At 42.1% G+C, this 144179-nt stretch overlaps 1 protein-coding gene across 2 annotated transcripts; it reads right to left on the minus strand.

Annotated features, from left to right (window-relative positions):
• Window positions 1-8249: 8249 nt before the first annotated feature.
• Window positions 8250-117060, minus strand: SNAP91 (synaptosome associated protein 91). 2 transcript variants are annotated; one of them, XM_084827018.1, is made up of 28 exons: window positions 115358-115487; window positions 90675-90817; window positions 87020-87095; window positions 83393-83495; window positions 80645-80738; window positions 79076-79187; window positions 70101-70207; window positions 65872-65913; window positions 59837-59907; window positions 56984-57011; window positions 48341-48450; window positions 45857-45960; window positions 40936-40950; window positions 40597-40764; window positions 34255-34362; window positions 33413-33688; window positions 33117-33197; window positions 32888-32959; window positions 27724-27807; window positions 23431-23514; window positions 20032-20175; window positions 18092-18238; window positions 17206-17236; window positions 16624-16735; window positions 13870-13950; window positions 13002-13106; window positions 11421-11523; window positions 8250-9713 (listed from the first exon to the last, which is right to left on the minus strand). In XM_084827018.1, the coding sequence occupies exons 1-27, from the start codon at window positions 115485-115487 to the stop codon at window positions 11431-11433; spliced, it is 2721 nt and encodes a 906-aa protein (XP_084683144.1). In that variant the 3' UTR covers window positions 8250-9713; window positions 11421-11430. The 2 variants fall into 2 exon arrangements, with proteins under 2 accessions (XP_084683144.1, XP_084683143.1); XM_084827017.1 differs by lacking the exons at window positions 27724-27807; window positions 33413-33688; window positions 34255-34362; window positions 40936-40950 and adding exons at window positions 61019-61105; window positions 117024-117060 and having other exon boundaries at window positions 115358-115517.
• Between the last annotated feature and the right edge of the window lie 27119 nt (window positions 117061-144179).

Consider the following 144179-nt stretch of genomic DNA (forward strand, 5'->3'; position numbering starts at 1 on the left):
GAAAATAAAAAGGTCTTCACCTGGCGCCGAAAGGAGTACAATGTAGGCGCCAGGCGAACCTCACTAGGGAGCTCATTCCAGAGCCGGGGTGCCACAACAGAAAAAGCCCTCCTCCTAGTAGCCACCCACCTCACTTCCTTTGGCAGGGGCTCACGGAGAAGGGCTGCTGCTGATGATCTTAAGGTCCAGGCAGGCACATATGGGAGGAGGCGATCCTTCAGGTAACCTGGCCCCAAGCCGTTAAGGGCTTTGAATGTTAACACGAGCACTTTGAATCGGGCCCGGAAATGGACCGGCAGCCAGTGCAGCTGGAAAAGTACTGGTGTAATATGAGCTCGCAGGCCAGTCCCTGTTAACAATCTTGCTGCCCTATTTTGGACCAGCTGAAGTTTCCGGACCGTTTTCAAAGGCAGCCCCATTTTATCTGTATGCTACCCTGAGATATTAATTATATAGGAAGGGATAGAAATATTTTAAATAAAATAAATAATAAATAACCCACTGTAGGCCCATTAAAACAACAGCTTAGCAAAATAAGAATAAATTGTGCACTTCATGACAAACACACAAAACATGATATATACATAGGATACCCTACAAACCTCAGATTAAAATAGGGTGGTATTCCTAATATTCTCAACACTCAAAATGGTGACCAATTTGGGTGGGAGGAGTTATAAATAATTCAGTCTTAGGTTACATGGGTCCAGTTTGCTTTTTCTGTATAGCAAGGTATCTGTTGCTGGAGATAAACACTTATCTACAACCCTTACTTCCTTTGTTTGTGGATTGGGGCTGATTTACAAACAGATAACAATTGCGAACCGTAATGGACAAAACTTCCAGAAGCTGCAGTGAAATGATACACCGTGGTTGCAAGGAGGACTGTGTCAGCTGCTTGTGCAAATACAGAGTTTTACAATACACACAGCATTGTGCTTTTGTGAGGAACACTGTATAGTCCATTAGTGTGAGAAGAGAGAAAGTATTTCAAAACTTAGTATGCATATAAATATCAACAATAACTCTACATATACATACTAATTTTAGCAATTCCTATGTACTACACTATTAATGCAAAGGTCCTCAATCTTTGTGGACCTGTGGGCACATTTCAGAATTTGAAAACTGCTTCCATGGAAGATGTGGCTAGTCACAAAATAGCTACCACGGGGGCCTGGCTAGTTGCAACAGACAAGTAACTTGCTCAAAGAACTGAGAAGAAACAGAGCTTGTGTATGAACCCCAAAGCCAATCCACATATTTGATTGTACAGAAGCACAACAAAATACCCAAACAGGTGAGGCTGAGAGAAAATCTATCTCTTGTCAGAGATCCATCCACTCTTCACTTCCCCCTCTCTCACAACCCCCCCCCCAATTCCTGCTCTTATCCATCCCATCCATCTTTCCTTTCTATGGTTGCAATCCTATGCATGTTTAAATGGAACTCCATGGGACCTACTTCTGAGTAGGCTTTCACAGGATCATATCTACACACACAAACCCTCCCCAGCCTCCAAAGGAAAGGAAAATGCCCCCAGCCTCAAAGGAAAGAAAAAGTTTTCTCTATCTCAACCTCAGGCTTAGCCCCTCTATTGCCCACTTGGTGCTCCCACCAGGGAAGGGTGTGTGTGTGTGTGTGTGTGTGTGTGAGAGAGAGAGAGAGAGAGAGAAGAGCAAGAGAAGGGGGTGGGAAGGGAGAGGGATAACAGCAAAAATAGGGCCTGAAAGGGGAGAACAGTAGTGAAGTTAATGGTGGAGGAGAGAAAGAGCAAGGCTAAGGTGTGGGAGGGGGGAAAACAGCAAGACTAGAGGGTGAGGGAAAGAACATACAGGGGTGAGAGGGAGAAAAAGAGCAAGGCTACGAGCTACGAAGGGAGAGAAACAAGGCTAGGGACAGGAAAGAAACAGCAAAGTAAAGGAGTAGGGCAAGAAGTGAAAGAGCAAGGCTGGGAGAGAGGGGGTCATAGTGAGGCAAAGGGGTAAAGAGGAGAGAAAGAGCATGGCTAGAAGCTAGGAGGAAGGGATAAACAGCAGTGTAAAGGGTTGGGGATGGAGAGAAAAAGCCTAGAGGCTGGGAGTGGAGAGAGGCAAAGGGAGAAGGTCTGTGCTGGTGGAAGAAAATTGGGAAGGGGCAGGACACAACTCTTTCCTACTCTTCCTCTCTGCAGAACAGCTGATCAACAGCAGGTTATTCAATTACTGTTTCATCATACAGACTTCCAAGTTCCTATACCATTTTATGAATCTACCTCGTCCCATTTATTGCAGTAGGACTTATGGCTGGTTCTTAGGTCACCTTAGAAGCATGGTTGACATGTCTGCATAGTTACTTTCCACATCATTCATGAACTGTCAAAAGACATGGTTGCTTCTCATACTGCTCGTCTATATAGAGACAATTTTCTGTTTTTCACCCATAGTTGCTTGTTTATATAAACCATAATGCAGCCCCATCCATTGGTCCAGAATGGTTTCCCCTTACTATAAAAGAATGAATTATGGGTTGTTTTCAAGAAACCTCTCCTTGTTTGTTCAGGGAGCAAAAGGTGTGACTTTTCAATACATGCTATTAGCTGTGCAAACAGGTTTATAACAATAGTCAGCAACAATGTGCAATCACTGTAACTCAAATCTTTTTAAAAAAAACACAAGGGAAAGGGGGAAAGCACCCATTTATTCCATGCTTGTGCACATTCAAACATAGAACTTGCACAACCTGATCTAGATAAAACTATGGAAAGACAACCATAGATCTTAATTACATAAATTCACCCAGCCAATATAAGAACCTGAGCTACTCATCTATCTTCTAAGCCTCTTTGAACACTTAGTGTACATGAGTCACAGAGAACTGAATTTAATGTGCCACATTTCAGCATCCATGCCCCTTTCCAAAAAAAGACTGAGAATTCTAAGCTTGTAAGTAGCATGTTGGTAAATCCCATGTGTTCTTTAACAGCTTTTAAAAATACCTCAATACAAACCTAATCCATCTTTTAGCTGCTGGCAAGATAAAAAAGCATTAAAAAATTGAAAACCACACTAAAATTACAGGATAGGATAAAAGTAAACCATGGTATTAACTTATGGAGCATAATGCCCACAAAATCCAAAAGATTCTGAGATATACACAAACTGCTAAGCTTCATGAACTCTTGCTACAGCACTTAAATCACTTTGAAACTGCTTGGTGAAAAAATCCAATATGCTGTAAGGCCTGTATCTTCGAGGAGGAAAACTATGGTTGCTCCTATTTATTAAGTAGGCCCAACACATTGGATTTTGCACGTTAAGTTCAAAGTCTTGCCTTTTGCTTTGGACCAAAACCTTGATTCCAGGTAACTGCTTTATCCCATTGTAGGCACTCAAAGTAGGAATGAGAGTTAGTGCTCTTGCTTGGTATCATAAGCTCCTTAGGACAGTGGCCAACCAGCTGTCAACCAGGAAAACACAAGCAGAACAGATAAAAGGATGTACTTCTTCACACAGCACATAGGTAAATGATGGAATTCACTACCACAAGATGTAGTGATGGCCACCAATTTGGATGGCTTTAAAAGGGGGTTAGACAAATTTCTGGAGGAGAAGGCTATAAATGGCTGCTAGTCCTAGCTATATGGTACCTCCAGCCTCAGAGGCAGTATGCCTATGTACACCCGTTGCTGGGAAACATAGGCGGGAGGGTGCTACTGCACTCGTGTCCTGCTTGTGGGTTTCCCGTGGGCAGCTGATTGGCCACTGTGTGAACAGAATGCTGGACTAGATGGACCCTTGGTCTGATCCAGCATGGTTCTTATGTTCTTAGGACTTATCTATTGTCTCCATATTTATTTTACATATTATGCAACTCCTCTTTCTAAAACGTACTATGTGGCACAAGCCTATATTGTGTCTAGAGCTACTTGCATATATTTCTCTGAATTGTGACCCATGAGACTCCCTGAAATTCTTATGATTTGAGCTGGCATTACCATCACGTAGCAGTGGGACATTCTGAACTCTCCTCTTATCTTAAAACAGGAACAGATAATGGCAAGAAAGCAGATTCCACCTATTATCCCCTGCACTGGCATCATTGAGAAGGCCTGATCCTAGCAGATGAGAACTAAACTAAGGTCATAACCCTATTCACATTACTTAGGAGGAAAGTCTAATTGAACTCTCAGTTAGGCTCACTTCTGAGTAAATATGCTTAAGGACAAGTTGTTATATATGCAACTAACATTCCACAGCAAGTTCCAGACTGCCACCTGCTGGTTCCAGGGCTCCTCATGAAACTAGTATGCAGCCTGTGAGGAACACTTCACACATGCAAACACTGGTAAAACTAAAGTGTGACACACAGAACTGTAACATGCTATGGAGTTGCATCTTCAGTGCGTTAAGATTTTTTTTATTATATATCCAGCAGAGGGCAGCCTGAGATGCAAAAGCCTGTTTCCAGGTCAGTGCTTCTCAAACACTTTGAACCTATAAATGTACTCGACTATTTGTTCACGAACTCCATCTCTTGAGCCCTACCTTTTTACCCTCTACAACAGAAAATAAAAGAATATCACATCAGGAGTAAACCCTGGGCGAGTTTATATTTTATATTTCATTTTTAATGTTAATATAAGCAGTATGTATTTGAAAAGAATTTAAGCATGACATATGAGGGAGGAAACGAGCCTGTCTCTTAACAGGGCTGCACAACAGTAACTCTTCGTGCTTTGCTTGGTAAAAGACAAAATATATATACATCCTGAAAATGAAAACAAACAAACAAACCCTTATTGTGCAATCTGCCAGGGACAAGTCAGAACCCAGAATTTAAGAAGCACTGCTCCAGCTAGATCTCTCAGAAGCTTAAGGTGAAAACAGTGCCATACTAAGAAGTTCCTCTCTCTCAAGCCCTTGCAGTTATTCCAGATAATACAACCTGGACGTGTCCAGACTTGACCAAGGAGATTAAACAAAAGCCTTCAAGAACTCTACAATACTTGCTCCTTTCTTTGATTTTTACATAGCTGAGCCATTTAGAAATATTAGGATTAAGATGTCAATCATATGTACGTATACATGGAAACTAAGCCTCGCTAAAATTAAGAGGGCTTTCTTCTGAACAGAGAATTAAAATGTTCTGGTGTGGAGAGCCAGTGTGGTGTAATGGCAAGAGTGTTGGACTGGGAGCTGGGAGATCTGGGTTCTAGTCCCCACTCAGCCATGGAAGATCACTGGGTGACTTTGGGCCAGTCACACACTCTCAGCCCAACCTACCTCACAGGGTTGTTGTAGTGAGGATAAAAGGGAGAGGAGGAGGATAATGTAAGCCACCTTGGGTTCCTTGCAAGAGGAAAAAAGGCGGGATATAAATGCAATCAATCAATCAATCAATCAATCAAATTTTCAAGGCTCAAAAGTGTCAGGTCCCCAAATCACCCCTGGTTGCTTCACAATCCTATCAGCTCCATGCGATTGCCGAACTATCCCCTAAGAACTATGCCTAGTGCTCATCCTGGACCCTGGGTGACTTCTGTGATTCTCCTTGCTACCTGGACTGGTCTATAACTGTACTATGACTTGGCTTCAAGCAGCAGAAACATCTGTAACATTATAGTGATGAGGAGCTGCTCTGGTCACACTGTCAGAAAACCCACTGGGACAATAGTAAGGCCACGGTTCTCTCAGGACAGGGTGACATGTAGTTCATACACAGCACAATGCTGAATCCTCCATCTCAACTGCCGCAATCTAAGGAATGTGATAGTGAGGTTATGGCCTAGCAGGACTTTTGCTTTGACAACCCCTCTCAAGGATGGGCAGTGCTAGTGGGTATATGTCAGCTGGGACATTCTGCAAGTGGAGCATGTGCACTACCACTGACCTATGAGCCTCTTATTTCTTCCTTTAAAAGGCAGGGTGGGGGAAGGGGGAAATCACAGGACATTTAAAAAAAATGCTGTGACCATAGCAACTGGTATTAATATTCAAAGCCCTTAACAGCTTGGGGACAGGTTATCTGAAGGACTGCCTTCTCCCATATGTGCCTGCCTGGACCCTAAGATCATCCTCAGCAATCCTTCTCCATGAGCCCCTGCCAAAGGAAGTGAGGCAGGTGGCTACCAGGAGGAGGGCCTTTCCTGCTGTGGCACCCTAGCTGTGGAATGAGCTCCCTAGAGAGGTTCACCTGGTACCTACGTTGTACTCCTTCCAGCGCCAGTATTCTCCAATACTAGGATTTTAGCTTCCTAGTCTTTTAGCTTTGGTGATTTAAATCTGTATTTTAAATCTCTGCATTGCTGCTACATTTTATTCTGGTTCTATTGTTATACTGTGGTTTTAATGCTTTCATATTTTATATTGCTCTATCCTGCGCCTTTTGGTTTTAATTTTTGTGAACCGCCCAGAGAGCTTTGGCTATTGGGCAGTATAGAAATGAAATGAATGAATGAATGAACTTATTTCATGTAGAGGATAGAATCATAGAATAGTAGGGTTGGAAGGGGCCTACAAGGCCATCGAGTCCAACCCCCTGCTCAGTGCAGGAATCCAAGTCAGAGCATCCCTGACAAATGGCTGTCCAGCCTCGTCTTCAATGCCTCCAGTGTGGGAGAGTCCACTACCTTCCTAGGTAATTGGTTCCATTGTCGTATTGCTCAAACAGTCAGGAAGTTTTTCCCGATGTTCAGCCGGAATCTGGCGTCCTGTAACTTGAGCCCATTATACCACGTCCTGCAGCCTGGGATGATCGAGAAGAGATCCTGGCCTTCCTCTCTGTGTCAGCCTTCAAGTACTTGAAGAGCGCTATCATATCTCCCCTCAGTCTTCTCTTCTCAAGGTTAAACATGCCCAGTTCTTTCAGCCTCTCTTCATAGGGCTTTGTTTCCAGTCCCCTGATCATCTTGGTTGTCCTTCTCTGAACCCTCTCCAGTTTGTCTGCATCCTTCTTAAAGTGTGGTGCCCAGAACCACATTTTAAGAAGGATGCAACCATGATAGGTCATGGCTCAGTGACAGTGCCCATGCTTGTTATGTAAAAAGTCTCAGTCCCAGTATTGGGGAAGACGTATTCCTCAGATGCTGGAAAGCTGCTGTCTGTCAGAACAAACCTAGTACTTGGTCTATTGTAACTTCAGATACTAATATTAACATGACAGTCACCATTGCCCAATAAACTCTGAAAACTAAACCTGATGAACTGAACAAACATAAGAACCCTAGTACATCAGACCAAAGGCCTATAGTCTGGCATCTTGTTTCCTACAGTGGCCAACCAGATGCCCTATGGGAAGCCCACAAGCAGGGCACAAGGGGACAGCCCTCTCACTTGGTTGTTCCCCAACAACTGGTGTACTGCCTTGATACTGGAGGCAGCATATAGTTATGAGGACTAGTAGCCACTGACAGCCTTCTCCTCCATGAATTTGTCTAACCCCCTTTTCGAACTGTCTATGTTGGTGGCCTTTACCACAAATTCCATAGTTTAACTACTCACTGTGCAAAAGTACTCATGTTTGCTTGTCCTGAATCTCCTACTATTCAGCATCATGGGACGATCCTGGGTTCTAATTTGAGAGAGGGAGAAAAATTCTATCTACATTCTCTACACCATCCATAGTTTTACACATTTCTATCATGTTCCCCCTTTACCTGCTTTTTCCTTAACTTAATAACCTTTGGTACTGTGACCTCTCCTTGCATGGGAGTTGCTTCAGCTCCCTGTTAATTTTGGTTGCTCTTTCCTGCACCTTTTTCAGCATTACAATATCCCTTTTGGGACAAAATCACTTTGACTGTTAAAAAAAAACACAATTTCAAGTGTACATAGTGATACAAGCCAACACCACAGATTTCTCCTTGACATCTACAATAAACACCTTTCCAGTATATTTCTCACACTGATGGCCCTGCGTACACTCTCAAGTGGCAATCTTTTGCACACTTTTCTGGAATTAATCCAAACTGGACACAGTGGAACATTGAGTAAACATGCATAGGATTGCACTGCAGACTGTTAGAACATTCTCTGAATTGTTGTGGGAAATGCTACAACAGCTACATGACATTTAAAATTCCAGAAAATTCAAATGAGGATTTGATGTACATTGGATATGACTTCTCAGTTTTAGAAACAAAACAGCAAGATCTCCCCAGCTTTGAACAGGTATATCAAATCTGTAGACTGCAGCTATTGTGCCCCTACTATAGACACAAAGTAGCTAATTCTGGGTAACTGCTTATGAAATTAAAGGAGACAACTTTTGTGTTTGAATTTACTTTGATCAAGGTGTTTTATTGCATCTCAGAGGGTATACATGCACTGGGTTTTTCTCAAACCAAAATACAAAGAAAACCCACTTTGAAATTCTCTCTCTAACTCTCTGTCATTACAGTGTATGTCATCCCCACAATAAATTCAGATACAACCACTTTTTTAAAATGGTACCATATATTGATTAAATAGTTAATTTGAAAGACTTAGGTGAACATCTTTCCAACCTAATATGCTTTTACGAAGAGCTGCCAAGCCACTTGTAACACTGATCAACAGTGACCTTATTAAGGAATCAAAATCTTAAGCCAAGCCATCAGCACAAACAGTATGAGAGAACAAACTAAAACGTTAAAAGAACAATTTTTTGTTGTTGTTGTTTACAGTAAAGGGTGCAGTTCTCCAGTTTAGTGTGACTTCTAATCACTGACAGATATACAGTGCTGTATGGGGATGGAAAAAAAAAACTAGTCTAAGGCATATACATAGAAGCACCAAACTAACAGATTTAGGTAAAAGCTGAATAAAAAAATAAAAATACATTTTTCATGATTTGCCAGTTACACTGATTAGCTGGACAATCAGCAAAGCTGATTAGCCTGACAATCCTTGCAATGTCTACCTTGCTACAATTGTTTTTTCTCAACTACATGGAAAGAAACTTACCCTTTACTTATCTTCAGTGCATTTAAAACAAGAGCTGATAAATAAACTGGTTTTTAAAACAAAAACAAAAGATCCGTAAATGTTTTTAAAAGAAACATGTTAAGGTATTTTCAGTTATTTTTTAAATGATTCACAAAGCAACTTGATGGAAGATGTGTTAAATGGGAGTTTTCCTTTATATTACTTTAAAGTATAATTTACCTTAACATGTACAGCGCCACAAAAATAAAACATATCCCACAACAAATTGAGATTCTTGCATTGGGGGGGAAAATGTATTCCACACAAAAGAGAGTTTGTAAGATTGAGAGTGCTTTTCTTACTACCCAATATCATCACACAATTGTTTTGTATAACAGATATACAAGGACTTCAAAGGGAAAAATTTAGAGGGTTTGCCAGAGTTATTTACATTAAGACCTCCAGAAACACAGACACGTCGCTCCAAATGGCTCACCACACAACAGCTGCATAATCCGTCCCTATTGGATAGGTTCAGAAAAGCACTAAGAAGGCATCAGAAACATACATCCATTGTTTAAGTTGTAAAACACATAAATAATAATCCAAGTACACAAACTGAGAAAGAGAGAGAGAGAGAAGGGGTAACAACTAAGGTAGTACACATTCCTAATGTTCACTTTCACAGCTGTGCTACACGTTTTGGAAGTAGGAGAGAAGTCTGAGTAAGCACTGGGTTTGGTAGTGGTGGCTCACTTGGAAACTCTGAGCAACAAAATTCTTGTTTGCAGATTCCAAACTTGCATCTTCAGTTATCCTGTCAGAAAACTACAGTTATGAAGGGGGGAAAAGAGTTAAAGAGATCAAGTAACAAGCATCTGAATTTAGTTTCATGATACAACTTGCCAGAAGGCTTAGAACAGCCTTCCCAAACCTGGTGTCCTCTCCATTTTTTGGACTATAACTCATATAATCCCTTACCATTGGCCATGGTTGCTGGGGCTGATGGGACTTGCACTCCAACACACCTGAAGGGCACCAGGTTGGGAAAGGCTGGCTTAGAAGATGGAGAAGAATATGTACTAGGCAGAAATGCATCTTTACTTCCTTCAGTTGTGTAAAGGTGTTTTTTTTTCTTCAGATGGCCGATTATATACATATTTGAAATCAAATGTTCATCCACACATTCTATCTATCTATCCATCCATCCATCCACCCCCCCCCCCAGTTGTCCCCTGAGGTCTTATGAGAATGCGTTATTGGTCTTTCCGCAGGCAATGGAATGTTGCCAAGTGGTATCCACTCGTTGGAATGCTCTCCCATATGAAGTTGGAGAGGCAGAAATGCCTCTTGAAAACACACTTGTTCACGCAGGCTTTCCCTGACCTGTGGGGGATTCTGCTATTAACCTGTTTTATTGCCTATGGTGCTGTAATATCTTAATTATGCATTGTTTTTATCTTGTTATCTTGTATTTTATTATGAACTGCTTAGGGATTTTAATACATTGGGTGGTATAAAAGTATTATAATAAATAATAAATAAATATATCTATAGAGGGTCTCACACACATTCATGAAAACTCTTCCCCCCACTAGGCACACCTGGTTAAGATGTTTTCTAAACTGAAGATCATGTTCTTGTTGTGGAGAGGCAGTCAGGGATACCTTGCATGATCATAATTTAACATGCAACACAGATGCTCCCATGCAGATGTCTGTATATGCAGAGAACAACTCCCTGTACTTTTTCAGGGGCTGGGGCAGGGGGGAGAGGAGTTGCACCTGGAGCCAAAATTGATTACTTTTTCAGTGCCAGCTGAAGACCTGTTTATTTGCCTTTTGATCTTTAGCCATTTTTGGTTTATGCTGAGACTCTTGTTGTATTGCGATTTTTACGTTATTCTCTATAATCCACTTTTGGTTTGAAAGCATCTGTGTTAACATCTAAGAAAAGGTGCATACTAGAGCTCAGCTGGGATGTGTCACAAACATTTTCACTTTTTGCAAAATGTACTCCCTCCCGTTGGCTTCTTTTTTTTTTTTTGCCCCCTTGGCAAAAGGGTGCACACCAGTTTGCAAGGGGGCAGGTTTGGGGAGAAAGTAACACCATTATTGAGGTAACCAGGCTGTAGGTAATGCAGTATGGAGGAACAAGATCCACAGAAGAATACTTCCAACAGAATGTGCATTTAGATTCGCATCCCACTGTGAGAGAGCAGAATGCATTTCCTCACCCCTCCTCTCCTGTCCCCACCACAAGCAGCCGTTCAGGGGGACAATGTTTGCCACAGGTGTAGAAAAAGGCATGAAAGGAGAAAGGAAGGTAGGATTTCTTTAATAAACATTGTCGCATACACTCCAAAATGACCTTTTCAGCAAAAATGAAAATAAAAATCAGGCCTCAAGGACATTCAACACAGTAATAAACCTTCCAAACTGAGTTGGATTTTTAGAATCACCTGTGAAATACCAGAGGGGAGTGCAAGTAAGACTGACTATATTCCAGTGAAGGATGTAAGAAGCAATTCCATACCTTAAATAGTTCATAAGAAATCTTTGATGTTAAGATCTGCTAATGGGTCCTTTGTTGGAGGTTTCTTGGGGCTCTGAGTAGCCGATGTAGGAGTTGGAGAGAGCTTTAAAAAGCAAGAAACAAAAAAGAGAAGACATGAGCATGAGAATAACGGAAAGAAAAATATTAGGATCCTGTTACAAGCAAAATTAAGATGTGATGGAGATTCTGTGCATGAGTAGTATTCCCACTTTCCAGCTTGTCCCACAGATGTAATCAGCTATTTTAAACACATTTTGGGTGGTTCCAGATGGACAGCTCCAAGCACTACCAAAAAAACCCATCGTGCAGCTATTCTGTCGTTTCCTCCTTAATGGATTTTCTAGGGTAAGAAAAGGGACAAAAGAAGCAGTAGGAAAATATGGGAGGGTTGCAAGTGTAAGACAATGTCATCTGTACCCCCCACATAAAATTCTGCAAATGAAAAAGGGCTTTGAGTTAAACATATCCAGAAGTGGCACATACTATATTAGCTAGCATTTGGCAGTTACGTCATGTGTTTCACGCTGCTAGTAGTGGCAGGGAAGTTAAAAAAAACAAGTGAAGAGATAGTGGCTTGTATCACAAAGAAAGTTTTACTAGAATAAACTTCCCCCAGCCTTTAGGGTTGGGGTTGAGATACTGTTTTAGTATCCCCCTGTTAAGGAAGCTTGATCCATGAGGACAGGAGGGCCTTTCCGTTATGGCACCTGCCTTATGAAACTCCCTGCCCAGGGATATGGCTTTTGTTTGGATAGGAAGTTGATCTCTCTCCAGTTTGATGATGAGCACTAGGCTATTATTTGAGTTTGTTGGTGATTTAATGCAGTAGTAACTGGCCACATTAGAGATAGCTAAAAATAAAACAAAATGGACAAAATAAGACATTTTGGTTTTAGCTAAAGAAAAGTAGTATGGTTTTAGCTAAAGAAAAGTAGTATGCATGTGAATTATATTAATAGAAAACCCCCTGAAAGCTAGTGTGGTATAGTGGTTAGAGTGTGGGATTGGGACTCGGGAAATCTGCGTTTATTTAATTAATTTATTACACTTCTACACTGCCAATAGCTGAAGCTCTCTGGATGGTTCACAAAAATTAATATCACAAAATACAGCATAAAATACAATATCAAATATAATAGCTTACAATCAGAGTAAAACCTAGCAGCAATGAAGAGATTTAAAATGCAGTAGCAGATTTAAAACTGTGGGTTCTATTCCCTACGCAGCCATGAAGCTCACTGGGTGACTTTGGGCCAGTCAGTGACTCTCAACCTAGCCTACCTCACAGGGTTGTTGTGAAAATAAAATGGAGAGGAGGTCTATGTCAGCTGCCTTGGGTTCCTTCCAAGAGGAACAAAGGTGGGATAGAAATTTAATTAACTACCTAAAAACAGAAATGCTTCTAACATGTACTTGCATATATGGTTTAACATTTTCAATGTTCAAAGCAGTTAAACAAAGCAATAGCTGAGAATACAGAGAGCCATGTGACTAATAGGAGGCAAACAGCCAAACAAGCTTATATTTTCCTAACAGCAGAGACAAATTGTTAACCCTTACTTGTGCACCAGGTCCTGCAGCTGCTCCAAATGGTGGCCTCATCATAGGCTGTCCGTACATAACTGGCTGCTGTGGCATCATTGGAACACCTGCTCCAGGAGGTTGCTGAAAAGTATTTGAGAAGGATGAATGGTGTATGCACTAAAAACAAAGGAAGCCTCGGGCTTACCTGCCTGGGGCTCCAACAAGGTATTTACAAAACAGGTACTGCTACGCTCCATTCTTCTGGGAATGCACAGTCTAATTTGTGTCAGAGTTCAGACTAGAAGTGTTAATTCCATACCCCTCTACAGCCTCTTCAGGTAGTTTGTATTACCATAGGTTATGTGCTGGCAAACCCCAGCAGAAGCCATGTGTATTCTACAGTCACAAGAACAGAAATGGGTGTTGGGTGCATCATTCAGCATCCAGAGAATCAATTTCTGAAAGAGCATGTCTGTTGCCCTCAGGGTTCAAAAGATAAGCTTTAATCTGTGGGACAGAAAAGCTCAGAACCAGCCTGTGCTGGGGCATGGGCTGAAGAAATCTGGGACACGGGGGTGGAGTTTCCAGTTGCCAGGAGCAAAGCTTCAGTGGTTTGCTTAGCTTTTTCCCCTTCTGGAAGCATCCAAACTATCCAACTTAAGCAAGCTTGCATATAAATAACATGGGGTTATTCATATAACTTATGACTTTTGCTTTTCCCACTGCAGAATTGCTGAGTATTTTTTTAAGGGCAAGGTGCAATGTCTTGGTCATAAGTCAAAAAGGAAGCAAAGGTCAATGGGAGAAGCGGCAGGTGGTGGTAATCCTTCCTGGCATTGCGCTTGGCCAGTTATTTTATTTATAAAAATAATAAATCGTTATTAGTTTATAGCATTTCACTCACCATTCCAAATCCTGATCCAGGCTGTGTAGGGGGAGCACCTGATGTAGGAGGGACGGCACCTGCTGGAGGCACAGATCCTGTCTACGAACCAAAATAAAAGACACGCCGCCAACTGATTAGAGTTTCTACTACACTAACACTGTTAAAAACCCCAGTATTCAATTCCAAAATGAAGTTACTGTTCAACACTCAATACAGAAGTCCATTTTGCCATTTTCTTATTCTGCTAAAGTTAAGTTGATATAGAACCGGTTAGTTATGTTAAATGCTATCATGCTGGAAATAACCGATTTCAGGCACAATCTATGCATGTTTTAGACAGAAAAAACTTCCTACAAACTCCCAGCCATGTAGACAGGCTCTGTATTCCTTGCAGGTTTTCTTATTGTGTGAAGAGAACCTATGCATGTACAAGCAACGCAATGATGTAGCTCAGATATATTGCTACTTCTAGATGAGCCAATGCTCATTTGATGTCAGACTACATGTCAGTGTGGCTTTCCAGCTGCATCTGTCACGTCTCTCTGTATGTCTACTATAAAAAGGTAAAGGTGTCCCCAACCAGTTGTGTCCGACTCTAGGGTGTGGTGCTCATCTCCATTTCTAAGCCGAAGAACCAGCGCTGTCCAAAGACGCTTCTGTGGTCATGTGGCCGGCATGACTGAACACCAAGGTGCATGGAATGCTGTCACCTTTCCCGCCGAAGGGGTACCTATTTATCTACTTGCAATTTCTTGCTTTCGAACTGCTAGATTGGCAGAAGCTGGGACTGAAGACGGGAGCTCACTCCGTCACGCAGCACTCGGGTCTCCGACTGCTGTCCTGCTGACCTTCCGGTCTGCAATTCAGTGTCTTAACCACTAAGCCACGGCTACCCCATGTCTACTATAGACAAACAAAAAGAAATGAATCCCACTTACAAAAATATTTTAATTATACACTTTGGGTTGACTCTACACTAATTTCTTTAAATTACATAAAAAAAACTTTTTTGTCTTATATAATCAACTCATAATTCTCATAAACTTGTTTATCCCAAAAAAATAATTAAAATAGGGCATGTTAGTAATGACTTCAGTCCAACTGATTTCAATGGGCACTATGTTCAGCTAACTTAGTCTGGCTCCAACCCTTTGTCTAACTTTTCCAGTTGAATGCTGTAACAGCACAATCATATGCATTCAGAAGTAAAGCCTATTGAGTGCAATGTGAGTTGCTTCCAGATAAGTTGATATAGGATTTGTTTTTGGAGGAGTTGAAATATAAGGAAGACACATTAACAATGACTAGATTGGTGAAGCATTCCAGTCACTCTCTTCTACTGTACTAAAAGCAAGGATATCCTTCAAGAGCATCTTTCAAGTTAAATAGAGTCTAAACGGGTTTGTAAAGTGAAAACTCTCTGGAAAAGACCCTGATGCTGGGAAAGACTGAAGGCAAAAGGAGAAGGGGACGGCAGAGGATGAGATGGCTAGATAGCATCACCGATGCAATGAATATGAACTTGAGCACACTCCAGGACAGAGCGCAGGACAGGAAGGCCTGGTGTGCTATGGTCCATGGGGTCACGAAGAGTCGGACACGACTGAACAACTGAACAACAACGAAGTTACTTCATCCAATACATGTAAGAACCAATAGCATTGAAATTGAAAGTTTACCCAGTTTTAAGCCAGCTGTAAAGACAGAGAATGGTTTCATTTTTATTAGTTTAGTAGCCAAGTGTCTCAGTTAGTAAGACTTTATGAAGAAAGGCTACTTACATAAAGAACAATTGTCCAACCTTTCTGGTAAGGAAAAAAACCTCATTACAAATTGAGTTTGTTTAGCATATACAAACATATTGCTTTTTCAGAATATTGGGTAGTATCCAGCTTATGCCCTCCCTGATTCTGTTGTGCTCCACTGATTCCTTTCTGCAAATGGTGGGTCCCGACGATTCCATTGTGGCAGCAGAATCCACTGCTTACACAGAGATTAAGTGCTTCCTACAGGAAGGCCCAGAATGAACAGAAACACTCATTTCTGGATTGGGACAGGTTGATGGAGCTCTCTTATGCGAGCTTCACTGACCTGCCCTGTTCCAGAAATAAGCATTTCCACCCATTTAAAGTTGCCCCTAGAAGTGCTAAATCTCCGTTCTGCAAGAGGTGGTCGCCACTTGCAGAAAGGAATCAGTGGGGTGCCAAAAAATCAGCAGGCATGTAAGTGCCTGTTGGATACTGCCCCTTGCTTTTTCTTAGGCTGAAAGATAATCATGTAGTACAAGAAAACACTTGTAATATTTAACTATATAAATCTTTCTTAGAAATAGTACACTTACTCACAAGCAAAACTTGTACATGGTTTTACAATTTTCAGTTGCTGACAATTTGCTGTACTATTATTAGCTGTAGCAACAGCCTAATCCTGAAAAAAGTGCTTAGAAGGAGTTATACTAACATTGCACTAAGCATAAACTCAAAACATGTTGCCACTTGAGCATTGAGGAAGCGTTATGCTGCTACAACAAGTGATAACAATGTAATTTAAACAATAGCAGGATGGGATATACATTTCCTAAAAAACTTCCTAATGTTATCGAAAACAGGTTTTGTGCCAGACAAGCTGGAAGAATAATTTTGATTTTCTGGGATGGCAAAGATTTTGCTCATGGCAGAACTTATTGCTGCAATCATAGTTTCCCAATATATCACCAATCATACTTCATATGCAATTTTCCACAAATATGAAGCATCCAGTAACACTACGTACCAATGGTCCACTTGGAGGAACGCCAGTTGACCACGTTGCAGGTGCTACTTTTGGTTGCCAATTGGCTCCTCCTGTTAACTTCTTCTCTCCTGCATTCCACTGAAGGTCTCCCCTAAGACAGGCAATGATATAGAATGCTACTATTACTCTCCTAAGGGGAAGAACTGGAAACAGAGCAAGATTTGGGGTTGGAACCTTCGTAGTACATTTAAATTTGTCTACTACTGGCTATTACACATTACAAACTGAAATGGCAGAATGTTCCTTAATTTCCACTATGCCGGGAAATATACAGCATGTCAAATACTCGGGAGAAATATTACTGTTCCATTCTGTCATATGACTGTGACCTCTCAGAAAATAAAAAACATAGTTTTCAGAAATTTGCTGACATGACCATTTTACTTTTTCACTTTTCCAAATAATGGATTTGAAGGAATACGTAAGAACTGACAGACTATTTTTCAGAAGCAGAGCTTTAAAAACACTGTCTACATTATTATGTTAAAAGCATTACAAATAGAAAGCAAGCCACTGAAAAGTACACTAACATCTGGAACTTTGATTTTACTAGCTACTTACTTCTTTGATGTGGTACCAGAAATGCCAAGATCTGCAAAGATAAAGAAGTGATTTGAAAACTTGTTTAATATGATAGGAGACTTCATTAGTTGCCCATTTCACATATAATCACTCCCTATCAACATGCCTGAAGAATGAAACCTCTTACTACTGAATGGGTTTGTGAGCCCACTGAATCACTAGGCATCTTAGGGTTGACTGACTTAAGCAGCATTTATTTAGCTATGAAAAGATAGAAGTAATGAAAACAATGCACAATCAACCATATATCAGAAAGATTTCAAACACTTTTCGCTTATAGTTCCAACAGAAAGACGTCATTTCATTATCCTATCTGATCTCCAGGGGTGGGGTGGAGGAGAGCATCTTCTTACAAACATATGGCCCTGATTACTTTCAACTGACAGTTAAAACAACAACACACAGTGCATACTCAGAAAACAGAGCTTATTGTAAGACAGCATCAGCTCGTCATTCATGAAACCACAAACTTAATTTTCTGGACTATTTTAAATGCCACTCTTAGAAATATAAAACAGTTTATTTGGACCACTATTTACTATCTAATTTTTAAAAACATCTAAGTTATACATTAAGCTTCCATTATACAACAAGCCAACTCAGCAATATAAAAAATTATGTACCTCGGAGTCAAACTTCAGGATGAGAACAGGAATTTCCTGTCACACAGTAAATGAAAACCTAATCACTTTGTCTTCCTATATGGGAAGGAACACATCCTTTTGCAATAGCTAACAAACAGACAATGCATATCTGAAAAGATGCATACTGAGCAAAGTCCTTATAGCTCAGGTCTGGCTGACCAGTACAATATGTCACATATCACAAAAAATCACTTTCAAGCCCAGCAGTTTTTCCAACTTACTTCCTACTAGGTTTGCAAGAGAGGAATCAAGATCACTCCCAATGCCTTTGGTTGCAGCTGAAGAAGTAGTGGCTGTGCCTGAAGCAGATAGAGGCTGACCAGATGGCATCATAGTTGGCATAAGGAGGTCACCTAAGCCATCAAACACTGGAAATTTAAGAACAGTAGTTTAGGGCACCAGTCTGTCATATAAGTAATCTTGAGGCAACAGACATCTAAATAGTCCAGCCATGAACTTTGTAACACATACAAATAACTACGTATCTTATAGTACTATAATGTAGAATTAATGTCAGTGTAATGCCAATGGAAGACATGCATGCTTTTTGACTAACACACTGAGATATACTCTAATCCTGAACACAATGTATTCTAGCACAACAAGACAAATGCCTAAATGATTGCTAACTTTTTTTTTAATCTTGAAAACTCTTAAGATCTTGCACACCCTGCATTTTCAACATTAGTAACTATTTAGCTTCCCAAACTATTATCATGAAATCATACCAAAATAAAAATAAAGTGGTTTTTAAAACAAAAACGAAACACACTTATACAAGATGAGGGTAAATTCACATATTATGCTACAAGAATCTTCTCATGGGTCTTTGTTACTTTCTGATATGCTAAAGTGAAAGGTTAGGGATACCATATGGCAATAAGTCTATTTGCTATAAACCTGGGAAGTTTCAATGTATCTCCCTCAACTTTCTCTATACCAAGCACTTATGCCCTCTTTACACCCAACATATATCATCACATTTGATGGACAATTCTTCTTGGATTGTTCTAGATAGTTTCTACAATAGGATGCATCAATAATGTCAAGGCAGAATGTGTGGTCATGAGCACAAAGAATATTTTCTCCAGCTGGTGAATATAACATCTGCTCAAGATGAGCAAGTGTAAGAAAGCCAAATAAGATACCTTGTAATATGATTTCCTGGGACAGAAGTATAAATAAACCCATAACTGTTAAAACTACTGATGTTTTAAAAATACATCTCTTTATCTTTGTAAAGTCCATTGGAAAAGTAACTGTAAGTTGAGTTCTCCCACCTCACAGAACTACCTCCTTTCTAGTATCTATATCTAAGATAATGGATTTTGTTTAAGAATTGTTGCTTAAAAATTTACAAGACAGAATCCAATATCGACATGAGTTAGCCTAGTTTTACCAGCTCAGGTATCATCTTTGGAAAAGATACCAGAACCCAGCTGATATCACCCCTCCATACCTAATTAAGTAACAATTTGTAACCTAGACCAATGTTACATGGTAAATACACCTATTCACATCAGATGTGCATGCTAATGTTAGTAAGCAGAGTTGCACTATGCTCTGGCAAGCAGTCAAATAAAACAAAGCAATACTAAACTATTTGGTTTTTACTTATTCTGTTGCAGAACTCACCCAAATTGCAAATTTGTAGCAAGGCCCCAGCATGGAAGTATAGAATGAAAGAGATACAAACAGAAATGACAGAGCAGTGATGAAAAGTTAAGCTTTGCGCCAAGGGAGGAATACCCTGGAGCTCCATTATATTTAACTTTTTGTGCCATACATGCTTGGGAAAGGGTCAGCAACATAGCAAGACCACACATCCATATGCTGAGAATACAGTACAAAGTGTCTGTGATCTTAGAGGAGCTCCTTTTAAACGAACATGCATAAAAAGCACATGCAAAAAGAGAATGTGTGCACTTTGATTCGATCTGTGTTGAAATCCTACAGAGGATAACTGAACAGAAAGAACTGTTTTTCAAATTATACATTAGAACTAGGGCACTAAACATTTACACATTTCAAAGGAATACAAGACAGGAAGATGTTTGTACCATCAAGGAACTCCTGAACGCCATTTGCACATCAGCATTGCATTTCAGAAATGAGGGGGGAGCATTTTGTTCTGGAAATGAACAGGAAAACCTTAACTCACCTGAGGGATCAAAGGAACTGCCTCCAGGGGAAGGGGAAGGGGAAGCTCCAAAGGCTGCTTCAAAGTTGGGTTGTAGTATAGTAGCCTGAGCTGGTGTAACAGGGGAAGGTGATGGAGACGGAGCAATAAAAGAACCTCCAAAGCCTTTAACAAGTGAAAGAGGGAGAAATGAGCAAGTCATTTGATAAACACTAACAATTATCTCACACACACAAACACAGAACTAGAAAGTGTACCTTGGGGAAAACGCACGCTCTTCCCTACCCCAGGCTCAGCCCAATCCGTGAATACCAGCAACCTGACTGGATAAGGGAAAAGATACTGACCTGCCTTTCCACCACCATCCAATTCTCCAACATTATAAGTTTTGGCTCCCCAGCACCTGCCCAGCTTTTGGGAGGAGATAAAGAGCTGGGAATGTCCCAGCAATTCTTTTCACTGTTTGAATTGTGGAGGATTGCTGCAATGAGATCCAAGAACCTCCAACCCTTCAAGAACTCCAGACTTAGTTGTATAGTTGCACAGTTTCAACTGTAGAACAATCTGTTGCCCCAAAGCTGAACCACTAAATGTTGCCAATGCAGTTATGAATACACAATACTGCAGGATGATTCAGGCCCAATAGCAACAGTTTTGAATCTTAACGAAGGTTGCCAATAGAGGTTGTAATCAAACGTACACTTACCTATGATCATGTCCTACAGTTTCTACAGTAAAAGCTAAAATCTATTTCTTAAGTGTTATAGATCTTTTTTAGAGAACCAGTCATCTCTTTTCCATGTGAAACAGGGCCACAGTAGATACTACACACAGTTTTTCTCACAGCTTTTCTTTTATTGCATTTGTCTCCTGCACTTCTTTCATGGAACTCTAGGCAGCATACAGGGTTCTGAGGTAGTCTCCAATCCAGTGCAGGCATTGACCAGATCCAAACCCAATTAGCTTCAGCAAGGTTGATGATTCAAATGCCATCAGACCACCCTTTTTTAAATTAAAAAGCAGGTTCAGGAGGGAGTGGTGGATAAGGAATGAATGCTTAACTCTTTCAAGTAAAACATAGCTTGGGGAAAGGAGGCAAGGTTTTGACTGGACAAACAGCCCTTAGGGAAGGGGTTAAGCACTCACATCCCAACTGCTACTCCTTCAAGTTGTATGGAAACCTCATGAGGATGCTTTTCAATTTACAAAAGAGCATCTGGGAAAAGTTATATGCATCTGTATACAATGTCTAGTGTGGCCCATAGTTAAGAAAAACATGTGTTTTCTTGAACTGTACATCTAAAATAAATGCTTAAAGTTTATGTTTGTCAGAATGAGTGTTTTCTAATTAACTTATTGCTACTTCTGCTTTTCTGGGATCTCACTGAAAACCTAAAACAGCAGAAACAAAAGAAATTCCAGGTAGCCAGAAATGAACACAGGAACCTCTTCCAAAGCAGAAGGGAATTCCTTGTCCTTCTGAAGACACTTGCATTAATAGCTCCCTAGTTCAAAACCTTGGGAAGAGGAGTGGGGAGAGATAAGACGTGTATAGATACCTGAAGGGGAGACAGAACCCTATCCTCCTTGCTGACACCCAGGAAAACTAGAAGAGGGTAAAGATGACTCCTTCTACAAGTTGCTGGCAATGTTAAGGAAATGAAAATTCTCAGTTTAATTGCCCATGTACCCTTGACTGGACAGGCTTTATTGGGCTGCTGTCCTATGCCTTCTTCCCAGTCTATTCTTTCAGATCTGGCAAAGATGTAACAACTAACCATTGCTTAGGAATCTGGCCATTGCAAATTGGAGTTCAAGTGTACTCAAACCAGGGTTGGTAGTGGTTAACTGTAATGCTGCACCAATGTATGGGGTGCAGAAGGAACTGCAGCCCAAACCCTAAACTCTGGTTATGGTTGCACTAACGAGGAATAAAGTGAAAGGTATATGTTCCTTCTATCAGAATATAATAATGTTATGCTCCCTATCCAATAAATACTGTGGTACACACACCAATCCTCCTCTTTGGTCCAGATCATGTATATTGATGGGCAAGTGCATACACATCAAAGCCCTCATTCTTTTGTTTCAAATTCCCTTTCCTGTCTTTCAAGAACCCTGGTTCCAATAAATTAACACTTAAATAGTAAATATCTTCACCTGTATGGTGGTCAGAACTAAATTAGCAAATATCTAAGTTAAAAGGTATACTTGAAAAACACACACACTCATTCCAATCACAGCCCCACCTTTTTACCTGTTATATTAACATACTGTAATTTGAGAAAGACAATCTATAGCAGTAGGTGAGAGAAAGGGACTGAGAAATTAACATGCTTTTTTGGTTACTATGCAAAACAAAATATTCAGGTAAGAGTACAATTTAAGAGTCAGTCTTATTACTACCAAATGTCTGAAATCCATAAAAGCCTTCAAAAACTAAAAGTCAAAAGAATATTTTTAACGTGAGAGTTGGTTTATGCTTATACTTCTGCTATTACATGAAAGCTTGGCAATGAAGCTTTCATGCTTTAAAGGATTCACCTCTACATTGCTGAAGTCCAAATTCACTTTGGACTATAAAAAAAGGAAATGAAATTGCAATTACTCTGTAAACATATTGCTTATTAGTAATAGCATTGTTATTAATTATTAGTAATGGAGAGCTTTGCTACTGAGAAGTAAATAAAATGGATATATAGTGGGTAACTATTTCCTACACCAAACTGGAGGGCCAAGTAGAAACAGAATCCATGGAAAAGGATGCCTCTGCATCAAACATGCAGGATAAAATATACTTGTCATCACAGAAGCACTCTTAGCATAGTGTACCTTACATCCTGCAGTTCTCTCTTATAGGTGTATTGGTACAGATGATGCTGTGTGGAAAACTCATTTTAGGTGACTTCAGTTTTATTCCCATTTTTTCTATAAGCTACGCCTCAAATCATCCAACCTATTCTGAAGATGAATTCTATTGCTATTGAATTCTTCCTTATTTTATTTAATTCATTTTTACCCTGTTCCTTCTCCAAGGAGCCCAGGACACCATACAAGCCTTGTCAGTGCAGGATATTAATAATCCATCTACATATTGGAACGTTTCTTACATGGTATACTCCATGTGGACAAAGGCTAAAGAAATTTGTCAGACTCATCATCATTCTGCAAATTCCAAGCTGTTCATTGCAGAAATACCTTCTGCAAACTGAATAGCTAAAGAGAATATAGAAATGCTATACGGGCTTAGAAATATGTTTCTAATGCAGCAAAGGAAGTGAGGCTTCCTGCTTCTGTGAACGGTTGCCCAATATCTGTATCAGAGTACAAAAATATTGGTTTACAGCAGAAAAGTAGCCAACAGAAAAAAAACAAAAAACCCCACCCCATTAAGAATGGCACGTAATTATTTTTCATTACCAGCCAATAGGTCAGCAGCAGTGGAAGAGCTAGAAGCAGCTTGGGTTGAAGACTGGGGTTCAGGCGCGCTACTTCCAAAGGCATCTACAAGTGTTTCCATGAGGCAGCAATAAAAGGCAAGAGGATTTAAACAATGAATATATGAATTTATCAGTTGGGGGAGAGAAATACAACCATGAACTACCAACATGACAAACATCGTTCTTCATGGTTGTAGAGGAATGACCATCAGTAAAACAGAAAGGACAGCCTCAAGCATAGGAGTATTTTTGATCACAGGCAGCCTTTCCAAAAGAAAGCAAAGGAAGGGTCCGTAGAGACCACCTTACACAGAGTAGTAACTTGCCATGGTGTGCATGTAATCACTTGGCAAGTCTGGCCACAATACTACATTTGGTCAGAAGTCCAAGGAAGTGAAAAGCTTCTACTCAAGACTTGTCAGGACAATAGAGATGACCAGTGTAAAGTGCTTACATGCACATCGTGGCACATTATCACTTAGTAAATGGTCGTCTTTATTACTCTGTGCCTGATTTTAAAAATTCAAAGCACTGCTCATGCATAGCGGTGTTTCTATACATGTATAGTAACATGTATATTATACATAAATAGTAACACTGTATTCTATACATATCTACTCAGAAGAAAACCCCAGGGAGTTAAATAGAACTTATTCCCAGTGTGTGACTGCAGTCCTATACAACCACTTAGCACTATCTGCTACAAAAGCCTTCATCTTCAGAGTGAAAGCCTTTTATTTCTTTACTTAAGCAATGGGGAATCCCTTACTGAATTACCAGTTTGCAGCTGTTGATCTGAAGCAAATCACTTGGTAACAATCCACCTCAGAAGTGGGCAACCATTCTGAAGTCAAGGGCTTCTTGTTGGAAGTTGGTCAGGGGTCTCATACTGGTGGTGGATAGAGGAGGTCCCAAAGTGGGCAGGAAAATCCAAGTGGGTGGGAAAACCTGTTCTCTTTCTCCCCTTCATTATCCATTTATTCTCCCTCTCTCATTCTTCCATCCATCCATCCTCCCTCCCCCACACCATTCATTCATCCATCCAGACACTTTGGAGGGGAATGGTTTTCTGGATCCATTTCAGTTGGGGTTCAGGCCTGTTTTGGTACAGAGACTGCCTTGGTTGCTCTGTATAATGACCTGTGTTGGGAAAGCGACAGGGTGTCTGCCCCGTTAATACTCCTTGATCTCTCAGCAGTGTTCAATATCATCAGTCATGGTATCCTTCTGGAGTGACTGTCCAAGTTGGGAGCACTGCTTTGCAGTGGTTCCACTCCAACCTGGACGGTCATTTCCATAGGGTGGTGGGTACTGTTCAGCTCTATGGTTCCACAGGGCTTGATTCTATCTCTCATGTTGTTTAACATCTACATGAAACAGCTGTGGGGGTCATCCAGAGTTTGAGGGTGCTGATGACAAGCAACTCTGCTTCTCCATTTCATCTCAGGCAGGTGTGGCAGTGGATGTGCTGGACCAGTATCTACCCTCAGTAATGGACTAGATGAGAGCCAAAAAACCTGAGGCTCAGTCCAGGCAAGACTGAGATTCTGCTGGTGGGTGGCCCCTCTGTCTGGATGGGGGAAGTGCAACCGACTCTGGATGTGGTCACACTCCCCCTGAAGGAGCAAGTACACAGCCATTAAACCATTATTGTCATTGGAGGCTGAGGCAGCGTCTCTGGCGCAGAGTGCCTCCTACCAGCTTTGGCTGATAGTCCAGCTACAACCCTGTCTGGACAGGGCTAGCCTACCATTAGTGGTTTATGCTCTGGTAACTCCTAGGTTAGATTACTGCAGTTTGGGCTGCCTTTGAAGACAGCTCAGAGACTGCAGTTTCTTCAGAATTCAGCAGCCAGGTTGTTGACTGGGACATTTAAGTCCAGTCCTGGTACACCAATCTGTTTTGGGCCAAATTCAAAGTGCTGGTTTTAATCTATAAAGCCCTTCAAGGCTCAAGACCCCAACACCTCAAGGACCGCCTCTCCGTGTATGAGCCTACCTAGTCCCTGAGGTCAGCTTCAGAGGTCCTTCTCTGTGTGCTCCCCCCACAAGAGAAGCTTGGGGGGCATCAGCTTGGGAACGGGCCTTTTCTGTGATTGCCCCATGCTTATTAAATACTCTACCCCAAGGAAGCCTATCTGGCACCAACACTGCCATCTTTTCAGCACCAGGCAAAGACGTACTTTTTTTCCCCAGGCATCTGGACATTAATTATGGCCTAATTGTTGCGGGCTGCTTTTGTGGTGTTCATTTGAGGTTGTGAGCAGGGGAAAATTTTGTGCATTTGTATTCTTTTTAGATTATATCTTTATGGTATTTTTTAAATTTGTGTTATTGTGCTATTGTGTCACTTTGAGACTTCCTTTTACAGTGGGAAGTGATACATAAATTTAATAAATTAATAAATATTCACTGGACTACTGTAGAAAATTGTACATGTACATGAACGCTTCAGCTAGTGCAGATCGCAGCTGCCAGAATGTTAATGGGTGCAGCCAGATGGGATCATAGTTCAGTGATCCTAAGGGAGCAGCACTGGTTGCCTATTTGCTTCCAAGCCCAATTCAAGGGGCTGGTGTTTATCTATAAAGCCCTAAATGGCTTGGGACCCAAAAATGTGAAGGAACAAGCCTGCCCATACCTTAAGTTCTGCAGGGAAGGCTTGTCTCCAGGTGCATTCTATTGTTGCGTGACAATGAGACTTCTCTGTTATGGCACCCAGTTTGTGGCACATCCTCGCCATGGAGGTGTAACTGGTCCTGGCCTTGTAAACATTTCTATGATTTTAAAAGCGTTCTGTTTGCCTGGGGATTTTAAGCTGTACAGTATGTATTACGGTTTTTTACTGCCTTTTATTGCTTTTTTTTTTTTAGTATATTCTGTGGTTGTATAGCCATTTTTAGTTATATTTATTGTTCACTGCCCTGACATCTTTTGCTGAAGAACAATGTATAAATATCCAAATAAATGGATGAATTCATCGTCCATATTCATTCTCTCTCATACACAAACACGAACACAGTTATTCCTACAAATGTGTACAAGCATGCACGCGTGCGCGCACACATACACACACACACACACACACACAAATACTCTGCTGCCCCTGCTCCCTGGCAGTCTGCTGTTTTGCACCCCAGCTCCCCTAAATTCAGAAGAGCCTGTAAGACAAAGAGGCCATTATTCTGATGCCGTTCTAGGTGCTTTGCATGTATGCGCCTGCCAGCATCCTAACCAAAGCGCATGGCTCCAACAGCAGTGTAGGAATGCTCTAGGTGCCACAGTCTGTGACTAGGTTGTATATGTGCCCGGCAGTCCACCCACCCCTTTCTCTTGCTAGCTCTTCTATTTCTCCTCATGGCGACAGCATGATGGTACAGCGAGATCAGGAGCTGCACAGAGGGAAGGCCAAGGGGCCACATGTGGCCGGTGGGGTGCCCACCGCTGGTCTAGATGGAGGCTCTGCTGTCTATAAAACAACCCGTGGAAGCTTGAAGACCTTAAGCCCGTGTATGCTAATATTTCAGAGGGGAAGATTTCACAGAAATTTCATCTTTGATATTTTGAAGGGACAAAGTTTAATGAGTGTTAGTGAGTGAGCTGCCAAATTAAGTGACTCATATCTACAACCATCTTGTAAGTGTGATAGGTTTCCACAATTTATACTGAAATTCTGCCCCTCACCCATAAAAAAGGAGGGATTTTCTTATAGTGTAAACAGCTGGCATTGCAAAAAAATTATGTATTGTGCATGACAGTATTCCCTCACTATTGCTAATATGACTTTATTGTTTTATGTTATTTTCATGTGTTTAAGAAATACTTTCCAAGACGTTTACGATTTTATACCTAACTCCATACAAGTGGAACCAACTTTCACACCACTCCTATGGGAAACAAAAAGTCTCCCAACTCCATTCCTTACACTATCTACTTATAGACATTAGGTAGCTGGCAAGATACATAAATACGCCACACACAAGCATCACTGCAAAGCACTCAAACTATACACTGTAGTGCAAGACTGTAATAAAGCAGTTACTTGAGCAAGAAAGCTATTCCATGCATGGAATGTTAATGAAAATGAGGACAGATAACAAAATGAAAAAAAATCCAAAATATTATTTTATAATGAACAGTTAAAATGCATATTCAGCTACAACATTCCATGAACAAAAACCTGTTAAGAAATTGTAAATTACTAGCAAAGAAAAATGACATGGAATTGAAATGAAACGTGAAGTTCGCTAATGGTGAGAAGGAGCAATACCCACCACCAAACAGGTCAATCACACCTGAGGAGTCCACTTTAGCTGGGGAAGCAGTGGGCAGGGACGATGGTGCTGCAAATGCATCCACTGCAGTAAGCATGATATATTTTAGTATCAGCAAATAAGGAGCAATGAGACCCAACTACCTTGAATCCATGACAATATGGTAAATATACATTGACTTTTGAGATACTAGTACACATATATTCCTTCTACAGTTATCACACAGTATCCAAATTCAGTTCTTTATACTACACTTTAAAAGGAGCATATTTCAAGCAGAATGTAGCTTTAAAGAAGACAGTTCTCTAGTCATTTCTATTTATCTTGTATACATTCGAACTTTGCACAGCATTATGTGAACGGATCTGCTTGAGCCTCAGGCTTGCATGCTCCACCTCCCACACCTCTGCCAGAAGAGGAGCTTGAAAGCTTCTGCTTCTAAACTAACCAGAGTTCCCAATTCCAGCTAAACTCAGGAAACTCTGGTTATTTCAAACAAGCCAGGATCATGCTGTGGTTTATCATCCTGGTTCGTTTGAACTTACCAGACTTTAAACTAACTAGAGTTCTGGGAGTTTGGATGGAATGGGGAACTGTTAATTTTAAAGTGGAAGCTTCTGGTCCCCTCCTCTGGTTCATGCTAGAAGGGCGGGGGGGGGGGGGTGTTAAATATAAGCCTGAGGTTTGAGCAGACGTGTTCATGTAACACTAAACTATGTCTTAGTGTGACAGCTGAACTGGCCCAATACGTCTGTCTGTATTTAGGGTGGTACAAGATTCTTCATGTGATACTCAAGTGAAGAGGCGCCACACAATTAAGAACATGGGGCCATGCTGCTGGTCCCACCCCGAACATGATTCCATGCCCAACTTCCATGCATTGAGCAAAGGTTTGAAGGTGAAGTTGTTTGTATCCATGGAGGAGTCTCCACATGACCAGGAACTCTGATCACGCAGCACTCCCAGTTGAGTGGGAAAGCCTCTACAAGTACAAACTGAGGATAGGGGGAAGAGCTACAGTCAGGGCCAGAAATATTGGAACAAGGGCAACTGTTTTGGCCGTTGGCCTCTGTACACCACCACATCGAAGTTGAAAGGAAACACACCCAGATGGGAGCGAAATCAGGACTTTCAGCTGTAATTCAAGGGGTGTGACAGAAGTGGGGCACTAACCATTCAGGAAGTACAGCCAGTGGCATACGCACACACCCATCGTTGGTGGCTCATACGTAATGGAACAAACCAACATCATTTCAAACTTAAGGATCACCTTTGATACCTGGATGAAAATCCTTGGCAGTCAATGACTGCCTGAACTCTGGAACCCATGGACATGACCAAATGCTGCGTTTCCTCCGTCGAGATGCTTTGCCAGGCCTTTACTGCAGCTAGGGATGGCGGAGAATTTCTCCCCGAAACTATGGGGGGCCGAGCGCCAACGTGTTCGCCCCCCCGAACAAGTTTCGGGGAGAAATTCTCCGCACCACCCCACACCCCCCCCCGGGACGGGACTTACCTTTGCCGAATGTCCCTCCCGGCAGCGGGTCCAGCCAGCGGTTCGGCGGGTGTTCGTGCGGGGCGGGAGCAGCAGCCGGTCTTTCGACCGGCTGCCGCCGCCATTCCAATAAAAGAAAAAAAACAAAAAACGCCCCCATGATAGGCTACATGACGATTAACGTAGCCTATCACGGCTAGATCTGCAAAGTCAGCCGTGATAGGCTACGTAAATCGACACGTAGCCTATCACGGGTGACTTTAAAAAAAAAAAGCGCGTACGGGTAATGGCGGCCCCCATAGGGAGCCGCCATTCCCGTTCCTTATTTGGTCGCTGTAGTCTACGTAAAGATTTACGTAGACTACGGTGACCAAATAAGGAACGTGAATGGCGGCTCCCTATGGGGGCCGCCATTAGTATACGCGCTTTTTTTTTTTAAGTCACCCGTGATAAGCTACGTGACAATTAACGTAGCCTATCACGGCTGACTTTGCAGATCTAGCCGTGATAGGCTACGTTAATCGTCACGTAGCCTATCACGGGGGCGTTTTTTTTTTTTTTTAACTTTGGAGTTCGTGGCCGGGCGAGGCGGGAAGCCTCCTCCCTGGCCTGAATTTCGGCCGGGCGAGGCGGGAAGCTTCCCCCCTGGCCTGAATTTCGGCCAGGCGAGGCGGGTAGCCTCCCCCCCCCCGGCCTGAACTTCGCGGGGGGAGCAGCGAAGTGCCTCCCCCCCACCGCGAACAAGCTTCGACGACAGGTAAGTGACTTTCGTCCACCCCTAGCTGCAGCTGCCTTCAGCTGCTGCTTGTGTGTGGGGCTTTCTGCCTTCAGTCTTGTCTTCAGTAAGTGAAAAGCATGCTCTATTGGGTTAAGATCAGGTGACTCACTTGGCCATTGAAGAACATCCCACTTCTTTGCCTGGAGAAACTCTTGGGTAGCTTTTGCTGTATGTTTTGGGTCATTATCCATCTGCAATATGAAGTGGCGTCCTATCAGTTTGGCAGCATTCGGCTGAATCTGAGCAGAAAGTATAGCCCTATACACTTCAGAATTCATCCTGCTGTTTTTATCAGCAGTCAGGTCATCAATACACACCAGTGACCCGGCTCCATTGGTAGCCATACATGCCCATGCCATAACACTGCCTCCACCATGTTTGACAGATGATGTGGTATGCTTTGGATCATGAGCTGCTCCTTTCCTTCTCCATACTTTTCTCTTCCCATCATTCTGGTACAAGTTAATCTTGGTTTCATCAGTACAAAGAATCTTCTTCCAGAACTGGGCAGGCTTTTTTAGGTGTTTGCTGGCAAAGGCTAATCTGGCCTTTCGGTTCTTGAGCGTTACCAGTGGTTTGCACCTTGTTGTGAAGCCTCTGTATTTACATTCATAAAGCCATCTCTTAACTGTAAATGTTGAAAATGACATGCCTCCCTCCTCAAGAGCGTTCTTGACCTGGCTAGATGTCGTGAAAGGGTTCCTCTTCACCATGAGCAGAATTCTGCAGAATTCATCCACTTTAGTTGTCTTCCGTGGTCTTCCAGGCCTTTTGCTGTGGCTGAGCTTGCCAGTTAATTCCTTCTTTTTCAGGATGTTCCAAACTGTTGTGTTGGCCACTCCCACTGTTTTTGCTATCTCTCTGATGGGTTTACTTTGTTTCCTCAGCCTAATGATGGCCTCCTTTACTCGCATGGACACCTCTTTGGACCTCATGTTGGGAGTTCCAGTGAACAGCTACCAAATGCAAATGTAACACTCAGAACCACCTCCAGGCCTTTTCTCTGCTTGATTGGTCATGGGGCACCCAGGAAACAGGCCACACCTGGCCATGCAGCTGCTTGTCAGCCATTCGTTCCATTACTTATAAGCCACCAACAATGGGGGGGGGGGTGTATGCCACTGGCTGTCCTTCCTGAATGGGTAGTGCCCCACTTTTGTCAAACCCCTTGAATTACAGCTGAAAGTCTTCCCTTCGCTCCCATCTGGGTGCGTTTCCTTTCAACTTCAATGTGGTGGTGTACAGAGGCCAACTGCCAAAACAGTTATCCTTGTTCCAATATTTCTGGCCCTGACTATAAGTGGAAGGACACAAAGTTAGGGGTGGGGCCAGCATTGCAGACCCACTCCCTTTTAGTCACATGAAGCTCCTTCACAGAAAGAATATGTGAAGGGACCTTTAGGTTCAGTTAACACTGCTTGATTCCATGATCAATTCTGCTGCCTAAGCTGCAGTTTTTTCTCAAGTTCTAAGCAAGCTCAATCTTCACTTCTGGCATAACAGGTATCTCTGGTGGGGTGGAAGGAGAAAATAGCTTACAGATCTACAGTGAAGTGTCAGAGATAAGGGCAATATCCAACAGGGCCACTGCGCTTACATAACCCGATGCAGTGCTAATGTAAGAGATATCTAGAGCAACACCAATAGTGTCAGGCAGCTCAGGAAACCCGTTATGTCAGCTTATGCAGTTGGCATTGTGCTAACACTACAGCAATTGCGTGAGGGCGGCAGCCCCATTCAATATTGCCCAGTATTTGTAAACTGTCCAGGACCTACAGTAGAAGAGCAGTTTCTCTAGCTGACTAATGAACAAGACATTAAATAAGATTTGGACATCTTTCTCTCTGCCAAGTGTTGTCCAGAGCATGGACAGAGAAGAGCAAAAGGTAGTGGTGGAAAGATTCATGCTCCCAGCCAGAGCCCTACTGAACTCTGGTTGTTAGAATGCGGAAACTCATCCCGGCTTGATCTCTCCTGGTTTTAACATACCGTTCTTTAAAAAAAAAAAAAAAAAAGCACTATAGTTGTACTGAGGAAGCAGATTAAAAACAGCTTGTGCTGAGGTAATAAATAAATATGACACTGCACACCATCAAACAGCCCTAATTTTCCAGCACAAGCCAAACAAAAACAAAAACAAAACTTGTATGTGGAACCTGCAAACTGAACAATGGTGGTACTAACTAACATCAAGATAAATGCTACATTTGTGACCAATTCAAACAAGATTTCTAGACTTGGCATAAATCTACATGCTGCTGGGAGAAGGAAGGGTGTGTGAACTTGCCCAAGACACATCTTGCGATAGTGGCTCGTGTTATCTGCTCTCTGACCCCAAAAGTACTTTTATTCTCAGGACTCAGGAGCAATTTGCATATGCAAGTCCTTCCAAAAACTTCTCCATATTTATTAAGTCATATCACTATTACTTTAATTGCTTTCACAGAACAGTGTGGTCTTAAGCATGCTCACTCCAAAAGTCCTACTGAGTTCTAAGTCTCTAGCGAGTCTGCTTAGGATCGCTGCTTTGGGTTTTCCTTACAAACATCTTTGCCTTTGCTCTCTTATAGGCTGAGTAGCTCTCATCACACCTATTATACACATAATAACCTTGCCCAACACCACAGAGTGACCATGGCATGAGGTAGGACTGACCCACAATGGGACCAGCTGGAAATAACCTTCTGAGTCCTCCAGTGAACTTTACTGTGAGAATTGGCTCAAACTTAGAAGAAAGTTATACATGAGAGATATTTAAGAGATGAACTCAATATTGACACTGATAAAAAAGGTGTTGTCAAAATCTTCAGCAGGATAGTATTTAAACATATTTTGGAAGGGTTATGATAAATCACATGGGAAAACAATGATGACTAATAACAAGCACTCACCAGATAAGAGATCACCAGTGAGAGAACTCTCAGGTACAGGAGAAGCTCCAGTTGGTGGAGAAGAAAAAGCATCTTCCAGAAATCAAAGAAAAATGAAGCAGAAAATAAGTGAAGATTGGAGACAGAGAAAGATGTTTACACTTCACAAAAAACACAAATCAACCAGAAAAGCAGTTAGAAGAGGAAGGAGTTTGGGTTATTAAGGGAAAGGAAAGTACTCTTTTTTTACCTGTACCAAACAGGTCTATGCTAGGAGTAGCATCTGGCTTAGGAGCTGCAGGGACATCAGCAGGTGCAGACTCAAACAAATCTAAGATCAAGAACATATATGTCTTTAACTCATTTCTAGCAGACAAGGCTTGGCAGTTTTTGCAGCTCCAACCAGGAGATTTTGTTTCCTTCCAAGTGTAATTGTCACATACAGTATACATGCAAAAGATTATTTGCATATGCTGTACATCTGAGTTCAATTCACCCGGGAACATTTTTTCAATTAAAAAAAGAAAAGAGGTAAAAACCATTTACCACCAAAGATATCTAGAGCAGGAGGAGGAGCAGAGGTGGTGATAGTAGTGGCAGTAGCAGACGTGGTAGCAGTAGTGGTAGTGGCAGTAGTAGTAGCAGTTGTAGCAGGGGCTGGAGGGGCCACGACAGCAGCTGGAGTAGGAGTAGTTGCGGGAACTGGAGTGGCTGCACTAGTTGTAGGGGTAACTACAGGAACGCTGGTCTCGGTGGGCTTCATAGCAAAGAGGTCCAGCTCTGGTGCAGCCTCTGCACTGCCTTCTGATGGGGCAAAGGGGTCTTGTAAAAAGGAAAGGGCAGAATATATACATAGGATCAGTAGGGAAGGAGATTGGGAGAAACCACACACAGTGTGGATTAAAACCGTACACACAGATATAGTAAAATTATGCATACACACAAAACAGAAACACATAGACTGATAGCTAATCTCATTCTCTGGCACTTCTACTAATGGATTAAAAATATACAGCTCTTTTCTCTCCCCTAAAGCAAGGTGTATTGTTAGATTGAGGAAAAGGCTTCTGAAGTTTTAGCAGTCCCATTATAAGAGCAAGGAAAGCAATTGTAGTAAAATCCCACCAACTAACATGCAACTTTCAGCATTGTTAGCAACTTTCAGTAAAAAAAAAAAAAAAAGGCTTCAGTGGGAAAAGTTAATAACATTTTCCTAACGCATGCTCTGGTGTCTAAATATTTTGGGGTTTTCTTGACAGATTAGAATTACTGCCCAAATACCTGGGAGGAAATATTAAGAAGAAAAGACAAATATACTGCCATGTAGTTTATTTTAATTAGTACAACACACACAACAATGACAGACTAGCTAACGAGATGGAACCCACCATTTCCTGAACATGCATCAAGAGCCGCGGCTACCGGGGTTGGGGTAGCTGGTACTGCTGCCCCTTCGGGTGCTGCAGGGGCTTCACCAGGAGAAGCTGCAAAGGCATCTTGAGTGCAGTTTTAGGAACAGAAAAATTAAGAAGAACAAAAAAATAAGAAAATATAGTAAAAGAACTAGGTTAAATGGCATACAAGATTCCCTTATACAAATTGAAGGGTGGTGTGTTCTGGGTTTTGTTTGCATGTTTTTTTGTTGTTGTTTGCAGACATCAACCATTTTTAAACTAATATAATCGTGTTTATTTAACCAACTTAGTTATGCGAGGTGAAGATTACAGTGATGACAGCCTGCAGTACAGGCAAAATATGCAGCATAGAAAATGGTGTTAATATGCTCATTGTATAAGGGTTCTGAACAGCATGCTTATATAACATCCAAAGAAAAGGAAAAAAACCAAACTAATGAGCTTCTTATAAACCGCTTGCAATTAGGACATAAATATTTTCCTGTTGTGTCAAACCCTCTCACACATATCTAAAAAGTAACTCTATGATTTGGGCATTTCCTAAGATTCATGAACTAAATCTAGCCAACAGACTTCAACTATTCATACTATAATCACAACTGTTCCTGAGTTCAGAGCAATCAGAACGGAGACACTTATGCCCACTTGTGCTGAACATTCTGGCAACATTACATTATTTATGCTAATATCCCCACAGTTGACAGCCTGGTCCATAAGGAGATAAATTACTATACTAAATTACAAATTATCTCCCTAGGGAGATACATTGTCTCCCTAAGGAGACAATACACCAGGCATACAGCATCTGCTTTTGTAATTTTAAGAACATTCTGAGTTACTAGGTTTGAGTTATGTAACCCTAACCAGTCTGACACCCTTTTCTCTCATATTACTACCTAACAGACAAACACAGTATGGGCTCGTTTGGTGTCTGCTAAGGGTGTCTTTGTACAATGATGAAAATTACTCTCAAGAACTTTTCACAATCATACCCTGGGCATCAATCAGAAATAGTGCAAGAACTTCTAGGCCAGGCTGGCTTGCATTAGCAGGATTAAGCTGATTTGGCAGGGGTGGGCAACTTGTGGCCCTCCAGATGTTTTGGCCTACAACTCCCATCAGCCCTAACCATTGGCTGTGCAGGCTAGGACTGATGGAAGTTGTGGGTCAAAACATCTGGAGGGCTGCCCACAAGTTGCCCACCTCTGTGATACAGGGTCCTTGATGTCTATGGCATTTTATGGTTTGTACTTGGTGAGATTAAGGAAAACCCCATTACTTAATTATTAGTATTTCCTCAGCTTCCCAGGATACAATGGGATAAATCTTTCATAGGAAAGCCAAGTGTGCTGTTAGCAGGACAAATATTGAATCTGCAATAGACACTCTCTCTGTGTGTGTACATCACACTGATGCATTGTTTAGAGCAAGGGTAGACAACATGGTGCCCGCCAAGATGCCCTATCCCCTCCACTATTTTTTTTCCCCATTAACACATTTTCTTACTGGCAGCTGGGACTGCTGTGGAATAGCTTTCTGTTGGTGCTAAAAACTGTGGGTTCAAAGGAATTGTACAGTGTGTTGGAGCTTGGACCCCACTTCTGCCTTGTACTCAGCCTTTGGGGTAGGTCGTCATTTGCCACACCTCCCACTGCACCCATTTTGTGGTCCTGCCCAGGCCAGTTTTTCAAATTGTCAAATGTGCCCACGGACCAAAAAGCTCCTGGTCTGGAGGATCCTTGTCAGTGATGCTACATCCTTTCTAGTTACTCATTTCATGTGTGGCAGTGGTAGTGTGTAGAGACAAGTTGCACTGTCTATACAGCCTTTGTAAGCAACACCATTGCTGCTGCCATACAGAATGAATGATGGGGGGCAGGAGGGGTGTCTCATTTTCAACTCTTTTCAATTTAATTGTATAAATTGATGGCTGAGGTTCCATGATCCTACTGATTTGGCAAGTCTATAGATTAGCATACCGAGGCAGAACTTTGCACGGATGCCCAGGTAATCCAGTTTTACATATCCATGCCAATTTGGACTGACCTTGGATTTCAAATCACTAAAGGCAATCCTATGCATTTTGAGACAGAAAAAAAGTCCTACAACTCCCAGCATTCCCCAGAATGCTGGGAGTTGTAGGATTTTTTTTATTGCCTAAAGCAGCTTCAATGTTTGTCCCACTAGCAGCACATTTGGCTTTCATAAGGAAGATTTATCTTGTTGCAGCCTGGAAAGCTGGAGAAATCATAATAATTAAGTAATGTTTTTTTAAACCTCAAAGTACAAATCATAAAATGCCATAGACATCAAGGACCCCATATCACAGGGCTGGGAAAGTTGTGACCCTCTAGATGCATAGGACTGTGCCCTAATTTAAGTCCCTCCCGTCACTGACTTGGAAGAAAGATTCCATCATCATTTCTATACTGCTCCACAGCTGAAGCTCTCTGGGCAGTTTACAAAGGTTAAAAACATAAAAAATACAGTATGTGAAATTTAAAAACATAAAAAATTAAAACTTTAATATAAGGTTAGTTGTTCAATAAATGTAACTAAAGACTGATAGCAGCAGCAGTAATTAGTGATTTTACTAATACTTAATAAAGCTTTTGAAAAATAAAGTATTTTGTGTGTGTGGTGGGGTTAGGAATAGGCAATTTATTTTATTTTTCAGTCCTTTTTGACTGAATATTTAAAGTTAGTGCTCCCAAGTGGTAGGTCTAATGGCTGAGGATATATATTGATAAATACCAGCATTTGAAAACAAGTTTGAGAATTTATAAAAAGAAACTGGCACAAAAAAGATGGTCAAATTGTGAATTGTGAATTCCTCAATTAAAATCTGAAACACGGCTTCAATAACTCCTCTGCTACCCCCCACCCCCCCAGTAAATGATTCAAGTCAACTCTAAATTCCAAAGACCAATCTGTCAAACAACAGGGGGACTGGGGGGAGATATATATGATCCCTTAGATTCTAACACTAATGTTTTTGCAACAAGCTACAATATTTTTGGCACTGTTCTTTACACAATTGTTTCACTCTGCAATTCACACCCCTAAAATACTGCTCAAGAGCCAATAGCCACTTCCTACACCACTCGGGACGGTAAAAGGAGGACAAGTGACCCCTGTCTGCTCATTACAGGAAGCCAGCCACAGCAACAGGTCACACTCACTTACTGAGCAAGTTCAGATGTAATACTAAACCATAGTTTAATGCTATGTGAACAAGCCTGTGCAATACTGAGCGCAATCCCATCCTCACTCCTCTTCTGGGAAGTGTCAGGAGGAGATTGGACATAGCTACTTCTGGGTTTAAACCAAGGGTGGGGAACCTTCATTGGCCTGAGGGTCAAACTGACGCCAGGGTGGGAGTCGCACACCAGCAGTGGGCAGGATACTAGGCCAAAGTGGAGAGGGCCACTGCCCCAAAGTGAGAAGCCAGTGACATGTGTCCCCCAACATACACCCCACCCACATCACTCTCACACATACACACATCTTTCCCAGACCCCCTCTCTCTTAGCTGATTCCATGCAGATCAGCTGAGGAGAGGGGCATTTCTCATCTCCCTTTGTCAGCACTGAGCATGGAAAAGCTCTCATCTCTGATCAGCAGCTGATCAGAGGTAAAAGCTTTTCTCTGCTCAGAGCTGAGAAATGCTAGATTTTCTAGAGACAGAAAATATGCCAGTCTCTAAATAGCCCTACAACAATGAAGGAGAAAGCAGCAGCAGCAGGGCCTGGGGAAGACGCTGGGTGATGGTGGATGGGGAGCCACTATGGTCTCCATAGTGACCATAGGCCAGAGATTCTCCACGCTTGGATTAAATGAACTGTGATTTATCACTATATCTGCCAAACAGAAACTGTGTTTAAAGTAAGGTTTATTGATACTATCCAAGGTCAATCCATGGTTTCAGATCCTGACTTGGTTGAATAAACCATAGTTTAAACTAAGTTCCCGGTTCAGAAATAAATGACAAACTTGGGTCAGTTTAAATGAGAATGCAGGTACTTCCAATCTCCTTCATCAGAGAAGGAGAGAGGAGAGCACTCAAGCTAGCTGCTCTTGCATGATGTTATGGTGAATATTTTTGGACTGCCCTTCTGCTTGAGGGATGTTCAAGGCAATGTACAATAAAAATAAGAGTAAGTGTTATCTCCAAACCACAGCACTCTGTGCTGGTCTTCAACAGTCTGTTGACTGGTGGTGGTGGAGAAATATACACTGAAGCTCCCTTGTAGTCTGTGGTGAAGGGCTCCGAACCACTGGAATAACATTTGCGATTCTTGCACTTCATGCCACTGGGACATGCCCACATTAAAGAAGGAAGGGGGGGAAAGGAGAAAAAAAATTAGATCCAGATTGGGTTGCCAGATTGCTATCTAGAAAATCCTGTCTCTGCATTGTCCTACAGCAATGAAGGAGGAAGCTGCTGTAGCTGTTCTCACCTTCCCCCTCATGGTACCGTCACCCACTGCCCACTGCATATAGATGCACTGCAGTACTAGAGTTCTGTTTGCTCCAGCAATTGAGAGAGGAGGGTGGCAAAAAGACTTGAGGAGAAGAGGACAAACTGAAGAGGTCATGACTGCAGAGACTTTAAAGAGGCAAAGAAGTTTTGAGTTGCAACTTGGCAACCCTTGTTCTGCATACCATGCAACCCCACGTGAAAGAAAAATGTTGTAAGTAATTATCTCCAAACACAGAAAGCTTTACATGCTGTCAACTTAAGATACAGGCAATTTCATGTTAAAAATCTACATCTCGACACACAAAAATATTGATGCCAGCTATTCTAAAAAGCTCATGTTGACATGCATCTGAACCGCAACAGAACAAGTTAAAGCTGGTTTTAGATCTACTGAAGAGCAAAACAACAAGAGAAGAGCATCAGGAAATGGAGTCCGCCAAGTTCTCATTGTGCTAACGTTGCGTATTCTCATAAATGAAGTGTTTTGAGTAGCTGCTTGTTTTTTTAGTTAACACAATACAGCAAACTGTATGGCAGTTGTCCAGTAATTGTTTGAGAACATTTCAATTTCAAAAATTCTACTTTGATAAGGTAAACGGGGAACTTTATTTTAAAGCCACATGAAAATACTGGAGTAGACTCTGAAAAGGGTATACAATTTCACAGCTATTCTATAGGTCACATTTTGCTTACCTGAGAAATCTCTTGATCAGTTGCATGTTCCATGTGCAATATGCTTTGGGGGGAGGGGTAATAGTTTCTCCTGAAAACTTTATTTTTAGTAAAATAATACTATACCATGGAAAAGAGCCAGTGTGGTGTAGTGGTGAGAGTGTTGGACTAGGAGCTGGGAGATCCGGGTTCTAGTCCCCACTCGGCCATGGAAGCTCACTGGGTGACTTTGGGCCAGCCACAGACTCTCAGCCCAACCCACCTCACAGGGTTGTTGTTGTGAGGATAAAAGGGAGAGGAGGAGGATAATGTAAGCCACCTTGGGTTCTTTGCAAGAGGAAAAAAGGCGGGGTATAAATGCAATAAATAAATAAATAAATAAAATAAAAATAGCTTAACAAAATGGGGCAAAGAGGATGGCTGAGCCTCTCTCTTGTCTCGCTTCATTGGCCTTTGGGATATTGCAACGGAGGGCCACGCCAGCTATACCTCCACTGTCTGCACTGCAAGCACGTTCACTGGAAAACCTTACAAGAAGTGGCATCAGGATCAGGGAGTGCTCACTGGGAGTCCCAGTACAGGGAAATCCTGCGCAATACTCACCATCGTAATACTGCAACCAGCTGCAGTGTGTCATACTCCAACAAGGCACATTCTAGTTCCCCTTATCTACTCAAGCCTCAGACCTGCTTCAATATGGCACAGCTGCTACATTTTGGCTGCCAGTGGGAGCTTCCCTCATGTGTCAAACAGCAGCTTCAGAGGTGGACTGAATTGGTCAGGAACACTACAGCAGAAGGGGTTAAATCCCCCTTCCCCATGGTCCCTTAACCAGATCTGCTCCCTCGTGGCTATATGCAGATTTTTGTACAATTTAATACAACACAGTTATCATCATGTGTAGTTCGGCCCACACAGTGTTTCCCTGGGAACCACTCCAGGAGCAGCCCCACCCCTGCATAACTTAACATACGAATTGGTCTCTACTCAAACTTCCAGGTATAATAAAAATTACGTTTGATCAACTGTGTAAGCGAAGCAATGAAAGTTAATGGATTTTAACAGTATTTTCTCCCCACTCCCTTTAACTATGTTAAGTTAAGGAACGAGGAGAGAGAGAGAGAGAGAGAACGAACACGAACCTAAGGGGCTAAACTAACCTCCAAAGAGATCCACTTCAGCAGCAGCAGCAGCAGTAACAGTTGCAGTTGGAGCAGAAGCAGTTGCTATTTCAGTGGTTGAAGCCGTAGGAGCTGGGGTGGGTTCTGGTGCAAATGGATCGGAAAGCTGTGGCTCAGAGGTAACACCGGAAAGTGCAGCCAAACTGTCTGCATGTGTCCACATATGAAGACCAAATGGAAACAGTGAGCAGAAGAGAGGGGGAGGGGAACCAAACTAACACTACATTACAAAAAAAGGTAAAGAGAGGCAGGCCTAGGCTAGTTGCATATTAAAAATTTTCAGTTGGAAGAACTGGTTAGAAATCAAGCATTACTCACCCTCTCCCAAGAGGTCTGCAACATTGTCCATTAGAAGATAGCAATGTAAAGAAATAAGAGAGTTAACAGAACTGGCACAGTCAACATGCATGCTATCCTGAAGCCATTCTCTGCTAATGTGGGGCTCTTTCAAATCAACAGGGTGTGCCTCTAATTCCAGATATGCCACAGGTACCATGCATGTTGTTTTATATGATGCAGTCTGCTTTCCTTTTCCAAAGACGTCTTAAGCGATGGAGACTTCTCTGAACCCACTTCTACTACAGCTTCATTCAAATGCAATGAATGAAAGAGTAACAGAAGTATAACCTTAAGTTATCCAAGTCTCCCCATTATCCACATTCACTGTCACTGCCTTCATGCATCTTCTTGTATCGAGTTACATAATAAAATGATTTTAAGTCTTCCTATAGGTGATCTTCTTCACCACTTAACTATTGTTCAGTCAGTTGTGAGTTTCCTCCAGTTAGGCATATATTTAAGGAAAAGACAACTCCAGCATTCAAACAGGAGCAATTGTGCTATTGCTGGGAAAATGAAACTTTCCTTCCAGCTACAGTGATTATAGCAGTTTGGAGAACTTTGTGAGCTATCATCATGCAAATCTTTTGGCACTTATTGGTTAGCAACTTTCCTCCTACATCTTTTAAAAGGATTTTAATGCACTTCACCATCAGAAGCAAATGTACCCTGGTCTTGGCTTTGGCACTCCAGAGCAGAAATGCTCTTTTATGCTTTATGAAGAGATGGAAACTACAATCCTAGCAAAACCCCATAACCTGCCCCTACAACAATTCTTTAATTTTTTAAAAAAAAATTGGTCTTGTTGGAAGACTACTTGTGTCCAGTGATGGAATCATGCCTCCATGTTTACCAAAATAAAACTACCTCCCATGCAGGAGGTATGTCCTTCCCGTTCATTCACCGTATGGGGAGGGGATATTGTTGGAGGAGGCTGGTGCAGATTTTAAACAGTTTTCTTCTTCTCATGTTTGGAAAGGCTCTTTAGACAACAATCAAGCAATTCAGATGCATGAGGATGTACTAAACAATTTTTGCCCTGTCTCACAGGGCCAAACTTATGATGGAGAAAGGCAAGAAATATGCAGGAACTATCTTTCATCAAACCTAGAAAGGGAGAAGACGTACGCTTTTGTTCCCCATGGCAGCACTTTTGCTACCATGACTGCAAATGGGTGAGATTCTCCCTTACATTTACCCTCCAGGGGGACCATATCAATAGAAGAAAACATACGGCTGATAACACCTGCCTTTTTCTCCCTCACACTGAGTACTGTAGAAGTTTACATCAGGTAGATGTACTGGAGTGCAGGAGAGACTATTCATTTGTTATCTAAAAGCAAGCATAATCATTGATTCATTCCTATTTCCTACTCTTCTTCTAGCTCGTTCTCAAAGATAAGAAAGGTTAACAAGATATCACAGCAGCGGGTGCTTCGTTGCCACAACTATGAGAAAAAAGTGAGAGGCTGTAGCATAGCTTAGAACTTAGCAAGTAGAACACAGCCCACCACCTATGCATTATTGTCTTCCAAGTGCTTTATACAAGTTCCTTTACCCTAGCTGCCATTAGACTTTTCTAGGCTGCTTCTTCCTGCTCACTCTCCAGACTCTGCTCTCACTTCAGACTCTGGCTGTTCCTCTCTTGCTCTAGCTGCAGCCTGGCCTTTCCGATTCTTGCTGTCTTGCTGTCTTTATATATCCTCCTCCCTCAAAACTTAAAATACTGCTTCAACCTGAAGAAATGAAATTTGAGTAGAGAAATGAAACTGACACCCAACTGGGGAAATAAAACTACTCCTCTCAGGGTTACCCCCTCCCAACAGAATACTCCAGGCCTCTAAGCCTGACCCTTTTTTCCTTTGCCTCTGTAGGCCTCAAACCTTCACAGGGGCACCTACCCCAGCCCCTGGTTCTCTCACGGCCCACCAACTACGTTGTGCAAACGGGCACCACTGCTTGTGTAATGGCGTTTTAGCGCTTCCATGGAAACGCTCATTTCTGGAAGGAGGCAGGTCGACAGATCTCACATAAGGGAGCTCTGCCAACCTGCCTCCTTCCGGAAATGAGCTTTTCATCTTGTTTCAGGGCTTTCTTTAGAAACTGATAAATCTCCCTTGAATAAGCAGTGGATCCCACTTGTGCAACAGAATTTACTTGTGGAAGGGAATTGGTGGGGCAGAAAAGAATCAGCAGGGGTGTACATGCCTGTTGGATTCTGCCCATCATTTCACTTTGGGTGCCCAAACACCTTGAATTGTAAGTTTCTCAGGGCAGGGACCTGTCCTCTTGTACTCAGTAAGCACTGTAGCAGCCATATCGGGGGTCAGACTAAGTAGCCTCATGCAGTCTCATGCTTCATGTTCTTGCTGAGCTCTTTCTCCCTTGAATATATTGTTGTAAGCTGACGAGACACAGGAATTCCTTATCTTGTCAAAGGTCATACAATTGTATATCTTGTTCTCTGCTGTTCTCTTCTGTTCTCTGCTTATCACAGCTACCCTATAACCCAGTTCTTGTATTATAAACAATGGTGCTAGGAGAAGAAATGTTGAGGACTGCAACCCCACATGGGAGGGAGAGGAGGAGCCGTTTCCTATGTGTCACAGTATCTATAAAAACAATGTGCTGATGTAAATCGGGGCTTCTGGCTCTTTGGAAATGATTCCAGCCTTAAGCCCGCGCGTTAAATAAAGAATCTCTTTTTCCTTCACTCCGTGGTCTCTCTGACTCTGGGTTCTGCAACAGCACAATGCATGCTGACAATCGTAGTCATAATGGTAATGATGATGATGATGATAATGCCTTTAGCTTACAAGTAAGCTAAATTTCAATTTCTAAAGAAAACAATAGGAGCCACTTTCATATTTCAACATCCAAATGCTTGCTAGAAGTAAAACACAATGAAGAGTATTGTAGCACCTTAAAGACTAACACATTATTATGGCATAAGCTTTCATGGACTGGAGTCCATTTCATCAGATGCGCAGAGCCATGAGATGGATGGATTTTCCTCCTCCATGTGGCTGGTGCCTCTCATGGCTACCACTCTGGGAGTTGTTAACATGTTACTCTGAAGTGGGCTGTAGTCCATGAAAACTTACCCCATAATATATTATTAGTCTTTAAAAAGTTACTTCACTACTCTTAGTGGGTTTCACTGCAGACTAACACAGCTACCCCTCTAGAAGTTGTTAGAAGCAGTGTGAACAGAACTCAAACTGTGATTATGTAATTAAGCAAGACACCCCTCTAGCAATAACACCTCTAGTTGTATTATGAGCCTCTATCCACAAATACTATTTTTAAATGGTACCCAAAGTCTGCATTTGTTCTTGTTTTATGTTCCCACATATTCCAAGGTTTAATATTTTCAGTGCGTGCTAGAAAGTTTTCTGACTTCTGGCAGTTCTCCACTGTGGTTCCAGAGCACTGCATATTTAATGACAATTTAAGGGGTTCGAGTTTTAAATGTCACATTCCTTCTACAGAAGGAGAGAATTAAAGCCCAACATAGTTAGAGATATAGTGCTTTTGTTATGGGTAAGTCAAAAGTAAAACGAGAACACATTTCAGGACCAGCATTTTATTACTCTAATGGATATGCTGATTAGCAGAAATAGAGAACTACTTTGGATTTAACCACAGACTCATTTACTGCACACTTGCCGGAATGAAAGCTTTCAAAACATGTTTGTACATGGAACAGCATTCACAATTAAATAATGAAAATGGTAAACACAGATGATGAATTCAGCACTACTATTCTGCACTTAAAGTTTCCTGTAAATATACTAAATTTCAAAGTTTCATACGGATATTACTTTGTGAGATCCTTAATAGACTGTAGACCTAAGCGTACAAGTACTGCTGTAGAAAGCACTTATCTCAAATCGTGACCCTGTGTAAATTTTGAGATAACCTATTTGTTCTGTAAGTTATTCAAGTTGCAGAAAACACATCTAGCATTATAATCCTCTATAATTCACTTTGCCTTTTCTTGCCCATTTCCTTGTTCAGAATGCAAGACTGGAGACAAACGCCAGGAATATAACTCTGGCCTTGTGCTGCTTTTCCTCAGAGAGCACCAGAAGGATACTTCTCAGGAGCTGGTGAGGCGGTGGTAAACGGCTCTTCCCACTGAGCAACAACTGAATCAGAGGGGGCCCCTACAACCTTACCAGTGGGCACTGATGTGCTGAAGACAGGGCAGGTGAGATCTGCACTGTACACAGAGCAACTCTCACTGGTACCATGCCCAATGATAGCACATGTCACCCACTGGCATGGGTGAGCCCTGCCTCCATTCATCACTCACTAGTGGCAGTGGCCCTTTACTACCACCACCACTACAACGGCTACTGCTGGTATTTCCACATGCCATGAGATCAGTGTGGAACTGGTCACACACAGAAGCTTTGGAATTTTTTTTTTCATGATGTCATATCAAATTAGCAATCCTGTAATAGAAAGTGGCTGGTACTCATCGCAAAAGGTCAGAAAATTAAATGCTAAACATTGCTAAACAGATTAAATATTTAAGCCAACACCTTTGCATTGGCTAGTTCCAAGAAGGATTCTGTTACATGTAGAAATATAGCCAGGACCCCTTTCCTATATACACTGAAATCTCTCCTAGTAAACTGTGCTTAATTTTTCAGAACAATAGCTCAGGGTGGTTCATACTACTGCTGTTACATACCCCCTAAAAGATGAACTTATGCAGAAAGACTATAGGATGTCTATCACTAGCAAAAAAAAATTAGATTAACACAGGGAGGGAGGTGGATTGAGAGAGACAGAGAGAGAGAGAGAGAGAGAGAGAGAATATATAGTCAACATTCAGGTCTGGCATTTCTCTGAAAGGGGTTTTCAAAGTCTGAGATCAGAACGTTTTTACCTCCCCATGAAGTTGTCCCAGCAGGAGCTGCTGAAGTGGCTTGCGCAGTAGTAGATGTGAAGTCTGGCTGAAGATCTAGAAGATCACTGGAGGGTTTGGAAGCACTATTATGAAAACAAGACAGAAATGCCTTTGGGGGAAAAGCCACAGATATAATTGGAACTAGCCTGCAGAGAGTTAACAATAGACAGTAATGGTGCATTCAAGAACATAATCAGGAGGACATTTACAAGTATTGATGATGGTACAGCCCTATGTCCTAGGGCTCTGCAGCATTGCCGCTACAAGTACCACAGGCAAAATGGCTTTGTGGCACACCTGGACAAGGAGCAGGAGGGTTTGGGAGCCTGCTACTTTTCCTTCCCCGTGGGTTTCTCTATGACAAAGGAAGGAGAAGCGAATGGAGGATTACCTGGAGTTTTTCAAGAGGTTGGCTTTGGTGAGCTTTGGTCTGCGCAGGGTTCCACAAGCGAGTGCACCACACCAGTATAAGTTGCTTCACAGAACATACTTCGGGGGGGGGGGTTGGAGTGAATGTCACCTGACTAGCAGGCTGTTCAACCAATAACAGAGACTTCCCCCCACCCAGGCCCTCCCTTGCTTCTCTTTCGATAAAATCCTGGGAGGTTTCCTCCTGTGTCTTGACAGAAATCACTCTCCTCCCCCCTCATTAATTACTTCCTTAAAGCAACAATAATTACTTGAACACAGTGTTTGCCCTGCCTTGAACCTGACGAAGCTGTGAACAATCTCCTTCTCTCTCCCTCTCTGCATCCCTGCATTAATTACTTCCTTAAAGCAACAATCATTACCGGAACACAGTGTTCTCCCTGCCTTGAACCTGCTGAAGCTGTGAACAATCTCCTTCTTTCTCCCTCTCCGCCCCCACTGCATTAATTACTTACTTAAAACAACGTAACAGGAACACCATGTTCTCCCTGCCCTGCTTTGATCAAGTGAAGCTTCGAAACTTTGACATTAAGGCTGTTAAATGCGTTATTTCAATTCATTAGAATCTCAGTAACTGTCAGGGTGGACACTGAGCCCATAGAATCCCAGAGTAGTTCTGATTCTGAGGAAGAGCAGTCGCTCCTGGGAGAGGAGCACGCTCCTCTTTCCCAGGACCAACAGCTGACGGAGATTCCTCCCACCAGCATTCCTAGTTTAGTTAGCAGTCCAGGGAGTGACCAAGCACAGATAGCAGACTTGGTGGATGCGCGACGCAGACGCAGAGAGCGGCGCCAGATGGAGGGCGCGGAAAGGAGGCGAAGTGCCAGGTTGGCGCGCAAACAACGGCTGTGCCCAGAGGCTCCAAGGGAAAAGGGGAGGGACTCTCCCTAGTCCTTAAGTTCAGGGGTCTGCCAGTAATTCCCTTTCAAACGGGGACCAACTGTTCCAACTTAGGGCATAGGTACTGTGCTGCTCAGATCTAGTTGCAATCGGTATAGCTGTTAAGTTGTAAAAGAAGAATAAAGCTTTGAAAGGAATTCCTTTGTCTGTGTCTGGACTTGGCTACTGGTTTAGATAGAGAGAGACCTCCAAGGAGCCCTTGACAGCAACTTTGGGACTGTGCATTCCAGGAACAAGCCTCACTGACCATAATGGGAGTTACTTCTGAGTAGACACACATATGTTTGTGCTGGGAAGGAGGGAGGGAAAACAAAGGGATGGGAAACCAGCCCACTTTCTAACCCGATGCTGCTCAGGATCAAAGGTGCGAAGTAGTTACTTCTGAATGGCAATAAACCAAACAATGGAGAATTGCAGCATCAAGATCGTGCTTTACGGCCTTTAGGGAATTAGTGCTTTAAAATGTGCTATTTTGATTGAGGGGAATCTCTGTAAATTCTGAAGTGCACATTCAGGGGACAAGTGTCATTGATCACAATGGGAGTTACTTCTGAGTAGATACACATATGTTTATGTTGGGAAACACAGGGATAGGAAACACAGGGACAGAAAGCACCCCTTGACCAGGGTCACAGTGAAAAGCACGCCCCTGGGCAGGGCTAGCATACCCGAGGTCAGTACGGGGGTTGGGGCACACAACAACTATATCATGGAGAGCCCGACTTAAAGAAAAGAATCAGACTATAAGCAGTCTCAAGAAATCCTTTTTTTCTGTGATAAGGTCTGGGGTGGCTGCGGGATGGTCATGACATCATGTATCCCTAACGGCCTCCAAACACAGCCAGCTCAGAGTAAATTGCTGGGGGAGACACCCCCCGTCTGCCTCTCCTGCCTGATGAGACTAGAAGAGGCATGGGGGCACTACATGTCTGCATTAAAGTTGGTCATACTCATACTTGGGATTTGATCTGTGATACCTTTGCAATAGAAGTTGTCCACTACCACCTGGGAGGTTTAACATCGTCTTTCAGAAGGTATGAAAGAGGGGTATTATAATATCTTCAGACAAAGCAATTTTCCATATACTCTCTAAATCCAGTACTTTTAAAGTATTTTATTTACTGCCAAACTAACCTGACTGGAGCTGCTGTAGAAGATGTTGCAAAGAGATCAACCGGAGGAGATGTATCAATACTTTTTGCTGGGGTGGAGTTTGGAGATGTAACAGTCGTTGCTGGAGAAGACTGGACAAGAAGAATTCATAAATACACAGCACACAAAGCAGATCTTCTTTATTTTTCAGTAGCTGCTACGTTAAGCATTTCTAGTATTTTCCCATACAGGGGTTATTTTTTTTTTTTAAGTTTCCCCATAAAAAGTTAAGTATCTAAAAGGTTCACCTACCCTGCAGTTAATAGATCTCTCTTCTTGAAGATAATTTTGGTGCTTAATAGGGTCTTCCCCCCACCCCACCCATTTTCTAAATACAAGCATTACATATGTTAAATCCTATTTAAAGGCTATATTTTTAATATGAAATACTGCACATGGACACAGGTAAGTTGTTCCTTACTCCTGCCTTTCAAAAATTTACAAGGATGAAGGTTTGGAATCCGAGTCATTAAATACCCCTCTCAATATTTAAGGAGTAAAAAAATAGAGAAAACAGTTAAGTTCAATGGTCAAACAAGATGAGACAGTGGTAGGCTTATTTGTCAGAATCATGTCATTGCCAATTTCTAATGAAGCAGGGATGGGGGGAAATTTAAAGTTCAGTACAGGCAGGTGGGAGGGTGCGGTGCTGGCAGGCAGGGGCGGGGAGACAAGGGTGTTCAGGACCTCTCTCTAACTGACCCATGCTATTTTTTTAAATCACCCCAAGCCCATTTTATAGCACTTTTCAGCACAACCTGCAATCTGATACATTAGTTGTGTCACCATTAATATCTAGTTTGCCACACTCAAATGGGAGCGTTTTTTACCCCAAACTGCAGGCACAGGGTGGGTGGGTTCCCCAGTCTGGACCACAGTAGGGGGAAAAGCCTGCCTTGGCAATTTCTGAAAGAAAAATCATGCATACAAGGCCAAACTATGTGATTAGTGGAACGTGCCGTATTTTTACCAATATATTCCAAAGCTGCTGAATAACCTTGTAGGTATGAAACTCTTAATTGATTTGGCTAGCCCATAAAGAACACAAGGAGATAAAGAGTTACTGTATTAATAGCAAGTTAAAAGGCTACTCCGAGATACTCCCCTTAATTTTAGGTCTCTAGCTCACAGCAGCTTGATTTTATCTAGGGATCAATGGCTAAGCACGATCTCAGATTTCCTTGCCATGAGAGAAACTGGCATCCTGCCAACATCCACCTTGGAAAAGATCCCATCAGTATATATTTAAAGCAAGGGTGTTTCTCCGTCAAAAGAGTGTTAAAGGCATTCCCCCCTTCCTGTCACTGGCCAAGTTTTTTTTTTTAAACCTGCATATGCCCCAACCTAGAGTCAACTTGTACAGGATAGTGAAGTCCTGCTCCTTGAATACTAGATACCCTATATGAAGGCTTAAAAACTAGAACATTTTAAAGGACATTTTTATCATTTATTTTTTGCTATTCATTTTTTTAAAAGTTGAAAAATAATATACATTATCATTAATAACAATTACAATGATAATAATATATTTCTGCACACAAATTTGGATGGATCACTGCCTTGTTGTGGCGAAGGAGCTTGCATAACTCAGTGAAGCCATAAGCTATGCTGTGCAGGGCCACCCAAGACCGACAGGTGATGGCGGAGAGTTCTGACAAAATGTGGTCCACTGGAGAAGGAAATGGCAACCCACTCCAGTATTCTTGCCAAGAAAACCCCATGCAACGTATCACAAGGCTAAAAGAGATGATGCCAGAAGATGAGCCCCTCAGGTCGGAAGGTGTCCAATATACTACTGGGGAAGAGCAGAGGGAATTTCCAAGTAGCGCCAGAAAGAGTGAAGCAGCTGGGCCAAAGCCAAAAGGACACTCAGCTGTGGATGTGTCTGGTGGTGAAAAGAAAATCCAATGCTGTAAAGAACAATATTGTTTAGGAACCTGGAAGGTAAGATCAATGAATCAAGGTAAGCTGGAGGTGGTCAAACATGAGATGGCAAGATTGAACATTGACATCTTGGGAATCAGCAAACTAAAATGGACAAGCATGGGCAAATTTAATTCAGGTGACCATCATATCGACTACTGTGGGCAAGAATCCCTTAGAAGAAATGGAATAGCACTCATAGTCAACAAAAGTCAACAAAAGTCATAGTTTGTTGACTATGAGTGTCAACAAAAGAGTGTTTTGTTGACACTCATAGTCAACAAAAACTCTACACATGGACATCACCAGATGGTCAATATCGAAATCAGATTGATTATGTCCATTGCAGCCAAAGATGGAGAAGCTCTATACAGCCAGTAAAAACAAGACCTGGAGCTGACTGTGGCTCAGATCATGAGCTGCTTCTTGCAAAATTTCAGCTTACATCGAAGAACGTAGGGAAAACCACTAAACCATTCAGGTATGACCTAAATCATATCCCTTATGAATATACAGTGGAGGTGATGAACAGATTTAAGGGATTAGACCCGATAGACAGAGTGCCTGAGGAACTATGGACGGAGGTCCGTAACATTGTTCAGGAGGCAGCAACTCAATCCATCCCAAAGAAAAAGAAATGCAAGAAAGCAAAGTGGCTGTCTGATGAGGCTTTACAAGTAGCTGAGGAAAGAAGGGAAGCGAAAGGCAAGGGAGAAAGGGGAATATATATCCAACTGAATGCAGATTTCCAGAGAATAGCAAGGAGAGACAAGAAGGCCTTCTTAAATGAACAATGCAAAGAAATCGAGGAAAACAATAGAATGGGAAAGACTAGAGATCTCTTCAAGAAAATAATCGGAGATCTCAAGGGAACGTTTTGCAAAGATGGGCACGATAAAGGACAAAGAAGGCAGGGACCTAACAGAAGCAGATGAGATTAAGAAGAGGTGGAAGGAATACACAGAAGAACTATACAGGAAAGATCTGAATGTCCCTGATAGCCATGAGAGTGCAGTCACTGAACTTGAGCCGGACATCCTAGAGAGTGAAGTCAAGTGGGCCTTAGGAAGCATTAGTAACAACAAAGCTAGCAGAGATGACAGTATTCCAGCTGAGCTATTTAAAATCCTAAAAGATGATGCTGTTAAAGTGCTGCACTCAATATGCCAACAAATTTGGAACACTCAACAATGGCCACAAGACTGGAAAAGGTCAGTTTACATTCCAATTCCAAAAAAGGGCAATGCCAAAGAGTACTCAAACTACCGTACAATTGTGCTCATTTCACATGCTAGCAAGGTTATGCTCAAAATCCTACAAGCTACCCTTCAGCAGTATGTGAACCGAGAACTACCGGAAGTACAAGCTGGGTTTCAAAGAGGCAGGCAGAGGAACTAGAGATCAAATCGCCAACATTCGCTTGATCATGGAGAAAGCAAAAGAATTCCAGAAAAATGTCTCTTTCTGCTTCATTGACTACGCTAAAGCATTTGATTGTGTGCATCACAACAAACTGTGGTAAATTCTTAAAGAGATGGGAGTACCAGACCACCTTACCTGTCTCCTGAGAAACCTGTACGAGGGTCAAGAAGCAACAGTAAGAACTGGACATGGGACAACCGATTGGTTCAAAATTGGGAAAGGGGTACAACAAGGCTGTATATTGTCACCCTGCTTATTTAATTTATATGCAGAGTACATCATGAGAAACGCCGGGTTGGATGAATCACAGGTCGGAATTAAGATTGCCGGGACAATGATCAACAACCTCAGATATGCAGACGATACAACCCTAATGGCAGAAAGCGAAGAGAATCTAAAGAGCCTCTTGTTGGGGGTGAAAGTGGAGAGTGCAAAAGCTGGTTTGAAACTAAACATTAAAAAAACGAAGATCATGGCATCTGGCCCCATCACTTCCTGGCATATAGAAGGGGAAGAAATGGAAGCAGTGACGGATTTTATTTTCTTGGGCTCCAAGATCACCGCAGACGGTGAATGTAGCCATGAAATTAAAAGACGCTTGCTCCTTGGGAGGAAAGCTATGGCAAACCTAGACAGCATAGTAAGAAGCAGAGACATCACCTTGCCGACAAAGGTTCATATAATCAAAGCTATGGTTTTCCCAGTAGCAACGTATGGCTGTGAGAGCTGGACTAATAAGGAAGGCTGAGCACCGAAGAATTGATGCTTTCGAACTGTGGTGCTGGTGAAGACTCTTACGAGTCCCCTGGACTGCAAGGAGGTCAAATCAGGCAATCCTAAAGGAAATCAACCCTGAGTGCTCATTGGAAGGACAGATACTGAAGCTGAAGCTCAAATATTTTGGCCACCTAATGTGAAGAGAAAACTCCCTGGAAAAGACCCTGATGCTGGGAAAGATTGAAGGCAAAAGGAGAAGGGGACGGCAGAGGATGAGATGGCTAGATAGCATCACCGATGCAATGAATATGGACTCGAGCACACTCCGAGAGAGAGCGCAGGACAGGAAGGCCTGGTGTGCTATGGTCCATGGGGTCACAAAGAGTCAGACACGACTGAACGACTGAACAACAACAACATGTTATAAAAGGATTTGGCAATCCTGAGATTCGGAATAATTTTTCTCTCTGTGCTTAGGCATGTGGTTTCGGATAAAGAGTAAAGGCACGCTTTGTGTAATGTATGAAATAGACTCTAATCTGTAACTGCTATATGTTTGTTTAGGTTGTGAAAATAAAGTTTCTAGATCTGATAAATGATTTGTGCTGTGAAACAATAATAAAACCTAGTAGAGGGAAAGCAACCCTAGACTTAATAATCTGGAGCAAGGCCCTGGATCCGGTGCAAAATCCAAGTGTTGATAAACCATTGTGGAACGGGCACCTCAATGCTAGCCAATTAAAAATGCATTGAAGTGGGAAGTTGCCTAGGAACCCAACATGTGCACATTTAAGTTTTAGAAGAGGAAATTTTCCATAAATGACAGAATTAATTAAAATGGAGTGTCAGAGAGTTAGATCTTTTCTGAATGCTTGGAACTTATTTTAAAATCATGATCATAGAAGCTTATATAGAATGAGTTAGGAAATGTACAAAAACATATCCAGCAAGACGTCAGTGCAGTTAACTGTCATTAAAAGCAAGAAAGCTTCCTTTAAATAACAGACGTCTACTCAAATTAGAAGAACAAAAGGTATGAAGTCTGTCAAAATAAATTTATAAGGCAAGCACATAAAAATTTAAGGAGCATATTGCTCAAAAATGTAAGACAAAATAATAAAAATGTCTTTAGAATAGAAACGGGAAACTATCCAGGGATGCGGTTGAATTGTTAGTTAGCAATGAAAGTACTACCAGAGGAAGATGGGGAGATTGCAGAGAAGCAAAATGATTTATCTGAATTGGCCTACATTGTGCTAGATGCTAGAGCCAGTGTGGCGTAGTGGCTAGAGTGTTGGACTGGGAGCTGGGAGATCCGGGTTCTAGTCCCCACTCAGCCATGGAAGCTCACTGGGTGACTTTGGGCCAGTCACAGACTCTCAGCCCAACCTACCTCACAGGATTGTTGTTGTGAGGATAAAAGGGAGAGGAGGAGGATCATGTAAGCCGCCTTGGATTCCTTGCAAGAGGAAAAAAGGCGGGATATAAATGCAATAAATAAATATAAATAAATAAATGATGGATACCCATGCCTGAAAGGCTTTTTTCAGATGGCACATGTAAAGAACAGAGTGAAATAGAAGTGACAAATGGGCGGAATTCTAGGGCTAATTTACAAATTAAAAATTAACAAGCCATCAGGTAGGCATATATCCAAGAGTCCTTAAGGAACTCAAATGCAAAGTTATTGATCTTCTGACAAAAATGTATAAGCTGTCACTAAGATCAGCTTCCTTACCAGAGGATGTTAAGACAGTTAATCTAATTTTAAACAACAGATGAGGGATGTGGGGGGAGAGTCAGGAAGTGATAGGGTCATTAACTGTGCTGGGTAAATTGGTAGGAATAATTATTAAAACATGGAAAAATATGCCGTGCTGAGGAAGAATCAGCTTGGCTTCTGCAAAAGAAGGTCCTCGTCACTGACCTATGGTGAATGATAGAGTCAACAACCATGTAGGTAGAAGTGATCTGTAAACATCATATACTTTGACTTCCAAAAGGGTTTTGACCAAGCCCCACACCAAAGATTTCTGCGTAAGCCTAGTAGTCATGGAATGTGAGGGTAATTCCTCTTATGAATTAGTAACTGATTAAAGAACTGGAAGGGGAGAGTTGGGACACACACACAGTTCTCACAATGGATGGAAGCAATCAGTAACAATTGAGCAGGAGCAAAAGAGCTACATTTTCACTTTTAAAAAAGGCACATGGGAAATGCGCGCCTTGTTTTAATGCATACATCTGTTTCCAGAAGCCCAGGGGAGTGCAAATTTGCTGCCACCACACCACTGATATTTGGTGGCAATGCGGTGGCAGAAACGACTGCAAAAAAGACTGCCTGCAGCCTGTGTGTTGCCCATGCCTATGCTAGAATTTTTTAATTTATGCATAATTTGAAGATAGAGAATTCCTCTCCCCCACCCCTGCCCCCACACCTTTTATGACACTAGAACCTGGGGCTACTCAATAAAATTAATTGCTAGTAGATTCAGGACAGACAGACAATACTTCTTTAAACAATGTAGTATGTTTGCACAGCTGAGGCTAGTGGCCAACTGCACCTGTTCCTAAAGATGGCTGATCTGGCCACGGTCACACATGGCTTAGATGCATCCCATTTGGGCTACTGTAATGAGCTCTACATTGGGCTGCCTTTGAAAAGTGTTTGGAAATTTCAGGTGCTCCAGAATGTTGCAGTCTGACTGCCAACCCAGGCTGGTCACAGGAAGCATGTGACTTCCTTGTTACAACAGTTTCACTTGCAACTAGTCCGTTTCAAAGTGCTGATTATGACATATGTAGCCCTATACGACTTGGGACTAGACTACCTGAAAGACCACATTCTCCTATATAAGACTGATCAGGTTTTAAGACCCTCAGGAGAGGCCCTTCTCTCAGTCAGAGGCACATCAGGTGGGAACGCAAGAGAGAGCCTTCTTGTGGATGCATCTAGGCTCTGAAAATCCCTGCCAAGAGAAGCTACATTGCCAACTGGCAGAAGGACAACAGAAAGGGGGCCAAAGACATTTTTATTCAGGCAGGGCTTTAGCATGTAAGCTGGTCTGTTATTGAAAGGGGATTTAATTGGTTGAATGCTGTATATTTCTTTTATTATTTTGTCTTTTATTGTGTATTTATGAACTTGTATTTATGCTATGATTTAATTACGATTTTGTTTTCAAGCTATATTTTATTATTGTTAGCAGCCTTGAGCTAACCCTTTTTGGCAGAAAGACGGGATATAAATTGAATAAATAAATAAACTAGTAAAACTTGCGAAGTCTCCCCTCACAAGTCTGAAGTTGCCATTCAGCTATGGAGTCAGACATTGTGGTACAGTTAGGTGGGACAGGCCAGTATAGGTAAGATGGGGTGGGCCAAGGATGGGACCATGAGATGACCATTCTTCTCAGGCCATTATGTTTCACTATCAAAAAACTTTAAACTGTTTTTCAAGCATCATTTACTCCCTAGCCCCTGCACCTATCCTTCTGAAATTTTGCAGGTTTCTTGCCTGTGAACACCTCTATGATGCATACCATTTTCACACAAATGCCCACCCCGCAAAAAAACATGGGGGGAGGGAAGGGGAAGCAAATCACCTCCCCCCAAAGATGAGGACTCCCCTTCTACTGCTGCACTTATCCTTTTGAAATTTTGCAGGTTTCTTATTTATGGCCACCTCTATGCTAACTGTCATTTTCAGAACAGTCCACAAGGAACATAGGGAGATAAGCACATACTTTTACACATACTTTTAAAGATACCTTTAACATGTAAAGGCTGCTATTGCACAACGATCCCTGTACCTATGTATCTGAAACCTGGCAAACTAAGTCCCCTCAGAAGGGACAATTATCTCTGTAAATTTCATCTAATTCTGCCAATAAATCATTAGCACTTCCCCTTAAAAAAAAAAAAACTTTAAGAGGCATGTAGCACAAAACCCCATGCATCTGTTTGTCTGAAATTTGGCCGTCATATTCTTCTTCTAATGGGCTCTATGCTTGAAAATGACATCTAATTCTGACCCCCCCCCCAAGAGAAAGTTATAGCTGTTTTCTTATTTCTCAGGATAGTCAATGGGAGGCACAAAGCTTCAGATTTCTGAGTCTCGACTTAGGTTCGGTACCCAAGTTAAAGTGGCCTCCAAACTGATCTGAGCTGAATCAGGCTGTTTTCTGAAGAGCTGAATCTCAGTACAAGCCCAATCTTGTGGTTGGTGTACACCTCTGCTGAATAACAGTTTTATAAATTCCTATACAACATTTGACTTTTCTTTTCCACATGATTCTAACAAATACATATTAAAAAGTGTTAACTCTAGATACATTGGGGAAAGGACAATTTGCATCAAAGTGGTCAGTTTGCAGTATTCGATATATGGATTTGAACACTCACTCATGCAAAAAACAAACAAAAACAAAACCTGCACATAGACAATAAGCACTTCAGCAAATATAAAGTTGGCAGTTTTACATGTCTTTTACCTTTAAACTTCTTACGCACGTCTTTCAAGAGAGTCAACTTAACTAGAAAGGTAAAATGTTAAATGTTTACCTTGCCCAAGGGTGAAGGTGCGCCAGAGCTAGAAGAATTAATGTAAGAAGTTTTTCAAATGAAATACACTTTAGGAATATCTTAAGCAGGCTTGAATATAAGGCCACAATCTACAGCAAAGAACAATGATTAGTGATTTGTGTATTTCTGCACCCCTGCTCCAAAGGGTTGGAATAAAATTGATTCTAAGGTCTATAAAACTGTAGCTAAACACTTAAATCGGTTTCCGTGACAAATATTAACGTATCAGTGAAATGTACAGGGAGAGGTCATGTCTTACTGCAGGGCCTGGGAACCCTTGGCCCACGGAGGTTCCCAATCCAGCCTTTAGAGAGTTGGGCACCCTCTGTGGCCCCTTCCCCTCCCTAAACTCCATCCTCTGAGAAGGGAGAGGAATCCCTATATTACCTCTGATCTGTGATCGGACATAACAAGGGGATTCCCCTATGTGCCACTCCTCCCATCGCAAAGGGGAGCGGCATACAGGGGAATCCCTTTGTTATCTCTGATCACGTGATTGGCTGGGAGAAGGGCACAAGGTTGGGGAAGGCTGGATTAGGTCCTCCAAATTAATCAAGGCAGAAATCACTGGCAGCTGATTAAAACCAGAGCTACCAACCCAAAGAAGAATTTAGCTGATTACTTTAACGATAGTTAATCAAATTTGCAGTACAAAAATGTAATTTGCCTTTGATATTTTAAAACCATAAGGTAGCTTAGAATTTAAGAAATGAAAGCTACTCTGTTAAAAGGAAAGCGCAATACTTAATCATTTCTTATTCTCAGTGCAACATGCCTGAATCAAATTAGTGTGCCCATTATTCAGTCCCACCTAGTTTGTCCTTCCCATATAAAACTGAATCTGTACCAATCAACCAAAGATTTAAGTGAAAATCTATGTTTTCTTGATACAGATTCCAAGTATTTCTGTTCAAGAACATTTATAGTGGCCTCTTGTAATGGCTACATATTGCTAGAGAAAGTTATTTATTCTCTTATTAATATTTTTCATGGTTGCCCTGATATTTCTCTTTACAGGTAAATAAAATTAGAGATCCATCTATTTAGCTAGCTGGTGTAAACATGAAGTTTACTAACCCCTTTAGCACAGAAATGCAGTTTTAAAAAACATACTGTATAAATTAAAGTATTCCCATTGTGTTTCACAGAGTAATTCATAGGTATTTCATTTCGTAGACACAGTTCCAGGTCTGTAGGCAAATTACTGGAAATAAACTAATATTCATAGAAGCAAAACTAGGGAAAGCCTATCCCTTCACTAAAAGAGATGCTAAAATATATACATGCAAAAACAGTGTGTATTAGTTACTTACCCCTCACTAAGTTGTAAAACAGCCATGTACATAAACAAAAGGGAGGCACATATAAAGAAAGATTTGTTAGTGACAGTTTAATCTTATTTCTTCCTAAAGTTATAAACAACTAGCCTACATATTTATCTAGACAAGAAGCTATGAAACCACTGCTGAACATGCATGGTATATATGCCGCCCAGAAATAATTTATGCCTAGTAATGCAGAAGAAGCTTGAACTTACCCAAACGAGTGAAGCTGCAGCGAATGTACAGCCCAATCCTAAACATGTATACTCAGAAGTAAGTCCTACTGAGTTCAATCGACTTACTCCACAGTTTGTTTAGGATTAAGATCTTAATCAAATTGCATTATGCCAACTACGAATTCTATATATGTTCTGCTTCACAAATGCCATTGTGCAATATTACTTTCGAAGAATATACGGTGGATACTCCGTTTTGAATTTAGGCCATGAATGACACAAATTTTGGGAATCACCAACAAGAAATGGATGTCAAAAGGAAGATAAGTTCCATGACATTCATGTAGCTTAAAATTCTTTTGATAAAAGGGATTGCTATTTTTTAAATTTTAAATTGTTTATGGTCAGCAAAAATAAATCTCTATCACTATATGCCACAATCAAAATGCCAGCTCAGAAAAATTAGCTAGAAATCTCTTCCCACTAATCTTATAGTTGGAAATTCCACATCCAAGTTCACTGCCAGCAACTGACGGACTGTAAAGTTCATGTTTATTCTGTGGCTGCTGTGGAAGAGGCAACTTAATAAAGGGGTGCAAATGTCCATCTGTTTTGCTCATTTATTGGGGGTTAAACTAACCGCAATCATACATGGCAAAATATACCTTCTGCACATGAATACTTGCTGCCTCTTGATCAGAGCACTCTTTCTTCTGCTGGAAAGAGCACTGCAATGCTATTTCCGCTGCCCCAGGGTAGGCAGCTGAGATAAGCCAACTGCACATGGCTTGCCAGCAAGTCAAAAGCAGCCTATCATGACACATGTATGCCCTACCTATTCTAAAAGGGAGAACATGTGCACTGTACTTTTGCAGAGCTCCTTAAGACTGGAGAGTGAGCATACATGCGAGTATACACATGCACACACTCACGCACAAACACATGCGCGCGCACACACCACTGGTGTAGTTCTCTGTTGCTGCTACCCCTGCTAGAAACAGCAAATGGCTGGGCTATCCCAACAACCCGTCCCCAAATTTAAATGGATGTGTCAAGCATGTGAGATAGCATGGCTGTGGCTGTAGAGAGAAGAACAGGCATGGGGAGACGGGGTGGGCTTATTAGCAATCTGGAGCTGAATACTCTGTTCACTATTTGCTAGGCTGTAACAAATGCCTCAGTGCTGCCTCTTATGTGGAGCAGAAGAACCACTAGGTGCTGGCTTTGATGTAGTCTCAAGCTAGTAAGTGTGATTATCTGCTGATACCCAAGTTGTTAAGGTTCTACTTACAGTGTAGTAAGTTGACATACAGATCTATAACATTTCTACATACCTGTTCCCAGGTTTCTTTCCTTCCAAACTGTTTAGATGCTGTTCAAGAGTCTCCATAAGACTACTGGGAGCCTAAGACAGATAAAGAAAATATATGTTTACAACAAAGGGGCAGGAGCAAAAGCAGCACCTCTGGACGTCTAACATGAACCCCACCTCTTCTCCGAACTATTTATAACCAGTTATGTGCATGCTCATGCCATCACATTAATTCCATAATACAGTTGCGAGAAATAACACCACTTCCATGCTGCTACTGAAACTGTATTCTTTGGTTAAAGCACATTAATCTTTGCTTATTAGTAGGAAAATAAAAAGTCTGGACAGCATGCATTTAAGCCAGAGTGTGTATATATTAGAAATTAACAACAGCACAGGCATTCACAGATCAAAGTAACCCATAAAACTAAAAGAGGTATTTGCATGCATAACTTGTGCATTCAACCTAATTAGCTTAGTCATTTTTTCTCTTCTCTACAGAGGCAGGGTTGCAACATAGCACAGGACTACGTGTTATAAAGGGACACGAAACTGCTGCTCCCTGTCTGATCTCACACCCCTGTAAAACTTACAAAATGCATGAGAGGCCCGTAATCATGCCATGTGTCTCCACACATACTGACCAATGAGGCAGGGACAATGAGACACATGGTATGATGACACAATGTGTTGCTGTATTAGACATTACAGGGATATCAGAGCTAAAAGAGGTGGGCAGACCTCCCGGTCCACCCTCAGTGCCACATTCTAGGTTTATGCTACGGGTCTGAAAATTTCCCAGAAGCAGTACATGTCTATCTACAGAATTATTTTTCCAGACCAGTACCCAGGTCTCTTGTTTTTTAAAAAGGGCCCAAAGGTAGTCTTTTACATTCAGAACTGTACCTTCAAAAATTAGTTAAAAGCTCAACACAAAATATTAATACTTCAGCTACAATTTAATTGTTTTCTCCCTTTAATTCCTCAAGGTTTTATAGCCAAATTTAAAGGAGTCCCAAACATGCTCTTGCTGTTGTTACAATGAGAAAGGAAAGTAAGTACAGTAAGAACAATTAACAGTGCCCTTAGCTACTCCAGGATAAAAATAGTGCCTAGATAAGCAGGTTTCCAAAAAGTCAGTGATCAAAGAAGAAAACCTTCAGAGGTAGAAAAGTAGATGCAAGCTATATTTTATCAAGATTACCGGTTCATCAATTGTATATTCTTTAAAAGGAGACTTTTCATTATCATCACTGTTTTTCAGATCACAGAGAACTCTGGTCAGCAATACCTAAGTTATTTTCATACATAAAATAGATTTACACTTTGATTAAACAAGTTATCTGTAACAATGTGCAAAGCTTGCAGTTAGGACTAAATTGGCAACAGAATCCCAAACCTTTGGTGATTCCTTTTAATACCCGCAGTCACAACTGCAAGTAGAGGATTGTACAATGTAAAAGATGAACTGTTTTCATAGGAAACTATCTTAAAAACAGTGGCTGCTTCACATATGACACTAGACGTTGATATAAGCTACAGATTTAGCAAGTACCTGCTTCTAATGGTTAGAACCTAACCTGTAAATAAAGGGTTTTTTTGTTTTTGTTTGTTTAAAGAGGATGATATAGCTGCCTTATGGATAGCAACAGATCCAAGCTAATTTTTAAAACACATAATCCATGTCTGTGGTAACGTGAACATTCTTCAGTCCTTATTAGACTTATGAAATTAACGTGACTTACAACTTGAGTGCAAACCCCAGGTTTATGCCCCATGATCTCTGATAGCAGTACTAAGGCCTCTGCCAAAGCTCTTGGAGAACCAATGCCTAGAACAGACATAACGTACCAATGGTCTGACTCAATACATCGCAGCTCCGCTTGTTTATATATACCTGTCCAGAGGTCTTGGTCTATTATCCCAGACAATTTCCAATTGCTGTATGTAAGCCTTACAATTATTTGAATGAAGATGGGATGAAGACAGGATGGCTACCACCATACCGTTTTCTGTGTTTAAATAAAACCTTTAACTTGTTACAACCTCCCCTAAAATGGTTTTTAGAACAGCAGACCCACTTTGAATGCATTACAGAAGTAAAGCCTCAGGGTTCTGCAATTTATTAGTGACAACAGATATGAATTTCAAAGAAACCTAATCTTCCTCATAGGGAAGAGTACTTGAGAAGCATTTTTAGCTACTTTATTACCTGGAAATGTAGTAATGGATCTAGAAGCAACCTTTAGGATGCTGAATAGAGAACCATGAAACATATTCCTAATTTCACAAATAAAGTAGATTAATTTACAACCAACAAGAAAGAGATTTGATTTAAATCAAGTTTCCTCATTCATCTATCTTCTGAACAAGCATGCATACTAACTTGTTGCTAGAAACAATAAAAATATAACCATTACCACGGAAAATCAAGCCTTTATACTAGGAGCTGGAGCATAACCCAAAACCTCTGCTCATGGCGCTCACATGACTTTGGTGTTTTAGAATTACTATCTACTTAGGAAAAAACTTGTGAAATTATATTATTGTTTGCCTGTCTCTGTACAACAATATGTAGGGATACTAAACAAGGTCAATTTCTCGAAGACTAAGTGTCCAAAACTTTTCAGATTCAAGGACTGTTAGTTAACTGGGAAAAACAGTGTTTGTCCATTATATGAAAATTAGTTACCATGCTGTTTTGTTTGGCAATCTAAATACTACATGATCTATTGACCTGGTTCACACATCACAGTCCATTTATGGGTTGAGTTAACCCAAGAACAAACCATGGGTTAACTCTGGGTTGGTTAGCCCCTAAATAATCAAGAGCTTCCAGGCTCACATGTCGTGAAACAACCCAGAAACAGGTGAGCAGGTGGGAACCGGTATACTCGAGCAGGCGGGAACCGGTATACTCCTGCATGCTCACAAGCAACCCACAGTTGACAAGCCATGGGTTGTTTGATCATGCTAACTGGGTCACTGTGTCATGTTATAATGCTTGACCTCAAAAGTCACATTTTTGCTCCTGCTTCATTCTTTTACATAGAAAAAAAGGTTTCCCCCTTTTAAAGGTTTTTTTTTAATGTTACTATGTATTTATTTGATTACGTTTTTTATTTTCTGAACTTTTTGTAAACTGCCTTGGTTGGTTTCAGAAAGCTGGTATAGAACTATAATCAATCAAATCAGTCAAATAACATACATACATAAAAGTATCATTAATGCAATGTGTTCTGATAGAGAGTCATGGAAGCAGTTTATCGAGACTGAGTGTAGACTTTGCATTACATTCAGATATAGTTTAAACCAGGTTTTTATTAAAAAGCGCAAGCTGATTTTTAAAAATCTAATTTAAAGTGTTAAAAGAAGTTTTATTAATTTTTTCAAAACATTTAGGTTCCACATTTCCACAAGAGTTCCTCAAAGTAGCTTGCAACATACCATTTGAAAATAATCGTTTTTAAAATGTGAACATAAAAACAGCGATAAGGAAATTTTTAAGATGGCCAAAATGAACTTTCAGGAACAGGAAATAAAACTGATTCAAGACAAAAAGGGTTAAAATTCAGGCTGTTTCAGAGCCATGTTTTAGCTATTTGCCAAAAGGTGAGCAAGGAGGCAGCCAAATGGTCATCCTAGGAAGGACATTTCACAATATCAGCATTGCAAACAAGGAGGCCCTTGCTTGCATCCTGGCCTCCTGAATGTCGCAAAATGGGGAGATAGTCTACAAGGACTCAGTTGTTGAACAGAGCACCAGAGAGGGTGGCTGGAAAAGAGGACATGCCTCCTGGACCCTTAACATTTGTGCAGAAGAAGAAAGCTTTCATAACAAGGTACATCTGGTAAAATTCCCTCTTCTACACAACTATTAAAGGCACAGGAGCCCTGCCCTCTTTCCCATCTGGCCACCCTAGCACCGGAGCAGGCTCATACGGAAGGGGGTCATAAAGATATTCTGGATCCAGACCACTTCGACCTTAAAGGTTAATCACTCAAACAAATTTGTACTTGGTGCAGCTGAAACACTGGAAGTGGTGACTTTATATATGTACGGATATGTATGTATGTACGTATGTATGTATCTAATAGATTCTTATCTACTCTGTTACCAGGTGGAAAGCCTGTCAACCATCTTTAACTTGGCCTTGTTTCAGTTTAACTTTGATTGGCTTCTCCATATGCCCTCCTCTGCGAAGTCCAGGTACTATCTAAGAAAAGAGACTCCCAAAGACACAAAGAAGATGATGTACTTACATTCTCTACACAAAAATATTGCCCAGAACCGCACACAAAATAGAATTCTGCTCATCACCTCCTTGTGTCCTTTTGGGCAACCCACCCCACCCCCAGCCCACAAACATAATCAGGAATCACCCTGCAGGAACTGAGCAAAAGTGGTGGATACACGGTCCTCTGAATACTTATGAGAGCAACATAACCAACACCTTGTAATCAAGAGTATCAAGAAGGCCCAGCAAGCACAACCACACATCAGTTCCCTATCTCCAGGCACAGAGAACTACTGACCATTTGACTTTAACTTCAGTGCTATCTTTCAAGCACTGAGACATGCAAACATTATATGAGCATCCCATTCTAGCTTAGGATTTCTAAATCAATGAGCTGTCTTTCATGTAATGATGTCATGCTACTGTGCAACTGAAGGTAAAACAATCTCATTTATTTGCAAGAATCTTAATGATTATGCTGAAGCAGGATAGGGATGCTACAGTAATATTTTTAAAGCACTTTATCCCTAGATTAGGTCTGTGTGAAACTACTTTGTTTTTATATAGTAGCATGTTTCCTGAACTTTTAAAACTTGGCTCACATATATCATCTCATAATCTTTACAGCAATCCTGTAAGGCAGGCCAGTTATTTTCCCATATTACAAATGAGAGCTGAGAAATAGGGGGTGTTTGGATGATTGCGGGTGGTGGTGGTGAAGAAGCCATCGTGGCTTCTTCCCCTGCCTCCATCGTTTACATAATTACCCGTGCTGCAGTGTGGGTTGGTGTGTAGTCTGAACCCGGCATGCAGCACCATGGGAGTGGCTTCATACCTACCCTACAACCCCTACTGCAAGTTGTAGGCTGTAGAGTTGGTACGAAGCCACCTCTGCTGCATGCCAGGTTCGGGCACGTCAACCCATGCTGCAGCACAGGTAATCATGTAAATAATGGGTGCGCATTGCAGGACGTGCACAGTCAGGGGGAGAAGCCACAATGCCTTCTTTTCCCCTCATGGTAGTCCAATCCCGGACATAGTGAACTGGTTCACAAGCCACGGTAGCTTGTTAACCACCCTGGATATGCTGGTCACATGCTAGGGGGATTAGCATAATTACCCTCAGCAGTGCAGCTTGTCGTGCTGTGTGTACCCAGCCAGGGTGGCTTGTTACAACAAGCCACCCTGGCCGGGTTCTTATGCTAATCGCCTGGCAGGAGAAATAAGCCACTATGGCTTATTTCCCTAGCAGCGATCATGCAAATTGGGCTAGTGACTTGCCTATGGTCACCCAGGGATCCGAGATTTGAAACTGGGGCTTCCAGCTCAAGTTCTTGGCCACCACACTACACCAGCTCTCTGGCTTCTGACAATGTATCTCCTTAACCAGATTTTGGTCTTATTGTGGCAGCTCTAAAGAGGTCTCCAGAGCTCTTGTCTGGAGACAAAGACTAAGCCAACAGAGTTCATGTTATGGACTAGATCAAAACAGGTATTCAGTACTTCAGAATGTCATCTCCCAGGTGCACTACTCACACTCTCAGCTTTTGGGTTCAATTTGCACCTCTGAAAGGGAGAAGAAATGGACAGTCTTTTCATTACGAATCTTTAAATTAAATATGGCCTGAAAAAATGAAGTCCTCTTGTGATAACAAAAAAGGATGGATCAGCATCAATCAAAATGGTTGCTGTTTTCAGGTGCATCTTTTGACCTTAAAATATTTTAAAGAGTAATGCTATTAGGTTGCATGCTAAATTAATAGAAGTAATTTTTGCTACTATTACCAACCATCAGCTTAAATGCAACTTAGGAACTTACTTGCGTTAAATCAGGAATGTCTCCTTTGTCAATTCCAACTTGCTGTGGATAATAAAAACAAAAATATATTTTTAGAAATAAGTTTTCACGTTTTACAAGTCCTGAAAACTTTAATAGCTTAATTTGGCTGTCAAATCTGAGAAGTTATTTTTAACTCACAAACTGTTACAAGTTCCATTTGGAACATACATTCTCTTTTCACATACAGTTGCTCTTAAAATGCATGTTTCTAGAAGATACAAAGCTTCATATGGCATAATATTATCCACACGTAACAGCAGCTCCGGACAACTATAACCCCCACCCCAAACACACACCAAATCTCTTATGCACAGATCAGGCGTCATGACTGTAGTTCCTCCCTGCTCCACGCATAAAAGTGAATGAATGCCTGCAATAAGAGACCCCATATTTATTTAAAAATTGGGCTATCCGTAACCCTGAATATTGATATCACTGTTCATCAGAAAAAGAAGCTGCAGTAGAAGCATGCAAATGTTACCTTATGTTGGAGGAAGAGAAAAGCAACATGCTATCATTGAACAGTATGCAGCCTTGGCAAATCATAGAATTGGAAGGGGCCTACAAGACATCTATTTCTGCTTCACTGACTATGCTAAAGCCTTTGATTGTGTGGATCACAACAAACTGTGGCAAATTCTTAAAGTGATGGGAGTACCAGACCACCTTACCTGTCTCCTGAGAAACCTGTACGAGGGTCAAGAAGCAACAGTAAGAACCAGACATGGAACAACCGATTGGTTCAAAATTGGGAAAGGAGTACGACAAGGCTGCATATTGTCACCCTGCTTATTTAACTTATATGCAGAGTACATCATGAGAAACGCCGGGTTGGATGAATCACAGGTCGGAATTAAGATTGCCGGGAGAATTATCAACAACCTCCGATATGCAGAAGATACCACCCTAATGGCAGAAAGCGAAGAGGATCTCAAGAGCCTCTTGTTGAGGGTGAAAGAGGAGAGTGCAAAAGCTGGTTTGAAACTCAACATTAAAAAAACTAAGATCATGGCATCTGGCCCCATCACTTCCTGGCATATAGAAGGGGAAGAAATGGAAGCTGTGACAGATTTTATTTTCTTGGGCTCCAAGATCACCGCAGACGGTGAATGTAGCCATGAAATTAAAAGACGCTTGCTCCTCGGGAGGAAAGCTATGGCAAACCTAGACAGCATAGTAAGAAGCAGAGACATCACCTTGCCGACAAAGGTCCGTCTAATCAAAGCTATGGTTTTCCCAGTAGTAATGTATGGCTGTGAGAGCCGGACTATAAGGAAGGCTGAGCGCTGAAGAATTGATGCTTTTGAACTGTGGTGCTGGAGAAGACTCTTACGAGTCCCCCGGACTGCAAGGAGGTCAAATCAGTCAATCCTAAAGGAAATCAACCCTGGGTGCTCATTGGAAGGACAGATACTGAAGCTGAAGCTCAAATATTTTGGCCACCTACTGCGAAGAGAAAACTCTCTGGAAAAGACCCTGATGCTGGGAAAGACTGAAGGCAAAAGGAGAAGGGGACGGCAGAGGATGAGATGGCTAGATAGCATCACCGATGCAATGAATATGAACTTGAGCACACCCCAGGAGAGAGCGCAGGACAGGAAGGCCTGGTGTGTTATGGTCCATGGGGTCATGAAGAGTCGGACACAACTGAGCGACTGAACAACAACAACAACAACAACAAGACGATCGAGTCCAACCCCCTCCTCAATGCAGGAAGCCTGATTCCCAGGCGGCCTCCCATCCAAGTACTAACCAGGGCTGACCCGGCTTAGCTTCTGAGATCAGATGAGATTAGGCACAAATCATTGCACTGGAACCTGCCCAAACACAGTCCTCTGGCCAACTGAGAGAAGCAGCAAGGAGCAGACAAGCTAGGGACTGAATTGTGGAAAGTCATGATGGCAACATAAAACCTGTCCACCAGGAATCTCTTCTAGTTTGATGGGACAATGCACTACCAATAACACACCACTTTTACTTTTAGCCCATCTTGAAACACTTGATATTGCCACTGCTATTTGTTTGTGCTTTTTATTCAGGCCAGACTCACAGATTGGCAACCCTGAGCCTCGTGCCCAGGGGGTTGCCTTTGGGCTCAGTCGGAAGTGCCCAATGCTGTTACGCTAATGCCTTTGCTACCTTTCTGTTTAAGCTCTTGCTTACCACTTTCATACTTCGAAGCTAAAAACTAAAGATAGGTTAGATCTGCGGAAGACTAGTTTTAGAAACACAGTAACATATGGCCCATATGGTGAAAACAGCAGCTCTCCATTTAGCAAGTTTCGAGTTTTTACCAATTTACACTCCAATTTGAAAGGATCAAAGCAAGCCGTAACCCACATTAGTTGGCTTGGATCCAAAATGCCTTTAGCATGAGTGGCAGATACTTCCATTCATTTAAGAGAGTGCGTGCGTTTCTGATTTCTGCCAATCCCCATTCCCCCTCAGGTGTAGATGCCAGCACTGCCAGATTACCCAAGCCCCCCAGCCCCCTACTCCCCAGCAACCCTCAGGACAGTTTTGGCCGGTGCAAGGGGCCGCATAAGGAAAGTCGTGTTGCGTAAGTGAAACTTTATGTGCAATTCTTTGAATCCAAGCCACGATGCTTGCCAGTTTGCAATTAGTAATCAAGAGCTTTCTGGGGCCAAAATCCACTCCCCAATCTATACTGTTCTGGAATATCAGAGAGAGAGAGAGAGAGAGCACACACATGTCACTTGTCCACCATATCTGTCATCTTACATTTATGAAAATACAGTTCAGATATAGCCTTCAGCTGTTTACTGGTATTTTGGACTATTCTGGGAAAGGGAAAGGGGTTTGAGAGAGATAATGTTTAGCATTTGTATATTTGTTGAGTGTTTGACATGCATGTTTCACATACATGTTCTCAGTAACCCTTGCAACAATTCTCTATGGTGGGTCACTATTATCACTATATGGGAGACTTGAGGCAGAGAAATATTAGGCAAGACACCGAGCTCCAGAGATGAAAACTGGGGAATTCCTCATTCACAGTACAGTCTCTTATCCATTATGTTACGTGAGTTCTCAATGGGATTATAAAACGGTAAAAAGGTAAAGATGTCTCCAACCAGTCGTGTCTGACTCTAGGGTGCGGTGCTCATCCCCGTTTCTAAGCCGAAGAGCCAGCGCGGTCCGAAGACGCTTCCGTGGTCATGTGGCCGGCATGACTGAACACCGAGGTGCACGGAATGCTGTTACCTTTCCCGCAGAGGCGGTACCTATTTATCTACTTGCAATTTCTTGCTTTTGAACTGCTAGGTTGGCAGGAGCTGGGACTGAAGACGGGAGCTCACTCCATCACGCAGCACTCGGGTCTCGAACTGCTGTCCTGCCAACCTTCCAGTCTGCAGTTCAGCGTCTTAACCACTAAGCCACCGTGGCCCCCCAATGGGATTATACTCAATGACATATTGAGGAAGTTAATTTGACCATAACTAGTGCATATTACAGTGCACTATATGACACATCTTATGATACTCAGGCCTATTGAGTGAATGGAGTCTGTTGCACCAGATATGAATTACAGCTACACTATGAATGTAAAGCAGCATAAACTACCAGGGCTTTGGAAACTGGTTATGAGGAAAACTATTAAAAAATAAGCTCTTTGATGTGTACTTTTTTGCTCAGTGGAAAGCCATAGCAGTAAAAACCAGTTTAAGTGTATACAAGGAACATGTCTAAGCAACATGGTCTCCATATCTTCAGGTAAAAAGAAGTTATTGAGGAGTGAGCATCCTGTAAGCATTGACTGTGGAGAAACAGTTAACTTGGCAGATGTTTCCATCAGTACCCTGCTGTTTGCCAACACCTATTTTCAGGAAAATAACCAAGCAGTTTAATTTTAAACTGTTGTACTACTATCATTTTAACTGGATGACATGTATTAAGAATATAGAAGGCAAAAGTACAATAGCTCAAGCTACTGTACTATTATAATAGCCTCAAGCTATTGTATTCCTCACATTCTACTGATATCTTGAGCACCTCCCTCCTCCCTCCAAATTCAGTAAGCAAAATAATTCACACAATTTAGTTTATTTATGGATACTGCATTTGAGCTCAATGTACACAGCACATGGTAGCTGAACAGACTGCTATCAGATAGAGAACTGTGAGAAGATCATATGTCTAAATAGCTATGAACATGATTTGTAGGCCACTGTGGAAGATTCACTTACCTCTGCAACTTTAAGAAATTCTGATACTCTTGTCATTCTAGTCAGAAACCGTTTGTAAATTTCAAGAGCATCTTTGCACTGTCCCTTCTTCATTTCAAAAAACTTCTCTGGAAGAAATAAGATAATTGTTTAAGCCTAGAAGAATTAGTACTCTTTATAAGCAAGCCTTGATTTGAAGACAGACATTTTAAGAGGGGGAAAATGCCCTCATTACTTTTACTATTAACAGCATTGCAATGACTACTTATTGCCAAGTCTGCTATTTCCACACCACCCAAGGGAGTTTTATGGAGGCTACCATATTCATACCTGGATATTCACATACACCATATACAAATACAAAATATGGGGTTGTTAGCATATGCCTATGCTTAAACTCAATTCCTCTTTCCCATCTGAATTGAAATCCTAGGAAAGCCTGTTTGTGAGACAAACCGCTTATAAAGTTCATTTTTAGTAAAGTTACATTAGGCAGCCCAATGTGCATTGGAACATTTGTTGGCATTAAAGGTGAAAAGGTAAAGGTGTCCCCAACCAGTCGTGTCTGACTCTAGGGTGTGGTGCTCATCTCCATTTCTACGCTGAAGAGCCAGCGCTGTCCGAAGACGCTTCCGTAGTCATGTGGCCAGCATGACTGAACACCGAGGTGCACGGAACGCTGTTACCTTTCCCGCCAAAGCGCTACCTATTTATCTACTTGCAATTTCTTGCTTTCGAACTGCTAGGTTGGCAGGAGCTGGGACTGAAGATAGGAGCTCACTCCGTCACGCGGCACTCGGGTCTCGAACTGCTGTCCTGCCAACCTTCCGGTCTGCAGTTCAGCGTCTTATTTATTTCAGTTCTATACTGCCCAATAGCCAAAGCTCTCTGGGCAGTTCACAAACAACAAAAATCATAGAATCATAGGGTTGGAAGGGGCCTATAAGACCATCGAGTCCAACCCCCTGCTCAATGCAGGAATCCAGGTCAAAGCATCCCTGACAGAGGGCTGTCCAGCTTCATTTTGAATACCTCCAGTGTGGGAGAGCCCATCACCTCCCTAGGTAACTGGTTCCATTGTCATATTGCTCTAACGATCAGGACGTTTTTCCTGATGTTCAGCCAGAATCTGGCTTCCTGTATCTTAAGCCCATTATTCCATGTCCTGCATTCTGGGATGATCGAGAAGAGATCCTGGCCTTCCTCTTTGTGACAAGCTTTCACAGTGACAACCTTGAAGAGCGCTAACATATCTCCCCTCAGTCTTCTCTTCTCAAGGCTAAACATGCCCAGTTCTTTCAGTCTCTCTTCATAGGGCTTGGTTTCCAGTCCCCTGATCATCTTTGTTGCCCTTCTCTGAACCCTCTCCAGCTTGTCTGCATCCTTCTTAAAGTGTGGTGCCCAGAACTGGGCACAGTACTCCAGATGAGGCCTAACCAGTGCTGAGTAGAGGGGAACTAGTACTTCCTGGGATTTGGAAGCTATGCTTCTATTAATGCAGCCCAAAATAGCATTTGCCTTTTTTGCAGCCACATCACATTGTTGGCTCATATTCAGCTTGTGATCGACAACAATTCCAAGAGCCTTCTCGCTTGTAGAGTTGTTGAGCCACGTATCCCCCATCTTGTAACTGTGCATTTGGTTTCTTTTTCCTATGTGCAGAACTTGGCATTTATCCCTATTAAATGTCATTCTGTTGTTTTCTGCCCAGCACTCCAGCTTATCAAGATCACCTTGAATTTTGTTTCTGTCTTCCAAGGTATTAGCTATCCCGCCCAATTTTGTGTCATCTGCACATGTGATCAGCATTCCCTGCATCTCCTCCTCCAAGTCATTAATACAAATGTTGAAGAGCACTGGGCCCAGGACTGAGCCCTGCGGTACCCTACTCGTTACCTCTCCCCAGTTTGAGAAGATCCCATTGATAAGCACTCTTTGAGTCTGATTCTGTAGCCAACTGTGGACCCACCTGAGAGTTGTTTCATCTAGCCCACGTTAAGCTAGTTTGGTCATCAGGATATCATGGGGCACTTTGTCGAAAGCTTTATGAAGTCGAGGTATATTATGTCCACAGCATTCCCACGGTCCACAAGGGAGGTGACTTGATCAAAAAAATGAAATCAGATTCCTCTGGCAGGATTTGTTCTTGACAAATCCATGTTGGCTTCGAATAATCACTGCATTGTTTGCAAGGTGCCCACAGATGGATTGCTTTATCATCTGCTCCAGAATTTTCCAGGGACTGATGTCAGACTGACTTGTCTGTCATTCCCAGGTTCCTCCTTTTTACCCTTTTTGAAGGTAGGGACAACATTAGCCCTCCTCCAGTCATCTGGCACTTCACCTGTCCTCCATGATTGCTCAAAGAGAATAGAGAGTGGTTCTGAGAGTTCTTCTGCCAGTTCCTTTATTACTCTAGGATGCAGTTCATCTGGCTCTGGAGATTTGAACTCATTCAAAGTAATTAGTTGTTCCTTGACCATATGCCTATTGATCTCAAGTTGCAATCCTGCCCCTTCAGCCTGTACTTCGCCTTTGCCAGGGGGTCATAGACTCTCTTTTGGGAGAAGACTGAGCCAAAGTAGGAATTGAGCACTTCTGCCTTTTCTTTGTCATCTGTTATCATTTTGCCATCCTTATTTAATAGGTGAACCACCATTTCTTTCATCTGTCTTTTTCTATGCATGTATCTGAAGAAAGCTTTTTTGTTGCTTTTAGCATCCTTCACTAACTTCAGCTTGTTCTCAGCTTTAGCCTTCCTGATGCCATCCCTGCAATTCTGTGCTACCTGTCTGTACTCTTCCTTTGTAGTTTGGCTTTCTTTCCACTTCCTATATGTGTCCTTTTTTGTTTTTAAGTCATCCCTAAGCTTTTTGTGAAGCCACATTGGCTTCTTCTGTTGTCTTCCACCTTTTCTTCTTGTTGGAATTGTTTGTTATCGTACCTTGAGAATTTCCTTTTTTTTAAACTCCCACCCATCTTGGACTCCTTTTCCTGTTAGAGTCGCTTGCCATGGGACCTTACTTATCACTGTTCTGAGTTTATTAAAATCGGCTTTCCTAAAATCCAGGTTATGTGTTTGGCTACACTCAGCTTTTGCTTCCTTTAGAACCATGAACTCAAGTATAACACGGTCACTTTCCCCCAGAGTTCCGTAAGTGCTACTTTATCCACTAAGTCATCTCTGTCGGTTAGGATCAAGTCAAGGATAGCCAATCCTCTAGTTCCTTCCTCTACTTTCTGTAGGAGGAAGTTATCCGCCATACAAGTCAGGAATTTCCTGGAGGGGCCATGTTTTGCAGAATTTGTGTCCCAACAAGTTCTGGGGAAATTGAAGTTCCCCATTACTACTACATCATGCTTCCTTGAAACACTGGCTATTTGCTTTTCAAAAGTTTCATCCTCATCTTCTCCTTGATTGGGTGGCCGGTAGTAGACTCTGACCACCAGGTTCCTTTTATTCTTTGCTCCATTTATTTCAACCCAGATGCTCTCGATGGGGCTACCAAGCTCCTCCTCCTGTATTTCTGTGCAGAGATATTTTTAACATATCGTGCAACCCCACCTCCCTTTCTGTTCCTCCTGTTCTTTTTGAACAAGTTATATCCTTCAACTGCTGTATTCCAGTCATAAGAGTCATCCCACCAAGTCTCAGTTACACCTATCAAGTCATCATTTCCCTCCTGTATTATGAGTTCAAGTATGTTCTGTTTGTTTCCCATACTCTGGGCATTAGTATATAGACCAGAGCTTTCCAAACTTTTTGTGTTGGTGACACACTTTTTAGATATGCATCATTTTGTGACACGGTAACGCAGTTTTACTAGCAAACCAGAGGTTAAACTAACCTGTTATAAGAGATACGGACACATACATAAATTGTAATAACGAAATGTATGGGGATACAACATTTCTCATGAAAACCTTTCATTTATATTTTTAAAAACATATGATTTGTAAGATAACATATATTGTGTCATTTATGAGTAACAGTATGTAAATATGTGCAAGAATTTAAAAAAGTTGAATAACACCAATAACAATAAAAAAGTTGAATAACACCAATAACTACTTACCATTTTAATGGGATGTATGAGGTTGATGGGATGAACACAGCTTTTCAATATTTGGTGGAATATTAGATAAAGACACTCGCATTTCATCATCAAGCATTTTTAAGCTTCCACTTTTCATTGTCTTTAAGTTTGCCATCGTTGAAAAGGATTCTTCACAAATGTATGTAGTACAAAACTGAAGAAGAATTTTTAACGCTTTTTTAGCTATGTTTGGATGCATTTTTGAAATGTGAATCCAAAAGCTGTCTAAGTCACCCTGTTCATGCATCATTAACAGATTTCGATCATTTTTTATGTCAGCTAATTCTTCTTCTTCAATAAGTGAAAAATTCCTCATTGCAGTTGAAAGAAATGGATTTCTGATCCAATCATAGTCTTGGATTTCAACATTTGGGAAGTAATGATGAACTTTCTCTCCAAGCAATGTTAAATGGTCAACAATTAGCGAGCTGATATAAATGATATCACATTTTAGCTGGCACTCAGCAGTTTTGGAAAACATTTCAAAATTTCCTTCTTTCACTTTCCTTTTCCAAATTGCTATTTTGTCTCTCATAGCACAAATTTTATCTACTGCTGTTAAGATATTTTCTCCTTTTCCTTGCATACTAGTGTTTATTTTATTCAAATGTTCAAATATGTCAGCAAGATATGCCAATTTTGTGCACCAAAGTTTGCTTTGAATTAGATCACAGAATTCATTCTGCTGATTTTCCTCAAAAAGTTTAAGCATCATTTCTCTCAATTCATATACACGACAAAGCACTCGACCTCTTGAGAGCCAACGAACTTCTGTGTGTAGTAGAAGCTTTTTAAACCTTGTCCCCATGTCTTCACAAATATGAGCAAATAATCTTGATTGAAGAGGTCTACTTTTAATGTAATTGACCATTTGAACCACTTTGTCCAAAACTTTTCTTAATTCATTTCCAATGGTTTGCGCGACTAGTGCTTAGCGATGTAAAAAGCAATGAGTAATTATAATATTTTCATTCTCTTTCTTTGCTAAAGCTATAAAACCTTTTGTTGAACCAACCATTGAGGGTGCGCCATCTGTGCATATTCCTACACAATTTAACCATTGCAAATTATTTTCCTTCATGAAGCAATCAAAAGTTTTAAATATATCTTCACCTCTAGTTCTCATTGGAAGTTCTAGACAACACAAGAATTGCTCAATAATTCTGTCAGTATGAATGAAGCATATAAAAACCAATAATTGTGGTAACCCACTGACATCTGTTGCTTCATCTAATTGCAATGTAAAGATCATATTATCGTCTTGAAAAATATCCTTCATTTGCTGCTTAATGTCATCAGACATGTCTTGAATACGTCTTCCGATTGTGTTATCTGCCAAAGGGGTTTTATTAACTTCTATCTCAAATTCAGGCCCAAACATTGTTTGAACAATAGCACAGCAAGATTCCTTTATGATGGTGTCGGCAATAGCGTGTGGGTCCTTCTTTTTGGCAATTATTTGAGCAACCAAGTAACTTGCCTTTTGAGCTTTCTCTGATGTCTTCATTCTCTTTGTGAATGATGCAGACTGCTTCTTTATAGATTTTTGAAAGCTCAATAAAGTATCCTACTGGTTTTTCTGACAAATGACAGTGTTTTGAGGTAAAATGACACTTTAATTTATTTGGTACCATACTTTCATGTTTTTAGTGCTTATCTTTCTCTGTTTTTTCTTATGAAAATAAACAGCACCTGCGCTCCACTCCCACAGCGATAAAGTGAGATAAAGATAGGAATCAGGACCAGGAGAAAATGTGAAAAATAAACAAAATTAACTAAAGTATTTACAATACATATTAGGACACATAGTTCCAGGTAGGAGCTCAGCTGCAAAAACACATGAAGTAGAGAAGCAAAAGTCCAACAAAAATGGTGTAAATGTATATGTCTCACTACAAGGCTATACTGCTGTAAATATTTGCAATGCCTATGTCCAGAGTCCAGTTCCAGCACTCTCCGGTGGTACACTGCCAGTGGGTGGTTAATCCACAATTACAGCAGAGTAAAAATAAAAATAAATGGCAGAAATCAACTGAGCTCTGTTCCGACTGGCCAAGATGGTGGACGGCCCGCTCGGTGCAGTCCCAGGTGGCGTTTCCACCTGTGTGGTACTTTGGCCAGAAGTCCGTGAAGGGTATGCCCGAAACCATGCAGGGCTGGTGGCCGCTGCCAGTTCTCTGCGCCGGTGTTGGCCAAGCTCTGCTCCCAGGGCAGTGCCTCCCTTCCCCTCTCTTCACCCCGCGCCTCTACCTTTCTGGGGAGCGCAGGCTCGAAGCTCCTCGCCTGCGCGGCGCAGCCCTCCCTGCTCTGGGGGCATCCAGCGGGCCGTTGTTTTCCCCCGCTGCCCTGCAGCCACACCGAGGACGTGGGGAAGCCTCTCGCCCAAGCTGATTGCAAATTACTCAACTAATTGCTCTGCTAACTTGGAATTCTCCACACTCCTCGTGCAGCCAGCGTTTCCACACTCCTCGTGCAGCCAGCGTTACCACACTCTTCGCCGTACCGCTCCAACACCACCAATCACGTGCGTCCTGCATCAAGACGCCACGTGGTCCTAAAGCAGCTAATGTTAAAGCACCTAAGCCTTAGCAGCTAAGCTGCTTTAACATTAGCTGCTTTAGGAAGTTCCAGGGGAGGGACCAAGCAAAGCAAACACGAGTAAGGGAACTCCGCGGTGCCCTTCCGCACAATTTTCGCGCGACACACCTACACACTGCCGGTGACACACTAATGTGTCGCGACACACAGTTTGGAAAGCTCTGATATAGACACTGAAGACCATGTGCTTCATGGTCTGGCTTTCTTCCTACATGTTTGTGAAGACTATTATTGGGCGCTATCAGAGCTGTTCTCTCTGTTGCAGTGCATGAGCCTTCGTCCACTGTTATCCCCAACTTTACATCTCCCTTCCCCATAGCATTCAGTTTAAAGCCCTCCTGATAAAGTTCTTCATGCTGTGGCCAAACACATTCTTCCCAGACCATGTGAGGTGCAACCCATCCCTTGCCAACAGTCCATCTTCCAGGAAGTATAGCCTCTGGTCCCAGAATCCAAATCACTCTCATCTGCACCACTTTTGTAGCCAGTCATTCAGAGTATTTTTCTTTCCCTTTCTATCCCTCTTCTAACTACTGGAAGGATGGATGAGAAAACTATCTGGGCCCCAAACTTCTTGAGTTTCCTTCCCAAAGCTTCGAAGTCTGACGTAATTTCTTCATAGCTCCGCTTGGTGGTATCATTTGTTCCCACATGGATGAAAAGAAAGGGATACCTGTCAGTGGGCTTTATGAGTGTAAAGATCGCCACATTAATAAATTCACAAACTTGATATTTTAAAATGTATTTTTAGCTAAAGATGAGTAAACGCAGTAAAGTCTTCCTGAAAATATTTTGTCAATTCTGGGCTTCAAGCCTTATAAGAGTGGGTGGATTAAAGAACCATGAAGTGGGGACTGAATCATTTTGGGTCAGGGATATTAGCTATACAGTTCAAGTTTGTGGGGGGAAAACTATGAATCAAAAGGTCACTTAACAGAGTTGTTACTGCTTTAATCATCTTGATGGGCTCTGATCAGGGAAAATCAGTTTACCTTTCAGAGGCATATTATAGGCAAAATGAGGATTCTAGTTTTCATAAGTATGGGAACACCAGTAAACATTACAAAGGGAGGAATCGCATATATGTGGTCAGTGGGTAATCTTCACAACACTGGGGCCGGTTCAAGACAGAGGGACTGTAGGTGCAAGTATTGAAATTCATGCCTAACATTATGATGTTGATTGTATTCTTCATCAAGTAGAATCTAAATAAACCCAATGTTTAAGTTGTGCCTTCTCAAAGGGCACATAGAAATGGGCTAACAGAACTGATCTCTACACTCTCTTTTTCTTAACCCAGTTACCAGTACTATCACAGTAGCCTGTGTTTGTTAAAGATAGGCAAAGGGTGTCTCTACATAAGAAAACACACACACACACACACACACACACACTCTGTTTCTGGGGCTTTCTGCTTTTGATTTCTTTGTGGGATTAGGAAGGGCTTCTTTACATAGCAGACCCGTGGTTTGCATAGAGGACGTGCCTCCCTCCTTGCATGTGCACAAAGGAGCAGGCAGAGGGGGAGTCTTGCTTTTGTTACTTAACTTGTGCTGTACTGTTTCCTCACAGCCCAAGGCACACTTAATTGGGAGTAAGCCCAACTCAACTTAATGGGCTGCTGTGAATCAACAGAGGACATTGATTCTGAGCTTGGTGGGGTGAGGGTTCAGATTTATCTCCCTTCATTGCAGGGAGGCATTTTACCCTCTTCTCCCTCCAATCTGCAATCGAGAGACACATGGTTTGAATTGAGGAAAGTCCTTCCTCAGCAAGTTCATGGCGCTAATCCGGCATTACACACTCCTGATACGGTGCCATTAATTTTCATTACTAGTTTATCTCCAATCTTTTTGAAAGTGTGATAAAGGGGGAAATATGCACAAGGCATCCTGGAGGTCAACAATTGTTGACAACAATTTTACTGTTGTTTATGTTTTTATCACTTTTAATATTTTAACTCTTTTTATGTATTTTATTGCTGTAAGCCGCCTTGGGAGAGCTTCTGCCCTGAAAGGCAGCCAAGAAATATTTTAAATAACTTAAATAAATATAAATATAAAATTGACAACATCACATAAAGGACCCGCAAATTTCCACGTGTGACCAATTACTAGCATGCAATAAATCACTTGTGCAGAAACACCTAAAGACACAGACGGATTTGGGAGAGACAGTTCAGTTAATCCATGGGTTTGGAAATCAACATTGTCTTTTTCCTCTCTAACAAGGTTAACTTGCAAAACTACCATTCTTTTAACAGCCAAGTAACTTTAAAACATTCCTCACCAATTTACTTACCTAATAAGTTAATAACTCCATCATTGTAACACGCAAAAAGCTTGATGAGATCTTTGAAAAGAAGCATAAATGCAGCATTTATGACACCATTGGTCAGTTCATTTGGATGAACCTACATAAAAATAAGAACCCATGGTTTATTCACTGTGATTTACAACACTTGGAGCTAGATTTTCCTTCAGCACAATATGGAATATTAGCAGTCATGTACATTGTTCAGGCACCGTTTGGAGTGAACATTTGAGTCTGTTTCATGCACATTAACAGAAGATACAAATTATGTCCAGGAAGATTTATAGTAAAGTATGAAGAGCTCAGCTTGCCTCTCCTAGGAGACAACAGAACCTGGAGAGGGGAACTTCATTCCTAGCAATAGCCAAATCCCCTCTTTTTCCCCTTTGAAAAAAATAGACTGGAAAAGGAAAACTGAATGGTGCTAACAGTTCCCAGCAGGATCTTATTGTGTGCAATGCATATTATTTTGATATTTGTATGCTGCTAACATTTGGAGGACCAAGCTGTACAGTAATGTAGTGGAATGCAAAAATGATATTCAGTGTAGTTCAATCCATTTATTATTTCTGCAGCTTGGACAAGCTTACAAAAAGTGCCAAGTTAGTGCGAGTTCAATGGCCTGAAGTTACATTTTCTATTATTATTATTATTATTATTATTATTATTATTATTATTATTATATTTATTTAGACCCCGCCTTTTCCCCAGTACTGGGACACAAGGCGGCTTACAAAAATTAAAACATATACAATTAAAACATATAAAATATACAAAAGTTAAAATATAAATTAAACAATATAATTAAAATTATATTAAAACAGCATAAAACAACATTTTAGCAGCTTACCCCCGGGTGCCAGCTATGTCCCGCTGCAACAAGAATGCTTTAGTCTGCTTCCGGAAACACATCAAAGAGGGAGCCATCCTAGCCTTCCTGGGAAGGGTGTTCCACAGCTGTGGGGCAGCCACTGAGAAGGCCTTCTCCCGGGTTCCCACCAAACATGCCAGTGACAGTGGTGGGACTGAGAGAAGGGCCTCCCCAGAAGATCTCAGAACACGGGCAGGTTCATAAGGGAGGATACGGTCTTTCAGATAACCAGGACCGGAGCCATATAGGGCTTTATAGGTCATAGCCAGCACTTTGAATTGTGCCCGGAAATAGACTGGAAGCCAGTGATGCTGTTTTAACAAGGGAGATGTGTGCTCCCTGTAACCAGCCCCAGTCAACAGTCTTGCAGCAGCTCTTTGAACCAACTGCAGTTTCCGAACACTCTTCACAGGCAGCCCCACATAGAACGCGTTGCAGTAATCCAAACGGGATGTAACTAAGGCATGTGTCACCATGGCCAGACATCTCCAGGAATGGGTGCAGCTGGCGCACTAGTTTTAACTGTGCAAAAGCACTCCTGGCCACTGCTGAAACCTGAACATCCAGGCTTAGGGCTGAATTCAGGAGCATTCGACTGAGTTCCATAGTGGGAACTTCTACTGAATTCCATAGTGGGAAGTGTTTTCTTTTTATCATAAATATTTAATAAAACATTAGATACATACATCAAATTCAAGAAGTGCATCTATTTGTCCCTGTAATATTGGCATGCTCTTCAGTAATTTTTCTGGGACCATTGTCCTCATTACACCATCAGCCCTGCAAAAAACAACATACAAAAACAAGAACAACATGCGCTCCGAAACCAACCACACAGACATTACTTAGTGACAAAGGATGAAACAAAGCTTCAGAGTGAAGATTTACATTCAGATTAAAGTATTCAGTATTTACTTCTAGAAAAAGATTTAGGGCGCAATCTTCTGCATATTTAGACAGACAAAAGTCCCACAACTCCCAGCATTCCCCAGCCAGCTTGTCTCAGGTATGCTGGGAGTTGTACGACTCTTTCTGTCTTAACATGCATAGGATTACGCCAGTAAGTGCCTCAAAAAGGTATGTAGCCACTGAACAAGAGGACAGTGTAGGAAAGCAGCTCCTTATCTCTATCAGCAAAATCAACAGCTGGCAAAAGCTGGAGAGGCTCCTGATACTGGCTGATGTCGTGATCAGGTTTCCTGATCTCATTCCAATCAAACACAGATGTATTTTTTGTGACTATGACTGTGCTACACAATTTAACTCTCTAAAGTGAACTTCTCCTTAGGCTGTTTCATATAGTAAAAATTGTCCTACAAGCTTGCCAGTGATACGCTAAGGACTAATCGGTGGCTTTGCTTTTCTACCTTAATGACTGATCTTGTTGTATTCTTGTGCGTTCTTCCTTCTTGTTGCCTATATTTTTAACTGTATTTCAAAGTAGAATTCCATATTATTATTTTGCATTTTATCCAAGACTGAAATCCTGCACACACTTGGAAGCGAACCCCTTTTAACTCAATAGGTCTTACTTCTAAGTAAACCTTCATAGGATCAGGTTACTGGTTTTGTTATAGCCGCTGGAAAAAAAGCCAGTTTACACTGCTTCATGCGCCAATAGTAAATGAAGAACAAATACTATTTTCTTCCAGGTTATAGTGCCACCTACCACATAATGCATACGTAAGGATGACGTGTCAAAACCTATCTACAAAACTGGAGGGATCTATGGGGGGATGGCGCTTGGGAGTTTAGGATTCTCTCACTCTTGTATCTACACAATACCTGGAGCAACGTGGTTGCTCTCACACCACCCTGGGTGACATCTACACCTTCTGTCCTTGTAGCTAAAGGAGATCATGCTTTAACATACCATGCTGGTGAAACTCAGTAAGCAGAAGATGAAGCTATTGCCTTGAGTGGCATGGGAGCAGCCACAGTAGTACCATGTTTCTACAGAACATCAGTACTAGCCCCAAGATACTTTTTTTTTGACAACACTCACTTTTCAAGAAGATATGCTTCCATGGTCTCAACTACTTAATATTGAAACATCATTAAGATCAAACTCCTACATGCACTGATCAACATTGTGTCGTGTCTTACACTTTGATTTCAGCATGAGAGAACAATGCCGCTAATTTTAAATATCTAATGATCCCTGGCTAGGGAGCAAAGGTACAATGCAGTATAGAATCTAACTCTGTATGCCAGACTAAAGACACACCTTTAAAAAAAAATACTACTTATATTTTTTTTCATCTATGCAAATAACAATGACCTGAAGATATGTTCTTTATATAAGCTTCTGAAGGTATGTTCTTTATATAGCTTCTGGACTTCCAGATATTATGGAGATGGAAAAGTGAGTGTCTACAGGGTAATTAGCTCCACAATTTAACAGATGTTTATATCAGCAGAGATATTCAAGGGTCTCCTAGGACTGTACAAGGAATTCCAAAATGTTTTATGCCCTACGTCCTTGCCCTCTTTTCTACTGACTTCTGTTTTTGATTAACCTCTTGAGCATCTTCAGGAACTTGGGCAGGAGCTAGAGGGCTTACTACAGGATAACAGTGGGTTGTACCTAATAGTCATTAAGGAGTAGTAGCTTTGACTTCATGCAGGGAAAGGCAACCTGTGGCCCTCCAGATATTGTTGGAGTCCAACTCCCACTGGCCAATGGTCAAGGATGATGTGAGTTGTAGTCCAGCAACATCTGAAAGGCTGTACGCTGTCCACCCTACCTTAGTGGAAAGTGCTTCCATTCACATGCCAGGGCAGGGCACCCTTAGCTTCAAGGCACTATTTGACAATTTTTCAGATAAGACTATAACCTCCTCCTGTTGCTTTGCCCTGTTGTATGTCTATGAGGTCCCTAAAGGCACAGAAGTAGGAAAATGGTTTTCTATCATAGGCAATCCAATTTATTCAATTCATTCTTAGCCCAGATTGTTCTACAGGGCTTAATATCGAACTTTCCATATAAGGGCAACCCCAACTGCATTGGGGCAACCACTGCAGTGCCCCTAATGCTCAACTGCATTTGGAACAAACCACAACATTATTCACTATACAACTTATACTCCAGCTCTCCCTTGTTTTTCAAATACGTTTACTCCTCTTATATATAGGGCTTATGAACAGATTGTTTTCACTAAAATCAATGAGAGATTACTCAAAAGGTTAGTGTGTTTAGAATAGAAGTAGAAATAGTTTTTCAATTAAAGATCCTACATCAGATTTGCAAAAGCTAACAAACCATATTAGTTGTATGCCAGAAGACCCTCTATGTATATTCTCGCCTTATAATCCTATTCTTAATCAACTCTTCTGAAATTAGTATCAGGGCAGTGTTAGTTATAATAATTACAGCAACTTATAGGTTATTATATTGGGGCCAACGGTATTTGTATTAGACAAGGACAGCTTACCCTTTCTTCACTCTTGCAAAATCAAATGCCATTTGTCTGTAGGAAAATGCTTTTTCATTCAAGTATCTACTATAGCGCCTGATAAAGGTGGACATGTCATATCCTAGAAAAAAAGATAGCATAATTTTTAATGATGTAATGAGAGAGGTTACACATTTTAATGACAGCCTGCTGGATTTTAGCAGCATTCTCTATAATCATTTATCTTACTCTAAGGATGCAATCCTATGGCCGCTAGTCAGCAGCTAGATGGCCATAGGGTTGTTCAGTTTCCAGGAACCTACCTCAAAGCTCATGCTCCAAGGCCAGTTCCCAAAAAAACTGCCTCCCCCGCTACCCCTCATAGGCAGCGCGGATCGTCCCCATGCTCAGAAGAGCAGCATGGAGTGGGGCAAAAGGGGGTGTTCCCAGGGGCAGGGGGTGTTCCCAGGGGCAGGGGGTGCTCCCAGGGGCAGGGGGTGCAGAAGTGCTAGCATGACACTTCCTATGCATTGTCTGGCCTCCCCCCGCCCCACTCCGAAGTCCCACAGCCAGACAGCCGCAAATGCAGGGCCGCTGGAGTGTGGTGAAAATCCCCCCTGCACTCCACCCGCCCCGCATTGGATAGGCAGCTGCCTCTGAGTTTGGATGCGGCTTCCTATCCCGATAGGATTGCTCCCTAAAACTATAAACCCAAGTAAAGAATCCCTACATATAGCTGCCTGTCTACAGACACATCGTACCAAGTGTTAGTTTTTGCTTACATTACAAGGTTAGGGTAATTTATGTTTCTATATGAGGGAAATAAGTTTGTTCTTTTTGGACGATGGAACTCCAAACTTAAGTTACTACCAAACGGATAAAGACACAAAGGCACAGTAGCATACCTTGCTTATTCAACTGTATTACTATCCAGCTCATCTGGTCAGCTTCTATGACTATGTCATTTGGTTTTGCCATCATTTTAAAGTGTTGATTAACAGATTGCAGACACTTTAAAGTTCTTTATAACATACACAGACACCCTGATCCAGAGAACAATTAAGCTGGAACTACTTGGACCCAAGCCACTTTAACTTATTGGATGCCAATGAGATCAAGTCAACTGGAATGATATATTGGGCTAGGCTGAAAAGTAATTAATAGTCTAAAACATGCTACTGGAATATGTTTTGTAGTTTGATATGAGTAAAGAGTCTTTTAGTTTTAACATGTTCTACAAAACTGTGCAAACTGAGCTAGAAAAGAGCCAAATTAAACATGCTGACACATTTGGAGAAAACACTGGGTTTCTGGCAAAGCTGAAAACATCAGAGTCTTTAAAATTTGGAATCTGATAACTCCAATCTGATAAAATCTGATATATTTTTCTGCTCCATGGAAAGCTGGTACCTAACAGATAAAAATTTCAAGAATGGTTTCGTTTCAACTTTAAATCTTATTCATACCCTCTATACTTCATGTGTTAAGTGTGCACATATCCTTTGCCTAAACAGGCTTCTTTCACAGTTCCCAGGATTGCTAGTTCTACAATTTTAAGTATGGAATTTCTTTGACTGATTCAGATTTAGAAATTACAGTTACCAGTAAGCCAAGAATCTAAATCACACATCTTCCACCACTCCATGGCCTGGTTCACACGTCATGACAACCTACAATTTTTTTTAAATTGTGGGTTAGCGTGAACAAGGCAGCATGCTGCTCAATTGTTCCTGCTGAAGTGGGAGCAACTAAACAAGCCACAGACCTTCCACTTGTGGTTTGGTTAGCGTTATGTGTAACACTATGTGGTTATGTGTAAACCAGGAACTCTAGCTTGTCTTTTCCTCGACAAGCCAGAGAAATAATTCAAGAAAAAGAGTTCCTGGTTGGCACATAACGCTAGCCAAACCACAGACGGGAGGTTCATAGTTTGTTAAGCCACTCCCACTTGTAGCAGGAGCAAACAGGCAGCGGGCAAATGCTCCCTCATTCAAGATAACCTGCAATTTAAAAAATTATGGGTCATTGCAATGTGCGAACAGGGCTTATGTGATGGTTGTTATCATATAATGCATTTAAAAGCTTCCTTTATGTGCAAACAGTGGGAAGGAAGTTTGCCCATAAAAAGTTATTTATTATTCATATGGCACCATCAGCGTACATGCTGCCTTACAGAATTACATAGGAAAGGTCCCTGTCCCCAAGGAGCTTTTAATCTAAAACAGACAAAGGTGAAGAGAAGAAAAGGAGGGACAGACAGAGAAAAAGGCAGGCACGTGCATTTAAAACATTTGTTCTAAAAAAAATTAAAAAGTATTATAATTAATCTAGTACCACAGTCTTAATAAAAGGATTAGGAGGAAAGCAATAGGTTAGGTTTCAAGTTTCCCCAAAGCTCCACCGTGAATCATTCAAGTCATTTCTTTGTGCCATTTGAGACTTCGGTGCCGAAAAGTTGTTAGGTTCCAGTCTTCTTCAGGTAAAAGTTTGTTTGTTTAATTTCAGGGAAGAAAATCCGAGGGTAAGTAATAGACTGAGGGTGGGAATCTTGCTTTACTAATGTTGCCTTCCTATTTTGGACATAGACTTGATACTGGACATAGAGCAGCCCGCAACTGCCATTGCCCCCTTCTGCAGTTCCTAGGAAATTTTATCTAGCTACATCACAACTATGTGCTCATGAAGCATGGTTGGAGTAGGGTTTTAACTCAAGTTGATGCAGGAAATCGGAGAGGAGCCTTATCAAACCGCATTGTTATGAGTGTAGTTCTTAAGTGCATAGCTCAAGACTTTAGCACACACAATCCCTTTACAAAGTTTCCTGTTAACACCTTTGGGGAAAGAGCACAATACTGAAATTTCAGGGGTCTGGCAAAGTTGTTCCAGCTGAGAATATTCTCTCCCATTTATCTTTCCTCTTCCATTATCCCTTCCCATTTTTCCTTTCTGGTACTTTTTCCTTTCTGGAACAATAAACCTTCTTTAACCTCCTATAAAGAAAAAGGGGGTTTGACTCGATGGCCTTGTAGGCCCCTTCCAACCCTACTATTCTATGATTCTATAAAAACAAGATGCACACACCTGCTCTCCCCTGCCTCCACAAACCATATATGCCCACACACAGTGGGCAAGTGACTGTCAAACAACTTTGCAGAAGAAAAAACAAATATAGGGCTCTCTATTGTTTATTTGTTGTTGTTTTTTTAAAGGTTGATCTGGATTAAATAAATTTTACATAGTAGTAAAACCTCAGCATAAGGGCCTTTTGACAACACTGGATTATGTGCAAGGTCTTTCACAATTTATTAAACAAGAGCTACCATGCATTATTAGAAGTCCATATTTAATCTTGCATTTTATTCCATATTACAGTACTACACCAGAGGCGCAGGAGCTTCAACACATGTACATTCATAAATAATTATATAAACACACATGTGACCTTGAAGCTCCACCTATTCAAGTCTGTCCACCAATGATTCTACCTACTAAATCCTGCAGACTCAGTAAGTTCATGCTTTATCATACATGTCCTTGATAAAAGTGTGTCTTGATCCAACTGATATATGCCATAAGCCACAAGGAAAGAAAATCACATTTCTCCCCAAGTGATAAAAACTTTGCAGAAATACCAGTGAAACATTACTGAAAGTGAATGGTTCTTACCATGTGATCCACTTTTGTCCAAAAAATTGCTGAGATTGAATAGTGTGTTTCTAGATGCTAAATACTGAATAAACCTCTAGGAGGAAGGAAAAAAGGATAATATTAGATCTATTCATCTTTCAACATTGTTCTCTTACTATTTCATCACAGACCCACAAGCATATTTTCTTCTAGGTAAAAAAACCCATGAGAACTGTGTTATAATAATGCCATGGCTTAGACATCTCTTGCCAATTTGAATAATTCTGCCTGGAGTGGATACAAATGGCTCAACTCACAAAACCAGACTCTGTATCCCACCCTTCCACATTGAAAAGTGACTAAATCACACTATCCATTTGTGCACTTAATGAGGTAAAAGCAAATTTTGGTATGTCCTACAAATGACTTTTATTGCTAGCGCAATGTTAGACTTAACCCTATATTGGCAACTGTTGGTACATCCCATCCATACTGCCTATACATTTACAAGGACTGTAAGGTAACTGATGAATAATGTACAACAAACATATTAATTATATCTTGGGACTAGCGTTAAAAATTCAAAATCTATAGTCACAAACCTGAGCTTCCAAAAGGGTAAGCTAGTTGAGTGCTACATTGCAGACAAACAGTGGCTTGCATAAAATCCACATTGTGTCAAGATTACCGCCATCCTCTAGCTAGAGGTATGGAGCTAAATTCCTTTAGGGTGCAATCCTATGAAGATAGAATTCAGCCTCCAAACTTAAGAGGCTGACACCTATCCAATGCAGGGCAGATGGCGCACAGAGGGGATCCTCTCCTCCGTGCTCCAGCTGCCCTGCATTTGTAGCCTGATGCCTGTTTTGGAGCATCTAGCTGCGTCTTCGGGGAGGGGAAGGAAGGGGGCTGGAGACCAGATAGGAAGCTGTTTAAAAGCCTCCCCCAGGAATGCCCCATTTTTGCCCTCTCCATACTCTGTTTATGAGCACGGAGGCAGCACGGAAAGAACTGCGCCAGTGACGAGGGGAAGGTGAGTGCGGTTTCTGGGAACCAAGGTTGGACAACCTCGGTTCCCAGAAACCAAAAAATCCTATGGCCATCTAGGCAGTATCTAGCGGCCATAGGATTGCTCTCTCCATTATTCACATGAGTTGGTCATATACAGCCTGTGGGGTTTTATTCTTCTTCTCCTTGTTATACAGAGGTGAGAAGTCTTTGAAATTCCAATTCTTTTTGAGTAGTTCCTTATTGCACTAAAGGTTTTTTTTTTTCCTGGAAAGTTCCTTGGGCAATGACAAGACACTGAAGATACAGATATAAACAAATATAAAGCCACAACAGTTGTCTGTTCCTGGACCTTGTAAGGCTGTCTTAAGATAAAGATTTATAATTTTATCTGAAAGCCAAGGCAAACAAGAATTCACAGAAAGGAACGTCCTTACATATAGTGCCTTCTCTTGCATAAGGAGACAGAGCCAAGTTCTTGCATTAACTCCTTCAAAGAAAGGGACCTCCCTGCCACCCCAGATTGGACTGGGAAGAGCAGGAAAAACCCCTCAACCCTATATTGCCTATCCTTATAAGAACTTAAGAGCTTAAGAGCTTTACATCTGATCCTGGAAGAAAAGCAAAGATGCTTTGATGGTCCTAAGCTCAAACCAAATTATGCTTTTCTGAGAATCCAACTGTGACTACACCCTCTGAGCAACTCAGTTCCAAAAAGAACACATATGTGGTGCTCAGAGATCCAGTGAGCATTGAAAGACTTAATCCTGGGAGAATAATTGTGGAGCCAATCATAATTCAAGAGAAAAATGAAGATCATGGGAAGCTTCCAGCAGAAGATGGTGCTGACTGGCAATTTCTGACCAGAAGAGAAGCAGTGTCCCCAAAGAGGTCTGGTGTGACAATGTGCCCATTCCACAAGTCTGAAAAAAACACGGTACCCAGACAAGACCATGAGATTCACTTTTCCATTGTATGGAACACTCCAGCTCCATGATTGTTTTCCACTGGTCCTTTGACTGCACCATCCTGAGCTGCACTACATCTAGAATCACTCTGAAGTCTCCAGGCATTTTTTTTCAGGGTCAATGAGCTCTTGCCCAAATTAACAGCAAGCCCAATTTTGCCCAAGATAAGACACTTTATAGATATCTATGGTTTATAGATTGGCCTTCTGCTCTTGCCTCCACAATAGAGAATGGGTGTGAATGTAACTTGCATACATGGACATGTAAATACCTCTGTTTTATATGTGCCACCAGGGTCACTAACGACTTGGTGAATACTCTGGGTACAAATGTGGGACTCCATAGCAATGCTCTGTATTGGAGATATATGTGATCATAAAGAAGTGAAGGTGCTGCCTGTTGTGGCTGTCTCCGATGTGAACATGCAGATACTTCTCAGAGATCAATGAAAGCAAGTTAATCCTGCTGAGATCAGTAGTGGTGGCCATACACATCTCTATCCTGAAGTGCTTCCATAAGAGAAAGTTGGTTACCCATTTCTGTTCTGGTATGGCCCTTGCATTATCAGTATATTTTCTTGGGAAACCAGAAAACAATAGGCCGGGGGGGGGGGGGCTATGGTGCTTGTGCCTCTTCTGTCGCTACCCCTCTCGCACATACCTAGCTTTGGGTCTGGCTTTGTGTGAAAGAGACCCTGCACACAATGGCACCACTATGGTCTTCACCCATTTAAGCAGGGATTGACAGACTTCAGACTTGCAGGATCTACTTTGTGGGATTTTTTTTACTAGGACCCCAAGACAGTAACTAACCACAGCCAGATGCAGAAGACATACATTTAGAATTCAAGAATTCCAAACCCAGGCATTTGTTCTGAGCACCAGAACTGAATGGCACTCACAGCTCCTCCGCACAAAAATCCACTCCTGGTTACACCAAGCTTTCTTCATTTCACCAGTTTAATTTAGGCCGTATAAAATGTTGCTGCTATTATTAAACAATTGGAATCAGAAATCCTTGCCAAACAACAATCAACATCATACTGCCCAGAAATCTACCAGAAGATCTTGATCTACCTTCTGCTCACCCACACATTAGAGGACCTCCAGGTGGATGTGCACTATTGCCACTGAGATATGAGGTGGTCAGGCAATCCCTGAGGAATGATGGCACACCTTTTGGTACCAGGCAGCTCTTTTGTGCTCTAGTAAAGAGCAAAGGGAGCAGGTGCTGCTGGCATTTTTGGTTTGAGGCTTCATTGGCAGGCCTGGCCACGCTTGAGCCCTAACAATCAAACCTTGGGGAGTAGGAACTGCTGGAGAAGCAACAGTCTGATCACAATCCTGCTCCTTGATCTATGAAGGAATCCTCTTTCCAATAAGCATGTGACAGGAAGAATTAAAAATATCAAGAAGGGAAGTACAAATGCAAAAGGTGAACTGCTATGGACCTGAGCAGAAACTCTGCTTCTCTGACACTAAGTAGGATGCTCTAAGAGGGTAGGGATGGAATTAATGCAAAACTTGGTCCTGCCTCCTAATCTAAGGGAAAGTACTGTCCCGAAAGACTAAAAACACCCTCCAGAAACCAAGGAGGACTGCCTCTTTTAATAATTTGAGGGGGAAATTCATATTTAATACATATTTAAGAAAATCATATTTCGTTTAAATCTACATTACTACCTGACTGAAGGTTAACTTTGAGAAAACTGTGCTTACCTCATTGCCATGAACCATTAGATGATGAGTTGTTACTAAGGCTTTGAACACAACCACCCAACTACTGTTTGTCGCTCGCTCAAAGAGTGTATCAGCCATTTGGGGAATGTTGACATTTGTCTCGTTGGTGGCCTGAATCAGATCTATTTTGAGAAAGGAAGAATCGGTAAATATAGAGAAAACATGTTGGTTCAAGACCATGTGATTACAATCACTGAAGTTTAGTAACCAATATTGCGACATACTTGGACTTTAGAGCAGGCTTTTAATCAGTCAAAGAAGTTATTAGCCCATGTAAATACACTGGGAAACACATCAAACTTGAAATAAGATGAGAAAAGAGCAACTTTCCTTCTGGACTGCTTATGATTATTACTACCTGTCAGAGGCTACCAAGTGATTGTTACTGTTTACATCTGATTCTAGCCAGAAATGGTAACACATCCATATGCAATTCCATATAGCAGAATGATAATTGGAACAGGTTACCTTCCTGTACTCTCTAGGCATTCCTAATTCCTTTTTCCTTTATTTGCCATGGAACTACACTTCAATAGCAAATAAGAGGTTCTCAACCTTGCATTTGCCGCCAACATGTATAAACGGCACAGAGTATATTTGGAGGCATGGGGTTTAACCCTTCCCCTAGTTTCCTTCTCAGCAGCCACCTTTCCTCAATTGACCAGCCTCTACTGGGGGAGAAAGACTGATGAGGAAAAGTGCTGGATGGTGAAAGGGCAAAACAGAATATAAATATGAGAAATTAATCCCATATTTGTCCTGAAGTGTAGTTCTGCCCCCAAGTTAAGTGATCAATTCACTTAATTCTTTTGGATATTAGTACCAGAGGTTGAAAAACAAAAAAATGCCACTCTCTCCAATCTACAGAGAATAAAAATAGGGATGTTATGTGTGGGCTCTTTGGCTCACCTTGATTAGGCTTTTCAAGTGTTCTAGTTGAATGCATAAGACATGTTTTTTCCCCAGCATTTAAAAACGTCCATGAAGCCCCATTACTGTTTTAGTTTCACACATCCTCTGTGCCAGTTCTCTACCAGCACCTCTCTTTGGAAAAAAAGACTTACCTTGGGGAAGGAGGAAGGGGTAACAGGAGAATCCTGTGGGACTGCTAAGGAGGGCAGGGGAGCAAGTGGTAGTGGTGGGGTCTGAGCCCCATTTTGGAAGGACCCAGCTTGAACGAGTGGGTCCCAACTCAAAATGGGTCCAGGCTATTTGTGGGGAGGGGGCTCATTTCAAGCTTTCCCCTTGCAAAGTCTCTCCCCCATCCCTAATGTATTGATCTGGGGTTCTGATTCTGTCAGGTCCCACTCAAATTAATTATTTCTTTGCACAACTGACTCTGTTTCATCTTGGTAATCAAAAGAATCTAATTTGACTGGGACCTGACAGAATCAGAATCTCAGATAAATACACTTAGCCACAACTTAATATTCAAGGATAATTGGACAAGGAAAATAACCCTTCCCTTGCCCACCTCTATTGCTTTGCCTTTGAAGGATAAGTCTCTCACCTATGTGGCCTATAGTATGAGGCAGGGGACACGAAACATCCTTCCTTACAGTTAGCCCCTCCCCTCATTACTACCTCCTTCCCTTGCAGTACATACCACTGGCATTGGGGCAGATGGGAATTCACTATGGAGGTTTTCTGTCAAATTTGCTGTCAAATATGACAGCAACAAACACAGCGTTGAATCACACATTTATCTTCCCAGCACCTTTACTTAAACTTTGTAGTTATATTAACAATGTATTTTATTGTTTTAATGTAATGTTAGTTTTCTACCTGGTAACCTACTGTAGGTGCCCAGTGACCAGAAGAGCAAGCTAGAAATAATAAAGTATTCTAGACTAAAGCAATTTAAATTACTGTTTTATGCTAAGTGATATGCTCATATTGATTCCTCCACTCACTATATTTTCTCTAGAACCAATTCAAACACAGAATTATTGTATCTACAAACGAATTTAAGAACTACTATGATTTCAGGTCAATTTGTAATAACTCTGACTTAGTCAATCCTTCTAGCTATGGGAACTGCCTAGCTTGTAAAACTCCTAGGCTTCTACAACAATATGATAAGCATAGGGATCAATAGGGACTTGGCAATCAGCAATAATTTAAAGTCACTTCACATTACTATCTAGAGAAGTAGCCAACACACACTTCTGTTCTCTTGACTACCAGTCACTTGAACTGGAAACAGTTTAGGGTTTTGGTCACTGGATGGATCAGTGAAGTCCCACAACCATGATACTAGCTTTGTGTGAATTCTTCAAAGCTATGTTTATGAACTACAGGGTTACAAACAAATTAGGATCATTCAGATTCATTGCTGTACACAATGATATTCTAAGAGGTAGTGAAATGACACTTCAAACCTAAACAGTGTAACTTCTCTTGCAATTTTAAATGCAAGATTTCCATTACAGATTGCAAAAGAAAGCCAAGAGCAGCAAGCAGGTTTTCTCCCTCTCTCAAAACACTATAACCCAGGTCATCCCATAAAGCTGAGTGATGGGAATTCAGGGCGGATAAAAGGAAGTACTTCTTCACACAGTGTGTAGTTAAACTATGGAATTCACTAACACAGGAAGTAATGATGACCACCAATTTGGATGGCTTTAAAGGGGGATTAGACAAATTTCTGGAGGAAAAGGCCATTAACGGCTACTAGTCTTGATGGCTATGTGGTACCTCCAGTACCAGAGGCCGTGAGCCTATGTACACTAGCTGCTGGGGGACATGGTTGGGAGGGTGCTGTGTCCTGCTTGTGGATTCCTGGTCAACAGCTGAGGCCACTGTGTGAACAGAATGCTGGACTAGATGGACCCTCGGTCTGATCCAGCATGGCTCTTCTTATGTTCTTAAATAAGTCTACACTGTTCCCTCTACTGATGCTACACTAAGATCTCCCCACTCCCCATTTCATGTACAGAAGCCAAAAAGACTGGCAGCTGAATCTTACTTCAACACTGAGGAAAACAGGTTATCTTAGAGTGTGCAGGGAAGGTCAGAGGACACACACAGCTCTATCCAACATTTTACCGCCACTCATTCACCACTCCATCTGGTGCCGCTTACTGCTACAATGCAACAGCAGTAGCAACAGCACGTATCACATGACCAGATCGATACATGTGCAGTGATCAGGAGCAACAGCTAGGGGGCGCTCTGGAAGAATGACCTGCCCCCTCAGCAACCGTTGCCTGAGGCAGATGTCCTTATACAAAAATTTATAGCCCCATTATTCTCAGTAAAACCATTATGTTGCTATCTGACTGGCTTCTGTGGTACAAAAAGTAGAATGAAAAGAGTGACTTCTACAAGAGGAAAAACTATTACTTCTTACCTGAAAAAAATCCTCTTACTCCAGTAATGCAGCCACTTATCTGACAGTGAATTGACTGAACCTGTATTTACTCAACTGAATTCATGTTGCAAAAAAATGAATCAACCAGAAGTCAAGTAAGTGCCTATTTGGCAGTGTACCCATTCAACTCAATGGTGTGATCAGGCAAAGGCATTTATTAATCCTTAAAAGAAGGAACAGTTGGGAGCTTATGTTATGTGGAGAACTTGACATCACAGTGTTACTACCTATAGAGGAACTAGATGAGGCAAAGGAAGTAATTCATGATCAAATTAACACAAAAAGCACCCTGCCAGACAATGTCTCTGCAGGCAATTTTCACTTCATGAATACAAGGACAAGGGGAAAGCACGGCATTTCAGTGTAAGCAAAATAGGTAGCCTTAATACATCTTACTTACTCCAAGGAGATGTAGTACAAACATTTTAGGGATATTATCAACCATCTCCGATACAAGTGTACAATATTTTTTCCTCTCGCTCTCTTCCATTCTCAACATCAGATATTTCCTCCTAGCCCCAATCTGCAAAGGAGTAACAGCGGCTGAGCTCTGAAGACATGCACTGAAGGTGATTCTATCCTTACAGCTGGGGAAAAGCCACATCCGCATAAAAAGAAAAACATATAACGTAACGAAGGAAAAACAACTGGATTCATGCAATTAATGAGCAAGACCCACACATTTACTAGTCTGTTTTATTTGTAAACTATTTATCACTTTCTGTAAGTGTTGTATTTCTGGTAACTGCCTTGATTAGTAATTTTATGCTATTTAATCTTCTTTCCTGTCTCACCTAGAGCTGATAGCAGCAATAACATTTTAAACTTTAATCTCTTGCACTAAATTGATCTTGAAATGTCCAGCAGAGACAGATTGGACACTATACTTTCAAGAGCCAGTTCCTTTGCAGCCCAGGAGAAAGAACACTGCATTTTCACCATGTCCATGAAGGACAGCACATTTGGACATGGAAATGCTGCAACTGTTTCTCTCTTTTTCTCCCTCTAGACCAAAGACTAGTGTTTTGGCCCAGGAAAGGAAAATAACAGACAAGAGATGCTGGCAGATATAGAGGATAAACTACAGTTCAAGCGGGTAGGCAAGTGGATACAATCCTGTCCTACCTCTTACTTGCAACAGACTGTCTGCTGAGCTATTCCTTGACAGATCCCAAGAACAAAAATCAGTCATTAAATGAGGTACCAAAGAAGGCTGCTGAACTACTTTTAGAGCTATTTTGCATACAAGAGATATCTATCACATGTATCTGGTGTCATAACATGGCTTAAACAGCAAGTTACCATGTTTCTCATGCAGAAGAACCAAGACTCCTAGGCAAGTAGCTACCTGTAAGGCTGCCTTAAAAAGGTTTTCCTAAAATTTAGCCTTAGATCTACTTTATTATAGCTTGAGTCAACTGCTTCTTGCTTCCATTATCAGTGGATAAGGTGAACAGCTGTTACCTTCAACACAAAGGAGATGTCAAGATGCAACAGGGAGTGACTAATCAGATAATTTATGTAACCAATCATATGAGATACAAAATGATTTGTGCTCGCCCTCCCCACCTGCATCCTAATCCACCATTTGAGAAATATTACAGTTCTCATCATCTTACTCAATTCCTGGGACTTACATCTATAGAAAAAAACCAGACATACATGCACTGAAGAGAATGGTCAATAGGCATGATGGAAGAATGCTAAATATAAAGAAAACGACAGTGGTAAAAGGAATTCAGCCCCATATTTGAACAAGACGCACATACCTTGCCCTAATTTGCTTTCATCTTCATGTTGATTGTCTTTCTACCAGAGCAAAAGACTGGCAACGTGGGAATTTTTAAGCCTCTAGCAGCTGCCAGAGCATCTAAAAGTTTTAAATGCTGAAGCATAGTTTTGATTTGCCTCAGCTGACCTCAACAGAATGCTGTTCACTACTCCCTCATTTGCCTTTTTTCTCTTTTGCTCTATGTGTGGGGAAAGCATAAATATTCCTTCCTTTCTATCAGTACTCAAATTATTGGGGGTGGCTACTTGTTGTTTTTCAGGTTTAACCCTAACTTGTCTCCCTCCATTTTAGTGACCGAAGCTTGTTCTCAGGCACTAACAACCTAAAGTATTTGGTTTCAGCCTCCTAGAAAGAGAAATGCGGTATATTCTCAACTCACCTTTCCTGTATTCCTCCCACTCCGCAGAGGAAATATGAAGCTAAACCCTATTACTACACAATAGTGGAGCAATATGTTATATATAGCCTGTCTTTTTAAAAAAAGTATTTACATATCCCATTCTTTTAGAAATTTCATTGCCGCTATGGCTGCGTGTTTTAAGGTGATTAAACTAGAGGAAGATCTGTTTGCAATGTTTCCATTTTGTTAAAAGTTACATTTCTGCATGCTTCCTTTTGAAGTGCCACAACTGTGGATGTGTTTGCATTATAGTTTAACAGTATTGTTTTCATTGTAATCTGCCCTGAGTACCTCCATTCTGAAGTGGAAAAACAGGGCATAAGTGCTCATTTAAATACATTCCAATTTGTGCCATAGTGCTCATTTCAACAATTTATTTTCCAACAGCTCACTTGCAGCTACATGGAAAACTTCAGTATACAGTATATCAAAACTTAAATGTAACAGAGTAACCTTCCTATGCTTTTTGGCCATAAGTGACCAAAAGGGGGGTATTTAATATATGCAAACATTTTCTCCCAACTTCATAGGGTTCGAAGGAACCTTGGAGGCCATCTAGTGTCGGATGCAGCTACAGCTCTGACAGCTGACTTTCCAGCTTCTGCTTAAATACCTCCAGTGAAGGCTGTCTGTTCCACTGTTAAACAGCTCTTATTGTTAGGACGTTTCTCCTAATGTTCAGCTGAAGTCTGCTTTCCTGCAAATTCCACCCACTGACTCCAGTCCTGAGCCCTGAAGCAACACAGCACAATTCTGCTCCATCTTCTGCATGATAGCCCCTCCAATATTTGAAGACCACTCTCATGTCACCTCTTAATCTTCTCTTCTCCAGGCTCTTTCAACTGTGCTTACAGCACTTGGTTCCCATACCTCTCACCATCCTGGTCACTCTCATCTGGATGCACTCCAATTTGTCAATGTCTTTCTTAAAACCCAGAACTGGACACAATTTTCCAAATATGGCCTGTCCAATACAGAACCGAGTTGAATAATTTCTTCCTGTGATCTGGACAATAGGCTTTTGTTAACACAGCCTAAGTTTCCATAAGCTGTTTTAGTGGCCGCATTGTACTGCTGGCTTATATTGAGCTTATGATCAACTAAGACACAGAGATTCTTTTCTCATGCACTGCTGCCAAGTAAGATTTTCCCCATACTATATAAATGTCTTTGATTATTTTTTTGTATCTCAGTGCAAGACTTTACATTTGCCTCTGAACTTCATCTTGTTAGTTTCAGCACAGTGTTCCAGCCTGTCGAGATCCTTTTGAATCTTGATTCTGCCTTCTAAAGTCTTCCATGACTCCTAGAACAGCTTCTCCTAGAACAGCTTTCCACAACTTGGTGCTTTACTGGTGTTTTCTATTAGTCCCAGCCAGCATGGGTTAGGGATGATGGATAATCTAAAAAAAATCTGGAGATCACTAAGCAGGGGAGCACTAGAATAAAAGGTCAATTGTTTTGTGATTTTTCAAACCCACCAACATTATTGTGGTGGTCTTTTTAATTTGAGGATTTCATTAAAATGGTATTGGGTCACTCAGCTCAATTAAAATGAATAGGGAAAAATGAAGTACTGCACTTCCAAAGGTGGGAGGTGCTTAAACAGTGGGAACACATTTACCACAACCACTACTGGATGGAGAGATATAAGATTAGGATATGTTATGTAATATTTTACTCAACATCTAGGAAAAGTAGATAAGTAAGGTTATCAGGGGTTTATTAGACTTCTCCATCATAGGAATCAATACTAGGCATCAGTATTCTCCAGATACTGTCCACTCCTGAATAAGCCGTAATACAATGTCATGGTTGTTTTAAGATTAGATATTATGACTAAATTGGTGTCTATTTGACCCCAATATCTGATTAATAGAGCACTTTTTAATGAGTGTATTTCAGCATGAATAACCCACCTTTCTATAAAAGTATTCAGAATGGGTTAAGATATACGCACAAGCACAATCGAGGATATATTAAGACCCATGCCACAGGAAGAGTAGTAGAAATTAGCATGATCACCACCAAATCCTTTAAAAGACTTTTTAAAAACACCATATTCAATGTTATGTCATTTTTAAAGAACGGAATGTATTAAATTTGTATCAATTTGCATGCAGTCAACACATTTTTGAAAGAAAAAACATACACTTTGTTTTTAGATGATACTTATATGTGATGCAACAGGAGTTATTTTAAAGGAGGTCTTCTGTCCTGTGAGAAAAAGAAAGACGACAAATGCTGCTTCTATGATGGAAACTGTATCTATCTGTCTGTCTGTCTGTCTGTCTGTCTGTCTATCTATCTATCTATAAGTACCTATAAAAACAGCAAATGGCTTTTTAAAAATGTGCTGCCAATCAAGTACATAATTTTAGTTAACAAAAGGGGTTTTAATAAATTAACATAAGCTTGCAACTGGAGTCTTTTGTTCAACTGCACAGAAATACATCATAAATATAAGGAGTTGAAATCAATGCTCTCTGTTCCCTAGAAGTAAGGAACTCCAACACAATGGATAACCTCTTCCCCCTGTGCGTGTGCGCACACACACACACACACCCTGAGCAGATCTGGGAGACATGCAGGGTGGTGCTGGCAGGAGGAGAACAAGGGGAAGTCCCATCATGCAAGCAGAAGTCTGCTGGTGTGATGTTAGACGTAGCTCAAAGAAAGTTAGTACAAAATTGGTTGCAAACTTTGAGAATCTGAGAAAGGCCTTTGAGCTATAGTCATGATGTGTTTCAGCAATGTGATACTGTTGAATTAAAGGTTAACTACACTCAGATTTGAAATGCATGAATACTGGGACTAATAGCAGAACTCTTTTTGGCTCTGGTCAGACCTCAGACTGTATTTTGATTTGACACATTTTTAAGGATGCCAATGAACTCGAGGGAGAATAAAGAACAGAACAACCAATGTGATTTAAGGTTAGTACACAAGATATAAGAAAGAAAAACTGGATATATTTTGCTCAGAAAATAAAAGTTCAAAGGCTGATATGTTAATACACTGGAAACATCTTAAACACTGTACAACAGGAGAGCAATGCTTCATCAGGATCCTTCTGAAGGAAGAACAAGAGGTGGCAATACAGCAGATTTAGATGGAAGTATATCATAGAATCATAGAATAGTAGGGTTGGAAGGGGCCTATAAGACCATCGAGTCCAACCCCGTAAAGTTAGGATATCTATCTATCTATCTATCTATCTATCTATAGGATATATCAATATCCTAACTTTAAGAAATGGATAAAGGAATATGTCGTCACAATGTTTATTACTATGGTTTAATTCTAAGGAATGCTGCTAGCATCAGAAGCTAAAGAACGTTCCTTACACAAGATCCCCACCTTGTTCCTATGCCAATATGTTTCTTAATTGCACAATTTCAAATAGCAATTTAAAGTTCATTTTAGAGAGACCATCTGTTCTACTACAGTTGACCAGCAAACACGAAATATTATGCAATCTACTCAAAATTTGATCAAGTTACCGTAATTACCAAGAGTTTGCTTAAAGTTCTAGGAAAGATTAAGAAAGTAAGGACTCTCTAATGGAGGCATGCTTTCTTATTAAGTCATGCACAGGAGCTGTCCATTGTATTGAGTTCTGAATTTATTTTTTAAAAAGCAGCTGATTCACTAGTTACTAACACAGGAACTGCTATCCAAGGAAACATCTCAAACAGGGGCAGTTGGAACAAATTTTTGGTCAATTACACCATTAAATTCAGTATGAATTTCTTTAATGCAAGGAGAATACAGCACATCTTCAGCTGTCATAGTGCTATAAGAATAGCTAGAATAGGGGCAACAGTGGTAGAGGTCAGGCAAGTAGAAGTATGGACTTCAAGGGTCCAGCCCCTATTTGCAGGGATTTAAAAGCTATTTACTATTCACAAGCAGGAGAAAGCTATTTTAAACACTTGTATGGGTCAACAAATGGAATTTTAGGCAAAACACTATTTCGATGCTTAGTAAATACTCTAGTAAAAGCAAATAGTACCTGCAATTTGAAGAAATGAGTATTTTGCTTTCTTATCTGGAGAATACTTGCTTTAGGTATATATGGAGCTTAAATATTCCTTTTAAACACTGTTTAGGTAAGTTTCTAGAAACAGTATAACATACAGTCAGGGCCAGAAATATTGAACAAGGATAACTGTTTTGGCAGTTAGCCTCTGTACACCACCACACTGAAGTTGAAAGGAAACACACCCAGATGGGAGCGAAGTCAGGACTTTCAGCTGTAATTCAAGGTTTGACAAAAGTGGGGCACTAACCATTCAGGAAGGACAGCCAGTGGCATGCATACACACACACACACACACACACACACACACACCATCGTTGGTGGCTCAGCAGTAATGGAACGAATGGCTGACAAGCAGCTGCATGGCCAGGTGTGGCCTGTTTCCTGGGTGCCCCATGACCAATCAAGCAGAGAAAAGGCCTGGAGGTGGTTCTGAGGGTCACATTTGCATTTGGTAGCTGTTCACTGGAACTCCCAACATGAGGTCCAAAGAGGTGTCCATGCGAGTGAAGGAGGCCATCATTAGGCTGAAGAAACAACATAAACCCATCAGCGAGACAGCAAAAACAGTGGGAGTGGCCAACACAACAGTTTGGAACATCCTGAAAAAGAAGGAATTAACTGGCAAGCTCAGCAACAGCAAAAGGCCTGGAAGACCACGGAAGACAACTAACGTGGATGACCACAGAATGCTGCTCATGCTGAAGAGGAACCCTCTCACAACAGCTAGCCAGGTCAAGAACGCTCTTGAGGAGGTAGGCATGTCATTGTTAACATTTACAGTCAAGAGACGGCTTTATGAATGTAAATACAGAGGCTTCACAACAAGGTGCAAACCACTGGTAATGCTCAAGAACAGAAAAGCCAGATTAGCCTTTGCCAGCAAACACCTAAAAAAGCCTGCCCAGTTCTGGAAGAAGATTCTTTGTACTGATGAAACCAAGATTAACTTGTACCAGAATGACAGGAAGAGAAAAGTATGGAGAAGGAAAGGAACAGCTCATGATCCAAAGCATACCACATCATCTGTCAAACATGGTGGAGGCAGTGTTATGGCATGGGCATGTATGACTGCCAATGGAACCAGGTCACTGGTGTTTATTGATGACCTGACTGCTGATAAAAGCAGCAGGATGAATTCTGAAGTGTATAGGGCTATACTTTCTGCTCAGATTCAGCTGAATGCTGCCAAACTGATAGGACACCACTTCATGTTGCAGATGGATCATTCATTCATTCATTCATTCATTCATTTATTGCATTTATACCCCGCCTTTCTTCCGCTCGCAAGGAACCCAAGGTGGCTGACATTATTCTCCTCCTCTCCATTTTATCCCCACAACAACAACAACCCTGTGAGGTGGGTTGGGCTGAGAGTCTGTGACTGGCCCAAAGTCACCCAGTGAGCTTTCATGGCCGAGTGGGGACTAGAACCCAGATCTCCCAGCTCCTAGTCCAACACTCTTGCCACTACACCACACTGGCTCTCTTGACCCAAAACATACAGCAAAAGCTACCCAAGAGTTTCTCCAGGCAAAGAAGTGGGATGTTCTGCAATGGCCAAGTCAGTCACCTGATCTCAACCCAATAGAGCATGCTTTTCACTTACTGAAGACAAGACTGAAGGCAGAAAGACCCACAAACAAGCAGCAGCTGAAGGCAGCTGCAGTAAAGGCCCGGCAAAGCATCTCGACAGGGAAACTCAGCATTTGGTCATGTCCATGAATTCCAGAGTTCAGGCAGTCATTGACTGCCAAGGATTTTCATCCAGGTATCAAAGCCGATCCTTAAGTTTGAAATGATGTTAATTTGTTCCATTACTTATGAGCCACCAAGGATGGGTGTGTGTGTATGCCACTGGCTGTACTTCCTGAATGGTTAGTGCCCCACTTTCGTCAAACCCCTTGAATTACAGCTGAAAGTCCTGACTTCGCTCCCATCTGGGTGTGTTTCCTTTCAACTTCAATGTGGTGGTGTACAGAGGCCAACTGCCAAAACAGTTACCCTTGTTCCAATATTTCTGGCCCTGACTGTATTTACTCTAATGGCTCTTGACAAACAGTACTTCCATTTATAACATCAGCATTTGCTTTTATTCTATTTTTGATCAGGATAGTTAACACACTGAATGTGTAGATAACAATGTTTGGTAAAATAGCTAATACAATGACATGTTTTTTTCATCTGAAAGTTAGTTCATCCTTTAATAGGTATTAAAGTATTTAATGGGAAACGCCTATTTGTGGCATGATCTAGGGGCTACGTAAACAACTTGCTGTACTTGGAGAAGGGCACAATGCAGAAACTTTGAGGGTAGAACCGTTAAGTCACCTACAACTAACAGCCACTAATTGGCTCCAGAGCCATACTTTGCTATTATTTCCTTGATAATTGTCTTTTTAATTGTCCCATTTTCTATGGTTCAGAAGTTCTATGTAAAACAACCATAGATCTGTAGAAGAAGAGTCCACCTTTAGAGCAGGAATTAGAACACTAATAAAAAGAATGCACTGCGAACCACATCATTTCTAGTTCAATCTCATCTTAGCCATGGGAGCCAGTTTGTGCAATCAGGAGAACCAAGTGATGAAGCGTCTCCTAAAGTATCTAACCACAGGCTGTACACAAGTACCACAATTACACAGGAAGAGGAGATATGTTGGCATACATTGCCTAAGTTTTAACTTCTCTCTGCTTCACTCCTAAATCCAAATCCCAAATTCCTCTACAGAACAGAGGAAACTTCCTCAGAAGTACACATTTGATTTCTTCATGCTTAGGTTGTAGAAAGCAGATATCAACGGCCTTGCTCCAGTATTGCATTGACAGGAAAGCTCTTCTATAAAACTGTGATTGAAAGGCTTCCATCAATGTTAAGATTTCACCCATTTAAAGGCTAGCCACATATATAGGGCAATATAGTCATCTTCACCTTGTATCTCTTATCACTTAATGCCATCTCAGGAAAAGCAGAGTGGCAACCATGCAAACTTGGAAAACCATTTCCCTCATTTCTTGTGGCAAGTAATAGTTATCTCCAACAACCAAGAAGGAAACCTTCATCAAAGGCTGACACTCTCTTTTTGGGGGGCCACAAACTAACTAAAAAAACACACAGGTATATGTTAGGCTACAAACCAATTTTAAAAAGGGCTACTAACTTTTGTGGGCTTATTTGCAAGACTCAACTATGCTTCCCTCAGAATATCAGGTCTGCTTCATACAATACTATTTTGTTTATTTTATCCATTTCTTAGATGCCTTTTAAGAGTGTAATCTTCCCAAGGCAGAAGATATAAAAACAATACAAGGAGAATATTAATAAAATCACATTAAATAATTTTAAATAAAATCAGTTTTAATAAAATATAATTTCAAAATATCCATCAGCAGCAAATACCTTAAAATATTCTATTAAGATCCAGGGATAACTTATGAATTTTTGAAACCCTCTTAAAAGCAGCTACAGATGGACTCAACCATATACCTTTCAGGAAGAAATTCTATAGGGTAGGGGCCACCACTGAGAAGACCCTATTTCTGGTGTCCATTAGCCTTACTGATCTTGGTGGCAGGCCAACAAACAGGACCTTTGAAGATTACCTTTAAACACGGGGAAGTCTATACAGGTGTAGGCGGTTCTTTGAATTACCTGGACCCAAACCATTAGAGCTTTAAAGGTCAAAATCCACACTATGAATTGGACCTGGAAACTTACTGGCAGCCAGAACAGCTGGTATAGGATTGGTGTAATATGACCTGACAGCCTAGCCCAAATGAGGACTCAAGCGTCCGTATTCTGTACCAGCTGAAGTTTCTGAGTTGTCTTCAAAGGTAGTCCCACATAGAGTGCATTACAGTAGTCTGGTCTGGATGTAACTGTGATATCCACTTTCCTTAGAAAGGGTTGTAGCCAATGTACCATCCAAAGCTAGTAAAAAGCATGCCTTACTACTTCCACAGACAGCAATGAATCCAGAAGGGCCCCCAAGCTACGAACTTGGTTTTTCAGGAAAGTGAATACCATCCAATTGACGTTGAATCCCTCTATCCAGATCTGCAGATTTCCCCACCCAAAGTACTTCCATCTTCTCTGTATTAAGCTTCAGCTTCACCCTCATCCATCCCAAAACTTCTTCCAAACATCCATTCAGGAGTTCCACAGCCTCGCTGGTATTAGTAAGTGAATAACAGGTAGAGCTGCAGCCCTCCACACATACTGGTCACACTGCAGCCCAAATCTCTGTATGACTTTGTCCAGTGGTTTCATGGGGGACAAGATGGAACCTTGAGAAACTTTTTCCATTCTGGAAAATGGAAAAGGAACCTTTTTCCATTCTGCTACACAAGATGGAACCTTGTGGAGCAGAAGTTTCCTAGCACTACCTTCTAAGTTCAACTGACCAAGTATGATCAGAGCCACCGTATCACTCTGCCCACCCAGCCAGGCAATCCAGACAGTGATCAATGGTGCTGAAAGCTACTGAGACAGCAAGGGGAACCAAGTGCTGGAGTTCAAAGTGCTGCTTTTAAGCTTTAAAGCCCTAAACAACTTGAAGGAACATCTCCTATCACATTTACCCACCCAGGCATTAAGATCATCATCTGAGGTCCTGCTCCAGGTGCACCCATCAAATAAGGAAGGGTGGGTGGTTACATGACAGAGGGCTTTTTCAGTGGTTGCAGCACCCTGTTTGTAGAATGCTCTTCCCAGAGAGGCTCGTCTGGGGCCTATGTTATTGTCTTTCTGGTGCTAGGTGAAGATCTTTTTATTCTCTCAGGCATTTTACAAACTGTTTTTGTACTTTTAGTATGTTATTCTGCTGCTGGTTTTAATTTGGTTTTATGTGCTGAGATGGTTTTATTCTTTGCTGGTTTTATGTTGGTTTTGTTCTGTGTTGTTTTTAATTTTGTGTATGTTTGTTTTTTATCTCTTTAATGTACTGTACACAACCCAGAGACTTTCAGTTGTTGGGTATTTTTAAAGGACCATAAAGAAATAAATAAGAGGGTAGCACTCCTTCTGCCCATTCCCTGGTGTAAGTTATCCACCAGGGCAACCAAGATTGTTTCCAAAACCAGAACTGAACACAGATTGGAATGGATCCAAATACTTTTCAAATGAATGGATTTACAGATCTGTGTTGTGCACAGGTAGGAGGTCTCATTTTTAAGCACATGCATCCCACCGGAAATGAATCAAAGAGCTGTAACTGGACTTGGCTTCCCAGTGCACACTCATATTGCACAGAGAACAAACAAGCAAACTTCTTTAGCGTGAACACCTGCTAAACATGTGACCATTAAGACTAGGATATCTTAAGCAGCCCTCAGTCTTCAAGTTCTAATTAGGACAACTGCATACTGTCTTTTTAGTTATCAAAAAAAGTTTCCCTAAAATTCTGTAGTCAGCTTTTCTCCCTAGAATCAGGCATAATATTTCTGAGAGACAGCCAGATAGCTATCTGCCACAGCCAATGCCACTGTCATGCCAAACACTGCTTGAATCCCGAAATAGTAGCAATTTCAGTGGCATTTCTGCCAGTAAATCCTTCAAGGAAGCTGCCCTTCCTAAGTTAAACCAACATGAGGCAGTGGGGTTAGCCAAACAAAAAACCCCAAATACCACCAAGATTTCAGGATCAGTATTCTTTGGGACCAAGATGGCCAGTGTGGTGTAGTGGTGAGAGTGTTGAACTAGGAGCCGGGAGATCCGTGTTCTAGTCCCCTCTCAGCCACGAAGCTCACTGGGTGACTTTGGGCCAGTCACAGACTCTCAGCCCAACCTACCTCACAAGGTTGTTGTGAGAATAAAATGGAGAGGGGGAGGATAACATAAGCCACCTTGGGTTCCTTGCAAGAGGAAAAAAGGTGATAAATGCAATAAATACAGTCAGGGCCAGAAATATTGGAACAAGGATAACTGTTTTGGCAGTTGGCCTCTGTACACTACCACACTGAAGTTGAAAGGAAACACACCCAGATGGGAGCGAAGGCAGGACTTTCAGCTGTAATTCAAAAGGTTTGACAAAAGTGGGGCACTACCCATTCAGGAAGGACAGCCAGTGGCATACACACACACCCATCGTTGGTGGCTCAGCAGTAATGGAACGAATGGCTGACAAGCAGCTGCATGGCCAGGTGTGGCCTGTTTCCTGGGTGCCCCATGACCAATCAAGCAGAGAAAAGGCCTGGAGGTGGTTCTGAGGGTCACATTTGCATTTGGTAGCTGTTCACTGGAACTCCCAACATGAGGTCCAAAGAGGTGTCCATGCGAGTGAAGGAGGCCATCATTAGGCTGAAGAAACAACATAAACCCATCAGAGAGATAGCAAAAACAGTGGGAGTGGCCAATACAACAGTTTGGAACATCCTGAAAAAGAAGGAATTAACTGGCAAGCTCAGCAACAGCAAAAGGCCTGGAAGACCACGGAAGACAACTAAAGTGAATGACCGCAGAATTCTGCTCATGGTGAAGAGGAACCCTTTCATAACATGCTCTGACTTGGATTCCTGCATTGAGCAGGGGATTGGACTTGATGGCCTTGTAGGCCCCTTCCAACCCTACCGTTCTATGATTCTATGACTCTATGACATCTAGCCAGGTCAAGAACACTCTTGCAGAGGTAGGCATGTCACTGTCAACATCTACAGTCAAGAGACAGCTTTATGAATGTAAATACAGAGGCTTCACTATGAGGTGCAAACCACTGGTAACGCTCAAGAACAGAAAGGCCAAATTAGCCTTTGCCAGCAAACACCTAAAAAAGCTTGCCCGGTTCTGGAATAAGATTCTTTGGACTGATGAAACCAAGATTAACTTGTACCAGAATGATGGGAAGAGAAAAGTATGGAGAAGGAAAGGAACAGCTCATGATCCAAAGCACACCACATCATCTGTCAAACATGGTGGAGGCAGTGTTATGGCATGGGCATGTATGGCTGCCAATGGAACCAGGTCACTGGTGTTTATTGATGATGTGACTGCTGATCCAGGTATCAAAGGTGATCCTTAAGTCTGAAATGATGTTGGTTTGTTCCATTACTTATGAGCCACCAACGATGGGGGGGGGAGGGTGTATGCCACCGGCTGTACTTTCTGAATGGTTAGTGCCCCACTTTTGTCAAACCCCTTGAATTACAGCTGAAAGTCCTGACTTCGCTTCCATCTGGGTGCGTTTCCTTTCAACTTCAATGTGGTGGTGTACAGAGGCCAACTGCCAAAACAGTTACCCTTGTTCCAATTTTTCTGGCCCTGACTGTACATAAATAAATAAAAATCTGTGGCCACAATCTAGAAGTTCATTTTATTAGCATATCCATATTCAGGACAGGTAATACACCGGGCAAATAAAGTTTGCTCCGCTACGCAGATTAGAAATACAAAGGGTTAAATCCCCAGCACAAACCAGCATTAATCCTAGTCACCAAATGCCAGTCCAAATGGCACAGAAGTCTTGCATTCCTTCCAGAGGGCAGTCTAATCTCAATAATTTAAGAGGAAGGGCTCCTAGAGCTATGTCAGTAGCCACTGAGATCTACGTACAAGCAAAACAGCTTGGTGCATTCTATTATGCAGCTGCTAATGCCAACAACAGCCTCTCCTCTCCTCCTTCAGGCAACTATTCAGTAACTACTTCTGTAGCACAGCCTTTCCTGAACCACCTTACCCTGACCTTTCCTGCTTCTTTACTGCCATCTGCATTATTCATGTATCAATCCTATGCTTTTTTTTTTTGGCTGACAACCTGGAGGCTCCTTCTTCAATTCTTCTCACATTACATTATGTACTTTTGGCACCAACGCTTAATACTTTTAAGCCAGTTTTGGGTGACTTCTGCAAATTCATCATCTATGCGCTGCTTTCAGCCACAGGAGATCCAAAACAAGGCATGGTCTTGAGAAACAAGGAAATACTAATGACTGGTGATACACTAATCATTACAACAGAGGATAAGGAAGAAATACAGAAAGAACAAGTATATTACAGGTGACCCTGGGCAAGCACAATGTATCTGTATGCCCCACCACATCACACCTATGACTCTGTGCTTTGCAGAATCCCTCCCAATAGAGACGAGGCTGCCCAGTGTCAGAGAATGGCAGGTTTTGCCATCATTGCAACAGTATCCAACTCCAGTTCTCCACAGTAATAAATATTAACCATTCATTCCTGTGGGAGAAAGTGAAAAGACACACATATTGGGCTAGCTGTTACTGGTGATGCCCGTAACATCTACTAGTGTAGTTTGCCCTTTCACCCACTTGCACACTAAAACTGTATCTTAGATTGCAGCCTCTTTACTTTCTTCTCAATTGCACTCAATGGCAATACATATCATGACTTAATTAGTCAAGATATGCACAAACCTTGGGCTCATGGGCTCTGTCCTCACACTATCTATTCCCTTCTTGCTGTGCTGAAATTAACTATAGTTTCTTGTTCTGCCTGAACTGGGAAACTATGCTTATAAGGATCAGAACAAGCCAAGATCTTAAACCATTGCCTGAAGTTAAATTACATCAAAATTTTACAAATTTGATCAATATGCATAATTTACATAGCATTGAAAAATTCAGATTATCTGTTCAAAAAATCTTAAGCTTTGTGCTTTAGCATACATTATATACCCTGGTCATCATTGCATAATAAAAATAAATAACTCTATGTTCCCGGTGAATTTTGGCTGCAGTCTCAAGGTTAGTTACTACTAAGGCATAATTCTCACTGAGCCTACAGGTGCCATTAGTTTCTCCCCCTGAATTAACATTCAGGCACCAGTGTGTGTATTCATGGGCTTGCATGTAAAGAAGTGGTACTTTTCTCTCTTCTTTTACCACAATCTGCCCCTTTCAAAAATATTTTAATGCATCTGTCATACTGCACAGAAGCTGCTTTTGAAAATCTATGAAATAGAGGTGTGGCTAGGGTGTATGCATGTGTGTTCGTTCAAACGGTTTAGAAAAGTCTCACAGCACACACACATTTCCTTGTGTATTTACCTGGATCAACACCAACCAACGCTTCACTATGCTGAATGTATTCAATTATGTTGAGGATACTTTCTCAGCTCCTCATTTTCTGAAATTACATGCAATGCTGAATCATGCTGACTTTAGATTACATCCTCCCTCAGTGTTAACTATTCATGTCTCAAGCAAAATCAAAATGGTCCCTCCTCCCTCCCCCCAGACAGGGTACAGAGAAATAATGCACATGACCATTCTCAAAGTAGCATCTGAATCATTGATTTGATCTGCTCCTATTGAGTCAGTGACCAATCTAATGATTTAGACTTGACCAAATATCCCACCAAGCAACTTGAATTCAGCATCTACAAAAAGCCCATTACTACTGATAATTTTGCCGCCGCCATTCATAAATCCAGGGGCAACAAAGCCACAACTACTTCTAAATCTCAGTAAATGCAAAAAGAGAGCAAGTAGGCAATTACTCGATGCTATCTTCTTACCTAGAAATTCAGCTGGGGCAGATGTTCTGGCTCCCCGTTTTCACACCAGAGCCAAAATTTGTGTCTTGGCTCTGCATTGCTAACAGATTTTAATTCCAAGACACCAAAACAAGCCATTCGTAGCCTCAGTGGCCTATTTACTTTGCTCTCATGTATTTCCTCTACAGCAGGGAAGTGAGGCTCTCTGGGGAATTTCTGTAGAAGTCCCAGAAGTGTTCCTTCTATCACATATGCATCCATTTCATTATGTTCTTGCCTTTTCCAGTACCAACAGCTAGATAGAGTAAGCCAATTTAAACTTTTTACTGTTCTTTTCTGAGAAAGATGTTCCAACCAATGGACTACAAACATGCAAGTCAGGACACGCTAAACAAGAAGTGCCTGAAAAGATTATATGCACTTTAAAGACCTTCCTTGTGTTTAGCTTTGTTTGTTTTTCAAGTCATGCAAGTCTCACTTTTTTCCCAACACTACATATCAAGTTTAAACACTGTCCCTTTATCAAATTGCTTTGGTGCTTTCCCAGAATATCATATTCAGACACTGTCCCATTAGATATAAGGAAAAAGATGTAATTTATTATTATTATTATTTATTTCATTTCTATACCGCCCAATAGCTGAAGCTCTCTGGGCGGTTCACAAAAATTAAAACCAAACAACACACAATAAAACAATTTAAAATATATAGAACATTAAAACCACAATATAACAATACAACCACAATAAAACCTAGCAGCAGTACAGGAGTTTAAAATACAGATTTAAAACAGCAAAGATAAAAATTGAGAAAGCTAAAATGCCTGGGAAAATAAAAAGGTCTTCACCTGGCGCCGAAAGGAGTACAATGTAGGCGCCAGGCGAACCTCACTAGGGAGCTCATTCCAGAGCCGGGGTGCCACAACAGAAAAAGCCCTCCTCCTAGTAGCCACCCGCCTCACTTCCTTTGGCAGGGGCTCACGGAGAAGGGCCGCTGATGATGATCTTAAGGTCCGGGCAGGCACATATGGGAGGAGGCGATCCTTCAGGTAACCTGGCCCCAAGCCATTAAGGGCTTTGAATGTTAACACCAGCACTTTGAATTGGGCCCGGAAATGGACTGGCAGCCAGTGCAGCTGGAAAAGTACTGGCGTAATATGAGCTCACAGGCCAGTCCCTGTTAACAATCTTGCTGCCCTATTTTGGACCAGCTGAAGTTTCCGGACCGTTTTCAAAGTCAGCCCCACGTATAACGTATTGCAGTAATCCAGACGAGAAGTTATCAGAGCATGGATAACTGTAGCTAGGCTATCTCTGTCCAGATAAGGGCATAGTTGGTATACCAGCCTAAGCTGATAAAAAGTGCTCCGTGCCACTGAGTTCACCTGTGCCTCAAGTGACAGTTCTGGATCCAAGAGCACCCCCAAACTATGAACCTGATCCTTTAGGGGGAGTGCAACCCCCTCCAGAACAGGTTGAATATCACCTAGCCGGGCAGACGAACCACCCACTAACAGTACCTCCGTCTTGTCTGGATTGAGTTTCAGTTTATTAGCCCTCATCCAGTCCATTACCGTGCCCAGGCACTGGTTCAGAACAGCCACTGCCTCACCTGGTTTTGATGAGAAAGAGAGGTAGAGCTGGGTGTCATCCGCATATTGATGGCACCTCAGCCCACACCTCCGGATAACCTCCCCCAGCGGTTTCATCTAGATGTTAAACAGCATGGGGGATAAAACAGAGCCCTGTGGAACCCCATGGCACAATTGCCATGGCACAGAGCAATAATCCCCCAGCACCACCTTCTGGAATTGGCCATCCAAGTAGGAGCGGAACCACTGTAGTGCAGTGCCTCCAACTCCCAACCCTGACAACCTATCCAGAAGGATACCATGGTCGATGGTATCGAAAGCCACTGAGAGGTCCAGGAGAATCAACAGGGTCGCACTCCCCCTGTCCCTCTCCCTGGGACAGGGAGATGCTAATGCTACCTCCAAGCAGGGAGAAATCCGCAATGGATTCAAATGAGTTTGGATTTCTATGAATCTGACCTGTGGATTCCACAGCAGACTGGCTTTTTCCGAGTCATGAGGATTCCACAGACTTGTGGATTTTTTTTTTCTTTCTTAACTTTTGGGGGGGGGGGATTTGTACAAGTGCACATTTGCAAATGAATGAAATCCTCGTACAAAAAATCTGATTCCATCAATGAGCAGATGATGGCATGAAAGACGCCTGACCATCAGGGAAACAGACAGAATGGATGTAACAAAACCTGTACATCCCTACCCTCAAGTGCTAGAAAGGCAAATACCTTAAAAAAATCAACTTGCCATAGGTAGCAAAGACAAACACCTTGGAGTTTCACTACCCATACCATGGTAGGCTAGATGCTGCTCGGACATCTAGAAGCGGAAGACATTACATTCCTATAGTCAGGATCTCTGGGTTGTGTCACCCTGGATCTATTTTTCTTTGGACTTCAGACCTGGCAAGGAAGGGTTTAACAGCACTTTGAACCTCCTCCTCCATCCTATACTTTGCGGCTAATAGAGGCTTCAACTGGTCCCACCACTGCTTTTTAAAGTAAGTGCTAGAAGCTTCACACATTCCCAGAGGCATCTTGTTCTCTTCCAAAGCATTCAAAGCCCTGAGAGGTGTCAGCTGCGGCTACACCACCTTGGCAGTGTGGCAACTATCCAAGCCTTCTAGGCCGCTGTCCTACCCCTCACTGCCATACTGTGCTCCTTACCACTGTACCGGCAGCTGTGGTCAGGTTATCCACCAACTATCCTGCCTGCTTGTTGTTCTTGGGAAAACAGGAACTGCCTTCACTGTTCCCGTCCCCCATCTCCATTCCGGAGTTGTGTCCAAGGGATAGGACCCTGGTCAGTAATATTTTTCTTCATGCTGTTCTCTCTATTCCTTTGCCTTTTTTAATTATACAACACAATGGCTTATTCAGGAACTTACATATTTTCCCATAACCTGATCGCAATTCTGCCTTGTTCTTCTCACTCACAGCTTTAATCACATTTTTACCAATGTATTGCTCCCCATCCCCCTCAACCACATGCCCAACAGCTACACAAGTAATTGATTACTTCAATCTTCAGTACATACTTTTTCATTTTTTCAATGCATACAAAGTAGAAACATGCATCCACCCTCAGGCAACATCATTGCAATAGTCTGAGTTATTATACAACCCACCATCCATCCATCTCAGTATTTCCGAGGCCACATATCAAGGTAAGTTTACTTGAAATTTTCATTCAAGTCATTAGTACTAATATTTATTTCCAATTAAATATGTTTAGGATCAGAGTGACTATTTTTACCTCATGGGGGAGCATGGTTTATTATCTTTGCATATTAGGGTTCAATATAGATGAATAATCCTGCTGTGGAAACTACTAGTAAGGACAACAGCTTCAGAGGCTGCCATCAGTTCAATAACTTTTATATCTATTAAAGATGCCACAACACTGGAAGACTGGATATGTTTAAACTTTAAAAAAATGATACTTATCTTGTCCTTTGATTTTTCAGTATAAAATAGCTACCGTGAAATGTGGTCCAATAGTCAAACATTAGCAATAAAATAAATTGGAGAAGGCTAAAGTTGAAAGCATCAATCATTGACAACGAAGTTGATAGCTTACAACCTCAACATTACCTCTGTCTCTATAGATCTGCAGGGGCAAAAGAGGATACAGTCACAGCTTCTCCCATCCCACTCCTTTCCAGGTCTAATATTTGAAGTTTCAAACAGGCTAATAATTAAACTATGCAGTTTTTCTCTTCAGAGTGATTATATCAAAAGAACTACACAAAACCTAGCTGAGCGCCACAAGACTAACAGTGTGATCCTATTCTCAACTTTTGTCTGCTAAGCAGGGACAGGGCCACTACTAAATTCTACTGCACCAGTAGAAGCCTGTGCTATGCCAGTGTGGATTTACACCAGTCAGATATTGCCAAAGCAAGAAAAAAATCCAGGTGGCAATGGAGGCAAAGAAGAGGTGCAGGGCTTATTTCAAATCCTGTCCTTGTTCAGAGTTGGTCTCGCTCCTAATGACTTCATAATGCTATGCAAGGAAAGTGGGTGCCATAACTAACTACATTCCTTACTGGAATCAATAGGGGGCCCCAAATGCCTCATACAAACCACCACTTCCCTCTCCCATACCACCACAGCCACATGAGGAAACAGAATTCCAGTCACAACAGCCATGGATATGTAAGCCCCAGCTAATGAAGCATGACATGGAGCTATGTCACTCTGTCCAAAAAGCTGCAATTATACCAATTCACAGCTGGAAACTTTGGGCAGCCTGTTCCCTTTCATCGAAGTTGCCAATCACTGGAGGGAAGACTTCACACAAATAGCCAGGCAAGCAATAAGAAAGTAGGAAGGGCAGGTTCATAATACTTGTTCTGGGCAGCTTGTGGCCTATGCATTCGTCATACAGGCCTACCAGCTTCTGGCCTATGGAGTGTGATTAACCACAGCTCTGCTCCTGTCAAAAGAGTTGCTTGGGCTGGCAGTGTTTGGGCTGCCAGGGAAGTTGCATGTCCGACTGAGAGAATCCCCAGTGCTTGTGGCTGCAGGCATCATTTGATGTCCTCCTAACTTAGTGGTCCATAGAAGACTGATTGGAGAGATGCTGGAAGCTCTTCCTGAGAATATCCTTGTGTCATGTGTGTAGGAAGAGGCGAGGACAGGGTTCCATGATGTCATCATGGCATTTCTACCATTGTCAAATATCGATTGGTGTCTTCTGTTCATGGATACTGTAGAAATGCTGGCATGCAACATCATGTTTAGTGAGTGACACTGGAGGTGCTAGGGACATGGTGCAAGTGGCTGGCTGTGTAACTCAGGAGTGGGCAACTTGTGGCTCTACAGATAACTTTGGCCTGCAACTCCCATCAGCCCTAGCCAGCATAGCCAATGGTGAAAGATGATAGAAGTTGTTATCCAAAACATCTGAAGGGCCACAAGTTGCCCACCTTTCGCATATGCAACAGTACAGCAGAAATTGCACCGTGGCCAAGTCATGATGAATGTCACATGATGTGTGACATTTTTTAAAATTTGGCATAGAACAAACTACAGAAGACTCCTGTATTGAGTGAGGCACTGGCCTTCCACCACCTTTTCTATGCCACACCCCAAAAACACACAACTGAATCATACTAACTAGGTTGCAGTGACCAAGAATCATTCAGTTTTGCCATGATCAAACCAACCTCTATGCAAAGATAATCTTCACATTAGATCAAGTCAAAATATCAACTATGGTCTCAAATCAGTGTCCAAAACATGACTACAATATCTTACTGCTTCCTAGCATTCACATGCCTTCTAATCTCTATGATAATCATCTGTCCTAAAACCTGAAGGTCAAAATGAGGAAAAATAAAGTGACTGAAGCAATAATATACCCTCAGACAATATACAGTAAAAAAACTCATTTTCTTGAGCCTCTCACATAATCCTTATGACTGGAGGAACCAATTATCCAAGAGACAGAGAATCTAAAGAGCCCTACAGCTTTTAGCCCCAGATATGAATTACTTATATAAAGAGATGCTTACAGTCCAGGTGCTTTTTCTTGGGGCCCATCACTTCATGTGTGGTTGCTTTGCAGACAGCTCTAGCTACAGCCGATCCTGTAACACTGTACTGAGCAGCTGCGATGCGATCCGTCAGCGTCTGACCCGACATCTTCGACTAATTCTAGGACTGCTGCCACTTCTACAAGGGAAGGAAAAACAATTGAAGGGATGATTGTTATTAGTAGTAGTAGTAAAGAGAAAAAGAACACTCTTCAAAGAGTTAACTACCAAAAGCCTATTTCTAAATCCTGGTTTGGTTCTTTCCAAGTTCACTCCTTTCACCACTCCCTACCCTCACCTCCCTGGTTGTGTAAGTGTTTGAACTGCAACAATATCCAAGAGAAGGTGCTCAGGGCAAGTCAGGGTGTTTTAGCCATGGAGGGAGGTGGATGAAGAGGAAATACCCCTCCCCCCAAATATTACATGAATTCCAGATGGGGGTGGGGGAGAAGAGAAATATTCCTTTCTCTCCTCCTGCCTGTGAACTGCGTCCCTGGATCTGTATGATGGCGGTTACTGCAAACCACCACCTATCTCATCTCCCTTGTTTAAACTGGGCTGGGGAGGAAAAGACACCCCCACACACACACAGGATCTCGCAGCCAGGCCTTCCTGACGGAGCCTCCGGAGGGCTCAGATTATGAATTAAATAGCTAGGCTCCAATGCGGCCCCTGTCACCGCCGCTTCCCCCTGCTGCTGGCTCTACTGCAGGAACGGGTTTTTCGCTCTCCTTCTGCCCTGCGTTTCCACCTCTCTAGTGGGAGATTATCATATCATTGCGCCATGCTGTGCCCTCTCAGTGCCTTTTCCCACTCCCCAACAAGCTCCTCCTTGAAGACAAGAGCAGGCCGCCCGTTCCCATCAGCCACGGGAGCCCCACCCCGGTATCTCACGCCCCAGCCACCCCCTACCCACCCACCCAGCAGCCCAAATTTGGTCCTTTGCCCTACCCTTTCCAAGCCTCTTTTCTCCTTCTCCTCGCTCTCTGCAATGCAATTCTCCCCTTTCCAGTGGGGACGAAATGATACCAACGGCTGCTGCGTCCGGTTATTCTTTCATATCAGCGTCGCCCGCCCTCCCGCCGGATGCTGAGGGCTGCCAAACGCCCAGCAAGGCCCCCCGCCCCCCGCCCCGATGTTAAAGCGCCCAAGGCGGCAGAAGGAGCAGCAGACCTGTCAGCGCGTCCGCGTCCTACTGGCGACTGCCGCTCCTCGTCCTCTCTCCCTCGCGGTGCTGGCGCTGCCTTCTGCTCGCGAGGAGGCCACCGTCTCTTCTCCTATCTGCCCCCCCCGCCCCCTCTCTCGCCCCCGCCCGCCTGGCTACCCGCTCGCAGCTGCGCCGAACCCCCCCTCCCCCCGTTTGCGCCGGCCGCCTGGCTCCAGTGCGCGGGAAGGCGCGCCTAGGGCGCACTCGCGGCTCCCTCAGGCGCAGGGAGGGGCGGCGGAAGGGAAGAGATGCGCTAACGGGGCAGGGGCGCCGTGCGAGCTCTCCGCGCCCAGGAGCCGCCGCTATTTCTAGCCTAATCCCCGCTTGCCCGCCCAGCAGCCTAATCCCTGGTGCGGCCACAAGCCTTCCCTGCGGTAGCAGAGCGAGGAGGAGGATGCATGTATGCCTGCGTGCAATGCCCAGCCCGCGCGCACGCACCTCTCTCTCGCTCCTCTTTTGCTAGCTCTTCTCGCTCGCTCCTCACGGGGCCTCGCAGGTTTGTGGCTTCTTCGGAGTCAGGTGACTCGGAGCAGACGAACCGGAGAGCCCTCTAGGGGGCCGTAAGCCTGGAGAAAGGCCCCCGCACTCTTAAAGGGGACACCCCGCTCAGTCAGCCGGGGGATTTCCCACCCTTGCCCGCGATGGAAGGAATACTGCGCTCGGCTAAGCGAGGGGCGGGTTCCGACGTTGTCCTTAGCCAGGTCTGGGTGGCCCCACGGTGGAAGGCGCCCACCCCCCTTTTCTGGAGCGCTGCTCTCCCAATTTCTGTTTTAGTGCGCAGATTTCTAATTTTGGTTTAGCTGTGAAAGTGTAAAGCAATTATCTTCCTTTTGATTGTAATTTCTAAAACGTATGTGAAAATGTTATTAAATAACTTTGCAAATTCCAGCAGGAGCATCTGTTTTCTTTGCTGTTACCTGGCTCCTTCAACGTTGTTCAATGCTCATGATCAGCTTCTATATTACTATTACAGTTAAATATTTTTAGCTGAATGTAACTAAATGGATAAACAGTTTCAATAAGGCTGCAGTCCTAAGCATCCTTTCTAGGGAGTAAGATCCATTGAGCTCAATGGGCAATCGGGTAAACATACTTAGGATTGTCTTGCAAATATGTAAATAAATAGTTCTCTTATTAAACATCTCCGATGTAAGTAGCAATGCATCTGTAAATGTTTCCCAACCATTTAAGTTGTGCTTCAATTGTATTATAATAATGTTAGATTTCATATTTATTCTCAAACATCTTCATGAGCTTAATTACTATTACCTGTGATTATCAAAGCAAGGGGTCAGAACTAAAAAATAGATAAAGGTGTATTATTATTTTTGCAGTCAATTGAACAACTCTGGAAGCTCATTAAGTCATGAGTGAAACAGTGTGAGGGACATGTTGGAAAGATGTTGATGCATCTAATTAGTCATACTATTAATTATACCTGAGTCAGTCACTCTGACTCAGGTACTAGGTTTTCCTCCAAGTGTCTTGTTCTAGCATTCATGATATCAGGCTTTATAGCTTGCTTATTGTTTCAAATGGATTTCAGTTATAGTAAATGTTGTACAGGTACAGTTATGTTGTGGCTTCTCATTTTTATGACCTAGCTAAATGCTGGTCACTATGACTGCTCTGCAAGTGTTAGGCTGGGATGGACAGGTTTTCCTGCCACAACAATAAAGTCCCTGAGTGTTATACTTGACTTTTTTTCTCCACTGAAGTGAATGGCAGCCATGTTATTTATGCAGGACAAAACATGTTCGTGAGGAATCTTTCCTGGTCCCCCAGTTCTACTGTCTCTCTCCCCTACACACATACTCACCTAAATTTCAAATTGTACCTTCATATCCTTGTTCCATAGAAGTCACTTCTATGGAAGTATATAAAAGGGCTGCATTCAGAAACTGGGAGGAGGGAATGAATTCTGCCCCATCTCTGACACTGGTTACCTAAATATCTGAGTTAGGGAGCAGGTTTCCCTCCCCTATAAATGTATCTGATATTGTATTCTTTTGTTGGACTTCATGGAATGCATTGCTTTGTATAGGAGAAAACAAGCTGGCTTCAGTTACAGACAGAGATGGGGCAACACTTGCTCCCTCAACCCAATGCCAGATGCCCTCCCAACAATTTCCCCAATTTAGTTTCTGATGTTAGCAGATTTGCTTTGTTCTGTGGGGTGGGTCAGGAAGGCCAAACTGCACTGTGGTTAGGATCGCCACCTTCCGTGGCTCAGGCACGCTGCCACTCTTTGCTACTTGCTGTGAAACAGGGGAGACCCTTATCATCATCTCTTGGTCCTCCTCCAAAGAGGTACAGTTCCTTACTTCCCTGCCTGTCTGGGAGCACTGCAGATGCTGAATGGAGAAATGTGATGAATTTATCCATCCTAGGAAAAGCATCTCCCTCAGCTGTAGCAAAGCTTTAAATAGAGCTGCTCCTGCTGCTGAGGGAGGCAGTGGCTTTCCAGAAACAGCAACCATTCCAGCAGCCATGTTCAAATATAGCTTTATCCATTTTTTAGTTCCGACCTTTTGCTTCTGTAATCACCAAGAAGCCCACTGCTCCCCTGCCTGCCTGCCTGGGTACCAGAGATCCCCTAAGTACCCAGCCCTAATTCCTACTGGAGTGTAAAAGTCTTACTATTTTTCATCCAAACATTTTAAAGGTTTTGTTGTAACTCCATTATAGTACACACCATAGTGTCACTTGCTGATTTGAGTGAATTTGAAGACTGTACTCATGGTAACCAAGGTGTTACCATGTTCTTTGGATTTTGAATGAATGAATATACTAGCGATGTTCAGAAATAATAGCCACACTTTATAGGAAGAGCCCTGCTGGATCAGACCTATCTAATCTAGCATCGTGTTTTCCACAGTGGCCAACAGGATGGCTTTGGGAAGCCCACAAGCAGGATGTGAGGCCAATAGGCTAGCCCTTGCCTGCCATCGTTGCAACTGATATTCAGAGAGTCATGCTGCCTCTGATCCTCGAGGTAGTTGGTAGCGTTGTTGGATGATCCTGGGTTCTAATATGAGGAAAGGAGAAAAACCTCTTGCTATCCATTTTCTCCACACCAGGAATAATTTTATACACATCTTTCATGTCCCCTTTCCTTTTTTTTGTAGCCTAAAAAGCTGCAAATGTAACCTTTGAATGCAGGGGAGATGCTCCAGCACTCTCATCATTTTGGTTGCCCTTTTCTGCAGCTCTACACAATATCCTTTTTGAGGGGGAGCATCCAGAAGTGAACACACTATTACAAGGGTGGTCACATCACAGATGTATATAAAGGTATTACACTATTGGCAGTTTTATTTTCAATCCATTTCCTAATGATTCCTAAGATGACATTAGTCTTTTTCACAACTACTACATGCTGGTTTGATGTTTTCATTGAGCTATCCAACATGACTCCTAGATTACTTCCGTAGCGTGCTAAGTGTGTGCTAAGATTTCTCTGTGTATATGCTAAGATTTTTTTGTGTGTATCACTTTACATGTAGGAAGTTCCCTGATGCAAGGTTCCTAGCACTACTGATCAGAAGGCATTTTGCAGCTATTCCATCTTTTCTCCTTAACCAATTTTCCACAGTAAGAAAAAAGTCAGAAGTGGTGGGAAAACACAGGATGGTTATGAGTGGAAGATGATGATGACTGGACCTTAATGTTCCATGAATGAGGCAGAGTGATGGTGCTCTAAATGCTTTGTCAGGAAGCACTCCAACTTGCTTCAACCACAGTGCCATTTTAATGTCCATTCACACAGTTTGCAGAGAACCTTTTGGAGTTCTTTACAAATTTTGTGTTTTTTTTACCATTCTGAATAATTTGGTGTCATCAGCGAACCTGGCCACTTCAGTGCTTAACAATAACTCCAGATCATTTATGAACAAGTTAAAAAGCACCAGTTCTCCAATACAGAACGGGGCGGGGGGGAGGGATTTTCATTGTGAGAACAGTCCATTTATCCCTGCTCTCTGCTTCCTGTTCTTTAGTATACTGATCCTTAGGAGGACCTTGTTATCCCATGACTTTTGAGTTTGCTCAGAATCCTTTGGTGAGAGATGTCAAAAGCATCTTGAAAGTCCAAGTACACAAATATCAGATCACCCCTATCCACATGCTTGCTGACATGTGCAAAACATTCTAAAAGGTTAGTGAGACAGCAGTTGCTTACCTTTTCAGAAGCTGCGTTGATTCTTCAGCAAGATTTGTTCTTCCATATGCTTGATAATTTTATCATTAATAATGCTTTCCACTAATTTATTCAAAACAGATATTGAGCTAATCTGCCTGTAATTTCCTGGATCTCCCCTGGATCCCTTTTTAAAAATTAGTAATTGGCCACTTTCCATTGCTCTGTTAAAGAGGTCAAACTCAGTGACAAGTCACATACTTTTGTTAGAAGACTGCAGTTTCACATTTGAGTTCTTTACAAACACAGGTGCATACCATCCAGATCCAGTGATTTGTTAATTTTTAATTTATCAGTAAGGCCAAGAACTTCATTTCTTATCACCAATATTTGCCTCAGTTCTTCAGACTCTCTTCTGAAAAAGTCAACTCAGGAACAGATGCCCTACATGTTCTACAATGAAAACAGACATAAAGAATTCATTCAGCGTCTCTGCAGTGTCCTTATTCTCCTTTAGCATACCTTTTATTCCCTTGTCATCCAACAGTTTCCTGCTTCTGGTGTGTGTGTGTGTCGTTCACATTAATTATTTTAGTGATACTCTCTTCAAATATGTTTAGTATCTTACCTATTTATGAACAAACTTCCAGTGCAATTGTAAGCACGTTTACACAGAAGTAAAACCCTATAACACTTTTTATTTCGAGTTTGATGCTTCTCCTGCCTCAGGCCTTTGGCTTTATTGATTGTTTCCTCATGTCCACACACCATTGGTCCATCTAGCTCAATATTGTTGACAGTGACTGACAGCGGCTTTCCAGGGTCTCAAAAAGGAGTCTTTCCCATCCCTACCTGGAGATGCTGGGGATCAAACCTGCATACAAAGCATGTTGTCCACCACTAAGCTACAGCCACTCCCCTTTTCTGAACATGTTGCCTACACTTGAACATCTAAAGCGAGGCAGTGTGGCTAGAGACATAAGAATGCAGCTAGTTTCCTTCCATGCCAGCAGCAGGCATCCTTTCCTCCATCTTCATGTTAACAGTATTTATTCATGCTTCTCCCAAGGCCTTATGGGAGTTTTTTCACAGTCAAATTAAGCTTGTATTTCCCTCATTGAAGCTGTACTATGTAAACTAGCCATGTATTGTTATATTCACCATCTACAGCAGAGGTAGGCAATGTGGTGCCTGTGGGCACCAATGTGTTCACACACCCCTTTCTTGGTGCCTGCTAAGGTGCCCTACCAATCCCATGCTGCTTTTTTTTAATGAATACATTTTCTTACTAAGCAAAGTGAGGGCCGCAAGCTGCTGCCATCTTCATTTTCCATAAATGCCTCTGGGCAACATCATGGGGCTCAGATACATTCTTAGGAAATGAAATAAACAGGTGGCTGCAGACTGATGCTTTCCTTTGCAGCATGCCCAGCCACAAAAAAGGTGCTGAAAACTGGTTCAGCGGGGTTGTTTAGTGTATTGTGGCTCAGACCATACCTCTGCCTTGTACACAATTGTGTGGGCAGGTTACTTGCACTTTGTGACTAGCCATGACTCCCATGGCAGCCATTTTGTGGTGGTGCCCATGAGAATTTATCAAATTGCCAAATATGCCCGCGGGCCCCCCAAAAGGTTGCCTATTCTTTATCTAGATATTAGAATGCTCATTAACATTCTGAAGCAGACAGGCAGATCTATTTGAAGAATTTTTGCATTGTGGATATGAAGTTGGGCTTTTGATGGTTGATATACTTGTCACTTGGATTAACGTTACAGTCACTTCTGCATGGGAAACTCATGCAGGGAGCAAACAGGAGTTGGCCAGGGGAGTTGCAGTGGCAGAAGAGACGAAGGAGACAAAGGCAAAGAGGTAAGTGGGCTGGAGGAAGCTGGAGGAAGCCCAGAGGGCTGTCCTTTTCCTTCTGAGTGGCTGAGAGCTCACCAGGTGCTCCTGAGAGCTCCAACTGAATTGGGTGTGTGTGGCATGAGTAGCATGAGTGTGTGGCATGAGCTTCCTGCCCACACAGCAGCTGTGTGGGCAGGAAGCTTCAGTCTGTTCCCCATCTCCCAGCTGAGCAGAGCAGAGCAGAGCAGAGGAAGCTGCTCCAGCTGGTCTTGGGACTATAGAAGCAAGCAAGCTCCCCGAGAGTGAGTGATCAGAGCAAGCAAAGAGGGGGGAGCGAACAGGAGTTGGCCAGGGGAGTTCGGCAGGGGAGGTCAAGGGAGAGGCCCCTAACATTTTTGCTTTGCTTTGTTTGGTTTTAAATTATTTGTCTTGTTACACACACTTCCATACCAGTGGGACTCTGCTTTTAACCTGCAGTGAGTAGAGGACCAGGCACAGGCTACTCTAGAACAACCAGAAAGCTAGACACAAAAAGAGAAAAGAGACTATGGAAGGACAAGAATCTCCAGTGGTGGTGACCTGCAAGGTGTGTGCCGTGTTTGTTTTCTTGCCTGAGAACAACATGGCCTACATGTGCAACAAGTGCAAGTTGATCACACTACTGGAAGAAAAAGTAAGAGGACTGGAGCAGCAAGTGTTGACCCTCCAATGAATAAGAGAACACGAAGAGTTCTTGGACGGAACGGTGGAACTACAGCAGCAAAACGAAGAACAGAAGCTAGAAGAGCAACAGCAAGCTGAGGCAGAAGAGGAAACTGCTGAGGTGAGGAAAAATGAAGTAGAGGATACTCCTTAGAAAAGGGTGACAGTTAGGAGCAAAAGAACTAGAAGACACTTAGCACCAGTGGAGGCAGTGGAACTAGGGAACCATTTCCAGGTACTTGAGGATGAGACTGGAGGACAGCCTGCAGAGGAAGAATTACAGGGGAACCTGCATGAGAGCAAGCAAGAGGCTGAAGGTCAGTCAAGCAGAGGCGATGAAACCAAGGCCTACAACAACAAGAAGAGAAGAGTAGTAGTAGTGGGAGACTCCTTGCTGCGTGGGATCGAAACCCAAGTATGTCGCAAAGACCCGTGGACTCACCAGATATGCTGTCTCCCGGGAGGACAGATTAGAGATGTGACTGAAGGGTTGCCTACACTCAAAGCCCACTGACAGGTATCCCTTTCTTTTCATCCATGTGGGAACAAATGATACTACCAAGTGGAGCTATGAAGAAATCATGTCAGGCTTTGAAGCTTTGGGAATGAAACTCAAGAACTTTGGGGCCCAGATAGTTTTCTCACCCATACTTCCAGTAGTTAGAAGAGGGATAGAAAGGGAAAGAAAAATACTCTGGGTGAATGACTGGCTACGAAGGTGGTGCCAATGAGAGAGATTTGGATTCTGGGACCATGGACTATACTTCCTGGAAGATGGACTGTTGGCAAGGGATGGGTTGCACCTCACAAAGGCTGGGAAGAATGTGTTTGGCCACAGCATGAAGAACTTCATCAGGAGGGGTTTAAACTGAATCCTAAGGAGAAGGGAGATGTAAAGTTGGGGGTAACTATGGATGAAGCTGCATGCATCGCAATGGAGAGAACAGCTCTAATAGCACCCAATAATAGTCTTCACAAACATGTAGGAAGAAAGCCAGACGATGAAGCACATGGTCTTCGATGTCTGTATACTAATGCCCAGAGTATGGGAAACAAATAGAATGAACTTGAACTCTTAATACAGGAAGGAAATTATGACTTGATAGGTATAACTGAGACTTGGTGGGATGACTCCCATGACTGGAATACAGCAGTTGAAGGATATAACTTGTTCAAAAAGAACAGGAGGAACAGAAAGGGAGGTGGGGTTGCAATATATGTTAAAAATACATATCTCTGCACAGAAATACAGGAGGATGAGCTTGGTAGCCCCATCGAGAGCATCTGGATCAAAATAAATGGAGCAACGAATAAAAGGAACATGGTGGTTGGAGTCTACTACCGGCCACCCAATCAAGGAGAAGACGAGGATGAAACTTTTGAAAAGCAAATAGCCAATGTTTCAAGGAAGCATGATGTAGTAGTAATGGGGGACTTCAATTTCTCCTATTTTTGTTGGGAGACAAATTCTGCAAAACATGGTCCCTCCAGGAAATTCCTGACTTGTGTGGCGGATAACTTCCTCCCACAGAAAGTAGAGGAAGGAACTACAGGATCAACTATCCTTGACTTGATCCTAACTGACAGAGATGACTTAGTGAATAAAGTAGCATGTTATACTTGAGTTCATGGTTCTAAAGGAAGCAAAGGCTGAGTATGGCCAAACATGTACCCTTGGATTTTAGGAAAGCCGATTTTAATAAACTCAGAACAATGATAAGTAAGGTCCCATGGCAAGCGACTCTAACAAGAAAAGGAGTCCAAGATGGGTGGGAGTTTAAAAAAAAGGAAATTCTCAAGGCACAATTATAAACAATTCCAACAAGAAAAAAAGGTGGAAGACAACAGAAGAAGCCAATGTGGCTTCACAAAAAGCTTAGAGATGACCTGAAAACCAAAGATTACACATATAGGAAGTGGAAGGAAGGCCAAGCTACAAAGGAAGAGTACACGCAGGTAGTACAGAATTGCAGGCATCAGGAAGGCTAAAGCTGAGAAACAGCTGAGGTTAGCGAGGGGTGCTAAAAGCAACAAAAAAGCTTTCTTCCGCTATGTGCATAGTAAAAGACAGAGGAAAGAAATGGTTGTTCAGCTATTAAATAAGGATGGCAGAATGATAACAGATGACAAAGAAAAGGCAGAAATGCTCAATTCCTACTTTGGCTCAGTCTTCTCCCAAAAGAGAGTCTATGACCCCCCCCCCCCGACAAAGGCAAAGTACAGGCTGAAGGAACAGGATTGCAGCTTGAGATTGATAGGCATATGGTCAAGGAACAACTAATTACTTTGAATGAGTTCAAATCTCCAGGGCCAGAGGAACTGCATCCTAGAGTAATAAAGGAACTGGCAGAAGAACTCTCAGAACCACTCTCTATTCTCTTTGAGCAATCATGGAAGATGGGTGAAGTGCCGGATGATTGGAGGACGGCTAATGTTGTCCCTATCTTCCAAAAGGGTAAAAAGGAGGAACCTGGGAACTACAGAACAGTCAGTCTGACATCAATCCCTGGGAAAATTCTGGAGCAGTTGATAAAGCAATCCATCTGTGGGCACCTTGCAAACAATGCAGTGATTACTCGAAGCCAACATTAATTTGTCAAGAACAAATCCTGCCAGAGGAATCTGATTTCATTTTTTGATCAAGTAACCTTCCTTGTGGACTGTGGGAATGTTGTGGACATAATATACCTCGGCTTCAGCAAAGCTTTCGACAAAGTGCCCCATGATATCCTGATGACCAAACTAGCTCAAAGACGGCTAGATGAAACAACGATCAGGTGGATCCACAGTTGGCTACAGAATCGGACTCAAAGAGTGCTAATCAATGGGATCTTCTCAAGCCTGGGCCCAGCGCTCTTCAACATTTTTATTAATGACTTGGAGGAGGAGGTGCAGGGAATGCTGATCAAATTTGCAGATGACACAAAATTGGGTGGGATAGCTAATACCTTGGAAGACAGAAACAAAATTCAAAGTGATCTTGATAGACTGGAGTGCTGGGCAGAAAACAACAGAATGACATTTAATAGGGATAAATGCCAAGTTCTGCACCCAGGAAAAAGAAACCAAATGCACAGTTACAAGGTGGGGGATACGTGGCTCAACAACACTACAAGCGAGAAGGATCTTGGAATTGTTGTCGATCACAAGCTGAATATGAGCCAACAATATGATGTGGCTGCAAAAAAGGCAAACGCTATTTGGGGCTGCGTTAATAGAAGCATAGCTTCCAAATCCCAGGAAGTACTAGTTCCCCTCTACTCAGCACTGGTTAGGCCTCATCTGGAGTACTGTGTCCAGTTCTGCGGACTGCACTTTAAAAAGGATGCCGACAAGCTGGGGAGGGTTCAGAGGAGGGCAACAAAGATGATCAGAGGACTGGAAACAAAGCCCTATGAAGAGAGACTGAAAGAACTGGGCATGCTTAGCCTTGAGAAGACAAGACTGAGGGAAGATATGATATCGCTCTTCAAGTACTTGAAAGGTTGTCACAGAGAGGAAGGCCAGCATCTCTTCTCGATCATCCCAGAATGCAGAACATGGAATAATGGGCTCAAGTTACAGGAAGCCAGATTCTGGCTGAACATCAGGAAAAACTTCCTAACTGTTAGAGCAATACGACAATGGAACCAATTCCCTAGGGAGGTGGTGGGCTCTCCCACACTGGAGGCATTCAAGATGAGGCTGTACAGCCATTTGTCAGGGATGCTCTGATTTGGATTCCTGCACTGAGCAGGGGGTTGGTCTCAGTGGTCTTGTAGGCCCCTTCCAACCCTTCTATTCTATTCTATTCTATTCTATTCTATTCTATTCTATTCTATTCTATTCTATTCTATTCTATTCCATTCCATTCCATTCCATTCCATTCCATTCCATTCCATTCCATTCCATTCCATTCTATTCTATTCCTATGAGGTATAAATGCACAAAACGGATGTAGCATTACCATGATGGGATCGTAATGATATGGCACAGGGTGTAGATCTGGCTCCTTAGTCTGATCCAGCATGGCTCTTCTTATGTTCTTAGAAAGCTTTCGATTTCTTATCCTACATTTCATTAATCTGGTGTTTCAGTTTTTCCATTTTGCTTTAGAGGTCCCACATGGAATCATAGAATAGTGGGGTTGGAATGGGCCTACAAGTCCATCGAGTCCAACCCCCTGCTCAATGCAGGAATCCAAGTCAGAGCATCCCCGACGGATGGCTGTCCAGCCTCATCTTTATATTATATTATATGCTATTATAGATCCATAAGGGGCTGAGGACAAGTCAGACACAAAACAGGGAAGAGAAAAGGAACTGGAGAAAACTTTAGCCATACTTTTTTTGTAGAGTTATTTATTTATGGCCTCTTTTTAAAACAACCAAACCATCTTTATGCCAGCTGTGGTGCACCATCATTTTATTGTGGAATTCCTTTGTTTTTCCATTTATGAGAGAACCAGTCTTTTAATTACTAAGGTTTTTCTTTGGATACCCAGTTAGCTCTTGCCTAAGATGTGTAGCACCTGCTTACTTCAGCTGGTAGGATGGGGGTACAGGAGAATGTATAGCAGGAACATCTGGACAGAATTTCTACATAATATGTTGCTGCCCCAGAGATCTTTAAAGCAGATAACTGGTGCAGCATCTGGGAGCCAGAGCTGGGAACTCTGTTTTCATTTATCAACTTACATTATTTAAAACACCACAAGATGGATTCTGTTTAGTTTTGTTAGCAACAGAAAGACTGATTAATTTTTACCCAGAACAATTATTTTTATTTATTTATTTATTACATTTCTTTACTGCCAAGGCTCTTTGGGCAGTTCACAACAATTAAAACATAAAATACAACATAAGATCCAATATAGAAGTTTAGGGTGCAATCCTACAGCCTCTAGCCAGCGGCTAGACGGCAATGGGATAAGTCAGTTCCCAGGAACTGACCTCGGAGCCCATGCTCCGAGGTCGGTTCCCAGAGAATCGACCCCCACCCCATCCCATGCCACCTCGTAGGCAGCATGGATTGGCCCTGCGCTCAGTGCTCGTAAGAGCAGCACGGAGCAGCAAAAATGGGAGGTTCCCATGGGCAGGCCGAGGCGGGGAGGTCGGAAATGCCAGTATGACACATCCTATGTGTCGTCCAACCGCTGCTTCCCGTACTCAAAAATCGGCTGTCTAGCTGTGAAAGAGGGGGGGGGGATTGAGGAGGACATCTGCTCCTCACCACTCCTCCCACCATGCACTGGATTGGTGGTCATCCCCAGGGTCGGAGGTGACTGTCAATCCACATAGGATTGCTCTCTTAAAAGCTTGAAACAACAGTATAAAATAAAAGTAAAAACCAAGATAAAACCTAGCAGCAATGCAAAGATTTAAAATGCTGAAACAGATTTAAAACCACAGAAACTGAAAGACTAAAATGCCTGGGAAAATAAGGTCTTCACCTGGCACTGGAAAGAACATAACGTAGGCACCAGGCGAGCCTCTCTGGGAAACTCGTTCCACAACTGTAGTGCCACAGCAGAAAAGGCCCTCTTCTTAGTAGCCACCCACCTCACTTCCTTTGGCAGGTGCACCCAGAGAAGGACCACTAAGGACGATCTTAGGGTCCAGGCAGGTAAATATGGGGGGAGACAATCCTTCAGGTAAGGTTAGGCATTTCCTGACCATACAAAATAAATATTTTGCCAGAAACCATCTGCTTTTACGGAATATTTGTTAAACTAGTACACCTTTCAATTATACCTTCATTTAAAATTCCTCTATGTATTTATTTACTTAACTGCTAAGCTAGTCAGGAATATAAGTTTTTATGATTCCATGTGTCTACAAATTGAGGGGATATCAAAATGTTCCAACCCACTGCAGCCGCTTTACACCATGTTATAATGTCCTCTTTGGTGAAATTTGGCTCACATTTAAAATGCAAATAAACTCATGAATGGAAACAGCTCAGTGAGGACAGTCATTTCGAGGTGCAAGTGCTGTAAAAGCAGCTAGAGCTTGGATTATTTACTTCACCAGTTGGAGGAAGAGACAGGCAATGCCATAATTGCAATGTTCTAGTAAGCCCAGCTGTCACTTTGAAATGCTGTCCCACTGATCTGACACATATATAAGCAACCAGACTTTGATGCTAGAACAAAGGTGATATGATTATTCAATTAATGACCAGCAAGAGAATAATTTCAGTCTTGTCATTTATATTTTAACTGGGTGGGTTTTTGTTTTTTGTTTGCAAGGGAGAGGGCTCTTTCTCCCCTAAACACATCAATGTACCTTGCATAGTTTGTAAGAGTTGCTTATGAGAAGCAAGAATGGATTGAAGACTATTTATTCCACAGTCACGCACATCATCTGTGCCTGAGTGAAAACTCTCAAGCTGAATGTTCATATAGAATCCCCCAGAAACAACTCTTAGTCTTACTTAGCTGATCATCATTGAGGAATACATTTATAATCACACCATCTAATAGCAAATTCTGGTGGGAAGCCATGACAGTGTTGTATCCTAAACAGGACCACCGAGAAACAAGTCTGCTTCGGGGAACTGTAAGTTTTGCAGAAGGACGATTTTTTAAAAAGTATGGGGCAAAAACAGCTCAATGAGGCCTGAGCATGTTCAGTATCAGGGAATGTTAGAATGACTAGTGGAAAAGAAAAATGGAACATGGGAAGGAGTGGAATGCTCTCCTTGGAGCCCTGAACAGGAGACACTGCATTGAGAATTGTGTTTGTGACACTATAGATCAGAATGTGAATGTGTCTGGGGAAAGCAGGACAGATAATTCTCTGCTAAAAAAAATGTAGGAAGGAAAAGTGCTTGTATGTCTCTTGTGTAACAAGCCTTTAATACAAGTGGTATAATAATTAACTGGGGAATTTCTACAACTCAAACATTGCTTAGGAAATAGTGCAAAGCTCATGTATTTCTTAGTATCATCGATGGTTCCTTTAATGGATTTGGTAGTTTATCTTATAGGGATGTGTCTTGTCTGAAAGAAGAAAGACCCAGATGCCAGGCTGGGAATAAATGGGCGCCATTTTATTAAACCTGATAAACATGGTTAATATGCATCAACTGAGGATTTGTCTTTGCCAGAGAAGGATCCAGGAGCAGAAAAAGGTACAGACCAAGAGTGCTTCCAGACGAGGCTTTTATTGTACCATCATCCTGCCTCATTCACAGAAGTTTACAGGGCGGTACAGATGATGTTGTTTTCTAGTCGTAACCCTCCCATGTTTTCCCACTGTTACTTCCATCTTTTCTCTTGGTGCAGAAAATCCATTAAGGCAGAACTGATGGCTTCTAATTGGTAACATCAGGAGCCTCCATTGGGAAGCACAGTCAGTCACCAGGATTGTTTTCACATCCTGCTTGGTAGCACACTTACACTTCATCCATATGCTAGGGGGAATGGGTTGTAGCTCAGCAGGAAAGTACATGCTTTGCATGCAAAAGGTCCCAGGTTGAATACTTGTCTTTTCCAGGTAGAGCTGAGGAAAGTCTCCTGTTTGAAACCCTGGAGAGCCTCTGCCAATCAGACAATACTGAGCTAGAGTGGACCAGTGGTCTAATTCAACATAAGACAGCCTCCTATGTTTCTAGCTATCTTCCTGGTCAGTGCTACACTGTTCTGCGGGGGTGCAGGGGCTCTCAGGGGAACTGATAGCAAAGTTCCTAGAGTAAGGTCACATCAAGTAAACTCAGGAGCATGCACTTGATTTAGCAAGAAACGTCTCAACTTGGGCAGGATTATCAGGACCACAGAAAGCTCCCTGTGAGTTCCACTGGCTGTCGTTAGCCCCCTATTGTAGGTAATGGAGGGATGTTGCCCCAGCAAACAGCTAACGGCTTATGAAAGTGATCTGGAACTGTTTTGCAGTTCGCCCAAGCTCCCTGTGCTGTGCTCTTTATAGGCCTGTGTCTGATTCTGCATCTGCTGACATCTATGAGGCTGAGGAGATGGCTTCCAAGGACAGTGGAAGTGCCATGTCCTCTGGCTGGGAGGACATGAGAGGAGCTGCTGAATGAGGCAACCCATATTTCTTCCTCATCCAAATGTTACTCAGGGCATCAGAGGCAGGGCTGGATTATCCATTAGGCACAATAGGTACAGTGACTTGGGCCTATGAAACACTCAAGGGCCTCCCAAAAAATTTGGAGCTTACAAAAAGATTCAATTCAATTAAAGCTAAGTATTATTCTATTTAGCAGTTTATTCATATAGGTATAATATGTCTTAAGTAAATGTAAATTATACATTAACTTTATGGCTCTTTTTGTTAGCAAAATCACAGATTACATCTTCAAATTTCATTTTCTTTTTTGGCAAAAGTTCATCCTCAATTGAGAGTAGTATTTTTTTTTTAATTACATTTCTTAATCGCCCATCTGGCCAGTCACCCGGCCACTCTGGGCAATGTACAATGGTACAATTTAAAACAGTAAAATTATACATTAAAATATTATTTAAAAATATCCTAACCCACCCCAAATGCCTGCCTGAATAACCAAGTTTTCAGTGTGTGGCGGAAGTTCATTAAAGAGGGGGCATGGCGGAGTTCCCTAGGGAGGGAGTTCCACAGACTGGGGGCCACCACAGAGAAGGCCCTCTCCCTCATCCTCACCAGCCTAGTTGTCCTGGCTGATGGGACAGAGAGAAGGCCATCTGAGGCTGATCTTGTTAAGTGGCCTGTCTGGTGTTGCTGGAGGCACTCCTTGAGATAGACTGGGCCGGAACCAGTACAAGTGAAGATAGTTGTTTCTGTCCCATGGTTGACATAAGGCAGATCTTTATGTGTGTCAAAAGTGTGCTCCCCATCACAACTTCTTCCAAAATTGCAAGATACATTCTAAAAAAAATGTAGATATTTGGAAAAGTTGTCACCAACTTGTCCGTTATTTGTGCCATGATAATTTTTCTTATCTGCATACATACATGAGAACAAAAGAAATTCATTTCTGAATGCATGTTCAAGATCTGATGGATAGGTGTCTATTAATACCCTTACTCTAGAGGCCACTTTATCACTGGACATAGACCTATCCACAAGAAAACTAAACCTTTCACTGGGCGTGGTATATGCTTCTTGCCATCTGCCGATCTCAGTTATCAGTTTATAACATTATAGGATAGGACTGTGTGCAGAATTCGTCACTAGCACTCAATCCTGAGTCAGTATTACACATGCCAACTTCATAAAAAAAGCAGGTTCTCTATCATTTGCATTGTGTAATCTCCTTGTAGTTCTTTTGCAGCAGCATTCTCATTGGCTAGACTTGCCAAGTGTTGTTAAGGGTGGGCGTAGCCATATGTCCTGTCCTAATTGGTCAGTGTTACACATTTTTGAAAATTCATAGGGAAAAAAGGGATACATCCTGCCAATCCCTGCCCCCATCTTGGAGACCTTTCTGGGCCACAGTAGCAACATTTCTGATTAGCTCTGCTATGTAAGAGCAATTGGTGGCAACACCACAGGCCAGGCAAAAGGCAGAAAAGTCCCAGTATGTTTAAATGAAAATGTGGGGGGATATCTGGGGACTCTAGACTATTGTTTTGGGGTTTCCTGTGGATATTTTGGAGGCTAGAATCTTCCCAGGGCTTTGCTCCACTACTCAAGGTAACACACATACCACCCCTGTGTATAGATCTATGATTATGGGACCTCTACAATGTAAATATTTATGTATAGATCTATCTTGGGGAACTATGATAATGAGAGAATCTACAAAGACTTTAATCCAGCCCTGATTACAGGTGTCATGACAAGTGCTGGCGCTATCAGTCTGCACACTGATAGAGTAAGGACCGACACTAGTTAGTGTAGGGGTTTACCCGGGTTAAACAAAATGTGTACTCAGGAACAGAGCTCCAGACTGCAAAAGTGGAAAGGTACAACTCCATTTCATTGGTTACATGTATAATGTATTGACCCACAAGGCAGGACTACAATGCATTTGCCCCCAAGGATACCATACAACACAATTGTCCACAAGGCCTAACCACAATGGGGGATATAATTACTGGACAATGTTGGCTCACTGCAATCTATTGACACTTCCGGTAAAGGGGAATGGCCAGTCCTCCAATCCTTGGACGGAAGAGAGTCCTGAATCCCTCGAGTAAGTTCGCAGCAAGGCTTTGATCATGAAACCGGCTGACTACCCTGGGGTCAGTTGACCAGGGAGCCCTTTAAATTCTAATTGTGTTTTTAATTGATCTGTTTTTGGTATGTTTTAATATGTTTTTGTTTTAATTTGTATTTTCTTGTTCACTGTCTTGAGCGCCATTTCTAGTAGAAACGCAGGATATAAATTTAAGTAATAAATCAATACAGCTGGAGCTCATTGTGTTAGATAGTTCTTGCTTGCTGACTTAACTTCCCTTTTGCCTAGCTGAACTTATAACACTATTTTTAGAAAATCCAGTATGCACAGACACAAGACCGTATGCTTTCCTACAGTACTGATGTCATCCAAACAACATAGTGGTATCAGCAAAAGTAAGTTAGCAGTGTCTGAATGAGAATCAATTAGGTCACAATAGTCCAGCAACTTCAGGCCCCTTCACACAGAGCTTTTATCCTGCTGTTGAGATAGCTCACCCATGGAAGTTTGTGGGTCCTTTTTATGACGTCCTTAACCTCCAGGGTACATCCAGAGGTATTTCCTGGTTATCTCGTCTCAAACAATCCGGAACAAATGAACCATCTTTTAAATTCAGAACGTTATGCAATTAAAACAGCCACTACATGGCGCTGTTTCATTGAGTTCTATGGAACCTTGAAAATTAAAAGCTTCCCCTCTCAGCAATCGTGTGGTCACTGTCTGGGAGTCCACGATAAATGCGGAAAGGCTCCAGAAGGGGAGGCCTGCAGGGGTTTTCTTTAGTGTAAATGCGGCCTACAACTATATTTAGATCTTAAGCAACATCTTATGCCACCTCTACCCCTTTAGTAATGTCTTGTTCTACTTCCTCATGGACTAAACTCTTCATGGCCCTCTCTTCGTGTTCATGTCTGCCCTTCTGGATGTTTTGGAAGTAGGCCTGAACATTTCCCAGGCATGGATAGCCTGAGACTGGAAAAGCTTCCTCTGCTGAATGTTTGCCTATCATGAGGGTATGGGCATGTGGGAAAGCTGTCCAATACAACCTTGCCATAAGATAACCCCAAGTGGTTCCGGTTTGAAAGGAAGAATCAAAGAGATCTCTGCTGGGCCTGGTTAGGACATCATTTCTATGAGTAGCTCAGTAGCCTTCCTGAGTGTGGTGCCCTCTAGCTGTGTAGGACTAAAATTCCCAGTATTCCCCAGCCAGCGTCCAAGACATCTGGAGGGTAACACATTAGGGAAGACTGCAGTAGAATGAATGAGTAAAATGTGACTGTGTTTGGAAACTGTGGGTGGATAGTACTACCACTAGAATGGTCTTTGTAACTTGGAGAGCTAGACCTTAATACTGTCAGGAATGAATCTGAGCATGTAGAGATGTCTGGCAGCTCACATTCAGAATCAGAATGGGAACAGCTAGAACAGAGGGAGGCACCCTCCCCAGTGAGCCCAGATACAGCAAGACTTTCTTCCCAAGACCTTGACACACAGATGGCCCAGGATGAACGGCTCCCCCATTCCTCCACCATGAGAACTCAAGTTTTGGAGGAGGAGGAGAGCAAGGGGTGTGACTTGAGGGAGGCTAAGGTCCATCACAGAGTGAAGTGGGAGAAGGGCAGGGCTCAGACGCTGTGCCAGGTTGGCCACTTGTGGAAGCCAACATAGGAGGGACCCACCCTAAAGGAGGGGCATCCCTGCGAGCCAAGTCTGGCAGTGAAGTTCATGCCCAGACTGCTGGCAACTTCTCTAACTACCACTTCGTATCCTCTCTTGATATTCGTAGATGTGTGGATTAGCTGGTTCTATGCAGCCTGAGAGTTTCTTGGAATCTTCATTTGTAAAGAAGCTAGTCATTAACTAATAAAGTAGTGTTGGCCTGAAGCCTTGTTTCCTGGAGTGTGTTGATTGAGAAGGGAGAGGACGAAGGAACATGACAAATACAAATGAAATTTAGTTCTGCAAGGAAAAATAGCGCTACACTGTTGCTGGGGGCTACAGGACTCTGAGGACTTCTGGGCCATGGCACCATACACACTTCACAACTGACAGTGTGTTTGCATCTCTCCAACTACAAAACATAGCACAATGGGCCACCCTGTCTTAGAAACAGGATTTATTTTTATAAAACAGGTTTTATTCTGGTTGTATTATTATACTGTGCTTTTAAGCTTTTATATTTTATATTGTTTTATGTTGCACTGTGTAGTTTTAATTTTGTGAACCGCCCAGAGAGCTTCAGCTACTGGGTGGTATAGAAATTAATTAATTAATTAAATGATTTAGAATTTAGGGTCCCAATCTGGCCCTCCAGGGTCCCCAGGTGGCCCCGCTCCCTTCTCCTGGCCCTACCCCATTCCCCCAACCCCCTTTCATTTGGTGGTTTCCTGGCTTTTGTGCAGTTTTTCTCCCATTCTAAAAGGCTGAAATGCCTCTCCTGAGGCTTCCTTACTGGCAGGAAGAGCTTGAAGCTACAATAGCCTGGTTTAGGGAGTATTTTGGCCCTAGCCCTTTTTGCCTTTGGTACTGCCTCTTTTTGCCTTTGGCACTGCACCCCACTGGAATGGATCCTCTGAAAGCTTCTCCAAAATGGAATTTAGCCCTTGTGCTAAAAGAGGTTTAGCTTCCTTGCCTTGCATCCTTTGAGGAAGGAGTCAAGCTGACAAATGCTTTCCCGGCAGTGTCCAATATTGCAGAATAATAAAAGATCTGTAGCTGGAAGCATCTGAAATATCATGATAGCTATTATTTCTGAAGTCAGAACAGCTCAGCTGTGTTGAAGCACATCTGTGTACCCTGTTCTAATTGTAGCACATTTCTGACGAGTAACTCAGAAGTCCAGTACTTAAATCACTACTGACTGCATAAGTCAACTGATGGAGATATATAAATCCAAATGTCAGGAAGAAAGGGGCAGAAATAACATAGGGAACAGTATAATTCATTATCTTTAAAAGAAATGCTTGCAGGACTTGAGAGCCACTATGTGAGTGCAGCAGGAGAAGGCCGTCATCAGCAAAGACAAACAGGACTAAAAAACTGGATAATTCCAGACTTCAGTTATGACTGCATCTTTGTCAGGGAGCCAAGTGAAATGATAGATTCTTCCGCTTCAGCACAGTTGCCTATTGCTTTAAATTCAGATACCGGCATACTTGTAAAGCTGAATTTAGATGCTTTGCCAGCAGAAAAGTTGCTGGCTATGGACTAGTTTCTTTAAATAAAGTTGTGTTCAAAAGTTATATATCTGCAGTGCAAATGTGTTGCTCTGGAAAAAAAAGAGAGGTGTGTGTGTGTGTGTGTGTGTGTATCCCTCTCACATAAGCAGTTTCTTCACCCACAGTAGCTCCTTCCAGAGGCAGGGTGCTTGAAACACTAAATTCTAAATAAATCCTGTTTCTAAGACTACAAGTGGCTACTTGTGCCACTTTCATAGTTGGGGAGACACAAACGCCCTGTCAGTTGTGAAGTGTGTGGTGCCATGGCTCATGACCAGGGGCCCTCAGAGACTGAAGCTTCCAGCAACAGTGACTCCAAGGAGGTGCCAGAACCAGTCCCTGGTCCTTCTGAACAGGGGGCCTCTGCCTCAGATCTCATATCCTATCCATGCAACCCCCAGGAACTGTCACTACTCCCTGACTCTGAGGAGTGGACCTTAGACAGGGCGACTCTGAGGGGCAGTCCCCAACCTACTCTTCATCCCTCCAACCTTCACTTTCTAGGAGATGCCAATGTCTACTGGAAAAGGTTGCTGGCCCTTTACAGCCAGATACAGACCTGAGGGGGTGGAGCTTCCAGAAGGACTCTCTTGGCCTGACTATAAATCTCTGCCAGTTGCTCTCAAGGGGTGCTGCTGCTGCTGCTGCTGCTGCTAGCACTCTAGTTCTGGGACTGCTGTCCATGGTCCTGAAATGAACTCAGGTCTCAGACATGATCCAGCTGCCTGTCCTGTGTCTTGTCTTTTTGCCTGAGCTGTTGCACAGAGCAGATTATGGAATTTCAGGTGGGGTAGAACATGTACATGCCTCTGTTGTGTTGGAGCTAGCTGGGAGCAGCTTTGTGTCATAGGTCTCCATGCTCACCTTCCCTTATGTCACATAGGCCTATGACCAGAAACACACTGTGGTATATGGGTCTTCAATGGAATTATTTATATGCTTATTTAGGCTGCAGTAAATACTTATAGTACCAGGCCCATTGGGCTGCCCACCTTCTTTCTCACAGTTCCAGATTCTGGTGCTCCTTTAACCCTTGGGCTATGCAGTGATGAAGCTCTTTCCATCTGGGGTTCATAGAATCATAGAATCATAGAATAGTAGGGTTGGAAGGGGCCTACAAGGCCATTGAGTCCAACCCCCTGCTCAGTGCAGGAATCCAAGTCAGAGCATCCCTGACAAGTGGCTGTCCAGCCTCGTCTTGAACGCTTCCAGTGTGGGAGAGCCCACCACCTCCCTAGGGAATTGCATCCATTGTCATATTGGTCTGATTCTTCCCATTAAGTGCTCCCTCCCAGGAGTCACCTTCTGCTGTGCTGAAGCAACTGTAGTCTCTTATGTATGTATTGATTTATTTAAAATATTTATATCCCTCCTTTCTTCCATCATGGAACTCAAGCTGGTGTATATGAGGTTCTCAGGTGCTCTCCCATCCAAGCATTGACCAGACACAGACCTGCTTAACTTCTATGAAGTGGCTGGATCATGTGCCCTCAGACCATGCCCGGTATATAGCTTGTGTCCAATTAACTGCCACCTTCATGTTAATCCTCCATGAATCCAGCTCCCTAGCTTGATGACTGTATCTCCTCCTCTCCTCTCTCCCTTCTCCTCCCTTCTCCTCCCTTACTTATTCTTCCTCCTCCTCTCTTATTTGTTCTTCCTCCTCTCTCACTTGTTCTTCCTCTTTCCCTCTCCCACTTCCTTCCCCTATCTAGGAAAACCCATTGTGCCAGCAAACACTATTGACATTGCTTACATTAGCACAGTATAATTTATGTCAGTGCTAGTGCCTGATAGGATACTGACTAATGTATGTGAAGCACTTGTATGTGAAGCACTTTGAACAATCAAGTGCTATATGAATGCCCATTATGGACAATCAACAAATATGGCTAATTGTGTTTCAGATAATGGGACTTCTTCTGGTGTATTTCTTCTCACTGAAATATTTCTGATAGGTGATGCATCCATTATGATCTTAGTTCCTGCCATTTTTATTAACAGCCAGAACAGATACATTATTATGAAACTCCATCTCAGGTATACATAAAGTGCAACTGTGATGGCAAGGGGTTGGGTGGTTCTCATATGTTAATACAATTTCAGTGGAGCAATCCTATCCACATTTACTTGACAATAAGTGGTACTGAGTTCAGTGAGGCTCACGCTGGGTTAATGTGCATAGGCTTGCAGCCTAAAATCCAGTTCTGCAAAATGCCAGCCCAAATAAAACATGTTAAGGGAAATTTTACACAACCATACTTTTTACACTTATTCAATCTGTAATGCAACAGCAAAATGCACATTAGTTAGGAAATATGTCCTTAGAGGTGTCCTTTCCTTGGGGCTTTAGTTGTAACAGGCCTGTCCCTCTAGATTCTTTTAAGACATAAAGAGACAAAGAGCAGGAATTCTGGGGACAATGGAGTCAGGGACAGAAATTCTGGCAGACTGAATTTGGCTGATCTTACCCTTATCCCTGTACCCCACCTTGAATGAAGGAGTGATGGTAAACCACTGAATGATTTCTAAAAGGGTAGCCATGTTAATCTAGTGCAGCAAAAACAAAGAATCTCATGACATCTTAAAGACTAACAAATGTATTATGGCATAAGCTTTTGTGGACCACAGCCTACCTCATCAGATGCATGAAGTGGTATCCTGAGTTCTCTCTCTCTCTCTCTCTCTCTCCCTCCCTCCCTCTGTGTATGTGTGAATATATATACATACTGACATATACACATATACATATGCGGCCCTTCTCCGTGAGCCCCTGCCAAAGGAAGTGAGGCAGGTGGCTACTAGGAGGAGGGCTTTTTCTGTTGTGGCACCCCGGCTCTGGAATGAGCTCCCTAGTGAGGTTCGCCTGGCGCCTACATTGTACTCCTTTCAGTGCCAGGTGAAGACCTTTTTATTTTCCCAGGCATTTTAGCTTTCTCAATTTTTATCTTTGCTGTTTTAAATCTGTATTTTAAACTCCTGTACTGCTGCTAGGTTTTATTGTGGTTGTATTGTTATATTGTGGTTTTAATGTTCTGTATATTTTAAATTGTTTTATTGTGTATTGTTTGGTTTTAATTTTTGTGAACCGCCCAGAGAGCTTCAGCTATTGGGCAGTATAGAAATGAAATAAATAATAATAATAAAAATAATACACATATACATACAGACACGCACCCATCATGGGTGGTTATAAACAATGAGGTTAAGGGAACTGAGATGCAGAAAATACAGACAGTGATCATTACTTTATTTACAGAGATCATTCATAAAACACTTGCTTGGTGATAACACTGACATTCTTGCATTGATGAGGTGATTAGTACATGTAGTAGTAGTAATAATAGGAACAACAACAACAACAACCTTTGTCCCTATTCAAGCTACAGGAGATAAACTTAAACCTCTTCAAGAATTGTAGCTCTGCTATTTCACATTGAAATTTGTCTTTGAAATTCCTTTATTCAAGAATGGTCACCTTAAGATCACTGACAGAGTCTCTTGGGAGGCTGAAGTATTTCCCCCACTTTTTTTTTTTAATATTGCCATTCCTGATATCATATGTGTGTCCATTTATTCTTTTGTGTAGAGACTGGCCTGTTTGCTTTATGCAGAATGCAGTAGGGCATTTCTGCCAAATGATGGGGCTTTCTTAATGACGAACCCCTCAAACTAGTATCTCCTACAAACATATGCCAAAGTTTTGTGCCAGTTCTGTGCTGTTTTGTGCCACAAATCCAAGTTTTGTGCCACCACCCGCAACCGTGTACTGATACATCAAATGCAGATTCGTAGTTAACACACACAAAAACCCAACATTGCCATATCACCTCAGAACCTATCCCAAATTTTGTGCTAGTTTTGTCCCATTTTGTGCCACAAATCCTCAGTAATCTTCATCCTGAGTAACCTGTACAATCCTAAGTAAGGGTAATAACTTCTTCTTTAGGTAGATATGTTGCTTGATTGTCTCCTGGATTCGTTCTGCTCCTGCTGCACTGATATACGCAGAGATGGCAGAAGCCCCCTAGAGGCTTGAAATGGAACATACACAACAGTTACCATGGATGCATGTAATCTATGGCAAAGGGATATTGTTTCATTATCAGTCTATAGATGGCGCCAGATATCCATTTGAGAAACCACGATTCGTTCGATTCCTAACTTTGATCTGGAGCTGAAGTGTTCAAATCGAGTGTGTAAGTATTTAATGCTTTGCATCACCACTTGGATCTAAGGTGCAATTGTATGTGATTACAAAACTTCTGAAGCCATTGGAATACTCCGGTTTTGAACATGTTATTTACTTTACATTACTTATTTAATTGTAGTCAACCATATTGACTAAACCATCATATGTATTTGTATTGGCACCTTCCAGAAAGTGCTGCTTGCTGTTATCTCCTTTCTTCTCAGAACAGCATCCGAGAAGTCTGCTAGACTGCAAGAGAATGGCTTGCCCAAGACCACTTGGGAAGCTTTATAGCTAAGTGGAGATTTGAACTCTGGTCCCCTGAACTGGAAGCTCTTATGGTCAGTCAAGAGCATATGGGCTAGTTATAGTTAACTGGATGCACCTGATCTTGTCTGATCTCAGAAGCTAAGCAGGGTCAGCCCTGGTTAGTACGTGGATGGGAGGCTGCCTGGGAATCAGGCTTCCTGCACTGAGCAGGGGGTTGGACTCAATGGTCTTGTAGGCCCCTTCCAACCCTGTGATTTTATGTGTCCTATGTGTGTTCGCTAACTATTGCATAACAACAAACCTATATGGACTGAAGACTTTAGATGTTTTCTTACCCGTATGAACAGATGTAGGAGTAGCAGCAATCGCACTGGTCTTGGTGAGCTCTAAGGTGATTATGACTTCTAAAGTTCCAACTCTCTGGCATATTCTCAAGCCTGTCCCTGCCCATTGCAAGTAGGCTTTGGGGCAAACATACACAGCCCAGCATGTGAGATCCTGCTAGGGGTGTTGGCACCATCCTATTTCCCTTCTGTCCATTCTGTCATCTCTCATGGGGGAATGGGAGAAACAGAAGGGGCGGGTCAAGCTTCTATTCTGCTGAGTGCTCGACAGGATGAGACTCTCTCCCATCTCTCAGCAAGAGGGGAATAGTTCAGCAAGAGTGGAGCTCTAACTCCAGAGCATGTCCAAAATTTCATTAAAAACAACATGCATTCTGGATGCATTTCAAGCATGAGCTCTTGAAGGGAAAAGGCTAGGGAGAATAAGCTGGTGTAAGGTGCCTTGAGAAGGTGTCTAGAAGACTACTGAAATCTGTCCAAAATCTGTCTGGTCATTTCAATCAGTAGGACCATAAGAAGAGCTGTGCTGGAACACACAGGCCTATCTAGTCTAGTATTCTGTTCCCAGAGCAGCTAACCAGAGGCCTATGGGAGGCCCATAAGCAGGACATGTGCAAGAGCACCATCTCAGTTATGTTCCCCAGTGACTGATATTGAGAGACATACTGCTTCTGATACTGGAGGCAAAATATAGCCATCATGACTAGTAGCCATTCGTCACCTTATCCTCCATGAATCAAAAGGTGAGCATCAGCCTTCTTATTATTACCTGGTCTCCCCAGGAAAGGAGTTCCACAGCCTAGGGGACACAGCTAAAAAGGCCTTGTCTCATGTCTCCAGCAACCAGGCTGCCAACGACAGTAGGTCTGTAACAGGTTTCTAATGACAATTGTAGTGAATGGGCAGGACCACATAGGAGAAGGCAGTCCTTCACATATCCTAGGCCTTTATAAATAATAATCATAACTGAATTGTACCCAGAAGTGATCCAGTATCCAATGCAGATTGAAGAATATGCTCAAGTTATATGCTCAAAAAAGCAGGTTGCAGACACAACTCCAGTTGCTGTATTTTGCACCAGCTGAAATTTCCAAACACTTTTAAGTGGTAGCCCCATACAGGGTGTCTCTACATTAAAGAAAACCCCTGCAATCCTAGCATTGTGGAGCCTTTCCGCATTTACCGCGGGCTCCCATATGGCGACCATGTGATTGCTGAGAGGGCAAGTTTTTAATTTTCAGTGTTCTATAAATCTGAAGCTCCAATATTTTGGCCACCTAATGCGAAGAGAAAACTCCCTGGAAAAGACCCTGATGCTGGGAAAGACTGAAGGCAAAAGGAGAAGGGGACGGCAGAGGATGAGATGGCTAGATAGCATCACGGATGCAATGAATATGAACTTGAGCACGCTCCGGGAGAGAGCGCAGGACAGGAAGGCCTGGCGTGCTATGGTCCATGGGGTCATGAAGAGTCGGACACGACTGAACGACTGAACAACAACAACAACAACAATAAATCTCAATGAAACAGTGCCATCTAGTGGCTATTTTAATAGCGCAACAGTAACTATACACAGTAGGGGAAATCCAGGATATTTTAATAGCACATTATCGCCGGATATTTTTAACATGGAATAACCAGGAAATACCGCTGGATGTGCCCTGGAAGTTGACGATGTTATGAAAAGGACCCTCAAATGTTCACGAGTGACCCACCACAAGTGCTCGATAAAAGCCTTGTGTGATGAAGCCCTCTGAGCGTGCACTGCAGTCACCCAATCTCGATGTGGCAAAGGCATGTGTGACAGTGGCCAGATCTTTACTGCCTCTGATTCTTTATCTTCTTGGCGCCAACCTATGAGCATTTTGTCCTGTCTGCGCATTCTCCGTCCCAGTTTTCTTTCCCCTGTCAGATCCCCCCCTCTAGCCTTCTTCTCATTTCTTTGAGTTCCTCCTTTCTCCCTAGGCCCCATTCCTTTTTGTGCTCAGGGGAGCTCAGTAGGTATCAGCCAGGGACCTTCCTGCCTCCTTTGCTTCTCTGTGATGATGAGAGCTGAGACAATTCCTCATCCCTAGTGCAATTACAATATAGGTAGCTGAGCCTGCAGTGGTTGATCTTCCAAGCCTCTTCCCTCTGAAAACTGTTCAAGCTCAGAAGGTGTTCAGAAATAGTAGCTGGTGCTGGTGTGTATGTATTTTAAACTTCAATTTCCCATTGAAAAATTAGAGATCTTCTTGTTTCTTCTCTCAAGCACTAACCTTGCCTTCTGTGGGCTGGGGTGCGGAGAGACACGGATACAGCCTTGTCTTACTATAGCAAATAATTCTGATACCTCTGCCTATTAGGCTACACCATTTCATGGCACTGCCATGCTTTCCCTGGGTCTTTCATTCAAGCAGCTTTCTGTGCTCCTGGTTTTCCAAAGAACCATAGCTATTACTCATCACGGTTGTAATGCCAGTCAAAGTAAGCCTTTATTTTCCTGCTCCTTCCTCTGGAGATCCATAGCAGCATTTATCTCATCATTAATGCTGTTGGTCTTGGAAGCTCAGTAGACCATAGCTATTCATTATCAGCATCTTCCCACCTCCCTATTTACAAAACTCAAAATAGATTTATTGGGTTGGATTATCTAAATCTTTAAGGATTTTAGGATGCAATCCTATGTATGTTTAGACAGGAAAAAGGCCTACAACTCCCAGCCTGCTGGGAGTTGTAGGCCTTTTCTCTGTCTAAACATGCATAGGATTGTGCCCTTAGTCAACTACGATTAGGTAATGACACTG

Source organism: Heloderma suspectum, chromosome 1 (assembly GCF_057233095.1).
Source record: "Heloderma suspectum isolate Gila_16-S chromosome 1, 16-S_ref, whole genome shotgun sequence".
NCBI classification, from domain to species: domain Eukaryota; kingdom Metazoa; phylum Chordata; class Lepidosauria; order Squamata; family Helodermatidae; genus Heloderma; species Heloderma suspectum.

Excerpts from the sequence above, each read along its gene's own strand:
- SNAP91 (XM_084827018.1), bottom strand. The coding sequence starts at position 115,487 with ATGTCGGGTCAGACGCTGACGGATCGCATCGCAGCTGCTCAGTACAGT. Across the intron at positions 83,496-87,019 it reads GGACAAAAGTGGATCACATG|GATATGACATGTCCACCTTT; the intron begins GTAAGAACCATT and ends CTTTTTTTCTAG. Across the intron at positions 33,198-33,412 it reads TGCTCTAGATATCTTTGGTG|ATTTGTTTGAGTCTGCACCT; the intron begins GTAAATGGTTTT and ends TCTTGATCTTAG.